At 38.9% G+C, this 144,179-nt stretch overlaps 2 protein-coding genes across 2 annotated transcripts; one reads left to right on the top strand and one right to left on the bottom strand.

Annotated features, from left to right (window-relative positions):
- The first annotated feature begins 36,929 nt into the window (after positions 1–36,929).
- Positions 36,930–42,994, top strand: SVIP (small VCP interacting protein). Its single transcript, XM_068399570.1, has 4 exons — positions 36,930–37,089; positions 38,097–38,147; positions 40,616–40,729; positions 41,529–42,994. The coding sequence occupies exons 1-4, from the start codon at positions 37,027–37,029 to the stop codon at positions 41,541–41,543; spliced, it is 243 nt and encodes an 80-aa protein (XP_068255671.1). The 5' UTR covers positions 36,930–37,026; the 3' UTR covers positions 41,544–42,994.
- A 5,366-nt stretch (positions 42,995–48,360) lies between these two features.
- Positions 48,361–139,164, bottom strand: GAS2 (growth arrest specific 2). The gene is made up of 8 exons (XM_068399592.1): positions 139,113–139,164; positions 129,531–129,692; positions 121,454–121,578; positions 102,978–103,119; positions 92,901–92,964; positions 88,474–88,618; positions 85,042–85,149; positions 48,361–48,682 (listed from the first exon to the last, which is right to left on the bottom strand). Exons 2-8 carry the CDS (start codon positions 129,670–129,672, stop codon positions 48,464–48,466), a joined length of 945 nt encoding a protein of 314 aa, XP_068255693.1. The 5' UTR covers positions 129,673–129,692; positions 139,113–139,164; the 3' UTR covers positions 48,361–48,463.
- Positions 139,165–144,179: the final 5,015 nt, after the last annotated feature.

Genomic DNA, 144,179 nt, shown 5'->3' with positions numbered 1-144,179 from the left:
GCTGCAGCCTGTTTCAAAGTCTTTTTGTGACTGTGATACCTCTGGGTCAGGGTCTGTTTTTGTAGAGCAAAGCAGATTTTGACAGAACTGTATCTCTCTGTGGCTGTGATAGAGTAATGCATCACACTGGTGAACAAGACAAAATAGGATGCTGTTTTTTCCAAGTTCACTGAAAACTGTAGGGGTGAGTCATTACACAAATGAAAAACACAGAACTAGAGAACTCAAATAGGGCAAAACCACTTTAATGTAACCTTGAAGCATCCTCCACTGGAATATACACTGTTTTACAACAAACACACAAAGGGAAGCTTTAAATACCAAGCGTGACTTGACTCACTATTACGTGTAACTGAATTTCTCATTTGTTAGGTAATAAACATTTGGTGATTACCATGTCTTTTACATGTAGGAGTCGTTTGCAAACTTCAGGTCAGAAAGATGTTTCTGAAAAACACAGAGATTTTGTAGTCTGCAAGAATAAAGCAAATAAAATATAAGGAAGACCGGGACCTGGCTCTGGTCATGAATATTTTCACAAGCCTGCAGAAAACAGCAGAGTGACTTGCTGTGATGTTTTGCCAGTGGACTCTAGCCTAATGTTATTATTCACTTTCAAAATCTGTTGACTTCCAAGAAAGTGCCGTGGCATTTAATTATACATGAATTTTCTTGACTAAGCAGCCCTCTGTACTTTTTTTTTTTTTTAAAAAAAAAAAAAAAGCCCTAAACAATAGAGCTTTGATTTCAGGTAGGTTTCAAGAAAATATTGATCTATTTCCCTTATTCAAAAGAATAGTTAAAAATCCCTGATTGCCTCGAAGTAGAAAGCAATGTGTGCTTAATAGAAATTTTGTGCAGTTGATAATACACACATTTTTAATACTCTTCAAAACATATATGAAACATTTTCCAGAAAAAAAAAAGCTTGCTAAGCTCTCCTGGTTAGGTACATGCACATGACCTGAGAAGTAGTGTTCTGCTGTAGGAAAAGACATGTGGATCACATCAATCCAACTTCACATAAATATCTGAATATTTATGTAATACATATTTTTATACATGCATGCATATGTGTTTATTATGAAAATATTACACCTCAGGCTCTTTACGCATCACTTTTTATAATACCTAATGTGAGATAGCACCAGCAACAGAAAGACAACTCAGAAAGCCTAATGATCTGGTAACAGAAGTCAGCATACAAAAGTGTAAGGATATCACAAATTTAAAAGACTTTCCAGTGAGATTTTTGCTAACATCTTGCAGTTAAGCTCCAGGGCTCTGCTGTCATTTGTTTTCTTACTTGAGCAGGGAAATTAGAGCACTGCAAACACCAGGAATGAATGTTTACCTCTGGTCCAATTCACTGTTGAATCAAAGCTCTCTACGAACCTGCCCGAAGAAGTGTGTTTAACTGGTAACAAGCATCAGGCAACGCAAGATGTTGCATTTTATAAAAGGCTTACACACACAAATATATGGGAATTTAAGCTATAGAAACTGGTTATGGCAGTATTTTGGGATAAGGCCTCTACTTTATTTTCCAGAATCCAAGTTATATATTGCACATTCTCTGCTGTCTATATTGTCCACCTCCATCATTGACCCTGAAAAAAACCTTAAGACAGCTATTTAAGCGCTAAGCAAAAAGAATACCAGAAAAGAGAAATGGCTAAGTGGAAAAATTTGTGTGTGATGTCTCATTTAGGTCACTTGAGACAGACAGGGAGAGTAACAATACTCAAAAACTTCCCACTCTGCTGCTGCCCTCCTGTAGAGGCGGGGCATGGACTACGTGTCATATTCTTTTCTGTAGGGAAGCTTGCAAACATGGACTGGCATGGGATCAGGCAGAGAAGAATTTAGATGCCTGGTACTCTATTTCCAAACAGCACTCTACTACAGAGCGAGGGTATAGTCCCCTTCTCTGCAGCTCATGCGTGCCACACGTAATGCAGCAATCCAAATTAATTTGTCATAACATAAAAACATCTCATCATGTCCCAGCCAGCTGGGTACTAAACCTAACTAGAAATAAAAAAGTTTCAGAGAATGAATTCTGCTTATTTTTTGGAATATTTCCAAGCCCTTTCTTATATACACAAACAGCATCTGCCTGTCTGCTTGACAGCTGTTACCGTATGATGGATATTCCAGCATAGAGCTCCTACCCTAAACAGAAATGTGTACAAGCATTTCATGAAATAATCACAACAGATCAGTGTTTAGTATGAGAATTTTCCAATGCCTTTCCTCTGTTTAATATCCCAAATGAGTACAAGTAGATGTGTTACATCCTGTAACTTTACAGCTACAAAACCAGAATCTGAATGATAGTCCTTTCGTCATTTGGGAAAACTAAAACCTGTTTTACTTCTTCTCAGCTCTGATAGTGATACTGGTACAGCTACAAAACAAATACTGAATTATACGGAATACTATTCCCACTGAGATTAATGGGTTTTGCCAGGATAACGCAGATTACATAGTAGCGTGAGACGTTAATGCCAGGGAAGCAAAACTAAATCTAAGGAGGATCCCTGGTGAGAAATGTTCCATTTTGTCCTTTCTGGATCTTGCTCTTTGAACCTGCACCTCTGAGTTGCTGAAGGTTTTGCTCTTGAATTGCATGGGAGAAGCAAGAACGTCTCTTCACTGCACACACTGGACTCATCTCTGTGTTGCAAACAAACAACCTTTCTGAAGTCCTCATTGTCCTACACAGCATCTGCTTTCAGTCTTCCCTCTGAAACAACTCTAGCCCAAACGAACTTGTTATAGCCTTCCCTGATCTATTAACAACCAAGTTGATGCTGAGAAGTTCGAGCCTGAGTCTGAAGTTTCAAGAAAAAAAAAAAATCTCTCCTCCCACAGCTAAGAAAAAGCAATGCAATTTGCAAATAGCTTTAGAACACATTTAACTACAGCTATTAAAGTAGCACAGAGTTATTTTAGTGTATTCAGTCACCCAAAACTAGAGCCCAGTTTGTTGTGCACTATAGACCCAAAGCTAGTCTCGACATTCCAGTCTTCTTTTCTCTTCTCTCTAGAGTAGGCAGAGATATGAGCTCCCCTGGCAGAGAAATGAGATTCGAACACCACAAACTGAATTCACACAGAGGTTCCTACCCACCTTAGCTACTGCTCGATTGCAAAGTCAGTTCAAAATCCACAGGACCTAAATTTTCCAAATTAAGATTCTTCATGTACCTAAAACTCTGCCTAAAGCATTTCCAAGAGCTACACAGGTCCTGACAGTGCCCATCAGTAAGTGCCTGGGTTTCTAAATTCAGTTCTGGCAAAACTGGGCTCTATTGTACCCACCACCTTTCCAGGAGCCACATTTGGCTCATTCAGAGAGACCTAGACAGGCTGGAGAGTTGGGCGGGGAGAAATTTAATGAAATATAACAAGGGCAAGTGTAGAGTCCTGCATCTGGGCAAGAACAACCCCATGTACCAGTACAAGATGGGGACAGACCTGTTGGAGAGCAGCATAGGGGAAAGGGACCTGGGGGTCCTAGTGGACAGCAGGATGACCATGAGCCAGCAATGTGCCCTTGGGGCCAAGAAGGCCAATGGCATCCTGGGGTGTATTAGAAGGGGTGTGGTTAGCAGGTCAAGAGAGGTTCTCCTCCCCCTCTACTCTGCCCTGGTGAGGCCACATCTGGAATATTGTGTCCAGTTCTGGGCCCCTCAGTTCAAGAAGGACAGGGAACTGCTAGAGAGAGTCCAGTGCAGAGCCACGAAGATGATTAAGGGGGTGGAAAATCTCCCTTATGAGGAGAGGCTGAGGGAGCTGGGTCTCTTTAGCTTAGAGAAGAGGAGACTGAGGGGTGACCTCATTAATGTTTACAAATATGTAAAGGGCAAGTGTCACGAGGATGGAGCCAGGCTCTTCTCAGTGACATCCATTAACAGGACAAGGGGCAATGGGTGCAAGCTGGAACACAGGAGGTTCCACATAAATGAGGAAAAACTTCTTTACGGTGAGGGTGACTGAACACTGGAACAGGCTGCCCAGGGAGGCTGTGGAGTCTCCTTCTCTGGAGACATTCAAAACCCGCCTGGATGCGTTCCTGTGTGATATGATCTAGGTAATCCTGCTCTGGCAGGGGGATTGGACTAGATGATCTTTTGAGGTCCCTTCCAATCCCTGACATTCTGTGATTGGCACCTGATCTCCAAGTATCTCTGGTGGACGAGGTGCCAGAGAAAGGGATGGCGATGGTGCTGCTCTGTCTTCTCATCCCTCCTACTGTCAGCGTTAAACGCGTGACAGAAGATACAGCAGACAAGCTCAGTTCCATCCTTTGTCTTATTTAAGCTGCCACTTGCCACAGTAAATGTTTAAACCTCCAGATACAGGCCAGTCTGAGGTAGGAAAGGCAACGGTATCAATCTTTTCTACTGAAGCTAAACTGCTTCGCAGGGATGAATTAAATATTCATTGAGCCAAGAAAAGGAGAAAAAGAATTCATAGACCACTGGTTTGGCTACCTGATTATTCGCCAGGGAAACACAGCTTTCTGTACTGCTCCACTGAACGCTTAATGTAAAGAAAGTGTTGTACAGCACAGACACAGGGATGGACGTCTCCTTATCTCCCAGCTAACGACCACCAGAGCCACTGGGCTTTAGAGTCACGCCAGATGTATTTGCTACACCAACAAACATTTAACCCTTTTGCACGAAGGGAATCAGGTTAAGGAGACTGAAGCTCTTTCTATCTATAAGGGTTTACTGATGCTTCAGAGTATAAAATATCCCTATGTCCAACAAAACAAATAATTTCAAAACCAAAACAAAGCAATCAGAACACCCTCTCCCCCTCCCCCCCCCCCAAACTGAATGGGCTCATTTATGAAAAGTTGACATATCTGGTCACAGTGTAAATTAGTAGAGAAGTATCTAGGTATTTTTATTGCCCCAAATTAAAAACCAATGTTGTCTGCAACTCTGACAAGTGATTGCTTATTACCATAACATAATATTTATAAGCGGTGGATGACACGGACCCTGACTTTTTTTTTTTTTTTTTTGGTGAAGTAGCATATAGAAGTAAGTTTCCTACAAGTCTCAAAATATAGTCTGTGCAAATCTCAAATTAGCTGCAATATACATACATGTGATGCGTTAGCAAAACCATCTTGCAGTAATGAACCACTAGCCGTATAGTCACAGCAGGAATAGTCCCATTTAAATTTCCTCACTAGTCTAATGAGAAGAAAAAGAGAAAGATCTTTGTTTATGCTATAACTAGAAGCCATTGTAATTATTTTCCTAGGGCGAGCTGAATGCAAAAAGAGTCTGCTATAATGAATGTGCACTGACTTTGTCAGATGGTCAAAGTTATTTCTGTTTTGGTGGTGGAACATGGTAGGTTTGATCCCCAAGGACTTGCTCAGAAAATAGTACTTTGGGGATCATCTCTAGTGATGCATACAATGAAAATTAAGTTCTACAACAAAATAAATTTTTGCCACTGGGCAGATTGCTGAATAAAAAGCTTGACTTGCGTTAGTTCCCGTTATCAGTATTTGCAAGCTGTTCACAAATAGCTAGCTGAATGATAGGACATTTTCCATAAATATTCACTTTATGTTTACTGAAAAAACCATAGTAGTTTGCTATCCAAATTTATAGTACCTATTTTCTCTAGAAATGTCATTTTTTTATAGGAAACACAAGCATAGGAAAAGCTTTTTTGGGTAGAAAACAGCAGAACCCGTGCCAAACTATCAGCTTTGTGCACAGACCAGAAAATGCTCCGGTGCGCTGGAATTCAAATTTTATCAAGTCAGTCAACACATTTCTAATAAATGTCATTTTCATGCCCCGTTTTGGCATACTTAAGCCAACTAGGACCAAAGAAGCAATATAATACCAGTGAAATAGAACCAATAAACTAGAAATTACGTGCCTCTTTTCTTGCAATATATCTCCAGGGCATCAGAAATCCAGCCATGGTGACTAAGGCCTCAAACCCATTAGAGTTGTTTTTGCCTCTACTGTTATGTGGCACAGATTGCAATACACAGTTCCGTGAGGAAAGCAATTTGGAGGGACACAGTGAAAGGACTCCTCCTCCCATATGTATTACAGAACAACGCCAGATACTACTGAATCATATCATTGGGCCGCTCGCTTTAAGCATATGGTAGTTGCTAAGTAGCTCATGGCAGCACTTCAGAAGAGCTATAATAAGCAGGTTGATATAATTCAGTCTTTTTTTCAGACTGATAATCATCTAAAAATTTTCAGGCTCTGGGATTTCCAGAGAGAGGTTGGATCCTCAACTCTTACACAGCACAGTAGTTTCATTAAGATCAATGATGCAGTAACCATCAAAGTCATTTACACTAGCCAAGGATCTAGTCTACGACTCCTGGCTCATGGCCACCAAACAGTCCACAAAGCTTCGAGTGAACTCATAAAGCATTGCCCAGTAACAAAAAAGAAATTCACTGCTGTCCTCGAAAATTGTTGGTTTAATAGGAATTTTCCTTTGAGATTAATATATAAACCCCAAATTGGAAGGACAACAGTGACAGGGATCGCTGGTGCATGAAATCAACTGAAATAAAAGAACTGAAACCATGATTTTTATGACATGTCCCACATGCCTCACTCAAAGCCTGGCTTTAAAGATTAAATGGCCAATACCTGGTGTCCAGAGGAACATAAGGCCTCCAAGAGCAGAGGACAGAACAGCAGGAATTCGGAAATTGTACTTGTTCATTGAGAGAATTATCACCCATAGCAATGTTTTAGATTTATAGAAAGTAGTGTTAGCTATCTAGATGTCAACTTTGTAGTCAGGTTAAAAGTGAGGCAAGTGATTTAATAATTGCCCTTTCCCCTACAGTTTACTAATTTTTTTTTAAAACCTCCTCCTGTGTTTTCACATATATATTTTTAATATGCATACACATTTGTGTGTGTATGTGTGTGTGTGTGTGTGTGCACGCAAGCTGAGGAAAAACTCAAGCAGCACTCGGTACGTGGAATTAGCACGCACCATAGCAAGCAGGGTAGTCCTGTTTAATCATGAGAACATCTGTTGTCCAGTCAAATAAATAGAGAAATGGAAAATATAGTTTATTTTATTGTTCCAGTCACTTACTACAAGCAAAAAGGTAGCAAGAAAATTTTAGAGAGTTGATAGATTCCTTTAATCAGACCATACTCTAAACCACGAGTGGTGTGGGGCAGGGTACAAAGCTGACTTGACAGAAAAGGTCATGCAGGCCCTGAACACACAGATAAATTGAGGAGGGATATTAGTTCATTACCCTGAGCTCCAGTAAGGCCAAAGGCTTTAGTCTTTCACACAGTTGCTCCTGCACTGAATCCAGCAATGAGCATTTGCTAAACCACATCTTCCACAGATGCAGTCAGTCTTGATTTAAAACAACAGTGAGATCACGGAAAGGAATTACAGCTTCCCTGGTGATTACTCCAGTGGTTGATTACCACACTGCAATGAAGAAGGAAAAAAAAAACAAAACCCAATTCCAACACAAACTTGTCAGGCTTCAGCTTCCAGTTGCTGGGCATGACCAGACTGAAGAGCTTTGGTGCTCAGTGGGTGGGTTGTGGGGGTTTTATTATTTTTCCTCTAGTTAGATTTATATATATTCTCTGACTTTTCACTTCCTCTTTCCTTTCTTCTTTGACTTTAAAGTACTAAATAGCCTCATCCTTCTCTCATTACAATGAATTTTCATCTGCCTTCAAAAGTGTCAGACTTTTTTTTTTTCTTTTAGATCATCAATTGCATGTCACAACATTAAAAGAAGTTACTGAAAACTCAACACCATATACCAGTATCACCATTCTCACTAGTGCTGTAAAGAGACTTATCACTTCCTTGCTCCTGTTTACAACTCCCTTATTCATCCCCCTGCAGAGCATCTCACATTGTTTGGTTACAGCATCACACAGAGAGCATATGTTCTGTTGCTTGTATACTGCTACCCCCAGGTCCTTTTAGTTGCTGCCTTCCAGGGTAATTTCTCATTTGAAGTAAGCTCACACTCCTTATTTCTACAGGAATCGCTTTACATTTGGTGTATTTAAAGCTTATTTCTGTTTCAATGAAACTCTATTTATCATTCTTTCAACCGCTGATTTATCTGAACTTTTTCTCCATATTGATTTTATAGTTACTGTTGCAAAAACGGTATAGCTGAGCTGCAGTAAACTTAATAGGATGATTCCATATAATCTATCCTGGAGTCCTGGGGACTGCTAACATCCATCAGACCAGGAGCTTAGAGCAGTTCTGGAAAAGAAAGGCCATTCTGGCATGCCCACAAATTTACTTGGGTAGAAGTTTGGAGGGGAAAAAAAAAAGCAGCAATCACAAACTTTCTCAAGTAAGGAAGCACTTGATCTTTGCTGTAAAATAAAGTAACGGCAAGAGAGCTCTCTACTGTACAGTCAAAGGTACACGACAAATGAAGAGACCGCATGAACCGTGAGAGGTGAGGATAAAAAAAGTGCATTTCAGCATCGGCAAAGGGTCCATCAAACCCCTAACTGCCACGCTGACACTGCTCTCAAACAACGAACAACAAGAAGCATTTGAATTAGCTTTCTTCAAATGACTGCAGAGGATTTCAGGCTGGATGGTGTCACTTTGTCACCAGAGGAAACTATGAAGTGGGCCAAGGGGAAAGTGAGGAAGAAGGTTTTTATGCTAGTCCACAACCCACCTTGCGGGAAAGGGAATGACTGACATCCCAGACCCATCGGGTACCGATACAAAATACCGTAACCCACCAGGCGAGCAGAGTTGGGACAGAGTCAGGCACAGCATGTCACGGCCTAGAGGTGTCAGCAAGGAGTGGCATCTCAGTAATTCTCCTAGCAATGAGTGGAATCACAGAATCGTTTTAGTTGGAAAGGACCTTTAAGATCATGAAGTCCAACCATTAACCTAGCACTGCCAAGTCTACCATTAAATCACATCCCTAAGCAGAAGGAGCAACTTTCTCACTGAAGAGAAATTCATCACCTGGCCTGCTAAGCATGAGAGTTATCAGGACAAGGGCTCCTATCACACCCATCTCACAGATGGGCCTTCTTCTCCCTACCAGTCTTTGACTGCTGTATTTCACACAATTGTTTTGGTTGGAAAGGATCTTTAAGATCATCAAGTTCAACCATTAACCTAACAATACCAAGTCCACCAGTAAACCATATCCCTAAGTACCACACCTACTCATCTTTTAAACGCCTCCAGGGGTGGTGACTCCACCACTTCCCCGGGCAGCCTGTTCCAATGCTTGACAACCCTTTCAGTGAAGAAACTGTCTAAGAAAGAGTCTAAACCTCCCCTGGATTTGTGCCAGTAGTAGTGTGATTCTGACAACAATTGGTGCCAGCCCAGCACGGATGATCAAGTTTTCTACCTATCCTTCTGACCTGCCCCACACAATTTATAATTATCACCGTAGTATCTTACGGATTCATTGGCACTGCCACAAAACTGCCTACTCAGGGCTATCATAGTCTTGTGCAAACAGAAGCAAACCAAGTCTCAAAGAAAACAGTGCAGATGCCTGTATCTATTTTGCAGTTGGAAAAAGCAACAGCTCAGCAAATGCATCTCATACAGTAAATCCACAGGTAGAGCTGCAAACAAAAGCCCAAATCAGCCCTTGACTCTTACACCCTGTTCCTGCCTTTCTTCTTTTCTTTAAGTAATTTTGAAACAAAAAAAAGCAATAAGGGATTTAAGTGCTTTGAAGTGACAAGAAATAATGCTTGTTAATCAAGTGTTTAAGGAAACGAACTAGTGAAGGAATTCGCATGTACAGAATATATTTTATTTGAATTGACTTAAATTATTTTCCTTTATGAAACAGTTGCCTATATTAGAATAAACAAAGGAATTAATGCAGTGTCTTAATACTCTGGTAATCTTGGACTGCTCTTTACAATGTGTTTGTTTGGTTTTTTCTGTGGAACTTCAAAATCATTTCTAATAATTTGAAAAATGTTCCCAAGCAGAGTCAGTCTGCCTCTGCTCAGAGCTCTGTGCCTCCACTTGGGACTTGCTTCCTTTCCCACGTTATTACTGCAAACAGAACATCTCCTAAACTAAGAAATTCAGCACGAAAAGATACTTCATTACTCTGTATGGTGATGAATACCAAATTTCCCTTGGGCTGTCAGGAAGTGGAAGCCTTTTTTTATCTGTGCATCAAAACAGCAGTCAGATTTCATGAAACCTACTTACAGAGGATTTTCCCCCACCTCTTTAAAGTTCTTTACAATTACTAACATTTTGGGACAGGGAGCAGAAGCAATGTCATTTAAGATAGTTCCATTTTAAAGATGTCATGGCCACTGTAGGCAATTTCTGCTGCCCAAGATAACTTATACAGGTTATTTTCAAATACTGTTTACCTTTATTGGGACTTCCATGTGGTTTCTTATCCTATTTTAAACAATTATTTGCCCTGAAAGTCATTATGATGACCTCTAATCAACGAATCGGCATATTTATTGCAATTCAGTGTTCATTCACATGCTGACTGACATGGGACAACAGTTTGGTTTGAAAAACTTGATTTTACTCATTCAGCTTTTGCTAAAATGGCATTTATGTCAATAAAAATAATTATACTTACAGTTTCTTTCCTTCACACTTATATCTCACACAATGATGAGGGGAAAAAAAACCGACTTTTTAAACCTTCACATGTTTGCATTTGTCCAACTACTCCACATTGACATTATTTTCAGACAGGACTTCAAAATATTACCAGCATAATGATCACAGATTAGAGCTAGAAGCACACAAAGTATCAGAAAGACATGATAAATATAGGATAATGATCAGCAGGAAAGCTTCCCCTGAAGCAAGTAAACAAGAAGTCGGCAGATAGTTTCTGTGATTTGTATTTGTCATGTCACTTTGATAGAGACTAAGAGCATTGCTTCGCAATGAATATATTTCAGTTCACAATTCATAGTCACCTAGACACCTTAGATTTGCATTGGGCTACAGAAAATACATCAATACACCATCTTCTCTGCTCATCAGAGATTTTGTGCAAGTATAAGGACCTACACTTCACTTGAACATACGTTTTCTGAACTGGCTTTGCTCATTTGTACTGAGCTCTTAGTGCAAATAGATTGAGGAGGACCCTTAAACAGAGAGCCCTGACATTAAAAGCCCTGCATTTCTCCAGGCCAGCTGCATATACTGTATCACTGCACTACATTATCTACCCTGCACCCTACTAGATAGCCAAGACCTTCAACCGCACTAAGAACGTATTAAAAAATTGCACGTAGAAACAGAAAATATGGATAGCGATCATTTACAAACAGATGATGAATAAAATAATCATGACTTCCAAGGTGTGAACATTTTTCTCATTGCAAGAAGGGAAAGTGAAATGTCATTATGAATTTAGAGATTAAAAGCTTTGGCAGTGATCATCTTGACACGTGTTGAAGATAAACATGACAGTTTTTATTTATACCTTACACTCAGAAGCTCAAATAAGCAAGTTATCAAAACCTTAGTAAAACGGTGGGTTAATGATAGTATTAAAAAAAATTTAGATGAAGAAGTCTTCTACCTTCCTGATGCACTCAAAGTGTTCTCTGTGATTTAAGGAACTTGACATGTAAATACAGAGTATTCAAGAAAAATATTCTTCAGTAGCAAAGCTAACCTCCTGTATCGGTTAGAATAATGGAAGAAATGAGATCATTTCAGCACCCTTTCATCATCTGCTGAATATGAATCTATGGTGCTTCTTATCTCAATGCATAATATCCAAGCAAGTTTTGCCCTGAAATGAAACACAAAAGATGTAACACATGCCTATTCACGAGTGAGGTTCACATAGTCTGAAAAGCAGATCATGAACCATGGTGCTAAGTTTACTGTCTTTCAAAATGCATTAGAAAACCCTTTTAATATATTTTTTTCCCCTGTGTTGAGAGAAAAAAAACCTCTCCTTTCCAACATCCTCCCATTCCCTATTAAACACTTACACACATCACTTACTTCTCTCTTTAGTGAAAAATACTATTCTCCGACAATCTTTTTAAACACCTCTTATATATAATGGAATTCCCTAAGAACCAGTCTTGATACTTTGCAATCACAGTGGTTAACGTTGGCAAGACTTGTTCACGACATCCCTGCTGTCCTTCTCTATCTTGTTTCAGGCTTATGGCATATTTACTTTAGCCAGATATTTATCAGGATTCTTTCTATATATTCAAAGTTCCTTCTCTACGTTCAAAGAGCAGCAAAGAACATACTGTGACACATAGCGTGACACACAGCAATCCACCCACTGATATACATGACTCATTGAGTTCGCTCCCAACATGAGCAAATTACTTCAGGGGGGTATCACAATAACTCAGCTCTATTACTTCCAGGACTCTTTGTATGCTTTATTATCAATTTCTACATACTACATCTTCATAAATGTATTTTTCCTGCAAACCGCTCCCAAAGTGCTACACGTACCCTTCACCATTCAAATGGCTATGAATCCAAACACTTACAGATGGAACTCTCAAAATCAACTTCTGTCTTTAAAAAAAAAAAAAAAACCAACAAAAAGAACATGCCCTCAATTAGAGCACTTTTTATTTAAAGCAGAGCTCTGAAAATCTGTAGCATTTGGCTATCAGTCTCACAAAAACAAGCCGTTGAAAGATTTCCTCTTCCCGCTTCCAAGCGGACCAGAAATACATACAATCTGCTTTGTGGTATTTTAGTATTTCTAGTCTCTGCTTCATGAAAGTACATTAATCTATTAACTGGTTACAACTGGTTTAGAAAAGGACATAAGTTCTTCCCATCCTCAAAAAGTATAGTTGAATAAACCTATAACTTTGTTCAATGGAGGAAAGCACCACCAAAGGACAACTTCAAAACTAAAACACTGAAACACTTGCAAATGTACAAGCAGCACTCAAATTCCCAATCCTTCTAAATAATAAGAAATACGCCTTAGAACTGGGGACCATTTGCAACCTTGATTGTTATGATAGCCCCAGGCTCTTGAACGCTTTAAAACCATTTCCCAGTTTAATGAACTGTTCATTCCACAGCAGAGTTAAAATCATCTCTGGCAGAAATCCCCCAGCTAATGGAAACACTGGAACTCGTCTTTTAAAGGTAACAGGGAACAGGGCAAGTGAACGAAGTAACATCATGTCTGAGGTGGGGAATCTCCAAAGTGATGCTATTTTGACAGCTTTGACAATGCAACGGATAAGCCAGGGGCTGCATGATTAAATGATGTCATACCAGAATTATTACTACTACATCACTAGACACCCCCGGGTGTATGGTCTCCCAGTCAGAATTAAAAAAACACCTCTAACTTGAAACAGTTAATTTGTTTATCGGTGAAGTACCAGCAGCTGGCCAAGGCTAAGGGTTAAAAGACTACAATTTGCAAACCTTCACATTGCAATTGATTTGATCTCAGGACAACTCTAAATGCCTGGGCTGTCCAGGTCCCACAGTGAAGGCCAAGAAGCACAAGTTAAATACTCTGTTGTGTTCACCCCACATCACCGTAAGCCTGGACTGAAATCCCAAGGACCATTCTTATGTCACACTCTTGCAAACACATGGGACTGGCAGTTCATACCTGACCAACATTATCATTGAGCAACCTGATCGAGTGAAAGGTGTCCCTGCCCATGGCAGGGGGCTGGAACTAGATCATCTTCACAGGTCCCTTCCAACCCAAGCCCATTCCATGACTATATCAGGTATAGGAATATATGTGTGACATTAGGCAAGTAAAGACCATGCTTCACTTTTTCCTCTCAAAAGAAAACTCCTGCCTATTTGATCACCACGTCCAAATCCTCCATCAAAGCACCAGCAAACTCAAAAATTTAAAACTGGACAAGTTTGCTCCTCCAGAACTAGGGCAAAGGCACCTACACCAGTGGCCTCCCCACCACGGTTCCTTGTCTGATTCCAGAGCTGGTTGAATGACCATCAGCATGGGCTTTCGTAGCATAAAGAAAAGACTTGCAGCCTCACAGGTCTGATACTTTTCCTCCTTTTCTGGGAACAGCAGAGTATGCTTGAGGTGCAGCCTGCGCAATCTCCAACATTAATGCACATTCACAGGCAGCACTTTGGGAAATGTCTTGTTGCAGCTCTTATTTCACAGAGTCAGTTTCTCTCTAGCGCGGAGCTGGCTGGTCTCAGAGAAAGCGATAGGAACGCATCTGCCCTTTGACTGACTGTTTGTCAGAGAGGCTGACACATTTAGTTTTGAAACCTGCCAATATCTCACAGCCTCTGGAACAGACAAGCTGCCAGATTTCCTTTGGGAGAAAGAAAGGAGGGGATGTAGATCCACTGAATGAAAATAACTAATACAGAGCTGGATCCAGCCTCAAATAAGCAAACCTTTCACTGAGTAAGGGCTACAGGACTTGCCTGACTGATTTTAGGTGGAAAACAATGCTAGAATTTGGCCTTTACATTTAAGTGCAAGACTATTTTATAGGGTGTACTTGCCTAAAACCAATAAAAGACTGAAAATTTGCATGAGTTCAAGATGCATACGGAACAGTTTCGATGCCTGAAAAATAACTCTGCAGGCACCGAACTGTTACACAGACCAGCAGGCATTGCAAGCCCATATCGTTTAATGCACCAGCATCATCATTAAAAAAAAAAACAACAAAAAAACCAAACAACTTCCAATGCTGCAAAACATCGCAGAGCTTTGTGAATGGCTTGTCAAAAAGCAGTCACTATGATGGCTAGCTTATTTCGGTTTTAATGACATATTATGCATAATAAATCTATTCATATGGAACAGACAATACCAAAAACTCTATAGATGAAGAACGGTTATTGCTTTCCAAACAGTCAAATGAATCCTCCTTTTGCTCCCCAGGTTTCTAGAGATTTCCATGCTCCAGCATGGAAGCACCCTTGACTCTGCAAGGATCCCCAGCCCACAGAAAGTCCTTCCAAGTCCTGGGTTTAGGCAGAACAGAGTGTGAGCATGCAGCATAAAGCTCACTGATACTGTTCAAAACCTTTTCACTGAGATTTGGCATCTTTGTTCCTTGTCCTTCAAGGTACAGAGGGGTTCCAGAAAGGGATTCATGCTTGAAAGAGCTTTTCTTCCCCACACTGAAGTGGTTGTGAGCACAGCTTGTACTTGTTTAAACAGACACGCCTAAGCAGAGACCAGTTCTGCTTTGGCAGAAGGTTTTTTTTGGGGGTGGGGGGGGGGGAGGGGACATCTGGTTTGCTTAATTTTTTTTTATGCACATAGAAAACACAATTCAGATAATAGTGGATATGCTTCTCTGACTTTTCATTGCAAAACCTATTTCTGTTACCTGTAACTTTGTCAAGCCGAAGTTTATCATCATGAGGCAGAAACCTGACATGGTTGTTTCAGTTTTTTGACAGAACCAACTGAAATGTTACATTGGTTTCAGAGGAAAAGGTGGGAGAAGGAGCCATACATAGGTGTAGAAAAATAATTTCAGCAAGTGTTTTAGTGCAATGTTTTGAAAAACGAGTCTCCACTTTCATCATAAGGGTCACCTTTCTTGTCAAAGGATTGGCTTGTGGGGAATATTCTTGAAGTAGGAAAAAAAAAAAATAATAATCCACAAAGATAACCAAGAAATGAGCTGCTGAAAGAAACAATCACACCACAGCTTACCACAGCCTTTCAAAAAACCATATGCTAATTCAGAGCTCCTCCACTCTGATAAAACCACATCAGCACCAACCTTTTAAACTATCTGTGCACCAGCCCAGAAGGGCAGGAGCCAAGCGGTTACCAGGCACAGGAGTTCACAGGAAAGAGACTAATCCAAGTGTTTCTGCTGGACATAGGAACCATCTTTTCTTCTTCACGTAAAAATAAAGGTTATAATGGTGGAGGGTTGAACAGCAGCAGAAACAGCTAAAGAAGAAACTGGTGAATTAGGAGACAGGCCTGCTGCTGGGGCTGTACATTTAGAAAATCTGCATGGGGAAAAATCCACTACAGTGGAATATCCCTTGCATACCCGTACACCTAATGCAATCACAGAGCACTGTCTGAGAAGAGAGGGCTAATGTGCACCATGCAGTGAATCTCCACAGACTCCCAGGAGAAAACAGTCATTTTATCTGTTCTTGCCTTTTGCTGGGGAAGAGAGAGGGGAACACAGTGGAAGGCCAAAATATTCTACCTGAAAAGCTAAACATTAGGCACCTAAACAAACATCTTGCCTCCTGTAGCCATAGTTGATTTCCATTAAAGAAAAGAGGGATAATTCTCTTATGCAACAGGTTAGCCTGCCTGGCTGACTGCCCCCAGGTAGATTCTGGTATGAAATGCTAGAAGCTCTGAAAAGGATGAATCCTTTGCTCAAGGAAGCCTGAAGTACTTTGAATTTTTAAAATTACTGGACAGATTACTTAGATGTTTGTATGCATGCTCCCCCAGCGTTACAGCTGTAACCTTTAGAGCTTTTAAGTCTTCTTTTGAAACATTGAGGACTTGCACATAGGACTAAGTCCTCACTTCCTTCATCATAGAGGCAGAATTACCAAAATAATTTCAGGACCAAGGAGTAAAGGGCAGTCCAGGAGTGGGAAACCAGCTGGACTCTGTACTCATGGTTTCCCGAACTTGAGCTGAAAAACCACCGCAAAGCCCACGAAAGTCAGATGGTCTATCGATAAACACCAGCAACAGCTCCTGCAAGGTGCAGTAGCAGCACGAAGCAGAGCCTGCTGCAGGCAACATTTTTTAGCAGCTAGCTCAAGAACTGGAAGTTATTTTAATAGCTGGTTCCAACGAACTGGGCGAAAATTTACTCTAACACAGATGTGCCCTCAATCAACTACTGCTGATTTACAGTAGTTTCAAGCTAATGTGTTCTTCATCATGAAGAATGGTATTCATATCAACCCCAAAAAATGACTTTTCCCGTTGGCAGCCCAGGGGTCTGAAAGGATGCAGGCACTAAAGGAGAGCCACATAATGGAGGTAGTAAGCATTCCTGTATTGTAGCATATGGTGCTAAGAGAGAGAAAAGAGGTACATATCATTTCATTTGTTCTAAATCAATGCATAATTTCAAGAGGATTCACATTTGTATCTGAATACAATATTTACATTGTCGGTAAGTGTATTTTCTCAACAGATGTCTTATTGTAAACCCTGATCTGATTCAATCTGCAATCACTGGGGCTATTCACATGCTAAAACACTATGATGGATGATGCATTTTAAAGAGTAACTGAAATGGGAAATAAAATACCTAGTTTTGAGTCAGAAAGGCTATATTATGTATTCAAGAAGTACTAGGACTGAAAAGCAAGCGCTATTATGGATGGAAAAACTCCATGTAGCTTTCCCTGGCCTCTTGCTTACCACCGAGCCCCTAAAGCTTTCCTGGGCAAAAGACACAACTCTCCTTTCAGAATAAAAGCATAACAGAATTCAGGATTTGCCCCACTGCAATGACCATGCTGATGTTGACTAGGAGTCTTATAATTACTTTTATGTTTTAGAGTCTGATGAAATCTGGCTGAGATGACCGTGTGTTTCAGGAACGCTCACACCTGAGATGAAGCTCTTGGGCCTGGGACACTTGTGGTTCTCCTGTCCTCACTATCTCAGCTAGCGACCCATACACTGCAAGTAGTTTGCAGTGAAAAATTAGCATCACATCCAATCTGAAAAATACTTCCAATTGCAAACAATAAACTTCTGAGAAAGAAATCAATATTAGATTAGCTGCAAGGTTAGTGCAAGTCTGTAAAGGAGATAAAACAAACACACCAAAACCAAGCCCTCAGAGCAGGTTACAGAAGACAATTGCACAAGGTCAGGATTCCATATCAAGGGCACATTGTTCAAACCAGAAAATGGAACTTGCTGTTTTATTAAAGGCTAATACACATCTGCTTTGAAAAATGAACTCCAAAAATATTGTTCACACATGAATGCAGACAAAATATTTTGCACTGAGCATACTTAAAATATCCAACAGAAATTAGGCTGAGGAGAAAACAAGCAGTGAAGCTAATCTGGAAGTTTCTAATGTAGATTCTTCTTTTAAAATTGTAATCTTTTGTTGGAATTGCTATGTCTTTTCAATTTACCAGTCAAAACTAAATAGCACACTGATCACTTCTCAGGTCTCCTGGCAAAGAATACTCTGATATTCAAGGAAAACAGAATGCACTTTTTTTCTAACTTGATCTTCAAAAACATTTGCTCAGCATTTTGTGTGTTCAGTCAGGGCACCTCAGGTACAAAAGATCCTTACAAACAATCTAACACAGGACCAAATCCAGCCAGAGCAAATCTCTCAAATTGAACAAGCTTTGTACAAACAGCAGGAAGCTGAGTCCCAGAGGTCACCCATGGTGGTGACAACGCAACTAGAGGATGTTGCATTTATGAACAGAGATTACAAGTGTTTAATATGCAGAAGAATTTCCCCAGGTGCCTCCCTGTTGAAAGCGCAGTGATGAAGATGGAGATGGGTAGTGATTTGGTCTATGCAGAAAGCAGTAGGGTCCTACGGCAGATGTTGACAGGGGCACACAGGAATCCAGGGCAGTGCCTTGCCCAGGTTCACATGCGTGAGAGCCCACAATAAGATTCAAGTCAGCCCTCCCATTCTAGCACCATACATCACACCAGCTAACAACAAACCACAAGTTTGTCTGTTTTTAAGTACAATATTGTATCATCTTCCCCACCATACTAGCCACAGGTCTACTCTGTAACAAACTATTTTATAACAGTATTAATTGCTTGGGCGCACGGACTAAACTCCAGTAACTTATTCGTAGGAGGATCCCTCTTTCAACAGAAAAATCCCCTGTAGTAAACTCATAACCCAAATTCACCCTAACACCAAATGCTCCATTTGGCTCCTGGTCTTCTCATTTTCATTAATATGAACTTCAGCTCCTTAACATGGGCCAGGGTGCTGCTTGAGTCCTGTAGCTTTATTAAGCAACGACCAAATGAGAGGGAGTAACATTAGATATTGATCAAGTGCTATGGGTATCGATCAGTGCCTGGCACAAGCCCCAGCCTGAGCATTGCTCTGCAAAGCATTCTGTAGGCACAAGCCTCCTTTACCAGGCCATTTTGGCCAGTGACAACCTGAACACCACAAAACCTTCCTTCCTCGTTCCAAGGCTGTTACCTCCCAGGGCTCAAAAGTTACTTTCTATTTCCTTTAGCCTGGAACCTTTCCTGAGATGTTTGAGAGAGCTGTTACTCAGGGACTATTCTTACCTGTTGGATCTTCACTCTCTAACAAGGCAAGAGCAGCACGGCAACACCCAGGCCAGCTATGCACACCATGCTCTTCCGACACAATTATCCTGCAGAAACTGCAATTCCCCACAAGCAGAATATTCAACCCTTACTGCTACTGCTGGCTTTTTAATAGACATGTTTCAGAAAACCATTGTTACCTCCAGTTTATCATCTCAAACTTGGTGACAAGAAAGAACTGGGAGGAAGTTGTTTTGAAGAGATTCGCTATAATAAAATTATTCAATGTAGGCCTCAGCTGCAGGCTGTCACGCGTGTTGAAGTCATTATATACTCACAATGACATCTGTGAACACTGTATTAGACTGTAATTAGTCTTTATGTATCATAAGGACTATAGCTATAAAGTGATTTTGACATCAGAAATGGCATTGCAGGACTTCGCCTAAAAATACCCACCCTGAAAACAGGGTGCCAAGCCTTGTGTTAAGCAGAGGGGTAGTAAGTTAGGCATCAAAGCAGACTGTGGCAAGGAGAAAGCCAGTCACTCATCTGGCAAGAGACTTAGCTAACAAAACAAGGATTAGAGTACGCTGAATTCTGCTCTCTGGAGCTTCAGCACCTTGCCCTTGGCTTTTCCTTGGACCAAAGATCTGGAAACCTTTCCTAGAACCTTTGAATGATGTCTTTTCTCCTAAAGGGAGTAAGGGAGAAAACGGGTAAAGGCAGGATGGATTTTTAAATAGGAAGCATCGCGCACCCTTTTGCTAAGCATGGGCCAGGACTGAAACATGGGTCAGACGGCACAGGATTGAGACATGATTCAATTTCTTCTTCCTCAGATTTAAAACACTCCCAATCTCCCAAGACTATTTTCCGGCACCAGATCTCTGATGGGAAAGTAAGAGAGAGGAAGCACTGACATTCAGGATCTGCTCTCAGAAGCAACACTTCTCCCATGACCCAGAGCCGTCACACAAAATCATTCATTTCTGTCCACAACTCCGCTGAGTTACTGTAAAAGCAGAACCAAAGCTCTCCCCTTTCCTGTTACACTCACCAGGCATCACATATTTTTTCTAATCCCCACAAGTGACATCCTCACAGACCCAAGCCTATGGTATGAGTAGTACATATACTCCCAGGGTCTCCCACTTTACCTTAAGCTCTTTTCTCCTGAACAGTCCAAGCTGTTAGCTAACCCTAACGCTGTCAATACGTATGTATTGATCAAAAATATTTTAAGGCTGCTGTCTCAGTAAAACCACAACAGCTGTGATACCAACAGACAAGATAGGAAAGCTATTTTCATAAGTTGACTGTGCATGGTAAAGTGAAATATAGCCATGAACAGAAAAAGACTAATAGTTCCTCTCTTACGCATAAAAATGTTAATTTATTTTGATTTCAGTATCTGCATGCATCTTTTGTAATCAAATAGAAACTCCAAATACATTTTCGCTATGTGTTTGTATACGCCTATTAGTGAGTGAGAGAGCATCAGGCTACATTTCACTCATCTGTTACATTTAAGTGCTTGAATGACTACGCCTGCAGCCAGAAACTTTCCACGTAGCCCAGCATGGTTCAAAGCAGGTCATAGTCACCCAAGATATGACTCAGGCACATCTTAAAGGTAAAAGTCATTCCTTCCCCTTACCTCCTCTGCTACGGTTCTACTAAAATAAAACAAACAGTTTTCATCTCATGTTTAAATTCAAATCTGCAGAACATCTGACTCATCCGAAAGAAAATGTCACAAATTGCATTATAGCAGAACACCTCATGATTGAAAACATTGTGGAAGGTTTTATTAAAATATCACAAAAGGAATAGTCATCCTAAAGTATCTGCTGGCACTGAATAAAGAATTCTATCCCTGCGATGCAACTCTGGAGAAAGGTTCAAAAACCCTCCTTAAAAAGGAGATAATTCCTTTAAGATATGCACATTTCTAATGTAATTTATGTAGAAACCCATATTGGTTTCATTCCTGTTAAATGCCATAGGACTCTCCATAATGGAATTAATTTCAGAACAAAAAATAGCCTTTAAATTTGTTTAATCCCATGAATTAATAAAACCATTTTCTGACCTACTTTAAAAAGGATGGGGCTAGCCTAAAATGAAAACACAACTCCTCTGAGATTTTTTCACTCATTTGTAAGTTACACAGCTAGTTTAATTAGACCTACAGCATTAGACATGAAGTTCAACTCAGACCCACACCTTTTCATTCACACAAACTCTAGAACGTCCTATATCTTGAAATGACTTAAAGTTCAATTTCTTCTTCTGGAATAGTGAATACACAATAAAAGTATTCCATAAACTGTGTTCATTTACAAGTAAATAGAAACACAGCACTGCTTCTACTACTATTCATAGAAAGTCTCCAAAATTATGGCTTCTACATTGAAGAGAATTTAAACCATGCTTTAATCCTAAAAATCACTATTCAATCAAGTATGGGGAAAGAGGTGAAATTTATTAGCTCTCAAAACAAGTTTTGCAAATCATTTTAACAACTCCTGTTAATCCAGAGATTAACAGATTTGATAAATGAGGTTTGCTTTCTATTTACATTTTAAGCAAGAAGAAAAATAACAGGAGCTCTAAAAACAAAAGTAAAGCCCCAAATATCTTAGATGGATTATCATGTAAAACTGCATGATGCACAGCCATAATAAAGCACTTATACTTCATTCTGGAAAAATCTCAAGACAATAAATAATATTTCTGAAGAACAATACCACTTATTTCCATTCCAGTTAAAACTTCCAACCTCTTAATTATCTTCTTTCTAAAATATATGTCATATATATGTACATATATATATGCATATATATTATAAAGGCATATATATATGAGCTTTTTTCTCACCCTCTCAGTTGCAAGCCATTAATATGTGTGTCATATGGAGGGGATACCTATCTTACCAATATACCTACTGAGACCTGAACAAGGCTGTGGGAGAAGCTAGTCCATGCAGGAACTGGTAGTTGTTTTAAGCAGTCAGTCCTGAGGTGTAGGTGCTAGGCTGGTGGTCCTCAGGAGCTTCCCCTTCCTTCACCAGGAACCTCCTGCTGAGTCTGGTGAAACACTTGGTACCTTGAGTTCTCCGGCCATGAAGTTGTATGTGTGCTTCCTGGGACTTGTTCTCAACCTTGGCGGTGTAATATTGTCTCAGTAACCACTATGCATATAAACAACATTGTATAACAGAGCCTCAATCTACTCAGGGTCACTAAGAAGCAGTATTGTGTCTTCTATGTCCGTATGTATTAATGGGGAGATAAAAGGAGATTACCAAAGCTCATGGAAGCACAGGCTTGAAGAATAAGAACATGTTACTGTCATCAAGCCTCTCAGTTCCCTAGATGCCAGAAACACGCAATTTTCTACAGCACAGAAGGGAGAGTTTCTCTTTGCAGATGCACTTCTCAGGGAAAGACCTTGGTTCCATTCTGATGAAATGTTGTACCATTTCTGCAAAATGTGCAGTTAATAGACACCTGAAATTGGTGTATTAGATTAAGTGGTTTTATGATTAGGAATTTCCCTGTAAAATTAACTTACATGAATGAGTATGAATATTTACGTCTTACTGGTTTTATCATGAATGGATCTTATTGTAAATGTTACCGTGACATCAGTGGATACAAGATGTTATTCCTGCAGGAATAATAGGAATAAGAAATATAATTATAAAGACAGGGAAAGTTAATTCTTCTTTTCATCATTTCTAATTCTCCATTTAGAGTAAGAGCTCCTGTTCTTATGGTCCTGATATTTTATGTAACGTAGCAGTACTTTACATAGCTTCTTGCCCATTGTATTTCAGGAGCCCTAGTCATAAGTTAAATATACCATGATTCCAAGATGTATAAACACAAGTTACTTTACATTAAGTAGGAGGTAACCTAAGAAGATGGTACTCTGCAAATATTAAATTTCAGGGTAATTTATCAGCAACTTCTACCCTGAGAATGCACATGTACAGAAAGGTATAACGAAACTTTCTGAATAGCAGAAAGCAAAACACTGACCTTGGAAGCTTTAACATTATAAAAATCAATCATTATCAACCAGAATTATTGTTCAATACTACTGAATCAATGCCTCTAAAAAGCATGTACCTTTATATCTGAAGATTTTAGGTGGCTGACAGAAGAAAACACAATTTATCAGGCAGGTATAGGCTTTTAAACACTGCTACATGAACTACTCAAAAGGCATTTTTACTTACAGGACTTTAGTTAAAAGATACGAAAGATGTGCTCAAGAGCGTATGCTGCAGGATTTCATTAGAACAGCAGTCAAAGTTGCTTTAACTTGTGACCCACTTTTCTTTCATTATAAAAGAAAACTCTGGTGGAATTAGGGAGTATGTGAACACACTAAAACCTCAATTAAAGAGAATTTCTTCACCAAAAGCAAATAAATTTAATGACATCAAGAAAGACCAAATGGCATGAGTAGGTGGAAGAAGATTGGGCTAACTCATGCGCAACAGCAATGTAAACACAGAGGCTATTGCAAAGTCCCCCCCACCCCAATGAAATACCAGATTTGACAGTTCCCAAAGTTCACTGGGGCTTCGCGAATTTTCTCATTTCATGTCAAATCACTTGGACCCCACGACAAGATCTTCCCCATTAAAAGGAATCACTTTTTAATCTGCTCAGTTTTAAGCCAGAAAAGCACATTCTTCAGGTTCTAAACATGTTTCTGGCAGTTATAGTGCTTAAATAGACCACAGGGAGCTTAAGAGCACAGAAAAAAAAAGCCACCAGGTACATATTACTAATAAATAAGAAAATACATAAGTTTACCTTAGTGGTCACTTTAATAACATGTGATCTGTGCTACTGTCCATACCTAATGGTAGGTCTTATATCATGAGTCCCCAGGACAGATTATTTTGTGGAACAATAAACAGAGTTCTGGGATCTCGATCGTTACAAACTCTTCTTTTGCCCAAACAACCAGCTGCTGGCTTTTAGAATTACATGTTAAGAGCAGAGATACAAGCCCTTCTTCAAATATCTAGATGTAATTCCTGAGACTAGAAACACTTGTGTTTCAATGATACGCTGATTATTTGCTTGCCACTAACTTCTGTCACAGATAATCAGATATCTAATGGTACAGTATTGTTCCTCTTCCATTTCTTATATACCAGTTTATATTTTCATGGTTGAAACATAATTTCCACTGGTGTTTTTCCACTTCATGACTTGGCTTTCTGGAGTGCGCTCACCAGCATCTCTCTTGGCTTGCTTTAATTTGCGCTCAATAAAGAAGATGAGCTGCTGTGACAGCACTTGTCACAACCTCACACTCGACAATCACATGAGTGCATGTGGGCAGGTGTATATGTGTATATATATATATATATATATATATATATATATATATACATGCAGAAAGAAAGGCAGAGATGGTAGGATGTATAGATTCCCTTACAAAATTTGTACATTTCCATTTCAAGTACCAAATCTAAATATATTCCAAACCTAATTTAGAATACTTTTTTTAAAAGGCACCAGGTTGAAAATGTTGTGGAAGATCATTTTTAATTTATATAGCATATCAATACACTGCCTTGGAAGACACCGGGGCATACTTCTCACCAATCTGATGCACAACTACCATCTTGTGAGTTCACTTCATACCTGCGACATCAGTCTCTGGTTTTATAAATTCCTTAAATACAGCTGTTAGTTACACCTCTCACCCTGGCCATCCAGTGGCATTTTTTTCTGTTAATACATATATTAAATAGCAGCTGAAATTAGTCATTGACAAGTTAATAACTAAAACCTGAGATAAATAGGAAGCATAATAGCAGTATTGAAATTGTACCTCAGTAAGCCAGTAGTACAGATGTATTGCAACAGTCGGTTAAAAAGAGGTATAGAATTAATCTACGATGATGTGCTTATTATTGTCCTTTCTTTGTTATTTTGTCTGTTTTCAGCAAGTCATTGCAGTAACAGCAAGACCTGTAGCATTAACAATTTCCACAGTGCCATATTAGTGCTTGATTGTTCTGACAGTGCCCATCTGTATCCAATACTGCTGCAGTTCACTGGCTCCTGTAATATCAGATGAGAGTTTGATAATGCAGCCAACCATTTCAGTTGCACTTCAGATTCACACTTTGTGCAACTCTGGTTTATACATGGTTTGAAAATATATTGGGATAAACTGCAAACTTGCAATCATGCAAAACATATACGCATGATTAATTTGCGGCCTGGATTTCACTGAGATTCCTTGAGTCCTTAAGGATAAGGAGGAGAAGGTTGCTAGTTCTACGAGGCATGTTTTTCTACAGATGCTGTTACCATGGCTTGTAGCAGAGTATGCATAATCTGTAGTGCTTGAAGAACCTTCTCTTTCGTAGTCTGAAAAGTTGCTCAAAAAGAAAGTCTGACTGATAACTGGGCAGGCTTAAAGGGAAATTTGTAACTCCCATTTATTTATAGTCACCTATCAATTGGAAGTGACTCACATTCAACGTTAGGACCGATATCACACGAAAAAGTACATATCAGTCTAAAGCAGCTGGGCATAATTGTTTTAATTCAATTTTTAAAATGGTAACTTGTTACTTGCACCGAACATAAAGTTTCTCTGAACCCAAATTCTGCATTCAACTATATAGAATAAACAGGCAAAATGTTGCCATGGAAACATTATACTAACGAGATTCAGATTTGATTTCCAGTTCACAGAAGAGACAGCATTTCTTTTTAATTGCTGCAGCCAGCTAAAAATAGTGAGCACTGCTTCTGAAGATACAGTCAAGAATACTGAAATGAGAGCCAGCATGAAGCAGTTATGTTTCCCACTTACTCTTCCACTTCCACCTGCACAGCTTTTTCTCCACCAGTCATCAAAACTCCCACAGGTTCCCGATGTTTACCAACACCTCGAGCTGCCAAGGGCAGGCATCTTATCCCTGCAGCAGCGCATGTCACACCCCTGACACCAGGGTAAGACCTTTGCTAAAGAACTTTGGCACACAAGAGTCTCAGGACAGTTGTTTGCATTAAGCAACCCACTTGGTGCTTCCCAAATATGACCTATAGTAGCTAAACATTTTGCTGAAGCTCCTCAAAGAAAGGCAGCCTGAGGCAAACTGCCATGTGAAGAATTTCAGTCCAAGCAGCTCACGTTTGGCAGCATTAGAAAAAGCTGAAACCCAAATCTTGTCATGCTAAGTGTCAGGAAACTTTAACAGAGTGACACGAACACTTCTGTCTATAATAAGCACATGTAGAAATGCAGAACTGAGACAGTACTCTTCTGCAGGGTCAGTATATGGAGAGAGGGTTTTGCAAGATCACCACTGACAAAAGCGGTTGGAAAATTATAAGCAGCAGCTAAGAGAAAAGAACATGAAAGTTGAAATGCTGGTGAGACACGAAACAGGTGGGAGTATAAATGCTAAAATGTCACAGGACGAAGGAATAAGGTTATTAAACACTATGGTGTTGGCTTCTTCTGACAAGGCATACCCACGCCTCTTCTGCGGTCAGGACTTCAAGCAGCGGCCTGCTTGTTCAGCTCACCAACAGCTGCAAGGTGTCCTTTCCCAAGCAAATTAACAGTGCTCCAACCAGCCTGTTTCAAACCTGCAAACTTTCTAGCCAAAGCAAATTCTCAGAGTGTTTCTATAGCAATGAAAAACCCCTGCATTATCCTCCAAGCAAACTTTTCTCTTTCGTGCCCATTAAGCATTTGTGTGTTTTTATAAACACACACGTGCACGGACTGCCACTACAGTTGAAAAAGGGTTTCCCTGGAAAGGCTCATTTGGCTCATGGCCTGCTTGTTTGCTCTTTAGCTGGTAATTAATAAGAACACACTTGATTTGCCATGAACATATATCAGAGGACAGTAAAGGGCTGGGAACATGAAATCCTCTTCCCATTGCCGTTCTCTCCTAGTACAGCATTAGAACATTAACAGTCTCAGAAAGTGATGTGTCCCAAAAACTCTGGCAACCATTTCTGGAAACACCAGTGAACAAGGACAACTTAGTGCAACAGGATTTGTTGGCAACACGATACACAGGCCAAATTCTGGGAGTTTACCCTGTCTTCACTATCTCCTGAATTTCACTATGGTTATCGGGATGCAACCTATATGGCCTGCATGATGATTCTTCTGTTCAATTATTCCTACAGCCTTCACTAAATATAGTCAGTCACATTGGAAAGCAGATGTTTCTATAATTTTATAAGGTTTACATATATTATTTCCTATCAAACACACTATTTCAAATGGAATAATAAAGAAATGCCATAGTTCATTTATTGTTAAGCAGCATACTAGAATTATATACGTTTATTCTAAGGGTGTGATAGATGTTCTTGGTTTTCCATATAGCTCTGACAAGTTTAATTATTTGAGGTTCCTAGAACTCCATTATAATGTTGTATGCTTGATTTTTACCTTTAGCTTTCCAAGTTCTATTTATTAGGCTATGATGTGGCATTACACTGTAAATGAGTCCTAAAATCATTACTCAATTTATCGCTAGACATAGTCCACCTGTCTAGGTAAAGTTCAGGTATGTTCTTCTCTTATTTCAAGGAGACAATTAAGGCAAAGAAATACTGCTATGTTCCTGGAATGACACAGACAGGTTGCCGGATGACTGAAGAGACCATGAAACAGCAACATTGCAAATATATGCCAGAACATACACCCATGGGTTTTGGTGACAGAATAATTTACATTTGACTAAAAGTTTTATCCTTAAGGTCTAGTCCGATATTCTACACAAAAAGAGAAAAAGAAAAACACATAGATTTCAGCCACGTATGCTGTCAGACCCTCCAGCACCTGCTGACTGCAAGCATCAATTTTTGAAGCTTTGTTTTGGCACAGGAAGCGTGTATTTTTTTCCTAAGGTACAGGCTTAATTTTTAAGTCACATTTCCAGGATGAGGAAAAAAAAAAAAAAAAGAAAAAAGAAATGCATATCTGTGTCCTTCAGGCCCCTTCAGGTTCCCCCCAGCCCCGCAATACTGTTTTAAAATGTGTAAAGTGAATCCAAGTGTTCCTCACTGAGCAGATGCAAGAGGTGTTAAAAAAAACCCCAAAAACCAACAAAACACACTCACAAATAGTACAAGTGAACTTATGTATGAAAATACCCTAGCCTTGTAGAAGACTCTGTAGGATGTCCCTGCTCTCACAGCCTCACTCTTTATATGCCACACTCTTTTCAAGGGCCTAAGCATTTCTCAAGTCTGAAGAGGAAACTCTACAATATGACCCACGTTAGTGAGTGGTCAACCAGCAAAAGACCAGAACAGGAAAGCGTTCGAGCAGCTGTATCAAGCTGATTTTGAGCAGGACAAAATTCCAGAAAGAATATAATCTTTTAATAGGGTACGTTAAAGCTGCACCAGTCTCTGGGAAGACGGACACTATGGCATGGAACAGACTGTGAACCCCTTCGGTCAAACTGGTGAGGGTTATTAGACATGCAGAAGCCAGACGTGCAAGAGCTTAATTCCACTTGGTACCCAAGACACAAAACTGGTGCCCCAGGCAGAGCTAGAGAGTATCAGGTGCCTGCAGAAACCAAGTAGAACGTACAAAGGCCCAGAATCATCTGCTCCCATCCTTATCCAATTGTGGGAAAATGGTCTGCATTTTACTTGGTTTAGAAGTTATTTTATGCCCAATAACTCAAACCTTATCTCTGTTAACATGCTAGAGGGAGAAAGCATACGCATTGCTGTATGTCTTGTAAATGAGTCTATTGCACAGTGATTTTTCAAAGTGTGTAGCGGTACAAAGGCAAGCAGAGTGTAAATTGACCTTAAAAAGCAGTGAAATATTCCTTCTTGGTTTTAATTGCCCTTGTACTCAAGCACAAGCTATTTCATGATGCAGACTTATCCTTAGAAGTGGTGACTAAACAGATGTTCTTTTGGCAGTCCCTAATTACTGTCTCATTGAGGCATTCTGGACTGATAAATGCATCTATGAACATGCTCAGCACAGTAGCTAAAAGCATTGATTTAGCTAGAAAAGAAGTCGGAAGGAGCTTCACCAGGATTCAGAGTTTATCATATGCTGGTCAGACGGTCGAGCAGGATTTCCACGTGCTTTTACAGATTTCATTCAAGGATGTGATGTTATTGGGTCGTACACTGAATTTTCCCAGAAATTTCAGTGCTTCCTGTGTATGGCTTTTTGCACAGAAGGAAAACGTATAGACAGAAGGCTTGTATGCAGTACACAAGTTTTGAGTCATCAACTAGCAACATCCTTAAATGTGAAAAGCTGTCTTGCTTCTGCGGAGCAGATCATGACAATCCATGAGGAAAGATAGGAAACTAATGGAAAGGGATTCACTGCTAATGAAGGAAAACTACCACGATTAGCTGAAAGCTTCTGAAGTATGTTAAGCCATAGCTTAAAAAAAGCTCAGCTTTCACGGACCTCAACAAAAGCTGTACTCTCAGAGATCATACAGAGCTTGGATTACAGCCTGACACTCACAGTAATCCCTAAGATAAAATATAAAAAGAAATTTGTAAGAAGTCACGAAGCAAACACTGAACATCTGTGTCCATAATCTACAATTAAGCACTACACCATCTTCACTCACCTCTGGTTAGAATAATAAATGAATAAAGAAAGAAAACCCAGCCGTGCTACTTTCTTTAAAAAAATTTACAAACTTTCAATGATGTGGAGAACTAGTACATTTACTCTGTTATGAAGTATTAATTGTGTATTTTTATCTAACTGCTCCTTAAAGATCCCATGTCCTTCCCTACATTTTGTGCAGAATTATATACACCTAAGTAGAGGAAAAATTAAAGATCATTATTATTTCACTCCTGCTAATCTTCTATGTGCATACGTAAAATATGCTTTAAGTTAGTGATTTAACAGCTAAGTTTTCTAAATTGTCCAAAATCAGACACTGTCTAGATATTTTCATGTCATATGTTTCCAGACAGGTACAAATCTAAAGTTCTTATCAGATGCAACTCTTGAATCACAGAATCAACCAGGTTGGAAGAGACCTCTGGGATCATCGAGTCCAACCGTTGCCCTGACACCACCATGGCAATTAGACCATGGCACTAAGTGCCATGTCCAGTCTTTTCTTAAATACTTCCAGAGATGGTGACTCCACCACCTCCCTGGGCAGCCCCTTCCAATGTCTAATAACCCTTTCTGAAAAGAAATTCTTCCTAATGTCCAACCTGAACCTCCCCTGGCAAAGCTTGAGGCTGTGTCTTCTTGTCCTATCGCTAGTTGCCTGGGAGAAGAGGCCAACTCCCACTTCACTACAACCTCCCTTCAGGTAGTTGTAGACTGCAATAAGGTCACCTCTGAGCCTCCTCTTCTCCAGGCTAAACAACCCCAGCTCCCTCAGCCGTTCCTCGTAGGTCAGACCCTCCAGACCCTTCACCAGCTTGGTCGCCCTCCTCTGGACTCACTCCAACACCTCAACATCTTTCTTGAAGTGCGGGGCCCAGAACTGAACACAGCACTCAAGATGCGGCCTCACCAGTGCCGAGTACAGAGGGACGATCACTTCCCTAGACCGGCTGGCTACACTATTCCTAATAGAGGCCAGGATGCCATTGGCCTTCTTGGCCACCTGGGCACACTGCTGGCTCATGTTTAGCCGGCTGTCGATCAGCACCCCCAGGTCTCTTTCCACCGGGCCACTTTCTAACCACTCTTCCCCCAGCCTGTAGCGCTGCATGGGGTTGTTGTGGCTGAAGTGTAAGACCCGGCACTTGTTCTTGTTGAACCTCATGCCGTTGGTCTCGGCCCATCTATCTAACCTGTCCAGATCCCTCTGTAGGGCCTTCCTACCCTCCAGCAGATCGACACTCCCACCCAGCTTGGTGTCATCTGCAAATTTGCTGAGGGTGCACTCAGTCACTACATCTAGATCGTCTATAAAGATATTGAACAGCACCGGCCCCAGAACTGAGCCCTTCGGAACACCGCTAGTGACCGGCCACCAGTCAGATACAGACCTATAAAAAGACACAAAATACGATACCACTAAACTGTGCTCATCCTATGGAAGTCTCTTCTCTCTTGGCCCACAATCAATTATTACAATTAAGACCCTGATCTAGCAACAGTAAGAACAGATCCTTATCTTTTTCTACCATGAACTCTGATGCAACTACTAAGAAGGCACTGAGGTGAGAATGAACTTATGTCTTAAGATTCCACGATCTCTGTGGTGGGAATCAACCTCCCCATATGTAAATAAAATGTTATGAATAAAAACCATCAGAGTCACAGTGTTTATTAACTGCTTACACCAGTACTCAGAGCCTGTTGGTCCAGTAAGTGCCCTTTGGACGGAAGGCTTTACACACGTGGCTGTACTTGAACCCCCTGAGAAGGAAGGAGCCAGAACAAAGCTGCTGAGGATCTAAACCCACCACCATTGCCAACTTCATTATATTCAGTGTGCCTAAGGCGGAGCAGAGGCTGCCCGTTTCTTGCGGTTAACCACTTATTGGTGGGATTATACATATTATGGAGCACTTGAATGGCCCTGAAGAGGACAGGACAGAGATGGAAACGCTCCCTTCCAGCCCAAGTTGCTGCTCTGTAACAGCCTCCATAAGCACGTTCTCCTGTATTGCAGGTGGCATCTACACAGAGACAAGAACTCTTCTACAACCAGAAATTGATTTTCTCCTTTAATTTACTACTCTGAGGAGGGTGGCATGCAACAATACAGCCAGAGAAGAAATAGCCTAAGTGGGACCGACTCAGTAGAGCTGCTGAGGAGAGCATCAGACCTGGAGGCTTGCTAACCAAACCCGACCACCACCCTCTGCACATCACCGCCCGCCAGGGCTGTGCCTGCTCTCACAGAAATCAGTGACAGCCTTTGTATTGATTAGCTTCAGTCCTTTCCTATTGATACTTAAGCTGATGGTTAACGACTAGAGTGTAACGTATCACAGTCACAAAGACTTATATAAACGTCCACAGATGCTGCAATTACTTTCCAGTAGAGAGCCTGGCACTAAGCTGTTTTATGCCTTTCCTGGAAAGGGCTACATTCCTTTCTTTAAAAGCTGCCTTTGGCAAAGCAAGTACTGCCGATTCCCAAACCACAGTTACGATTGAGTCGCAGCCACTCTTACAGTCCCTTGCCTTTTTTTCAAGAAAGATTCCTAAAGTTTAAAATTCAAATGAGTATTTTTATTAGCTGGAAGAGAGGTATGATAAGTAACTGAACAGTCCCAAGTTAAATCCCAGCTATAATTTAATCACTAATGAGTTTTACTTTTCTTTTTAAATAATTAAATGAGCATGATAACTTTCTAAGCTATCAGTCAGAAATGGATTCTCTCTCTACGTTTACATGCAATAGCGATAATATGAATCCTCCATTATCAATAAGTTCCCACGTTCAAAGGCCAACACAACGATTGATGTGCCCCTTTAGACCTTGTACTCAATAGATTCTCTTTTTTGTGTAACGATACGAAGTGTTTCAGAAGGCAGAGGTATTGAAAAAGACATTTATGGGGCAGACAGTATATGTAAAGACTAATTTTCACCCTGGAAGTGAAAGTCATCAACCTGTGAGTCACTTGGCCAGGGTTCTTAAAGCAATTTCCCTTGTACCTGCATTAACCTGACACACAATAGTGCAGGGTAAAAACTGCCTTCCCCCTACCCCTGCAGTCCTTGTCAGTTATTCTGAAAAGCTTTCTGACACTTTGAGAAATCTTGCAGGTAGTAGCATCTTCATTCCTATTCAAAGCCACACTGCCTGTAATATCAAAACAAAACAATAGATCGAAGGTGTAGTTATAGATTTGGGAAATACAGGAAATTTTTGTGTCAATAGTACCACCTGCTGGCTTTCAAGAAGATACAAGACTTGGAGACTAATCAACATTGAAAAAAGTCAGATTAAGACACTATTCAATACTGTTCTTGCACAAACACCACCATAACTAAACCGTTACAAATGAACCGATAACAAATTGCCAGATCTTCTAATGAGCTGCCAAAAACCTGCAGAAAAGTCACTGACATTTTCAATATGTATTTCTTGTTAAATCAGATATTCAAAACTCACTACACACAATCCATCACACAAATAAAAAAATTCAAATCAGTCAGCCTAGCAGCCCCCTTTAAAAGCAATGTGCTGCTACTACTACTAATGTCAGTAGTAATTATTTTTTTTAAGTTGATTACATAACTAATGTGTTATTCCACTACAATATTATTTTGCAGGGTGGGGGAAGTGGACAAAAATGCCCCCAAAACACTAAAACAAACAAACAAACCCTATGATCTGTCACTTTTGAGCTACCAGGCATTAATATTTCTGATCTTACAGCATCAAGAAACACTCAGCGCACAATTAAAGAGCGTCGCAGCCTGTAATGGAGAAGAGCACTCTTTGCCCTGTCAAGTGATCGCTGTTGTGTTGATGAAGATGATCTTCACCCCAAAAAACAGAGGGATGCTCTGCACTGTTCACACCCAACACGGGGAGTAAGTTTCCAGGAGAAAGAAAAACAGAGATTGAGTGGTAAGGATTAGGAGACTCTCCCTTAAAAAAAGAAAGATGGGTAACTGGCACTGCACATTTTCAGATATGCTTCCCGAGACAACGCAGATGAATTCAGCCCAAAACCACAGGACAGGTCTGTGCTTTACTAGTGCTATCACACATCACACAGTCGCCCCAGGGAATCAGCTGCCCCAGTGCTACAGGTCAGAGTGCTATCAATCCTCACCTGGCTCTTGGAATACAGCAAGGCTAACTCCTCTCTCATACAGAGCCCCAATTACCCCAAAAATCTGAATTTGTATGTAATTTTCAAGCTATCACTGGTCATCAGTGTATCTGAACACACAAAGATCCTGTTGAATTAATTTCAAACTATACATCCTCAGAAATTCTTTAAGCTCATTCTGCAAAGTCTCAAGAAGAACCAGTTATTAAAGGACCTCAATCTAAGAGACTTTACTGAAAGGTTATCCCTAAAACTTCAGCAGTAAAAGCACCAGCCTTGAAAACCCTTCCTGATAAGCCCTTTGTTAGAAGTTGTTGCCATATTTCCTGCTACTTCTCAACAAGCAATTTTCTGACTACCTTATGCAGGCACTTCAAAAGAACTGAAGTTTTGCTTGAACCACTCACCTTTTCAGTTATGTGTCTTACCAACTCATACTGACAGAAAGCTGTGCTCTCTTTCTCTATGGAGAGCTCTGTCCAAGCGTGCTTCAATCTTCCTCTAAATCTTTTAGATGCAGCAAAGTGTAGTTTAGCCACACTCACGGATTATCATCTGATGGATCGAACAGGGGACCGGAAACCAGCTGAGAACCTCTCAATTCTAACCTGAAGCTTGACAAATACTAAGCACTTAATCCATGTAAACATAAAACAACAGCATTTTGATACTTTAAAAATAAAAAACATAATAAATACTTTCATTACAAAGCAGAAAGTCAAATCATAACACACTACACCATGCAGCAGGAAAGCTGCAGCACTTCTGCTGCAGCTCCTAGGAGAACACAACGCAGCCCAGCTGCTCTGCTAAAGCTTTTGTGTGCTCCTGCAGACAATCTCAGCTTCGCTAGCGAGAGACGGGCAGCAGGTGAGTCTCCTTCTGCTCCCCCTTCCATGAGCCTCATCAGTCTCCCATGATGACAATAAGACTTTTGATGTCCAGTTCAGAAAGTCCAGGACCATGTTGTGACTCATGTAAAGTACTTAGTTCATCAACACAATAACCCTCTCTGATGGCTAATTATAGCTGCAGGGAACAGCCACAAGAATTTAAATTAGTACTTTACAATAATGTATGACATCATGGGCTCATGGAATAAATCACAGGACAAGAATATTGGTACAAAAATATATACCTTGTTCAAAATCACAGAGGCAGGAAACAAGCTGGGTAGATGTTGCATTGTTTATGAAGAATACATATTACACTCTTCACACAATCCTAGGGGATGGATATATACATGAACACTCAAATTCAGGAAATGTTGTTGAATAGGGTAATGCTGGAGTCTACTATAAATAACTAGAAGAGAAGGCAGCAAAATTTTAAGAAAGAGAAAGAGAAATAGCGGAAGAGCCAGCAAAGAGGAAAAGACTTCTGGTTTCCCCTGTTTACTGATACCGAGTTTTCCAACGAAGGCCAGCAAGGAAAGAAATTCTTGCATGGCAGTTCCTGACAGTAAGCCACAACAAACCATTTCAAAGAGGACAAAAACTGAATGCAAATATGGCATTAATCCGTCTAAAACCAGGAGACTTCTAAATGACATTCAAATGAGCATTTACAAATATTAAAAAGGAAAAAAAACCACATACATCTCAGGATGAACACCAATGATAAGAAAAGAAACGTGAATAATGTTTTCCTTGGCTATACACGCAAATCAAAAAGGTCAAAAGCTGCTGGATGAGACAGGTAGAAGGAACGGGCTGCACAGGTCCATGCCATGCCCACCCAGCCCTGCAGTTCTCATCACACGCCTTTGCACCTCGAGTACTGCGTTCAGTTTTGGGCCCCTCACTACAAGACAGAGATTGAGGTGCTGGAGTGAGTCCAAAGAAGGGCAATGAAGGTGGTGAAGGGTCTAGAGCACAAGTCTTGTGAGGAGCAGCTGAGGGAACTGGGGGTGTTTATAGCCTGGGGAAAAGGAGGCTGAGGGGAGACCTTGTCACTGTCTACAGCTACCTGAAAGGAGGTTGTGGAGAGGTGGGTGTTAGTCTATTCTCCCAAGTACCAAGTGATATGACAAGAAGAAACGGCCTCAAGTTGCACCAGGGGAGGTTTAGATTGGATATCAGGAAAAATTTCTTCACAGAAAGGATTGTCAAGCACTGGAACAGGCTGCCCAGGGAAGTGGTGGAGTCACCATCCTTCGAGGGGTTTAAAAGATGAGTAGACGTGGCGCTTAGGGACAGGGTTTAGTGGTGGACTTGGCAGTGTTAGGTTAACAGTTGGCCTCGATGATCTTAAAGGTCCTTTCCAACCAAAACGACTCTACGGTTCTGTAACTGCAGCGCACGCAGATGCTTCGGCACTTCCTGAGGAGATGGCTGCCAGCCGGCACCGTGCGAGAGCACTTACGGGTTTAGGCAACAGGCGACTCAGCACGAGCTTTCAGAAGAACCTCTGAGACACCGGCACCGCGTTAGAGCTTCACACAGGGGGGTGACACCCGCGGCGCGGGCCCCGCTCCCGCACGCAGCGCAGCCGCGCCGGTGCCCTCCCGCCACCGCCGGCCGAACCGGCGCGCGCTCGCCCCGCCAGCCCGCTCGGCGCCAGCCGATGGCGGCACCGCACCGGGGAAGGGAGTGGCTCCTGCCGTGGAAGCGTACTGCCAGCTGGCTCTGACTCCCGGAGCGAGCTGGGAATTAATTAGACTATTGTCCCTTTTGCCCTAACAGGATGAATTTAATTTAGTTTAATTCCCGGGGGAGAACTAGCGCGGGCCCGCCACAGCCTCCTCCTTCGCGGGCCGCCGGCCCCAGCCCCTGCCCCGCCCCCGGCCGCACATCGGGCCGCCGCTCCCGGCCCTATGACGGGGCGGGCCCTGCCGGAGCGCGGCGCCTGGCGGGGGCCGCGGGCGGGGCCGCCGCCGCCGCCTCCTCCCGTACTGCCGCTTCCGCAGCGGTCGCGGCCCTGCGGGCGGTGGGGCACGCCATGGGGCTGTGCCTGCCCTGCATGGGGGGCGCCGTTAAGGACGTGGTGGAGACGCCCGACCCGGTGAGTGCGGGGCCGCGGCGGGCCCCGGGCCGGGGGCGGTCTCCCTCCCTCCTGCCGCCCGCTTGTTTGTAAGCAAGCGGGCTGTGACGCCCAGCGGCACCGGGACGGGGGACAGCGCGGGGAGCCCCGGCCCTCCCTGTGGCGGGGAGGGGGGGGAACGGGCCGCCTTCCTTAAAATGGAGGCCGGGCCGCAGAGCCGGGGCCTCCGTGCGCCGCCGGGGCCCTCGGTGAAAGGCCTCATCGCTGCCGCAGTGCCCCGGGAGGGTGCCTGAGGCAGCGGCTGTGCAGGGGAAACTCCCCCTTCGCCCCCCGACCTCGGGAGCGGGGAGCTGCCGGCGCCAAGGCCGCCCGGGGCAGCTCTCACCCGGCACCCCGCAGCCCCCCTCTGTCCTGTCCCACGGCTCACTCGTGGGCACTTGTGTGGAGGCCGGGGGTTTCACCTGAAGGGGTTCGTGCCATAGTCGAGGCCAAGATGACCCTCATTTTAACCAGAAACGGGAAAAACTGCTTTTCTGTCTAGCGCACAGTGATGCCCTAACTTCTGACTAACCTCCATGAGATGACGTATCTCCTACACAGGTAGGAACCCATCTCCATGCTTTTGTACCTCTTGGCTGAGGAATTTGTTGGTGAGAGGAAAAGGAGCACATCCAGCCTGGAAGAGCGAGCTTTCTCCTTTCCAGACTCCAAAAGGACATTTCACACACTGTGTGCCTTCTCATTCTGGTCTGAATTTTCTGGAGTGAAGGTGTAATGCAGGCAGCTGAATACAGATTTCTGGTGGGGTTTGAACACAGATACGTCAGCAGCTGCTCTTCTAGCATATGAGTCACTAAAACCACTTTGTTCTTGCAGACTGGCACTGGAGGGAAAGATGATGCTAATTGACTTAAGGTTGGCATTTTGTGGCAGTTTGCATTACAGATTTGAGTTGTATTTAAAAATTAGGACTTTCAAAAGAATGTACAGACTGTATTGAATTTAATTGTCTTTCACTTTTTATTTAGGAAATAAAAAGAAGACAGCTAGCAGAGGCTGCTGAGAAGAGGCAGATGGAGGTAACATCTGATAAAATGCCATTTATTCAAAATATATTTTAGTGACTGGTTTATGGGGAAAATAGCTAGGGCTTCTGTGGGAACTCCAGATATGATACCGGATTGTGGGAATTATCATTCAATATTTTCATAGTATTATTAATGTTTTTACCTTTATACCATTTTTTATATATATTTACAGTAGAGTTTCACAGCTAGGTAGGTGCTCAAAGACCATTGCAAGATAACTGAGCTTGTTTGGAAGGGAGTAGGTTGTTTTCGAACTACTGCAAAACTAAGAATTGAAGAACAAGTTCAACATATTTTTTTTCCCCCTATTATAAGACTTGAAAACAAGAGATTGAGAAATATTTCAAACCAGAGTTGTCAAGCAATTGTTGTGGTGGCTGTTTTAAGCGATACCGCACTTACAAATCCAGGTTATGGGCACATAACAATTCAGCACATTTCTCAGCTCAAATTCCAACAAAGAAGTAGCATTAACTTATTCTTCTGTCTTTTTAAGTTTGCTATGCTTTAACTACTTGAATATCCTTAAAGTGAGAAGAGGTAGGATGCAAATGTTCTAGCAGAACGTAGAACTATCCAGCCTATATCTTCGTTTCTGTACTTCTCAAAAAAGGTTTATAACATACCATGCAGAATCTGTACTGTCTAATAAAAAGTGTTTCTTGGAGACCACAGCTGAACTATGGAGAGAGAGGAACATGTTGTTAGTATGAGTGTTAGTGGCATTACATATTAATTAAAAATTGCCCGTTATTGATGAGGACCATGTTGAACTGGTTTTAAGGGAGCTTGGTGAATAATTGGAGCAACAGCTGAGTGATGCTTCAGAGTCCTTCTTGAAAAACTCTTGATTTTGTGTCAGTAGTTACCTACTAAAAGAAATCCACGTGTAATCTTAAATTACTAAGGGTTTTTTAAGCATAACTGTAGGAAATATACTTTTGAGAAGCATGTGAAAGGGGAACGTGCTCATGTAGCTCTTAAATTGCTGAAAAGGTGTCCCAGGAGGAAGGAGAAATGAAGCAACTTGGGCTATGGATGACTGAAGATCTGTGGTAGCTGTTAAGCTGCTAAAGAAAAATGGACGTATCACTCTTACTTTTTGTTTCTTAACAGACAGATAAAACATCTAGTAGGGTTTTTCAGGACTTTTTTTTGAGGGCATTTTAGCCTCTGAATGTTGGGTAATGGAGATGTCTTGCATGTAGCCTAATTCAGTTTCCCTGTCGTGAGGGACAAGGGAGCAGATCAGATGTCCTTCTCTGCTTCGTGTTTTCCTGTACATGCTTCTTAACTGCTCATTATTCAACCTGAAGTCGAGGGAGGTGTTGTTCTTTTTGGGGTGCTGTAGAGATAGTGTGGGTACCTAACTCACTTGGAAGGCCAGTCGCCTAAAAGCCAGAAATCACGGCGTCTAAGTAAGTTAGTACTTGTTGGTAAGATTTGCCTTACTAGCCCATTGAGAATTGTGCTTCTCATCAGGGCCTTGAATTTCAGGTGAGAGCATTGCTGTTTTCCCTTGATAGATTTTAACATCTTTTGCACAGCTTATGCTGTAGTAGCATAACTTTAAACTTAGTGAAGTATCAGTTTTTAAAACATTTTCTTTCTAGGTTTACAGTGTTAACTGTCTGTAGTTGTGGTATTCCTGACATCTAGGCAAAGTCCTCATTAAACCATCACCGTGGGGATAAGAAGCAGGCAGTTGACAACAGGTTTCTCATCTGTGTACTATTGCTTATCCACACATCCTATGAGTTTGGAAGGGTAGACTATCACCAGGTTATTTCTCACAGACCACAATCTCAAAGTTGGATTTCTTACAGCCTAGGCTAGCGCTACTAACATGACCTTTTTGCTTCCCTGCATGAAAAGTTCCCATCGATTTCTAGAGTAGCTATGCAGAGCTTGTGACGTTCTCAGTCCGCTTATTGAGTGCTAGAATAGAAGCTGTCATGATGATTTCCATCATCTGTATCCTATCTCTAGGTAGCCTGTTGGTAAAAGGAGATTGAAGAAGTGAATGGATGATGAAACAGCTAAAGTTCTTAGAAGTTACATCTGCCTGAATCATCTCGTCCCAGTTAATTCTGTTTGTGAGAGCAAGAATAGGTCCTGACACTGGAAAAAACACAGACTAAAAATTTATGGGACTTTTGGGAAGGGAGGTTCTGGTTCTGCATCTTAGGATGCAAAGCAGGTACCCCTAATTGCATTAAATATGTTCACCTGGATGTAATAACAATATGAAACAAGAACACCCTCACATACCTATGGGACCAAGAGCTCACGGTATGAAGTATCCTGAAAGGTCTGGTTTTATGTAATAGTAGCATTCCTTAATGTTTTAGTCTTTTCCTGCAAACCAGAGTTCACAAAATGGTGTTGTCAAGACTTGCAGTTTGGTTTCTATCCCGAGAAATAGCTAACTGGTCTTACCCAAATGTGTTTTCTCCTAGGCTTCCTCTCGAGGTATTAAGAACGCTTATTCTGTAGAGCAAAAGAAAAAGAAACAGGAAGAAATGGAAAAAAGAATGGCAGCTTCAGGTTCTGGAGGAGAAGGAGGACTGAGAGTAAGTTTAAAAAAGAAACAACATGGTGCAACTGTCCTTATATTCACTGAGAAAATTCTGTTTTGTTGTCATCTACAAGATTAAATAACTTGAGGAAAAAACAAGAGGAAGGGAAGTGGAATAGAAATGGAAGCACATGTCATTATCACGCAGTGTTCTTAAAGAGACATCATTTCTGGGATACAAAGACAACAAGGATGGTAGAGAGTTCCCCCCCCCCCCGCCTTCTTTCTCCCCAGTTTCTGCACCTGTGATGCATCCAAATAACTTCAGTTTTACAGTACTCTTGGCACTGGGGACCTCCTCACTGAGTTGACCTGTACTCAGTGTCCCTTTTCAGTACTAGTTGAGATTGTCTTTCTTCCCTCAGAGTTTATAGGAAGTGTTTGAACTAAGTAGGGTAATGGCTTTGGGTTTCATGGGTGTGTCTCTTTACCAAAAAAAAAAAACCAATACAGTGTTGGCATACATACTGATGAACTTTACTACTACTACTTCTCTAACGTAAACTTTGTCTCAGAAGCCCAGGCAGAGATTTAATGAAGAACTAGAATCTCTCCAAGGCAATAGATGCATCTGGTTATCAAAACACAGGCTTCATAAGCCTTCATCTCTTTCCCTCATTGCTGTTTATGACTCAGGGAGCAGGAGTTTGTGTAAGCTGCTCACTTGCTGGATGTAAAATGTGTTAGAATAGGGAGTTATTGTCTTTAGACAGCCTTGTGGTGTTTGGGTTGTTTTTTTCTTTTCCCTTATCTTCATACAAACCTGTGGTGTGTTTTGCTGTTTTTGTCTTTAGTGGCAGGTTGGCTAAAGAAGTATGACTTCTGAAGAGAAGATGATTCATGTTTACTGCCAGTAGCTTGCTGGTTTCTGCAGCAGAGTGGCATTTACTCATCATGTGGCTTTTGCTGTTTGCATATGAAGAGTCAGCAGTACTTTGCCATCGTGGGAGGACAGGTGTGAAAACATACACTAAGAAACTTAAGAACTAACTATGAACACTAAGTTTTGGCCAATTTTGTTTTGTTTATGTGCATGTTTTATTGCTTCCCTGTTAAGGGAGTGAGATGGGTTTTCTCACGTGGAAGTGGCCTCCTTACCTGTAGTCAGTCAGTATGCGTGTGCTGTCTGCTCAGTTGATGTGTGTATGTCTGCGTACAACTGGCTTGGGCACAGCTCGGGTGCCCATGTGTTGTTTTTGACGCTTCTCTTTAAGTCCTTATGTAGAAAGTTGTTCTTAAATATATATATTTGAGTATGTGGGTGACAGCATTTCTCTTCAATTTCCTAATGACTGTTGAACTGCTTAGGGATTTAGTGCCTTTTTCATAAAAGAAACCAGAATCATGGTGGGTCCTTACAGATGAAAGCTTTTTGTGACACTAGTTAAAAAAATAGATACCTTTATAAACCCTGTATACTTATAGCAACAAAGCTCTTTTATTATGATTCTTATAATTGTTTTCTTCATTTTCAGATGTGGATTTCTTTTGAGTCTGTAATTATTTATAATGAATACCGGAAGTTAAACATTAAATTAAAAATAGTTATTAATTGTTCTCCTTTATTACCACAAGAGGGCAATGCTGCACTTCTCGAGATTGAAAAACAAAGGCCTACTATGTCATCTCTTGGGTGATTCATTTCCCAAAGTTTCTGTACTATTTAAGTGGGTTTGCTACAGTGCAGTAATGTTTGCCAAGTGCCCAAAGCTCTGTCACTTTTCTTCCATGTTCAGCAATGTGTAATCCCTTTTCCCAATGTGAAAGAGCTACCTAAACTGTGACGTTACAACTAGACTTTCAAACCAGGGCCTCGAGCCGCTGCTTTGGTAGATGAGGAAGTTTGTTGCACCATGATGAACGCTAAGAATCTAGCTCTTACTTTCCCCAGAGAGCATTATACTTGGCCTCAGTATCTTACTGTCCCTATTTCTGACCTAGTTCAGGCTATAAAGGCTTCTTTTTTTCCTTGAACTGAATACTTCCTTTACCTTCCCCAGCAGTGTCTCATGCTGTCTTAGGAGTGCAGTCCTGACACAATGCGTTTCCTGGCTTAGCCTTCAGAATGGAGTTGAGAAGGGAGACTTTGATATTAATATAATGGTGTTTGGGCTACAAAGCTCTGCCCTTGGCAGATGAATACCTTTAGTTTCCTTTGATTGCTGGCAGTTGCTCGCTTCACTGTATTAGTTGGCCATGGTGAAATTTTTTTACATCTAATGAAAATGCATTGAATTATAATAAAATATACTAAACATCAGTTTGAAATGTGAATTTCAATCCAACATCTGTCAACAGTGGGTGTCCTACAAAGATATGTAAGTGGCACCTGACACTTGGTTGGTCACTTGGGATATTTCAAACTTAATGGATTCATCTTTTCACTCTCTGACATACTGCTGCCCCAAAACCATAAGAGGAGGAAATAACCATCAGTCTCTTTTCATCCAAGCCCCTGCTCTATGAAAGAGCTAGCACACTGACCAAACAGGAGTCTGTGCTTGGACTAATATCACAAAGACTTTCATTTAGAACCATTGAAGTAACCTAGTGAAACAAATCACAGTTCCTGGGTCACCCCTTGATGGTTCGATGCTGTCAAACTTGGAGTTTCCAGTGTGAAGCAGTCACACTGCTGTGCTGCCCATCCTTGCTAGGCAGCCCAGGGCAAGCCTGTTCTGTTCTGCTCCCAGCACTGTCAGCAGTAAAGGTGCATTGCACTTGAGTAAAAGATGACCACCCTGCCTGAACACCCCCACTGCTCGTCAGCCAGCTCTGAGTTCTGCGAAGACAGACAGCTTGCTTGTGGCTGGCTGCCTGGCAGCTTTTCTAGAAGGTGGGAGTAGAGGTCTGAATTGCCTCAGATTGAGTGAACGTTGTATTTAAGAGGTAATTCTTGGAATTCAGAATTACCATAAAGAAAATACCATTTCTCTTCTCTCCATCGTTTGAGTAAAAACTAGATATGTCCGTGCTTCTTAAGAGCTCTTGTTCTGAATGTCAGATTTATTCTTACAGCTAAGAAACACGTCAGGGGAGTTGGGTCCGCGTAGTTCTGTGTTACAGATCACTGACTGATAAAGCTCTTTTTAAAGAGGTTTCTTTACCATACTCATCTAACTGTTCAGATGGCCAGTCTGAACTGAATCTGGAAAATTGTTTGGGTAAATAAAAACACTTCTTGTTGATGCAGAAAGTAGTGCGGTTCAGTAGTATACAACCGATAGCTACCTGGAGTGTACCATTAAATGGTAAGGCTGAGAGCTACTCATATTAGAGCTGCTCCATACTTGTAGAAAGAGATGCCTTCTCTCTCTTTCTTACCACTTAGCACTGCACTAAGTAAATGTGAAACACAATAGGGATTTTGTGCTTATTTCCCCCAATCCTAGATGTTTACTTCACCTTAGATGCTATTAAAATACATCCATCCATGTAGGTTATCTAGGCAGCTGACATTGTTTGCTTTACAGCAGTACCACTATTTCTTTTTTCTCCCACCTTGTGAAAGCATTTTCAGTCTCTTGCAGATCACTTGAAAAACTCCGGGCAGTCAAAGACGAATGCTCCTAAGCTAAAGTGAAAGGGCTGACTCTCAGTGACTGCAATGGCATCTTCTTTGTTGCAGTAACAGAAAGTGAAACCATCTGCTACTGCCTGTTGTTAAAATACACAGATGATGCCAGGGAGAGAGCGTTTGGGGCAGCACTCCCTGAGGTTTGGGAGGACACAGAAGCTGCGTCTCCACAAGGGTAGGTGGCACTGCTGCGGGCCCTTAGGAAAACAGATGACTTCGGCACGTGGATTTGGCATGGTGACAGACTACATCATTGGGACACAGCTCATCAGGCACACACAGTGCCAGCAGTTGGGACTGGGATGAAAAAAACTTTCCAGCCCCATAAACATTTTTGTGATCCCACCTGTCTCACCTTACTTTAGATTCCCAACATACCACAAGCTAAGAAAGGAGGAGACACAAAGCAACGAAAAAGCACTTCCCTGTCAGGTACTGCATATCAGTCAGCCAACGAGACAGTACAAAAAGCCCAAAAAGAACCAAACCCTTGTAAGCATCTGTAACACCGTGGTGTGGCAAACAGCTCATCTCCCTGAACTAAAATGAACACATATAATGAATTCAGTGGTGGGTCTTAAGTTATAAGAAACTTGTTATACTTCCCTACACACATATATTGACACCTCCCTATTTCACTCATCCCTACCAACAGCCCTTGAACTAGTTTCCATAGATTCTATGTATCATCTCTAAATTGCTGCTAGAAAAAAGGTGGTAATGCAAAGGAAGGAGCAATTATCACTATAATAAAGACAAAAAAAACACCCTATCCTCAATCAGTTGTGTAAATAATCCTCCTTGGAAGAAAAACTCCAGGTAATATATGAACAGTAAGGTGACAGAAGGTACCTCCTTGTAATGAGCAATAACAGATGTTACAGTTACATTTCCAACCTAATTCTGGATTGCTTCCAGGATGGTGATGCTTATTTGACATTATACAATAATAATAATAGTTTTTAAAAGTAATTTTACATAGTTTAGCCATCTTGAGTTTTAGCACAGTTACTTATTCACAGCCAGCAGGAGCTCCCACAGGGTTTGTTCTATGACCCAACGAGGTCTTCCAGAAGAGGCTTCGTTGCAGCTCATAACGGTTCAACTTTTTAGGACTTTCAGCCTCCTCAACACTCACATTCAGCTGAGTTATACAGCAATAGAGTAAGCTACAATCACTACATGGCACTCTTCCTTACAGTCATCTTCCATGGCTAGTTCAGCATGGCACCATCTCCTGCCCTTTTAACAGGAAACTATTCCACAGTCTCAGCAAACCCTTCCTCGCTTGGGGCTGACAGGAGAAGAGCTGCAGATCTTCCCTGTTGGCACTCCATCATTCACTTCAGCCTTCTAGAACTCTATACTAGCTACCGTAATACCACAGATTTTGGCACAGAAGCTTCAAGCATCCTCTACTATAGGTAGCTGGTCAGACAATGGGTTTTTTTCTCCCCACGTACTTTCTACACGAAGTCTGTTCTGCCCCCATCACTGCAACAAGGGCCATACCTCTTTGAGCAATATTTTGCTGCTCAGCTTTAGCTTTGTAAATTGAGCTTTAGGCTCCTAACAACCTCTCCAACTCCTACCTTACAATAGGATTTAGTACACTAAGAAAATACCATTTATCAGACCAGCAACACTTACCTTCTGAAGGAGATGCTCCCAACCCCTTCCTCCAGAACTAATTAGCTTACTGCATTTTTTTTGTTTGCTTTATTGATGCTTTAATTTCCTCCTCTGCTATCCACACCCACACCAGGTGCATGAAATGCAGTAAGTCCCACCTGCAAGCCTTTTACACAGATTAGGTGGTAGTGGCAGTACTTCAAAAAGTCCTTTATAGGTCTCCCATTCCGGAACTGGATACGCTGAAGTTTTAAGTCAGGAAGTGTTTTAATGTGATTTTTTTTTTTTTTTTTAAGATGCTTGAGTACCCTGAATCAAAAAGGATTATTTTGATAGCTATAGTCCAAGCACATAAAGAAGTTCATGTTTAATTTAAAATCTTGGTTTGGATTTACCAGGATTTGTTGACGTTTAATATTAAGATAAACCTAAAAATACTTTTTTTATAATTATCTGCTCTTATTTATTAATGTAAACACCTGCAAATATTTTAAAGAAAAAACATCATGGTAATGCAAACTTAATCTTGGATGATGGAAATACAACTATTTACGTTTTAAAAAGTAACCATTATTTCAAAATAAACATCTGACACTTTCACAAGTGGTTTTTTTTTCTTCTCCATTCATTTGAAAACAGACCTCTCAGTGTGTATATTAAGATGATGTTTTTTTCAGCTGTGCTGCATTTTTTTTAAGTAATGTTGCTTATGGTCTGTTCGCTGCTCCCGTAAGGGCTACATATGTCGCTTCTACGAGAACTGGGTCTTCCTATGGCTTTTCAAAGGATTTACTGCTTGAGTATATGTTTAATCTTCCTGGAAAATGCCTCAAAATAAGAATAAAAGGCTGCAATTTTGCTTTCTAAAAACATGTTTGGAATTAGGTACTGCTACTTAGTATGGTGCATCAAGCAATTTGGAACTGTTTGTATTTAGCAGATATTTTTAGGCGGTGAGGTAGAATGGTTCCACAGAAGTGAGATACAACGTGCTGATTTTAATAAGGCACAGAACATGAAAGAAGAAGGTCTCGCCAGCAGATATTTTGCTGTTAATTTTAAAGACCACAGGAGCAGATCATAAGGATATGTTTTAAAATTAAAATTCAAAAAATACAGAAAAACACCAGTTGGTACTTAAAAAATTATTTCAAACATGCTTTCAATTTTTTTCTTTCCCTGCAAAGGAAAACTAATTTTCAAAAAAAATCTGTGTATTTGTGGTATCTGTAGTAAGTGAATGCTTGCCCCGTTCACCGCGTAGCTCATGATTAGGTTAGCAAGCAGTACTGTGTATTGTAGGCATCCAGTCAGTAGCGGCAAAGTCCAGGAACACAGATCACAAATAATAAATAAGACTTTCAAAATGTATGAGTATTTTTAAAAATTTTATTTCATTTGTAATGAAACAACTGAGTTCTGCTCAAATTTATACAGTCAGTGAAATAATCCTATAAAATGATTTTTCTAGGATGTTACAAGGCACATAAATTACCAAATATAAACATAGAAAAGTAGCCAAAATAATGAACTAAGCCCCATATGCCTTTAGCTAATTTAGAGGTGTGTGAATGATTTACAAGAACGTGAATCATTCTACTGACAGGGTAATGAATATTTCACATTTGGCATGACCAACCAATTAAAAATAAGGGGAAGGAAAAGCTCAGCTTCAAGAACAGTGTCCTGTTTTGTGGCTCAGGAGGGACTAGCAGCTCCTGAAGCTCCTCCTTGGGTCAAAGGCTGTGCGTCTTCCACTACTTCCCTTCGTGGGTACATCACCCCACTAGTACAACTGACCATCTCTATTGTCTGACAGAGGAAGGGGCAACCTCTCAACTTCCCCACGCTTCTATATTGGGCAGCTTTGTAAAAAACAGGAAGGGTCTACGTATAATGTAACACTTAGCATTGTCTTTAGCTCTAAAGAGTAGAAGGTGTGGGGGGGGGTTCTTGGGCTTTTTTTTTTTTTAAAGTAATCACTTTGGGAAGTCGTTTGGCATGCAAAGTCTTTATATCCTACTGGTTAAGAAAATCATGCAACCCATAAAAATAGTCACTTTTTATTTCATTTCAAGAGGCATTACCAAATAATTTCCACAAATATTCATTTTCCACCTGCATATATATTTTTCAACTAGCCTAACAGTCAAGGATTCAATGTAATAAGATTTTTCATACAAATATATTGTATTGTGTATTTTCTTCCATTAACAGGATCCACTCCTTTATGTAACTCTAAAGTATACATTCACATATTAAAGAGTAATAATTTGGCTAAAAATATATGTCTATTTCTTATCAGATTGTAGTAATTAGTCTATCAAGGGTAATTTGCTATAAAAGATACAGTACTAGAAATAAATAGTTCTACAATTCAAAGATCTTCAAAATGGGCTGCCATTTCCAGTCTGTCTTAAATTTTCCAAAGTCCTTTTAAAGCATAAACTAAATTTACTACACTTAAGAAAAAAATTTGGACCTACATATGTAGAGTCCCAATCACATGAGAAGCTTATTTCACTTAATCTCCTTCTTGGTTTTGTAATGGGCAGAAACAACCAGATAATTGTCTGGATTCATGTCCCTGAGGGTCGGAGACTTGCTCTGGACTGGAGAAGTTTTCCCATCCACTCGGGAGATCTGCAGCATTCGGCAGGGGTCATGCTTCAGTAAGTAACCTGCAAAAGTCTCCCATCCTCCTCCAACACGAACCATCACGTGTTTGTTGTGCAGCATCTGAAATTACATATACAGGAAAAAAAGCCAAAAACTCTTGAGAGGGAACCGTTCACTGGGAAATCACATTTTTTCTATGGGAAGAAGCTGTGCTTCCTTTACTTAAAATTAATACTGTGACATAATGTCACAGACATATGTTAGTAGTCTGCTTTGTAATAAAAGGAAAGGAAAAGAAATAGTAGAATGGTTTTTATTTGAATTTAGTAAGTAAATTTAAAAACTGTCAGAACATGAGATAGCATTTAAAAGTAAAGATTTTCATATTTTACGTAAACAATGCTACGAGTTTTTCTAGTCATTTAGCACCAAGTGATCCTGTTCTTCATGTGTTTAGCATAAACATGTTAGAGAACATGGTTGTTTTTCAGATTAATATTTTGAAAATATCTTAGTAAAGACACCATTTTATATGTCTTGAAACTGGCTTTTCTTTATAGGATAGGGATCTGTGTAAAAGGAGTAGTAAAGGGCAAACAACCAAAACAATCTATCTCCCCAAATATCAAAAGAGTTATTTAAGAAACTGAAGTACCATTTAGTTTAACAATTTGGTATTGCTGACATACATTCTACCTAAAATAGCCTAATGTTGTAATTAGTCTAATGAGGGACATCAGAAATAATGTATCTGGAACTGCTTGGAGATACCTGAATTTATGCTGAATTGTGAAAGAAAATACAAGAAAAGTCCCCAAGCTCTTACTAGCGGGACAGCTCCGTACTGCTTACGCTTACTGCCTTTATCCTAGCAACACTAGGGCTTGACCTACAAAGGAATTTCAGGTTGAGAGGGGTGTCTAACTGCCAAATTAGGTACCTATCTCTAATGTATATCCTCCAGATCCACACCCATTTTCTGCCTAAACTCAAATAAATTTTTTCACCAAGTACCAGTGTAACTTCTCCCGTGTCTGCACCTGTGAGTTCAGTTGGCAATTTCACTAATTTCTCTCCTCTGGTTCTCCACGCAGAACAGTCAAGTAAATACCAGTGCGGTATCATAAAGCAGCATATTCTATAGTAGCCACATCATAAATCATGCATTGAAAAATGCTTTGATTAGTACATCTCATGAAATGCTAAACATGATTTAGCTGTAGTGCCAGAAATTAAAAATTAGCCCTGTAAAAGGCACTCTAGAAGATGTTTAGCGTAGTCTGGGTAATGACATTTGGATTTATGGCTGTGACATGTCTATGGCCTCTTCTACACGTCCAAAACTCCCTCGAGGACTGGCAGTATTTGCAGTTGAGACTTATGTGGCACATAAGCCTTTTGTCACACAGCACAATTCAGATTATTACACATAGCATAGACAACAAAACAAGAAAAATTCTCAATCAAACAAAATCACAGATAATAAAAGGCAAAAATCTAACTCTTAAAAAAAACCCCAACCAACAAACACCCCACCTCAGCCTAAAAATATGTTGTCTGACTTCTGTTACACGAGGAGAGAGATTCACCTGGAGTGAAGAAAGTATGGAAAGCTGTACAACTTTCTGAAGTGTGAAAATCAGAGTAAGTTGATAAAGAATCAACTCTTCATTTGCATAAGTTGCTGCAGATGAAATCTTGTTTGAAAGTTTTCATTTAAAACAATGCAAGGGAGTTCTTGTTTCTGCATTTTGGTTTTTATGTGAAACACTGGGAAGTCAATTCAGTTTTACAGATACTGAAAAACAAAGTTACTTCTGATCCATCCCAATGAGAGCACACTCAAGTACTCTTAGTTTAACATCTCAGCTACTGAGACTGTCCGTGCTGTTGCTTTGGGATGTAGGAGCGTTAGCCTCTGCAATAGCTATACACAAGTGAGGATTTTCTCTAGATTCACATGGGTGTGAAAGCAGAATCAGACTCACATCTTCGCCAGTCCCACTTTTTCCTCTCCAGCTTTGTGTTTTAGTTTCAAGACTTCATTTTGAACTGAATGGCATGATCAGCCTTCAGCGGTATGAGATGAATCGTGTCTTTAGGCTGGACAATATATCATGAAAGCAGCAAATGGTTTTTACATCAAGTTTGAAAACTGCAGTTCAAATGGTGACATGGCCTTGAGACAACAGTCTCTACAGAATTTTATTTAGCAACTTGCTCCTTTTTGAGTGCCTAAAAAAGCATTTGAGAAGTGCCCCAAAAACTTTTCACATAAAAGCATTTTAAGCCCAACTTTGATCCACTACAAGATGTGATGCTGCTGTGGGAAGGAGTTAACTGCTGCTGAATTTCAGCTTCCACATATTGTCGCAGGGGGGTTCACGTTCCAAGAGCAGTTAGTATCTGGACTTTTGATTAAGAGTTAGGAATGGAAAGTTAGCAAAAAATATATTTGGTTCCATTTCCCTTCGGGACTACTGTGCAGACAAATAAAACCTTCTGCTTGTATGTTATTTCCTGATGCTCAGGTTAAATGTACATCTTCTGTCTTTCCCCTCTTTTTTCTTTCTCTTTGTATTATTATACTATTATAAAATTCATTGAATTCTTGCTTGCTATAGAGACTGGGTTTTCCTACACCTAAATATAGTCTTTGCTCATGCTGCACTGTGCCACAAAAGCCCCATTTCGCTCCGACAGCCATATTTTGATGTTAGTAACACCAGCACAAACCCAGAATAATTCTGCTAGCTTTAGAATTGCTCCAGGTTCACGGAAGTATAAAGGATTTTTCACCAAGAAAACAAACAAAAAAAAGAATAAAATCACTTGCTCTACTTTCTAACTGAAAAAGCAGTTTCCTCCCCAACATACTTTAGCTGAAGATGAAACTTTTCAGATTTTATGATCCACCCAATTCAGCTTTTCCATTGCATGAGATCTCTGAAAAAGAAAAAGCTGGATTCTGCAATAATAAAGTTTATTAGTCAGTTTTCAGTGTAGGTAAATTCATGGCATACAGGTATTTTCACACCGCCATCCAGCCACTTGAAATGGAGAAAACCCTTTCTGTAAAATAAAATCCAATGTATGTTTACGATTGCCATAAATCTTCATGATTTCAGTTGTGTCTGAAGCAGGACTGTCACTAAAGCTGTTCTCTCTAGAATCTGTGTTTTAAGTTGAATCTATGGTGAAGCAAGCATGAGAAACCAGATGACTAGAAAATAGCATCGCAGAGGGAGAAATTGTAGATTGTTTTGGGATGCATTAAGGCGGTATCAAGAGATAACATGAAAAATAGTCAATAAAAGTCAGGTGAACTAAGCTGTCATTGCATAGGACTTTGACATCAAAGTGAAATATAGTCTAAACGGTTCTGGTTTTCACATAAATAAGTTTAAAGAGCTTCATGGCTTATTAAAGAGGTATTAGGCTGTATGAAAGATATTAAGTTCATGTAAATGAGCATGGTTTTACTGACTTGAAAAAACTCTATTCTGTTTTATAGGAACTGAAAATCTGGGCCAATATTGTTACTTTTCAGATTATAACTTCCTTAAAGAATATTTCAGGGAGGGGAGGGGAAGCGGGAGGAGGAATTACACACTACGGATCTGATCCAAGTACTGCAAAAGCCAACGGAAAGAATCCTACTGACTCGAAAGGAACGTGGGCTGGGCTCTGGAAGCCAAACGCAGCAACCTAAAGCAAATCATAGCCTGGAGCTGGTGTGATTTTAGGCCAACTTCAGAAACAATGTAGGCTACATACTGAGAGAATATTGACTATAAAATCCAAAGGTGTTTGGCAAAATAACGCAGTGCATCACACCAGTGGCTGTGCAAAGAAAACTTAGCGCTCCAAAAGTGAAACGGGAATGAGAATGGGAAAGAGAACAACCAAATACATTTCAATTAATTTTTATTGAATATGAGCCACTTAGACTCATTCTCATCAGTAGATACAACCCTTGTTTCTCATATCTTAGCATCTAGGGGAACTTCTTTGAGAGGTGTTCAGAACTACATCACGAAATGGTCTTCTAAATCAATGTATTTTCACACTGACCCCAGAGACATCTCAGGCCAACGCTAAGGAAATCCCAGTGTCATTAAGACACATCACTGTGTCATACCACTACCCACAGCAAGCTGGAAGGCCTCGCCGCCGTCACTGCAGGCTTCCAGGCCCAAGGTGAGTAGACACACAGTACCCTCCGACATGGCACCTCTACTTTATGATTTTGCTGCAACCCCAGGTGATGCTATTTAGGAATCATTTTGCTCCAGCTTGTCTGTACCATTTATGTTGATGATCCACCTGCCTGTCTATGCAAAAAAAAAGGCTTCCTTAAATCTCAGCATTGTTCACTAACCATTCTTGGCCAAAAAAAAAAGTGAGAGCCGGGTACGAAACTTGGACCAGGAAAGGGACCCAGATCTGGGCTGTCAGCCTTCCCCAGAGAGTCTCTGGGCCTGTATCTAGAATATGGTATTGTCAAGTAATGGCAAATTACTCCACAGGGCATAGCTCATGTGGACATTTTCATGGAGTAGGACATCTCTTCCATACGAGAGACTGTGGTCTCTCTCAGCATCTTCCTAGTTGTGACCTGAAGAACTGATGTTAGGAGAGATCTTGCAGCCTGTGGCTCTGTGTGTGACTGACAGAAGGTGAAATCTTCTTGGAATTTGGTGTGCATATCTATATGGAAGAGGAAAAAGTATTATTTGGGGACTTGAGACACTGTTGCCTCAGAGAATAAGGCTCATGTCATCAAGTGTCAAAATTTTGTTCCTTCTCACAGCGAAAACTTTTAATGGTAAAGCTCTAAAGCCAGCAAAATTAGTCCTCAAAATCCCCAGCAATTCCAATGCTTAGCAGTTACCTAGGTCCTCTTGAAGGTGGCCACTGAAAATTCCCACATCTATCATTTAATGTGGAGCCAGGTCTCGGCCGGTGAGGCCCTGAGAAAGACTCCGTGAAAGACTGACAATGTGCACAGAAGCCTGTCTAGCTGTTTGCCTTCACAGAAGCTCCAACGGTATCAGTTAAACATCCCTAACATCCCAGAACATAGAAAAGCTCATGTTAACAGGTAATGCTAACAGTCCATTCCAACAGGTGATGACTGGGGGCTGGCCAAGAAGATGACAATGAGGACAGCTGAATGGGCCCTGACCATTGGTCTGATAAAGGTTTAACAATTGGTCTGAAAATGGGTTTGATAAAAAAAGAAATTGAGGGAAACTACACAGATGTGCAACACGTGCTGAGAGCGGCTGGCCTCTGATGGGGCAAGCCAGCAGCAGACTGGAGTTAGGATTCCTACTTGCTCCATGGAGGTTTTGAGGAGCCCTGACATGAGCAAGTGCAAGGTCCTTGGACAAAAGACAAAGAGCTGCAGTGCTGCCCTGTGGATCGTGGATTAGCGGTACTTAGTAGTCATGTTTAGCAACCTCATATTTCCATAATCATCAATGTTATCATATGGACAGTTTACTCATTTCCAGTACATGTCCGTGCAGTAAATGCAGTAGTAGGCGGAGGCATTTACACCAAGTCTTCTAAATACATTCAAATGGGGAAGTGAATTTTCAGAAACTTATAGGTAACTGTTGCTATGTGGAGTTTTTCTACTTCCCTAAGAATTCAGTGACCTGAAAACACCATCAAGAATGTGTAATAGCCTCCTGATTAATTGCTGCAAGCCACAATTACAGATGTTAAAAGTACCTTGTTAGCAGAGATTATGCAACTTCATCTCTAGTGTTCAGTGTAAAATTTATAGCAAAATCCTGCAGTACCATCAGACTTAAACACCAGTCAGGTTAGATTTAGATGCATTCCTATTTTAAGAAGTTTACAGCCACTGTAGCATACATTTTATACCAGGCATCACTGCTGCTACATACATAGAGTTCATCCTTATGGACACAAGGGATTGTGAGAGCAATTCCCAAGAGGATATGGAAGAAAATTAGCTTCCAGCTGGAAAGCTAGTAAACTTCCCTCCAACTATTCTTTTTCTTGGCTTTCATTCTCCTTTTTTCATTGAATTTGTGTGTGTTGTCTTCTTAGAGAAAAGTTTGAGTCTAATAAAACATAAAGCTTATTTTAGACTTTTAAGAACTCACTTATGCGCCTAAGTGCACATCTAAGGAATTCAAATTAAACCTCAACTCTGCAAATCTGAAAAAGTGCAAATTATGAAGCCAGTTCCAGATATTAATTATTCATCCACACTGAAGTAATCTACTTACAGGACATTAATGTGTATTTTGGCAGGCAACAATATATTAGTCCCTTCCAACCTGAATTGTCCTATGATCTGATTGTATTAAGGGGAAAAAAACCACTTTCCCCACCTGAGAAACAGGAGAAATGCACTCCTCATTTTCCCCTGGCATCCCTCATTAAGTCACATTTTGCCTAGCCCTGCTCTTGATATAGGATTATTCAAAACTGTTTTGGATTATGTGTAGTAGCTTTAAAAGTTCCAAATGATGCAACTTGTATCACTCCAGTCATTACATATGGATGTGTTTAGGGACCTCCGCTGAGTTTCTGTGTTGTCGTTCTAAAACCCCAATAAAGGAGCCTGCACTTCCCCTCTCTGCAGACACCATGATAATGACATAGAAAATAGACAGCTCGCTGGATTAACATCTCCTTCTCATTTTCAGGGATTTATATGTAGTAAATCACACTAAATGAATCTCACTTAGCTGGAAAAAGCATTATAAAAAAGCTCAGCTTGAAAAAAAGATGTCAAGAGCTTACGCTAATTGCTTGTCACAATATTTCTAGCTGTGCTAGAGTTTGGTTTTATAATTAACACACTTTCTGAATTATAAAGAATTTTGTTTTAACGTTATATCTTGGGCTGTATCAAATACATGAACAGGTATCCACTCAGTTTATTGAAACGATTTCTTACACTGTGTTGTATAAACAGAGAATGGGATGGAATGATACTTTATAAAAGATTTATAAGCTTCGTTGGTTAAAGTCTATATTCCCAGAACAAATCAAATGCAAACATTCTTGATTTTATAGTAAATATTAATGGTGGGGAAAAAAAAAACCCAGAATGAAGGCATTCATCAGAATCCCTAAATCTCCATTTTTGGGGCAGAATAACTTTTATTGCTTTGTGTCAAGTGATATTTCTCACTGAACAAGGAGCTCAGTTTTCATGTAGAGCCTAATAAAGTTCCCAACCACTTCAGCAACACCACCACACTTATTCTCCGTGTCTGTTGACTGACATAAAGGGTGGGGGGAACGGAAAGAAGTATTGACTTAAATAGGTGACACAAAAAATTGTACCAGTGTAGTTCCAGCTGAAATGTTTTTCAGTGGCTGGTGATACAGTGAAGCCTGATAGATTTTCCAGGTGAGGCAGCCATAGAGGCTTGCACCAATAGAGCCTTCAAAGCATATATAGACCAGGCCCTACACTAAATATAGATCAGAGGACACCTATAATTCATTGAGTCATTTTTTCAAGGTTTGTTTAGGATCAAAAGAAGCAGCAGACTTTGTGTATGCAAATACAAGAGGCATCTAAATAATCATTTGTACATGTACACGAGAGCCATTGCCCAATTGTAACATGTCTTCTTTTTGATGATGTTAGCGAAAAGATTAGAGACTTGGCTAGCCTGAACTCTTATTCCTCAAAATGATGCTGCCAGTTTAGGCCTTTGCCAGTCTGACTGAGGAAGTTTGGCTTCGGAGGGAAGCCAGAGTTGTATCTAAGTTTTGTTCTTCAATACTGTGTAATAAACGTGGCCATTACAGGTATTAAATTATTTGACTGTATTATTTGCATATCCTACCTTGCTTACAGGGTTTTTATTGTGATAATAGAAGTTGACTTCTTAAGAGTGTTCCACATCGACATGAAAATGTCAATCTTCAAGCGGCACAGGGAGAAGTGTTTGAAACATGATGAAACATTCTTGCTTTGCCACAAAACCAGAAGGCTCACTAACAATACTTACAGCATAATGCTTGCAAGCTTCAAAATACTTAAACATTGATATTAAAATGATCCATGTGAGGTATATATGTTAACTCCTGGTCTCCTAGCAGATTAACTAACATATACACCAAAAGGTCTCAGGGGAAACATAATGAAATTTCATAAACTGAATGACACCAGTTACATAACATTTTCATTAAGTGGCTGATCCAGTTCCTACTGAAGTCAATGGGAATTTATCCAATTCTTGAAAATGTATTTTTGGGTCATGTTTTTCTGAAATCTGAACCTGACCTTTTTGCTAAAATAAGTAATTTTTTTTTTCTTTTCTGAAAAAGCCCCAAGGATAAAGGCTTTAAAACTGTACCCACCATGTCCTTTGGTAACTAAATCCACTCCTTACAAAGCAGCCCTCTCATTCTCCTTTTCATCTCACAGATATTTCTATGAAAAGATGCATAACAACATCAACTTTTTTACTTTGCTAAATCACACTGCAGAAAGGTCTCTTCATTTAGAGTATGAAGTGAGTTGCTTTCACCCAACTCATCCTTACTTAATTGATCAGTCAGTCATTTTGCTTGCATGCTGATTTCTCCTTTTTCTAGACTGACATTATTGTCCATCCATTAACTATTCATTCGGCAACTGCTTCCACTTGCAAACACACTCCTTCTTGTGAAAAACTTCAGCAAAAGGAGGGTAAGTAAAGCTGACCTGACATGAGAACACCTTTGCCTCTTGGGACTAAGTTTCATTTCAAACCTTCTTTATTCCATTTGCAAGTTCCTGTTAGAGGATCTTTGGACCTCATTTGAGATTTCCACCTCACAACTTTTCAATTTATTTTTCCAATACTTATCCAAGTTATTAAACTACCTTATCAGTCAAAACTCTTTCTTTATAGTGCTTATGAAACACTATTATGAGGTGTCACATTTTCAGCACAGGGCTGATGATGCAACTGGGAACTGAAGACATCTGTGTCCTGCTGAAGACAGAGAGGTACAAAAATAAGTGTCTAGTGATTCCACTGAAATCAGACTGCTCTAGCTCAAAAACAAAGGCTTCATATGTTAACATACCTTGTTGGTATGACCTGTATTACCTCGTCACCTCCTGAAGAAAGTTAAATTGCTCTAACACTGCCTAAGTGACATACAATTCATACATGACTGTAAATTCCCCCTAGCAGGAAGGCAAGTGAAACTTGTTTAACCCTTTAAATATCTGGGGACAGTACTAGCAAGTATCTCAAGCGTCTGCCTTTCACCCTTACATACAGCTAAATCCTGCTCCTCTGTTATTAAATATAAAATGAAAACAAAAATTCATTTAGGTTTAGTCACAGTTCAGCAAACTAGCATGCAGTCTGGTTAGAAACCCAATACCAAGGGGGAAGAGTTTATAAATTGCTCCTAGAGCTTCCCCCTAGTTGAAGTACATATGTGGAAAAGCAGAGATCACTTCTTAGTTACATCCTGGCAAACAGCTGCTCAAAGGGAGCAGTTTATAAAGGTCCGAAAGAAGCCAGGAAACATCTCTGTGAGCATGAAGACACAGGGTGTCTAAGAAAACAGAATGAATAGGATGCTGGATGACTAAAGCCTCACACAATCTGAGGGAAATAACAGAGGATAACTAGGACCATGACCTCCATTTAAGCAGTCAGAGGACAGGCAAATGGCATGTTTACACTGGTAGCAGGCATGATTTTTCCATTTGGTATTTCAGCAGAAGATCGTACTAGAACAGCACACAGCCTCCCAATAGGGGCAACAGCAACTGCTGAAAACAATGCTCCTGTAAATCTAATCTAACAGCACACATTGGTAACAATGAAGATCAGCAATTGTGGATTTATCAGAAATACAGTAACAGCAGGGTGCTGACAGAATGGGAGAGGAGAAAACAGGGTGTCCCAGGATGGGGGGTGAATGAGATGATAACAAATGGGTGACTCAGAAACACCCACTGAAACATTAGAGACAGCAGTAATTAATTAAGAGCCAGGGGAAAGTAAGTTTCTTTTCAGCAGGTGTCTAACAGTAAGCAAGAACCAAGCAGCACACTGAAACCCTGAACTGATGTGAGACATGGAATATTGAAGGATGGAGAGGGAGATCTCAGGGCAACTAACAGTAATTACTGAAACTATTGAAAGACAATTTAAAGACACAAAGGACAAACTGGAAGTGTGACTGACAACATTATCCCATAAATTATGGGATCTAGCATAGAGATGATTTTTAGCTGACACCCAGTCATCTGAAGAGACAGTAGAGATTGAAACTATGGAGCAACGATCAAGAGAATTGCCTGTGATACCTGACATCAGGACCTGAGATACAAAGACACATATGGAAAGTGGTGTCAGGGGAACTGAGAATTTTATAGGGATGGGATAAGAAAGAAGAAAGGTCCACTTGCACAGTGAAATGAATGGGAAGATCTCATTCAGCCTGAGGCACTGAGGAGCAATCAGTTAATTAGTGTAGAGGTCTCAGCTTGAGGAGTAGCATTTCCGCAGTCATTCTACTATTAAAGATACTTAGAACCCATGAAATAATGTCTCACCTTCTGCAAGAGATATAATCAAGTGAGAAAACTGGAATTTTTCCCCTTTCACATTGCAAAAATGCAGCCTTCTCCCTCTTTTTGTTCTTGGCAAGAGTTGAAGTGAATATGCTTGGTATAATGGCATAAAACATTAATGCACAAGAGTTTAGCCACTTTTCATGCACCTGAAGAAGCCAGGAATCGGCTTAGAGGGTGAAACCACAGCCACGTAAATCCAGCATGGCAGGCTATAAATAACATGAGAGTTTGGACATTTGGGATTCTCACTCTTGATTAAACTTTCCCTCAAACCTTACTTTTAGTTTCTGTCTGACACAATGTTATAGAATTTGGGAATAGTACAGGTTTGGTGTCTAATTAACACTAGACTTCGGTTGCTGTTTGAAAAAAGCACCCTGCGTAGGCGAGCACTTTGTGTGCGAGAAATGACTCAGTAAAGACAGAAGTAAACACACTTGTTTATTCATTAAGAGACAAGTGAATTTCTGATAAGTGGAGGCTTTTATTTCTTGGACAGGGAGGAATATTGTCAAGGAAAATTAATTAGATGTGGTAGTCATGTTCAGAATGGCATTTGTAGGTAAAGGGATTGTGCAATTCCAAGCACTTTGGGTGAGACCCTGCACCTGGCTGACCATGAGGGCAATGAGGGTGACAGTTTCTCGCTGCATCCCCTCCAGACATTTATGTGGGGGCCAGCCACAAAGCAGAGCTATTCCCTATCAACTGAAATGTGGGATATTTAACAGACATCTCATTGCTTCTAGCTACACTGACTCATAAGAAATATTTTATGCAACGCTCAGCAGAAGAGATGATATGGCAAACAGATTAAATACAGAAAACAAATCAGGCAAAGTTTATGAGGTTAAGTGAAAGAGAAAGCCTAAACTGGCAAATGCTGTTTCTGGATGGAGACATGGAAAACCAGATGTACTAAGATCAAATACTGGGGGGAGGGAAGACTGTCTTTCAGAAAAATCATTGCAAAAACATAAGCAAGAGGCTGCCAAAATAAATCTATGAGTGATTGCTTAAAAAGAAGAAAAAGGCTTTACTCTTACCTTTGAATTAAAAAAAAAACAATTTTCTTAATTGTAGGTAGTTAATGTTTCTATTAGCATTTTGAGCCTTGGAAAATCTCTCTTAAAAACAAATAGCTAAGGGGACAATTCTGTCTCACTTTCTAAAGTTAAGTAAGTTTTTACCCCTCGAGGAATACCACTGAAATTGTATATTGGAGCAGTGAGATACCACTCAGAATGACTTAGAGATCTAATGAGAAATAAAAATATGAGTTCCGCTTATAAATAGTTCACCAATTTAAAACAGAAACCTCTCTAAGTACAAAAGGAATTCATTTTACCCAGACTATAAAGATTCTCCTAATTTACATTCCTTTAAGGATATTAAGTCATTTACAGAGTGTATTCGTGCACAGAGCTTTCATCCATTTAGATTTTGCCACTGAATTCAGCGAATCTAAGATTTCACCATGCAAATGTGCGTGGGTTGCATGTGAACATGCTCGTGTTATACCATTGCAGAAGTACATGAAAATGTTCTTTTGAACCCTAAAGTGCCATCTGTTTTCTAGCTATTTTCTCAAGACTCATTCTGTCTCTCCTAATTTCCTAAATAACAGCCTCAAAACAGTCAAATGAAAACATTTCCCACAACCAAATGAAAAGACTCGATCTTCATCTACAGAATTCTTCTTACTGCCCGCCTATGGAAGTGCTGTGTGTGTGATAAGTGACACAAACATGGTATAACTCTAGCACAAATTGATTTGACTTATCACATGCATCCAACTGCAGCAACCCATATATTTCCCTAACTCTGCCTGGATTTTTTCTTTTTAATATTCCAAATTCCTTCAAACAGCTACTTTCAAGTGTATGCAAGATCAGTGCAAAAGCTGGAGTTAAAAAGTTTAACGTGCTTCCTTCATTGTGCATTCATATCCTCAGGGATGCCAGTAGAGCAGACCTAGCAATAATTTTCCTGCAGTTGTGATCTTTGTAATATTTGTCACAAAAGTGACTGTAGGCCATTTTCCCCAAACCACTATTTTCCACAGTGGAAAAGACAGGCTCTGACCTCTATAGACAGTAAATGTAAAAGGATGCTTTCAGAAGCAGTGTTGCAGCAGGAGCTTACCCTAAGTACAGAAAAGCAACCAAGTTGAATGCGGTTTCTCACAAGCGTAGTGGAAAAAGAAGGGAAATTTCATTATTAAAATTCATTCATTCCACTTAAAGCATGTGACAATTAGGTGTGTTGTGGAGATCAGAAAGTCCTTGAGCAGAAAAGCCTTTGAGTAAAGTAGCTGAAAACATTTTTACCCAAATAAAGCGTTCAGTATCTGTAATTATGTTTTTCCTATCATAGAGAGATACTGATATAAAGCATTCATGAACACCAATTGCTCAGAGCCAGAAGGTGAAATCCCTTACCTTACCTCAAACTATGGGAGTTTGAACTGCATTTCATGTAGACTTTGATTCACTAGCGGCTGTTTTAAACCACCAGCATCTAAAGGCAGTGCACACTGCTTCCCATCATTCTGGTCCCCTCATTCCTTTCCTGCTTGCAAGTCTGGATTTTCTTCCAGTTGAAACCATGTTGTGTTGAAAAATAATATGTCCATCTTTTGCCTCCTATTGAAATAAAGATGCTGCCAGCTCCCTTAGTGGTAAAAATCATGACCCATAAATTTAAAAATTATTTTTAAGGTATTTTGATTTACCCAATATTCAAAATTAGTTTCAGGTGAGATAGGTATGGCAACATCCTCAAGTTGGCTGTTAGTATTTCAGTTTAATGTGTTAAGTCCAAAGTCTTAATACTTTGGAAGAAAAAAAACAAACTACAAAGCGCAACATTAAAGCATAACCCCAACGCTTAGTGCTTTCAAGCGTTTTTCCTAGCTGACTTTCTGAGCTTCTTACAGACCTCAGGTCCAAGCCAGTCAGTGAGACAAGATGGATCAAGAACTGGATGCATGATTGGCCATTATTCCAGTTTGTATGACTGACCTTCTTCATGACCTTGAGAAATTAATTCCATGAACACACTCTTTTTTCTTTCACTAACCTTCCACTTACCTTGTTTAATCTGATCATCTGAAAATGTAAACAGAATCAGCTTTTAGTATGAGTTTTTACAATGATGTCTAACATGAGAGAGCTGGTCTTGTTTAGGTCCTGCAGACTTCACTGCAGAATAAAACCAGAACATATAATGTTAATAAAGTTATAAACCAGAACTACCCCATTTTCTTATTCTACAAACCAAAGATTTGCAAATATATCACTACTCTGTCCTAACCTTTAAACAAACAGACATATAACAGAGTAATTCATTCAGAATTCCTAAATTGCAGGATTTTTTACAGTTGGATCTGGTTCTAACTATTTTATTTTCATCCCTTTTTAGTGAAACAGCTACTTTTCATAGCTGTGCATCCCGTGCTTCAAATACAACATTACTTAAAATAGAAAATGTTGTTGCCTGCAGTAGCAAAAAGCCACACACAGGATGAAGTCACTTTTAGGATAGTGTGATGTCTTACTGAGTCACAAGATTAAAAACCTAGTCAGCAACAGGAAGGTATGATAGCATCAGCCATCACTTACACGAAGAAAAAATTATGACAAAGTATGGGATCACGCTCATCTGTTCATTAATGAGTCTCTCAAGGGCATCACTGTTATGTGTTTCTGAGAAATAAATAAAAAATTACATGCCTACAGTCATCACAATACAAAGCGATTGCTTTGCACGGCCTATGCAAAAAAAAACCCCAAACCCACACACATCAGTATTGCAATTATAAAGAAAATCACTAGGAGGCAGACAAACACCACAATCAATTAAATGCACGAGGAAAAAGGAACAAAAAATGTTCAGGGCAAGTAAAGACCTCACAAATGATAGAACTTTTTCACTTGCTTGTGTAATGAAAACTAACAGAAACTAAAAATTTCCAGACACCTGAACAGATTACAAGAAACTGAATGCCATATATTTTATGTTTGCAGATTTATCTTTGTGAAGAACTAAAAAGTGTTTCACGTTGTCGAGGTCTTCCGCACTGATCAGCATAACCAGTATCTTGTCTTTACATAATTTTCTGCAGTCTATGAGCTCATTTGGTATTAGCACCTTCCTCATTTGGTTTGATACTATCAAGTAAGCGAAAGGAAAAACAATAGTCTGAGGTGGTGTATAGACTGGAGAAAGGAGGCTGGCAGCATGCCTTATGTCTTAGCTGTGAGATAGAGACCACAAAGACTGTATGCTCCTAGGATGGAACAGAAAATATCATTTCTGTTTGATCACTGGAAACAGAGAAGAATCTTGTCTCTGGGTTTAGGCCAGAGCACAGACCTGGTTTTTAGAGCACAGATACCTGAAAGGGTAGGCATGTCCCTATTTTCAGTTTCCATTCAGGCTTACCTTCGGTTTAAAGAGATTTTTGAAAAAGATTATTTCTCTCTTCCTGTATCTACATATTTGATTTCCACAAGCTGAGTTGTGTCACAAGTAACAATCACCACAGAAGAACTGTTATACTGAACTTGAAGCTGATGGCAACAGCTCCTGCTGTGTGTCTGCGCTTAGATATCCACCGAGAAAAACCTGCTGCTGTACCAAGGGAAGTTCTCACAACCACAATGTTCACTGCTGCATCTGGAGGCATCCCTGTATCGCCTTTAACCTGTGCTATATTGACATGTCACTGCCTTTGGAATTTACATATGAAGTTATTTCATTACATCTTTTCCCAGGAAAGCAACAGTAACACTCGAACAAAAAACCCTACAAAGCAACCTGCACTGAGAGCCCCAACAAGAGAACGCCAGTAACATTTGTATTTTTCTGGACATTCTCAGAATAACCTGCACATTTTCAGGTGCAGAAGTTGCCTAGAACTTTTTTGAGGAAGAGTTCAGTAATGCCTTTATTACTTAGACTTTTTACCTCTTCATGGCATTAACTTTCAGGACTGGCAGAGTGCTGGGGTGTCTGATCCAACCCATAGGAGTAACTAATATACAATGACTATAATACCATTTCACTTCCTCAAATTTATGAGAGAGATGTAGGTTTAATTAAAAGCTCTAAGACATACTTTTTGCGTGACCTTCAGGAAGTAAATATACTGTAATTCTATACTTCAAGTCTCTAGGCTGGGCATAACAAGACTTATTTTTTCCATTTCTTCTGTGTACTGGCTTGCTGGCTATTCAAAGATAGGATCTTTGAATATATGTGGATAAAACATCACCATTAGAAAGTACAGCTTCCAATAACTGATGTAAACCAGTCAGAGGGTAGCTATGGTTGAAATTAAAAGCAGATTTTAAGACTAACACATGCATTATCATGACTCCTCGCTGAACGCTTGCAGATGAAATTGGTCTGTGCTTATAATTATTTAGCCACCTACATGCGCTGGAAGATGCAGCAGCTATAGTGCACAACTTCAAGGTGCACTAAGCCCCTATCTCACTGTGACTACAGCTTATTAAAAAAATAAAAATTAAAAAAAATCAAACAAACACTAAAGAACAACACCAACATAATGCATTGCAATGATGATAGTTACAAAGTTTAATTAAAGTGAGAAATCTAAAACTGGGGAAGCCCCAGACATGTGGCTACACTGGCCTGAGGAGATCATGTGCCAAAACCCAGAAATTATTCAAGAGGAGCTATAATATGCTTACAGTCCATTTATTCCAGTGCCAAAGAACTAATGTTCTTTTAAAAAGCTTTTAAAAGCAATACAATATGCCAGCCAGACATCAAGCCATTTGTCCTTGGTTGCTTAGTGATCCTAGAATAGGGATGTAAAGAAATTCATTGGGCTTTTATTCTGACTAATTCAAAAGGCTACATGTTATTGTCTAGTCTTATCATTAAATATATTTAGAAGGAAACTATTCCTTTATACTGTTCTCTATGAAAAAGACTCATTAAGATGTGGCTACATTGAGGATATTGCTTATAAAACCTCTTCTAATATCAACAAGAATTAGTAAACACCACTGAGGTACATTTATGTTTAAGGGTGAGTTACATTTCAATAATTTAATCCATCCATTTTCTTCCATCTTTCCTCTACAGGATGGTTTTTTCCCTTCACTTTCCACAACCTATCAGCTTTAGGGAAATATGCTCTCTGCATTATAGGTGAGTGAAAATTAAAACCTGCCAAAGAATGGAAGCACAAAGGAACAAGAACAGAAATGGGGAAGGATGCAAACCACCTCTTTACAAGTGCCTCATGGCAATCCAGTACTCCAAAATGGCAAGGAGAAGAAAACAGGGAACTGTTCTTGCCCCAGTCTCCTAGCTCTCCGGTTTTCTGAGGCCTGAATATTCCTCAAATAGGTGCAATATAATTTTAGTTCCAGTGCAGCAGGCACTATTGCTTAACATTTACCTTAAGGTGAAAGACTGCATGTGAACACTTGTTGTGGAGTAGTTGACGTGCTGCTAACTCACACCCAAAAAGTAACGTAGTTAATTTGCCCCGAAATCTAAGCAGCATAATCTAGCTCTATAGAGATGTAAATTAATTCCCAATATACTGAAACTAATCTTCTAGTCTGAGTCTCTTCCAAAAAGTTCTGGATCACGGAGCGAAGGCTTGGCCTCCAATTGCTTGCCCTCATGGTGTAGGGTAGCAGCAGCTGTAATCCCATCTTCTCCCACTCTTGCTCTCTCTGGTAGGAATGTTTCCACCACTACAGATTTCACCTCTTTCCCTCGATGAGTTGCAGGAGAGCACCACATTGCATTAAGCACCTTCAACCCTCGCTACTTATCTCAAGCAGTAATAAGGAAATAAACATGATCTAAGAAACCTAAGGTCCCAAGAACTAAGTACGCTGACAGCTCTGTCCTGCAGTATAACTGCTTACATTGACCTGTCCCTGGAATTGGCACAGCTTTAGCTTTTATGGGAAAGTTATCTCAGAGAAGAGTCTTTTGGTTACTAGCACCTATAACAGAGATGAAGGGCTTGCAATAAAAATATCAGTGAGCTGGCAATATCCAGATAACATTCCTCCAACCATCACTGACTGATTTTCTTCACAAGAACTGTCAGGATTCTCTAAGATACTTCAGAAAACCTGTGCAAAGCACAAATAGCCCACAATATTGGTTGGCTGCTTATAAAGTGCCTGAGATGCCTTCTGTTTTGTGATTCTAAGTTATGCTGGAAACATTAGGCCATGTGGTTTTAGATAAGATCTAATAGACAAAGAACACAAAAGTCTCAAGATTTGTTTTCCACAGTCTTATATATGAACAGTTCAGGGCAACACTAAAATTATGAAAACAGTCACAGATGTCCCGAAGTAAGATGCAGAGATTTGGAAAGTGCCTTCTACCTCCATCCCCTGTTTTTTAAATCAACAGAGCTCCATGCACAACTAAGAAAATTATATTGGGAAAGTATCTAGAGACAGATTATTTTATCAGATCTTGCTTGAATTAAGACTAGAGATTATTCTTTTAAATGAACAGGCCTGAAATAAACTTATTTAACTCCATGGGTTCCAATAAAATGTCTTCTAATTTACACTGGTGTAATGAGGGGAGAACGAGGGTAGCATAATTTCAATAATGTTTATACTTAGGCTTAATTTCCTTTAAATAGTACAAAGCATCCTCTCAAAGTTTTCAAAATGATGTCAGTGTGAGTCTATGGGGTATGATGTTACAATCTTGGAATGAAATTATGTCACTGCAAAGCTATGAAAGCAACATTGTGAGTAATGAACCAAAGCTATACTAATGTGTTAAAAATTGTGAAAACAATCTGAATGGAATAAACAAATTTGAATAAAATTAAGATATTACAGAGCAGAAATTATTTATCTGCGACTGCAATCATCAGTCTTGACTATAGATCCAAATATATAAATATAAATATATATATATATATTTGGCTATAAAGCCAATCTAGTCAGGTGCAATCTGTAGTATTTTACCTAAATTCAAATCCACCTTAGTTCAAATGACTGCAGCTTTCATGGAAGTTTTTGGGCCAAATTTGGTCAGAGTATAAATCCAGGTACAACAACTGGAGAAGACTGCAAATGGTTGGAGAATTTAAACTAGCATGTGAAGTGGAAAAAATTTATTCCTGATACAATGTGAAAGCAGGAAATCCACATCTGGTCACTCTCCCAGCTTCTAAAAACAGTCATCGATATGCAAGTCAAAGGTGATTTAATTGCATTGATGAGGGTAGCATAAGCACAAATTACCACATGACGACATGGCTGCACGATATTTCACTATTACCAACTTTTCTTGCTCTACCTTTTTCCTTTCTGGGATCAGATTAGCACTCGCAGTCATCTTGAATCAAATTTCCAGAGCATTTGAACCTAAAATGGGTTTACTCTGAAATTATAGTGCCAGAGAGAAATGAAGGATCTGCATTTCAGCTTACAAAATGTATGAATTTTACATATTGAAGCTGACTATTTCATTTCACACACATAACCACTTTGTCACAGTCATTGCCCAAAGTGAAATTCAGCTGAAACCACAGTCTCATCTAGTTTGATGTGTAGTGTTGATTTTTTTAATTGTTTTGACACAAGACCATACATTTCCTGGGGTGTATTAGAAGGGGTGTGGTTAGCAGGTCAAGAGAGGTTCTCCTCCCCCTCTACTCTGCCCTGGTGAGGCCGCATCTGGAATATTGTGTCCAGTTCTGGGTCCCTCAGTTCAAGAAGGACAGGGAACTGCTGGAGAGAGTCCAGTGCAGAGCCACGAAGATGATTAAGGGGGTGGAACATCTCCCTTATGAGGAGAGGCTGAGGGAGCTGGGTCTCTTTAGCTTGGAGAAGAGGAGACTGAGGGGTGACCTCATTAATGTTTATAAATACGTAAAGGGCAAGTGTCATGAGGATGGAGCCAGGCTCTTCTCAGTGACATCCATTGACAGGACAAGGGGCAACAGGTGCAAGCTGGAACACAGGAGGTTCCGCATAAATATGAGGAAAAACTTCTTTACGGTGAGGGTGACCGAACACTGGAACAGGCTGCCCAGAGAGGTTGTGGAGTCTCCTTCTCTGGAGACATTCAAAACCTGCCTGGACGCGTTCCTGTGTGATATGGTCTAGGCAATCCTGCTCCGGCAGGGGGATTGGACTAGATGATCTTTCGAGGTCCCTTCCAATCCCTGACATTCTATGATTCTGTGATTTTACAGGGACATTAAACTGCCAAGATTTACCAGTTTGGTAAATTTAGGTGATAAAAGAGAAAATACTGATGTTTTTGCTCTCCTCAGCCCTACTTTGACGGCACATCTGATATTAACTTTGTGCCTCATCCTCACTTTTCCATAGGACAGATCCAGGAAAAATCACGGTAATACTATCACTTTTGTTCTGCAGAATTCCAAGTTTATCTTTGGAATGCGTTCCAGGACAGTTTACCGTACTGTACTTTCATGACACTCGTGAGTGGCTGACCAGGTGCCAAGCCCTGAAATCCGTTTAAGTGCTGTGAGTGCTACCAAAAAAAAAAAGCCACTTCCTTGGTGTGGAAGTTAAGATAAAGAACTGATGTGGTCAAGGGGAGAAGTCAGACAAACAGTGCACAGATTTTCTCATGTAGGGCTCTTTTTCTTTGGGATATTTAATAATTTTAGAACTCTGATAACTCTCTTGACACAGGAATGAATTATTCTAAGTTAGTATTAGTAATTTAGTTTAGTTTTGATAGCTGCCAGCTGTAACCTGACGGCACTTAGGTTTAGTCACATGGAAATCCCCTGTTGTATATATTCTAGTATGTTGGATCTCTTTGCACTCATCAGTTTTATATCTTTCTGCAAATACCAGAAGAAAGATCTTTTTAGGTTCTGGCAAAGATCTTGGAATGGGAAAATGTGCTAGTTGCCAAAAAGGCACTGATTACTGTAACAGAGTAGCCTGGAGTTTCTATCCTTTTCCTTTTAATATGTAAACTTGTTTCTGATTTAGAACCGACTCTCCTGGCAAAGGTGTTTTCCTCAGTGCTAGTTTGTGTATAACTAGACTATATGCTACTCTGAGTACACAAACCAGCTTTCACTTACTCAGAAGCACAAATAAATTTTATACCATTTAGTGCTACATTGCAGAAGATAGAGCAGGTACACACGATGGGGACAGAAACAGTACTTCTATTGCATGTATGCTTTTTAATCATGATCGCAATAGCAGAAACTATGGAAAACTGCTTTAAAAAAAAAAAAGTCTTTTTAGCAAAAGGAAGAACTACCTTTAGAAAAACCCAGTATGCAAGATCAAGTATGCAAGGATACTTGCATACTTCAATACCTCATCCTTACATTCCATTTCCTTCAGAGAAATGCTTTTTGCTTGTCTGCATAATAGATTTTCCTTTGATAATGCTCCAAGAGAGAATTTAATGAACGTTTACAAGATGACCGTGCATAATGATGACATTTATTTGTATGATTGGGGTGTGGGGGGGAAGTTTTGGGGTGGTCTTGGGGTTTGGTTCCCTCACCATTAAGGTGATGAAGTGATGCTCCAGTAAAGCCTAAAAAAGCTATGGAAAGATTCTTGGCTGAAATGTCTTCTCAAATATTCTCTCTCCTTCACTGCTGCTACATCTGAACTGTGGGGTAGAAAGCACTTCCTATGTTCCATGTCTGTATGGTGTGCCCTGGCCACATCTTAGTCCATGAGAAAGCAAGACTTTTTTTGTTTAACCCTGTCTCTCCTCTTACTTTCAGGTTTCCACAGAAAAGAAACCACAGCAGCTCCAGCTGCGTTCTCAATCTGGACACTCAAGAAATCCTGTGTGTCCAAAATTACATTTACTTCATAATCTAAACATAGTCAGAGATGACTAGAAGGAACTACTGTTGCACTTCCTAAAAATGTCAGTTGAATCTACAGGTCTGTTAAATCCCTAAAGCCTTATTATGATCCTTAGTTCATCCACAGTGAATAAAATATTATTAATACATATATATAACCTAAGCATGAAGTATGATAATTCTTGACTTCTTGAAATCATATACTGAAGTTCTACAAATGTAATATATTAAACTTAAACAGCGAAAGTGAATGAGTGCATCCTTTCAAAGGAGATGCTAAAGGCCAAAGTCTTCATGCCCAGAGTCCTGCAAAGAAATCCATTGCAACCGCATGACAAGTTAGATACAGTTACTAAGCCATATCTGCTTGAAAGCAGATCCTGATGGCATGTATCTTATGAAAAAAATCAGGTCTTACTTCAAGGGTGCTGTCTGAGAAATCAGTTTCCCACCTGGCACTGGGGAGATTAATTTCTACTGAAACCTTGTGCACTGATCTTTGTCTTCAGTGTCTATCACCATATGCTGTTTTAATTGATTCTTTTCACTATAGCATGTATGTTCTGCAAAACAGTTTGACTAGATTAGAAAGTAGCATACAGACATAAATATTTCCAATTCAGAGCCAAAACAGAGAAGATTTAATCAATATTCCCTTCTAACATTTACAATATTTAAAGGGCACAGTTCTCCCTTTTAATTCACCCTGGGTGTCTAACAAAGACCCAGATAATATGTATCCCAAAATGGCAAGAAAAGCAGATTGAATGTCACTGTCCTTGAATATTGTAAAATATTTTAAAAGGCATATTGAAGTGAGGGGGAGAAAAAAATAAAAATATGCAATTTCACAGATTGCTCTTGAAGGTGCAGATTTGGCAGAGTCAGACGACACCAAGAGCAGTGGGCTACACTCAGGTCAGCTGGTGCATTTAGGTGACCAGCTCATGGGTACAAGTAGGTCAGCTAGCCTGAACTTGCTTGAAGCCATAAGCATTTTGTGGAGCAGTTAGGGCAGTAAGCATCCCTTTAGGATAGGTCAAGAGCTATTTCTCAGAAGGAAAATATCTAAGCTTGGGAGATTGGGGGAATAACTAAAAATCAATGGTAAACACTGGAGAAGGAGTGGTGAATTTCAAGCACCAAGAAAAGGCAGGAGAGCATCTAGATTTGAACCGTTTTATCTTCTCATCCTGAATCTTACAAAGTTCAAAACTGGCCCTACAGACTTTGCTACCACCAAAGTACAGCCCAGAATGAAAACACAGAACCACCCAGCTGACACAGGAATTACACCTGGGAGCACGTGTAAGTGTGCACATGGTAAGCGAAGCTGCAGTCTGACAGGGAATTCCAGATCAGTGTCTGCCTTATGCTTTGATCCAGACTGCAGTCATTGTTCAGTAAATCAAGCTATCAGCTGGGTAACACCACTCTTTGATATATTTTGAGCTGACATCATATAAATTTTAATAAGAGGACTATGGTTTCACTGATAAAAGTGTGGCACATGTGTGTTTGTACACAGCCTTGTGTACGTGTGTACACACACAATCCTCACATAAAGTACGCAAAGTACACTGTGGCCACGTAACATGGTGTATAAAGCAGATGAAGGTTCCTAAATGCAAACATGTGTATTTGGTTGGTAGGTCAACTAGTTCATAAAATATTTTCATAACATTTTTTTCCACTTCTTTATTACAACTAAAGCCAAAGAATCGTGTGTTATAAAACAAAGCTTCTTCAGGCTGGAGAATCCGTTAAGCTAGTTTTAGCTTTCTTTCTAAAAAACTTTGCTTTTAAAGCAGTTTTTGTTATTAGGTTAATCTTGAAAGTGAAAACTAATTGTTAGGATAAGATTGTTGGTTTTAACTTCTTACATGGTCACAGATAACCCCAAGCCGTAGCCCTAGACAGAGACAAAGCTACAGAGACCTTCCCCTTAGACTAGCACTGCTAATGTTAAGCACCAGTTCTGAGAAATTCTTCCCATATTACTTTCTGCTCAAAATATCTCCTAAGCAGGTACTATGAATTTTTAACAGCCAAGAAACATGAATTAATTCATCTTGTGAAGATGGCAGTCTAAAAATGTGCTGATTTCTATTTTCATGTCAACATCATCTCTCAGCAGCAGTATAGTCTTATTTTTGTATAGGATTCTTTACTTCACTATTAGCAAAATGGGGATATTATGTAACAATTCCTGAAGTATCAAATGGCAATATATTAATATTCACTAGAATCTGCAAAAAATTACTTGATGGCTCTACGCCAAATGCAGCCAGACTCTTGGCTTTACAGAAGAATTCATTGACCAACCTTTTATACAGATATAGATACCGTGTGAGACCTGGATCAAACACGATCTCCACATTTTCTACAGCAAAGATTTCATACCACGGACGCCATATTACACAGCATAAAGCTTTGAGCTTGAAGGCATCTTATCTAGTTTAACCCTCAGGCCAGCTTTTGGGACAAAATTGAAACCATAGTAGAGAAAAGACAGAGAAGTTAAAAAAAAGCAGTATCACCAGCCTAGTCAGTATGTTAAGGACACGTTGCAATGCTTTTCACTAGCTGAAAGAAGGGATCTGGGTGCTTAGCACATTTAACAAAAGGTTTTCTCCCTACTGTTTTACACATACTCAGGCACTCCTAATCCACTGGCAGTTTACTTATCCTTACTAGCTTTTTTGTACTGATGGGATTTTCTGAAGCACTGAGAACCAACTTAACTCCACAGAGATGATTTTTTTTTTTTGCACTGCTTGCAAGGGAATCAGGGCTAGGTCAAGACTAAATACTTAAATTACAATATCTGATTAAAAAATCCAAAACCAACCAAACAAAACACCCCACTTTTCTATTACTTTTCCTTAGTTGGAAAATGTGTTGTAAAATTAGGCCAGTAAGACAGTAACTCTAAGCAAATAAGCTACATTATACCCAAATCTGTAAGGTAATGAAATTATCAATACCTGCAGACCAGGCTTGCATTGACTCCTTCAAAATCAGGGCTTATGCTCAGACTTGTCTGATGTAGGACTTTCTATAGCATCTTTTGCAAACACTATATTTAATTTAAACAAAAAAAAAAACAAAACACCACCACTCTACCAAAGCAGACTAAGGAGGAGGGAGACTGGAGAACAATGTACACTTTCAGCACGAAAGCGCCATGATATCATTCTTTGGCTTGCTAATATATATATATGTTGAGAGACTGGGGCAGGGAGGAGGGAAGGAAACAGAAACAGGGTTCTTTGTACCCTTATGAAACACCAAATGACTCCTTCTCCCTCTTGCCCCTCAGTAAATCACAGGGAAGTAATTAAGTAACATGAACCAAGAAATTAGCACAAACAGCATAGTCATTTCTGAAAACCTGGTTTAACTAAAATGCCAGCCTGTCATTTTACCTGATTTATGTGACTCTGGTTAGGTGGTTTGCCACAGAACTGTGAACACCACTGTAGTTCTAGACCTTAGAATATTGATATTTAAAATACATACTTTTTGCAAAGAAGGTTTTTTTAGGCCAGCCAGGATTATCCTTATGTTCTTTGTACTAGATGTCCGTGTTTTACATGTGTACAGAGAAGCAATCATAATAGTAACTATGCCTTGACATCAGGGGGTATGTGTGTGGGTTTGGTGTTTCTTTTTTTTTGTTCAAGCTGTAAACTGGCTTGGAGTTTACTTTTAGATATTAATTTTACTTCCCACTTGCAGATCTCTTTGGCTTTTTCACTACAATTTTTGTGCGTTTGAACAGGGAATAGACTGGAAATACATTTGATGGAACATAGAAAATGGACACCATTCTAATCATACCAAAAGAGAAAATTTGACCTTATTTACAAGTGGAAATTATAACCTGTTGGCATTTAACAGGCTGCTGTACCAGCCAGGAACACTTACGCAGCCCAAAGTCAACATGCTGTACTTTCGAATTTTTGCTCTGCTTTCCCACATAGAGCAAAATTAGATTAGGCAATTAAAGATGGTCTAATCAATATTTGGTTAGAAAAATCCGCTGACATAATATGAGTTCTGCAACAAGTTTAGTGAGTATCTGTTTTGGTTTCCACATTGAAAATTTTTCCTAGAACAGAAAAAGAACCATGTTAAAAAACTAAACAAAATAGTCTGAAAATTTTATACTAATAAAAAGGGAAAATGGGAGTTGCTTTTGTTCACTTTATGTTTACATTTGCCTAATTAAAAATTCTGCCCCTCTACTCTGCTCTCGTGAGACCCCACCTGCAGTGCTGTGTTCAGCTCTGGGGCCCCCAACAAAAGAAGGACATGGAGCTGTTGGAGCGAGTCCAGAGGACGCCACGAAGACGAGCAGAGGGCTGGAGCACCTCTGCTATGGAGACAGGCTGAGAGAGCTGGGGCTCTTCAGCCTGGAGAAGAGAAGGCTCTGGGGAGACCTTCTAGCAGCCTTCCAGTACCTGAAGGGGGCCTACAGGAAAGCGGGAGAGGGGCTTTTTACGAGGGCATGGAGTGACAGGAGGGGGCGGAATGGTTTTAAACTGAAAGAGGGTAGATTTAGATTAGATATTAGGAAGAAATTCTTGACTGTGAGAATGGTGAGACACTGGACCAGGCTGCCAGAGAAGCTGTGGCTGCCCCCTCCCTGGCAGTGTTCAAGGCCAGGTTGGATGGACCTTGGAGCAAGCTGGTCTAGTGGAAAGGTGTCCCTGCCCATGGCAGGGGGGTTGGAACTAGATGATCTTTAAGGTCCCTTCCAACCCAAACCATTCGATGATTCTATGAAATACAGCAGAGGAATCAGCTCCTTTTCCCTACACTGTATTGGGGTAGAGTTTAAAAGATCTGCATGCAAATTAAAACAATACTTAATGTTATTTCAGCATTGTTTACAAGAGCAATCACAACCTAATGACTAACAGTAAACGACATGTTTAGGGCAGTGGTTCTGGCTCTCTCTTGACTTTTAGAAAGGGCAAATAGGGTTGCATCTAGTTGGGTAGACAAAAGGCATATTTTTGACTGCAAAACCTGAAACGATCTAATCGGTTCTGACTTCAGCATGTATTTATCTAAACAGAGTGTTTGTAACAACTAAAGCATGTCGGCATCTGTTGCCATGATTGAAATCCTAACTTGATAAAATACTACAGCTTTAAGGATCTGGCATGGTGTTTTTTGGGGGGGTTTTGGGTTGTTTTTTGGGGGGGTTTTGGGTTGTTTTTTAAACCTTAAGGTAAATCCATTTCTGGTGAGTTGAAAACAAGGCATGATGGCACACCATGAAGCAGTCTGAATCAACTGATGATGATTTATAACTTGAGGAACAATCTGTATCTGGTCTTCAGTTTAATAGTTGTTTTTTTTTGGGAAAATACCCTTCAGATAAATAGTTGAGTCTGAGATCTCCAGAGTTTACTAATCTTTGCCAAAGAAAATGTTTGCTGTGTTTAATACTTCCTTACAGCAAGTAGCTTCTTGTTTTGCTCTGAGTTTTAAAAACTAATGACAAAAAAAGAGCAGAAGAGATGCTTCTAAACTCCCATTAAAACACGCACATCTTTTCAAAAGTTTTAAATCGGTTTTAAACAGATTAGATCTCAATAAGATTTGCAAAACAAGCTGTTTCAAAAAAATGGTTATAAAATTTTTAGAAATTTGTGTGTTCACCATTTTTTAAATCAAAATATATGGTAAAATTTGTTTTCATATACAGATATCCCTCAATGAAATAACTCTTTCCTACAAGGCAATTACGAGAAATAACTTCTGGACTTATGTAAAAAAAAAAATGTTGATTTCAGAAAAGGTTAAATAGTGGCAGTGGGTACATATTTTAACTGAACTTCATATCCAGTTTTAACTCCAAATTCCACATTTGGAGGACCTAGAAGTTTTATCCCTTGGCTTTTGTGGGCTACCACTGACTTCAGTCTTTGTCTACCAACTTACATCTGTCTCGTTAAGTTGTCACTTACTCTGTAGTGTTCATGTGATAATTAATAAACTTTTCATCAAGGCAAAAAGGCGGTAATTATAGCCTTTTTAATGTTCCATTGCTAAAGCAGTAAAACTACATAGAAAATAACTTCTGTGAAAATTCATCATTTGATGCACAAAGCACGTAAGTGGACTTGGACTCAAAAAATGCTGCTTCTAATGCCAAGAAGAAATTAAACAAAACCACAGAAAATAAAGTCAGGCTCAAATGTTGACCTTGGTCGAGCATTTGCAATTTCTGTTGATGGAGGAGCCATGGAAGCATAATTTTGATCCCATGTGAACTGGGGTAGTCATTTGCCGCAACTGTTTCCATTGGTGACATATAAAGAGGTCACACATTCAAGAAGCAGAGACAGTAACTGATACGGTCTAGTCTAGGGTCTGACAGTTACCTGTGGAGAACTAGTAAAACCTATATTTTAATCTGTTCATGTATTTTGATCATAAACTGTATTTTATATATGTTCAGCACAAACAGCTTGAACGGGCAAGTTATCATGTGACAGCAATGTGTACAATCAAATTTAAGTGCACATAACCTCAAAGCCTCTTTCCTTAATTTTCTTTTACTGTAAGTAAGAACATTTACCAATCAGTTTTTTAAATTATTAAATTAGCAAATGAATTTTAAAACATGAAGTAAAATTAACTATTAATACTGTGCTAAATTATTAAAAGCAAATTACATTTCAAAGGAAAAATGTATTACATTGTAGTTACATAAAATCTAAAAATCTGCACTTGTTCAATATATCCTAAAAGTATTACTTCTATGCCATTGCATATATAAGATAGACACACTATATTATCATGACTATTTCATAGTCTTTGACTCCTAGACAGGTTAATAAATAATTCAAGGTCATAACTGCTATAGATAAATGTCTCACTGTTTTATCCATTCTGCACCAGAAAAAAAATGTTCTTGATAAAGACTTTTTTTGTTTTTTGAAAGAGAAATCAATTCCTATTGACTCACACAGATGCAGGTGAAATTTTGTTTTGTTTTCTTTTAAAGTTGGAACATAACATCTCAAGATAGAATCTTGAAAAATCAATGTAAAAAAAAATTCCCCATAATTTAATTTAGAGCAAAGAGTATCTCAAATGGACAATTTACTTTTTTAATCTAAGTGATAATGTAATATGCCATGTAATTCTGTAAGCTGATTGACAATCCAGTTAATCAACATAATAGAAAGAGAGCAATTACATGTTCCTCTCCACTGAAAACAACCCTGTAGGCATCAAACGCAGGCGAGATGAATCCAGACCACAGATTCTAAAAACAATATTCATTTTTTAAGAGAACAAAAACCAAAAATAAAACTTCAACTTCATCCAAGTCTCTTTAGGAAGAGTGGGCATCTCACAACTTCTGCTAGAAAAAAAACATCCTAGTGGAACAGACTGGTTGATAAATTCATTGGTATGCAAGTCATGAATATTCTCATTAAAATACAATGATGTTCCATATTTCATGATGATAAAGAGGATTTGGAAATAGAGCATTTACTACTTTTCTGCTAGTTGCAATTAGAAGGCAGCACAGAGGACAAAGTCATCAATAAACACATGGGATAAAATCTTGCTGCCTTTATTTACGGTAAAAAGTACTTTACACACATCTTGCATGTAGCCACAGAGGAGTGATGGTGCTTAACTTAAAAATAAAATACAGTAGATATAGTTTTTAGTGAACAACATGAATGCATACAAAGTGTAACTGGATGCAACAGGAGGAAAACCCATTGCTTTCACACTGATAAGAGAATGACAAAGAAATAAAACACTTTTTAAAGTGTACTTTAACTTTTTCCTGTTATTTCAGGAATGGAAAGGCCAAACCATATCATATTAAATATTTTAAAAGCCTACATACCAATTTTGTTAAATCATGGCCAATTCAGTTCTATGTAGAACCGTCATTCCCAAGTCAAGATATAAAGCCCAGTTGGAAATTCCCATGTAAGCTACAAGCTCTTTAAGAATATTACCCTAAAGCTAAAGAAATACTGCAATAGATAATCAGTGTACTTTTATGCCTGAATCCTAAGTGTTCAATGAGAATCTCTGACGAACAGCGCAGAAACTTCGGTTTACTGATGCCACCACATAAGCCTCATTTATTGTCATTTCTCTAGATGGTAGCATGAATTATGTTTATAGTGTAAAAATATACTGTACACAGTTTTTTCTTTTTAATTAGCATTGTATACTAATTATCTAAAACTACAGTGAAGAATATCAACTGTAATTCACCCCATAAACTATTGCAGCAGCATCCTATAAAAGAGATATGCTCACCTTGACTGTCATACAAGACCTTTTCACCTCACCAAGGAAGAGGTTTAAATAAGAAAATGCAAATCTTGGTGTTCTCGTCCTTGAAGAGCAACACCATAAATAGCTGCATCTCCAGTTCTAACGCATCAGGCTTGCTAGTTCCAAACTGCGAGCATTAACTGCTGTCTCATCTTTAATGTAAAATGTATTAATGTCTAGGAAGTGTAAAATGGATTCTTACAAAGTGATTAATCTATGAAACAGAACCACAATAAGAAAATAACTGAACATAAAGGAAATACTTTCCCCTATTAACACTTTCAGTATAACCTTATAGGACCCAATCTGTAGTTCTCAATAAAAAACTATAAAGGCTTTTTCATTTTGCAAAGTAATTTTTGCCTGCAGACTAAAGGTGAAGTGCATTAGCAGTCTGTCTGCGCTCTTAGATATGCAGATGTTGATCCAGTACCTTTCATACAAAAGGAGTCAGAGAAGCAGAAAAAAAAAAGGGGAGAGGGGCAAACAGGAGAGGAGTTACATTATTTGGTCTATTTTTGTATTCTCAGCATTCTGCGGGGGGGGGAAAGCCTGAAATAATGAGATCTATAATACATAACACATTTATCTAGCTTTGTTACTCATCTTTATTTACCTTTAAAATATTTAGATTTTTTTTTGTGTAATTAGTTACCACAGAAAAAACACTGCTGATACTGGAGTGCAGGGCGATTTTACCCTGGCACATCCCTGCCAGAGAGGAAACTGGCACCCAGGGAGGTCTCGCTTTGCCACCTTCAGCTTTTGCAGGCAGTGGCTGCATTAGGTGCACCTCAAATGCTTCCTAAGCCTGAATCACATCGCTAAGGAAGTCAGTTGAATATTTGAGTGGTGCTTTTAAAGATATTACGCGTATAGCTTCAAAATACCCTGCTCTGGCCTCCTGTTCTGAACCACCTCCCGAGGGAGATTTCTCTTTCCACTGAATACACAGAATCTTACATTGTTATAACTTTGACTCCAGGAGCCTAAAGTACAAATACCTTGGCAGGAAATTACTGCAGGTGTATTAGTCATTTCAAGAACTAGAATGTGACACTTCTTGAAGATGCATTACATCCTAGAAAAGCACAATATAATTTGCTAGAGATTTTTCAAACATCCAAGTGGAGCTCTCATTGAGAAATATTGCATAGAGGGAAACACTGGGAATTAAAGATGACAATATTTAATTGTTCACAGAAGGAGGTCACTAAGGCAAACAGGTATAAGCTAGTGAGAAAAGCTGCTAAGCTATTGCATAGCCTGTCAGTTCCACTGAATCAGAATATTGCATCAGAGAGACATTCTGTCAAGATATTTTCAACCAAGACTAACAAGAATACCATTTCCGTGAAAGTGACAAGGATAACTCCATCACTTTTCCATTGAATTAACTGCTAAGAATTTGACTTACACAGCTTTTTTGGTAAAGAAGTTCACAATGAATCCTTTCAAAGCATTTTTGCTCACAATATTCGTTCCAAACCATCCCCAACACACAAAAATTCTAGACACTAAATTAACATGAATGGCCATGCAAAAGCAGCATGTCAAAGAAAAATTACAGGAAATTAAATCAAGAGGGGGAAAAAATTATTTAATTTCTAGTATTTTATGGGTTTGGATAACCCTCAGTGAAAGTCTGTCAACCATTTCACTAGAAACGTCAAGTATTCACAGAACCAGATAGTGGAACTGCAGCTGCTCTTGAGTTCAACGCAAACACAGCATCGTGAAGTACAGTGTAAACAGAGGGATGTCCACAGGCTTCTGCTCCACGGAGGCTGCTAGGCCTGAATAAGAAAGACTAAGGACGGGAAGGGAAAAAGAAAACAAAAAAGGGGAGAAGCAGGAGAGAAAGTGTAACTATGAGAACAAGCAATCTGAAACTGAAGTTGGGGGCAGGCAGGGGTCTGCCTAATGTCACTCATCAAATTAATGGGAGAGTAAAGAAGAAAACAGATTTCCTGACTGCCTGTCTTATAGGCAGCACTGGATTGCAGTTACCCCACTGACACATGTTCAGTATCACTGTTTGTCTAAGAGCTTTTGAGTCTTGTGGACTGAATTTTACCAGCCCTTTAAGGATTTTTAAAATCAAAACCTGAGAAGGTTGAGAAGAATTCCACCTTCACTAGCACAAGTAAGACTGAAACGTGCCAACTACTCTGTGAACGTAAAGCAGTTGGAGAGGAATTGGCACATAGTAAAAAAGCGTCCAGCCACCCACTGCTGGAAGGTCTCCAAAAAAACCTTATATCTGGGACATAAATTAGGGCTGGACTTTACGCATGCCTTTCCCTGGGTCTTCTGTAGGCTAGAGCTGAGAATTAGTATGTCTGTCTATAAGGACGAGGAGACTGAGATTAGAATCCCAAAGAGGCCAAAGACTGTCACTGTCCCGAAGCCCAAGATACGTTTTCAGAATTCACTCGCAAGATGATTCCCATGCATCCAGCCACATCTCCTTTGGAATTAGTTCTATTAAAACTCCCGATCTGCCTATGTTTTTGACATTTTAAACGTCCCTGAAAGCTATTTGATATGGATAAAGCTCTAGGGAAAGAATTTCAGTGCTAAAAAGGTAAACTGTTTTGTAGACTAGAAGTGAACAGTTCTGAGAAAAGCAGAACAACTATTAAAATCCTTGGAATACGGAAGACAATAAAAGCCAGGTAAATGATGCTGAAGAAAAAATAAAACACAGAAGCACATCAAGCAAAATCTATGAGTATGACTTATGTATTTGGATTGGAAAAGCAGAACAAGACATTTGAGTCTTGAGAACTGTATAATCGATCTGCTTTCCATTTTTCCTTATTTCCAGTTCTTAGATGGTATATCATCACTACCTGGATGGTTTGGAGTAAAGCATGCTTCCATATTTATACACAAGTACATTTTTTCTCACCAGGAAGAGGCAATAGTGTACACCAGACTGTCTGCAGAGTGATTTTATATGTATACACATATATATTACACACACATATACACACATACATTTTGATAGTGAATCCCAAAATACAGTTTCTGCACAGGTGCTCTAGCAGGCAAACAATGCCTTTCATTTCCTGGGATTTAGAGGAAGCTGGTATTAAACAAACATTATTGCTACATCAAAATAATGCTAAGTGATATTAATGATTAAAAGTACAAGGTCAAAAAGTGTAAGAGCAATCGCGTGCTTTTCATCTGGTCTGCTAGGTACAGAACACCTGTAAGTTATACGAAAAGTCATAGGCTTTAAAGCCAGGACCCATTGTATCATCTAATCTGACTCCACTTACACAAAGAAACAATTTTTCCATTGTGCAGAACCCAACAATTTCGATGCTATTATGGGTATGGACCAACGGGACAGATCTTTCCGAGAAGCTTGCTGGTTCATGGAAAGTGTACATCCTTATGCATATGCAATGTAATAAACACAAGAGAGCTTGAATTAAGAATATTTTCCACTGAAATTAATTGTTTAAAAAAATTACCTTTTTCTAAGGCCTGACTGATATTGCTTAGCACTACTTAATTACTTAATCTAAGCAACTCCTTTACTGCCTTCTGCAAGAAATACACATGCAAGAAATAAGCACTTCAAACTCTGGGACTCCTTTTTCCAAGTTATGAAACATGTCTTTGTGCAAGGTAAGTTTTTATGTCTTGTTTTTCTTTATTTTTAAAAACAGGCTTACTAATTCAATTCTACTTTGAAAGATTAAGGCTTGTTCCCTAGAGCACTTCATGGCACGACGGTAGGATCTAAGAGTAAATAGGAAAATAATTGATTGTATATGGCACACACATAAAGATCAAACTATTTCTAAACCAATGTTTCAGTTTTAAATAAGCTAGTAATTTAATTTTCTTCAAGTTATTAACACAATCTATTATTGTAAAACATGCCTTCCATCATTTTTGTGTAAGTAGAATTTAGACTCTTTCATTCCTATAAGGTAGGAAGGAAAGAGAATTCATGAGCAGATACATTTTAATGAAAATAAATTTTTAGCATGTAAGCTACCCCAGCGTCATGGTAATCGTGTTCAGTTTATGCATTATGGAACTACTTTATGCGTAAAGAACTACTTTTGTGACACGCATTTTTATCAGCACTTAAGTGTCTTAATGTTTTCATGGATTTTCAGCATTTCCATTACTTCATGGATTTCTATGGTTTATTTTTATCGCAACTTTAAACATTTTTCTGTGTTAAAAAAAACCCAGTATTTAATGGGCCCATTACCTTAAGAAGTTACTGCTATATGAGAGAAATTTTGAAGGACTGTGTCCCCTGTTTTGCTATGTATTCCAAAGGTTTTTTTCCTTAAAATTACTTTAGATTGACAGGTGTAATTTTTTGTGTGATTTTTTTGCATGAATTCCTGTTCTGCCAGGTTTTATTTTTCTTTTACTTTTCTTTGCTGTTACTTATTCACTTGTTTCACATACAGATATAAATTAACAAAGAGGGACTTTTTTCTTTAAGGGAACCAGAATAAAACAAATTTGTTACAGATATAATATTATTAAATATTTTCAGAAAAAAAATCTTAACCATCAATTAACAGGTGTTAACTCCACTTTAAAATTGGCTCTTGTAATGTTTTATCACATGGTATACTTGTAGCATCATTGAAATTATATAGGTTTTAAGTCATATATAGGGTACTGAAGAAAGCTAATAGAGACAGCAATGGGTATAATAAACCAACTTAAAACAATGAAACTTTCAATCTCAATTCAACTGAGACATGTTGGGTTAAAAACAAATGGCACATATCTGGCTGTGTCATGCTATGTAAAGAACATATAGCATAGGAGCAGCTACCTCAGCGGCATTAATAGGGTGCTAAATACCAATAAAATCAAAAGTCACCTATGCATCTCAAATGTGTTTTCTCACAAGTGTCCAAAGGATTCCAAAGAAAGGCTAATAAATCTACTTATGTACACCATAAGAACATGTAGAATAAAGAGTAAAAACTTACTGTGATCCAGTGAAGTCTTCCAAAATGAGGTTCCAACTAACTAAAACCAAAAGACAACTGACTTTCAAAATGTAGGAATATGGGCTTGCTCCCAGTGAAGTTCATGGCAAGTTTCCATTGATATCAGTGTTGTAGGAATGATCTCTAATACTGCAGTTTAATGTCTAATCTATATTAGTGTTATTTTTTGGCACAATTCAATTTGGAATGCGGTAGCGTGATATGAAAAGGGTGTTTTGTTTGCAAACTTGGAATGAAATCTGACTTGGACTAGATTGCACAATAAAGAAGCCAGCAAAAGGGAATTTGACACTCACCACTCTGGCAGAAAAAGTTAAGTTTCTCAAAACTAGAAGATTAAAAACACTTTGATATTGTTATTTGAAATTCAAATCAAAAGGAAGAAAACATAAGTGTTAAACTGTGCCAGATTATTGGGATCTTTTGTTAACGATCACCAACTTCAAAGTCATTTGAAGCTAGTAATAAAGCTAGTACCTAAAGATTCTGCAGAATTAAAAAAGTCTCACTGGCTACGAAACAGAAAAGCTATTAATCCTTTATACAAACATATTAAATCTCCAACTATCTGTGACAAATCCTGTATTATTTCTTTTTTCTGAGCTATTACTGAATTAATTGGGAGTTCTCAATCCCTATTCAGCACAATACTCCAATGTGTTTGCAACTTTATACACATGAGAAAAACTAAATCCTTATCTAAATTTTATTTCATTGTAAGTTAGGCGTAAGTTTATGACAGAGAAAGCACTCTGGTGTTTTGTTGAACTAGGAACTTGACTTTTACAGATGGGAGTCCCTCTGACTTCTTTTGTTCTCACAAGTGCTAAATCCTCAGTTTTATCAGGTCACTGTTGTGTGCCTTTAGCAAAATAGGGATAACTGTTATTTGAGAGCAAGAGCTATCATTTTGTTAAGTCATTACTCAAGGATAGCACATGTGGAGAGGAAAATGGAAAACGGAAAGAAGCACAGCATGAATGAGATTCTTAACCTACTACTACAGAATAATATGGTTAGCATATTTTCATTATTATTACCATAAGCATATATAGAGAAGATTAAGAGGATCAAAATTAAGTTTGGATAGTCTATTTGTGCTGAATTCTGCCAGATACTAATGCTAGCAAATATTTATATTAACAATTAACTTTGTGCTATGGGAGTTATTATACTACATACGAAGTCTGAAATACAACACCGGGTTTGGAAATATCTGTTAATCAAATGCAGGACTATCGACATGAATGCTTTGCTCACTCTACTTTAGAAATATGTCTTAGTCATGACTTCGCAGTTCAACGATCGTGAAGTCTTTGATCTGTTTCCTGATCCATCCAATAGTATCAGTCAAAACAAAGTGGGAGAAAGGCTATTTTAATGCAGTGGATGTTCTTTCAAACCAACCTGAGAGGAAGCCATCATCTCCATTTGTGAAGACTTTTAGTTGCCATTGATCAAAGACAGAGCAAATTAAATGACCTAAACTTAGAAGGATCTACCACATGCTAATAATTCCTTGGTTCAGTTAACCCACTGTAGTTTATTTATTCCCTGACAGCATCATAAAAATGAGTCTGTGCCGGTTAATAAGAAAATATTTTCTCCTGTTAATCAGTCATATCATTTGCAAAGCAGAAGGTAGCAGATACTAGAAATTCACTACAAAATAAAAAACCTTTACCCTAATAAAAAGGATCTTCTCTCCAACTCTGTATCTTCCTTGTGAAAGACGCTCCACACAGAATTTATTAGGGCATTTACAAGGTGGATCTTCAGAAATGTGTTTAACCTGAAAAAAAAATGAAGTTATTAATAGAAACTGTTTAAAATAGCATGTGTAGCAAAATGTTCAAGAAGACATTTGCCATAACATATCACTAATCTAAGTCTTCATTGATGATATTTTCTTAGTTTTTCTTAATTTTCTTAATATTTCTGTAATCCCAGACAATAGTGCTTCCAATATCAAGAACAATTTTACAGCTGTGATGAAATAAAAATAGAGACAAGTGTCACACAATTCAACATAAAATTTGCACTGTTTAACTGAAGTCAAACAGTTTATTAATTTGAGTTCAGCATCAAACTTTTGTAGAAGTGTTCTCATTATTTTATGGTGAATCAGCTCAACTGTCAAAGTGCTAATATAGCCGACAGGCAAAATGAAGATGTCATAATGATGTATTTTCCCTTCTCAATAAATATAATAAATACAGAAGCATCTTGCTCATCAATAAAAGGCCCTGCCCAATACTTTCACTTGGCACTTTCAAATAGTGCACTTACACCTTAAAAAAAGTATACGAGAATACTGTGACATAATCACAAATCCATGCCAAGATGCTCCCCAGTATTGCTAACTACCCTTTGATCTCCACCTGAAGTCATTAGTGCAATCAAGGGTAATTTAAAGAGGCCTCAAGAGTACTCTACTTTATCATTGCCAACAATAAGGGCTGAGAAAATACAAATGAAAACTACTTTCCTGCTTTTTATCAGCTGCATCAGCTTGACTTCAGCCTCTTGTGAAAACTTGGCCTTGCGTGTGCTACCAAAGGCATTAATGCTTAGTAAAAGTATATTTTGTACTCTTCAGTGATCTGAAAGTAGCACAGCCATCAATGTCAAAAGAGCAGATCTGGTTGAGAAACTCTTATCTGACATTCAAATCACACTACTGCATAGGAACAGCAATAACCAGTGCGGCATTTTCATGTACTTCAGTTTTCTTTTATGAAAGCTGACCTAGTATTTCAGTGTCAAACAACGCAAAGTGCCAGAGAAACTTCCTAGACGTTTTGTCCACTTCATATAATATCCCAAAGACCTTTTCAAATCCAGTTCGTAAACCAAGGCCTGAAAAAATGGTCTGATGTCTGGGAAAGAACGTTTTCAGAATAGCTAACAAATTAAAGTCTTAAACTTTCAGAAAAATAAAAATATCAGGGCAAAGCTATGGCACTCTTATAGGTGGTTATCTTGAATAAATGAACAGGAAAGGCTTCTGAAGTACAACAAATGTTTTTCAGATCTGCTTTTAGAATAAAGTTCCAGTATGTTAAATAAAGTGGAAAGAAATTAAAAGTTAACCAATTATTGTTTCTATACTAGAATAGGGAGCAAAAATGCTTTTGAAACTAGCCCTGTTGACCAATTTAAAGGCTTTCCAATTATTTATGAAATTGTTCAGTCTTGTTATCTGAATAATTTTATTACTTTGTGGGATTTTTTAATAATTATTCTTAGCACAATATTTTTGTGTAAAATTTAATTTAAAATAACACTTAGCAGAGGAACTCTGCATGTATTTTACACACAAAAAGTGTTTCTCAAGTATCAGATGAGTTATCCTCAGTTTGAATGTACAATCAGTGAATTATTTTAAGATTAGTTATTCCAGTGATTTTTATTAACATGTGTGAGTGTTAGCCTCCATTTCTGGAGAATCAAACTATTTATAGTCAGTGTACAACAGGAATAACTTATATGAAGTCAGTGGTTGATGACTTAAATCCAAGTGCAGGTTGCTGAGGATGCAAAAGGTGCATTCCTGCATCTTTGGGAATGTGGCACCAAGGCTGGGATTGTGCTTAGAGGACCATTTGGCAATGGCCCTCTGAACGCTGCCCAATAACCCGTGATTTCTGACATAATATCCTATGGCATTTATCACCTCTGGAGACACTCTTGAGATTAGAAGCTGAAAATGGATAGTGTGAACTGTGCCTTAGTAGCTGCATCCACCAGGGTCCATCTAAGCAAGCAAAAAACCAGAGTAGCTGAACCTAACAGGTTCAAGGTTGTTTTGAACTGCATAAGCAAAGTAGAGCCATCTTTGGCCTGTGAAGAAGGAAAGCCAACAGACTTATACTGGTGTAAAACTGAGGATAATGAGACCTTCACTGCTGATCGTGCTGTTGAGGCTTCCATTACCTTAGTATCCCAAAGGACACAGGAGTATTATTGAGTGGAATTTGGAAATCAAATAAGGAAGCAGAGGGAAGAATTATATCCTATTTTATTTTGTGTCTGGACTATATGAGCACTGCTGCTATTTTATGGTGTGAGCGTCTGGGGCAGTGCGGGTCAGGAATCTAGCTGGATGAATTCCATTCTGTTTCTATCCCTACTGCTTTCTAAATTAAAAGAGGTGGTTGGAGACAACCTTCATAGTTTCTGTTCTGTTCCTACAAGATACGTAGTCACCACCCTCCTTCTACACATAACTGTTCTTGCTCAGTGCTGTTGAAACATAAATGAGTGCTTTTGCAAAGTTAAGGAAGAAATACAAAATGTAAAAAATGTTAAATGTAATTATTTGCATCAAATAGCACAAAGTATTTCAATAAAATGAACGAACATTATATTCCATCTGCTCTTTGTAAAAAAAAAAAAAAAGTGGCACATGGATTTTTCAAGAAGTGCTTTGTAACTCCCAGGTGGCACATCTACCTTGTAATATAGCAGTTACTATAGTAACTGCTTCTTTTTATAGAATATATTTGTACTTTTCAAGTTTAACCTCTTCATGGTCTCAAAATGTGTCCTTTTCATCTGATTCCAGCTGTTTCAAATGAACTCCTCTAGGGTTTGCAACAGAGAAATGAACACTACAGTATAGTGCAAATAGTTTAATGAAATTCAAAGCAAGATATTTTCTTTTTAACAATGAGGAAAAAATGCTTGTTTTTTTACCACGTGAGAAACATGCAGAACAGCAGCATAAAAATTAGGCTGAGATAACTTAGAAGTGTATGTTAACATTCTGTACAAGTCAGTATGGGCCAAATCTCCTAGTCCTGACTCAGTCCTTTCTCAGACAAAACACCAAGTGGGAGTTGATGAATAAGAAGTGAATAGAAAAAAAAAATGGAGTAATAAGTAGGGAACTTGGCCCTCAGCACAAAGCTAGGCTAAACTGCAGATCTCCTACACAGTGTGACATTTTTTCCGAACTTCAGGCATAAATAATTGCGGTCAGAAATAAATTAACTCTATCACTCTGCAAATTTCTAAAATGCAGTGAGATGTTAAACTCAGGCTTCTGTGTCCTTTGTAAGTAAGTGCATACCAGAATGGGTCAGATAGGGAGAAGCTTCCTCCCACAACTTACAGCATCATCCAAGAGTTTCCCTGTGCTCTTTTTCCCAGGAGACTTTGTTGGTGACGGTGAAGGAGATGGAAGGGGGGCTGAAAGTGTTTCCTCTTGTTCGATCTCTTTTTCCAACTTTATTAATCCAGGAGGCTCCACCCCAAACCTTTTGGAAACATGCAAACATGTTACTAGTCCATATAAAGTATTTCATATTTTAAAGCAAAACCGTGGAAAGAATTTATACTTTCTGTATTGCACTATTGTGCAATAATAGCTTGCTACATACATTAATAAAGAAGTGTAAAATGTATCAATCATTAATGCCACCATTCCAAATTAATACAAAGAATGAATTTAAATGGGATCTCTCAGTTGATCAAATTTACAGAAAGTATAGTTTTTCTTTGGTTTCTCTGTCTGATAATATATATTTGGGTGAATGACTAATATATGAACAGCACTAGGCCTCAAAAATTGCTATACCATGTGGGACAGATTCAAGTTCAGTACTTTTTCTTTTTTCTTTTTCTTCCCTCCTCCCCCCCAACAACTTCCTTTCAAATTACTTGACAACTTATATTTTCTGTTAGTATTTTTCAAAGAAATCCAGATGAAAAAGGATTAAAGGTTATCCGGGTCTCAACTATTGCACTGAATTTATAGATAAGTAAATTGAGACACAGCCAATATTTTTCAGAAGTGGCTAATGCTTTTTCTAACCAGTTTTTGACAGCCAGTCTTCAGATCTCTGTTTACAGTGGCAAAACACTTGTAGCTCCAACTAAAACAAAATACAGGCAACTTTGGCATGGAGCATCTCAAACACAGCACTTGGAGAGGGAGGCTCTGTAAAACAATGCCTGCTTTTGAAAGCTTTATGGCAAGTGATTAAGTCAGTATCTCACTGCAAGCAGCAGAACTTGGACAGATGTCAGAAGTCTAAAAGCCCATCCCATTTTCCTAACCACTGATAATTCCCCTCTGTTTTTTTTATTTTGCCAACTCTGAACAAAACCCAGAAAAATAGAAAGACTTTCTTTTTCAGAGAAGAACTTCAGCTTGAAAAAGCTGCCATGCCAGGTAGGCTTCTCATTGCAAACTACTTGCATAAATGAAACCATGTTTTCTTCTGTAGAAGAAAAGTCCGTAGCCCAGATGCAGGACTATGCTGACTTATCTAGGTAAAGATGTGGACACTAAAATATTGAGCAGTAATAAACATGTTATGAAAATCTAAGCTAAATACCATAATAATAGCATACAGAGAAAGGGCATAAGCGCATATACTGTCTTTTGTATTTTTATGATAACTTTTAATTTTGTCACACTACTGCGTAGTAAATTAATATAAAGAAAACCAAGAACCAAATCTGTGCTTGTATTGGCTTCTAACTGGTGCAGTCTGCCTAATGAAAAGTCAGCCAACATTGAAGCAAGCGCTTATATACAATCCATTTACTTCCTGTCTGTCTGCAGATGCCGACAGGCTGTAAATCATTAAATTCCCACTGGGCTCTAACCCTACACCTGCATGCAGCCTTACTCATCAAATAAAACTCTTCCACTCTAAGCAATGCTGCTTCTTTGCTTCTACTGCTTTTCATAATCTCCAATTTTTGTCATAGCAACAGACTTTTAAAGTTCCCTGTATTTCCAGTATTCTGAATTCCTCTGGTGTTGAGTTGAAAAATAAATCAACAAATAAACATATACACTTTTTTTTTCCTGCATATTGTATCAACCTGAAGCAAAGTTGCTGGAAAGCTGAAATGGTAAAAACCACATCTTTTCTGGAAGGGGTAGAGGTGCAAATTCTGGTCTGGAAGGTATGCTGAGAATTTCCTTTTCTGCTCTGTTCTAGCCTGCCTTCTCATAACTACAAATGAAGCAGCATTGGACTGTAACATGATCTCCAATAGATTTCTTAGAGCACCACTTCCCATTTTTATCAAGGAAAAATTGAATACAATAGCAGAAAGATCTTGAAATTGCTCAACAGTAATTTCAAAAGACCTGTGGGGGTTGTTTAACTCCCCAGAGTTTAATAGTTACCCAAGAACTTCATTCTTTCTGCAGAAAAGATAATTTAGCTGTTTTACATTGTATAATCTCTCTTTAAACACACAAAGAGACAGCACATATACATCTATTTGCAAATAATTACATTTTCCATGAAGTCTTCATTACAAAGATTACACAGATCATGCATGGATCGATTCTGTTCTCACATCAATTTAGTTTAAATTATTCACTCTGACTTTAAAATACTTGGGAGAAAGTTGGACCTGTGCAACCCACTGCAATAGCCCTGTGTGTTGTCAATGCTCAATTTCATCCCGTAGGACACTTCCCTCTCTCGTATGTGTTCTCACTCTACCCACATGATATCTGCCAGTGCACACAATGGTCCGTTTTAACTATTGACATTTCACAGACAACCTCAGAATTTTGTTGTCATAAACAACTGAAATCCAGGATGATTTATCAGGCTATTCTATTTTTATTGGTACCTGGGCTTTGAACTGCCACGCTTTGAGCCAAGTGGTCAAAACAGTTTTCCACTCACTGTGTAGCCCATCCATCCAGTCCATCTCTCTCTAATTTGGCTAAAAGGACACTATGAGAGAATATGCTAAAAGCATTGCTAAAACAGGCAGATTATCAACTGTCTCCACTCATCCATAGAGTACCTGTTGAATGGGTTCAAGTTTAGCAGAACAGAGCTCAATTCTATCTCCACCTCGAACAATCCCTGTTCCCCTTCACTCGTGCCTCAATCCCAAGCCTATTTCCATTAAGAAGACAGACCTAGGTTGACTTATGGAAGTGATAGACCCTGAAGACTAGCATTAATCTAGCTGGGTGTGCCAGGAGCTGTCTCCTTATGATGAATAAGCCAGTTTGAACATATATTTCTGCTTCTAAAACAGAAAAATAAGAGAAAAGTAAGAAGTTATTCAGTGTTTCTTACTCTTTTTATTCTTTAAAAACATACTGAGGCACCTTTTCAAAGATCTTTGTGGCTCCTGTTCAGGAAAGCAGACCCCTAAGGCTGTGAACAGACCCAGTTTGCTTTATAATGCAAGCACACGTTTCACTTCTTTCCTGTTGAAAGCAGCACAATGTCAGTTTAATGTGCTCTTTCCTATGCTTAGTAGAGGCAACCATCTATTCTCCTTTTCCATATAGTTCTAGTTTACCACACCTCAGGCAAAACTGACATCACATATTTGCTTTTCAATTATATTAACCTGATGTTCCCCTTCAACAGTTTTTGTGCACCTTGGAAACTCACAAGAAAGCACAGTTTGTTTGCTCAGGCAAATTAAGATTCATGAAAATCAATTTCATTGAGCACCTACAGATCAGAAGACTTTCTTATTCACAGAAAGTTAAATGACTTCTTTTTTTTTTTGGCCACATTGGACTGAATCCAAGTTTTAGATAAGAAAATTCCTGCAAACTGGAAATTTTTTCTGGCCAACACTATTCCTATGCAAACTTCCACTGATGGCAAGGGGTTTTCTGAAACTTGACCAAGAGACTAATTTAGTTAAGCAGCTTCCCAAGTAAGTTGCTTTCACAAAATACGAATATCCATAAGGCAATTTTAACACGAAAATACTAGTTCTTAAGCTAGGAGTAAACAGGGGTCTCCTTCGCATTGATTGTAACCACAAGGAATTATTCTGAAAATAATGAAACTATTTGAATAGCAAGGCACTTCAGTTCGATACACACGGGTGAATGCAACTGCAATTTAAAAGCAAGACTGGGAAGCAGCACTGCTGCACATATATTTTGTAGTAAATCCTATGTGCTACACTGGTTAAGTCTGCATCTGCAAAAAGGGGAAAAAAATTCACATTCGAATCCCCATCATTTTGATTGTCTGGGAAAAGTCACTGTTGTCTTGATAGCAAAGATAACACTACAGTGCTTTGAGGGTCCAGCCTGGCTAGAAACATCTGAGAGAGATGGAACACCGGCTGCTAATTCAATTCTCATCCTGTTGCTTTCGGTGAAAATCAGAGCTAAGTTTATTTAAATAAATGAGATAAGAGTCACTGTTGCTTAGATCATATTTAGGTCATCTGAAGATCAATTTATTATCAGTAAAGTTAATGAAATCTCAGTTGTTTATAGAGAGATCTGACTGTTAGAAGGAGAAACAGCTCAAAGTTTTATTTAGAAAAAAATTCTCAACTCTTCCCCCTCCTAATATGAGGATAATCAACAAATACCTTCATTGATGTGATGGTACAGAGATTATATTTGTTAACAACTGCCCACAAGATATTCTTGAGTGACATCAAGACAAGCATTCTTCTTGAACCTAATGAGCATAAAAGTTAGCTTGAGATGTGCTGATTTAGTAAGTCTCTCAATAGCCACTGCTGTCAAGAATGTAAACATTTCTTCATTCTTTAAATATTTTCACCTACCTTGCTGCAATCCTTCCAAGTTCCAGCAAACAAAGGCACACTTCTCTTGGCTGCTTGTGGAGAACTGGAAAAGCAAAATGAAGATGGAAAACATTTATAAATAAAAGCTATTTTGAAGATCTTAGTGATGAATGGAACCTAATCATCAACATCTGTAACTCGACTCAGATAAAACTTGGTTTTCTTTGGCTTGCAGTGGAGTTTTACTGGAATAAAAAGGATGAGATTGAGGAGTGGTTCTCAGAGTGCAGATGATTTAGCATGTTCTCATTTAGTTATCCTTTAGTTCCTTTGAAAATACCATTCTAAATCTAAATCACTGAGTAATTATTTGGGCTATTTGGTAACTTGCAAGCAGTTCATAACTATTTAAAAATAATCAAGAGCTCTGGCAGAACACTAAAATTAGTAGAATGTCAAAAATAAATTCATGACATTAAAGTGATACTTTTCTTTCTACAAACTAAGAGAATTCCTATCCTTTAGATCACTATTTTTCTCAGCCTATTTAAATCACAAAAATAACAAAATTGCATAAGCAAAGATATATCTCACTATAAATTTGGTCCTGAATTTGTTATACGTCTACTCTTAAAGCAAATATGAAACTAGAATACTTTAGGGATTCAGCTTGTCATAGAAAAAAGTCTAACCAAACAAAAAACTTTTCCTCTGTATATATATACACATATATGCAAGTTTTCATGCCTGGATTCCATACAAGACCTGTAGTTTTTAAGCTTCAGAAGCAGCTGTAACACAGCATGAACTTCTCATTAAGAAATACCACCATCATCCACATTTTTTTACACCCACAATTCAGACAGGTAATGTTCTGCAGAGAAGTCCAGCAAAATATATAAGCAAAATCCAAAGTCAATAAGTGAGGAAAGGCCTGTGGCTGTTTGCATAATCAACTCCCCAAAAGTTCAAAAAGAAGAAAGGCAAAAAGAAGAAAAAAGGAGTTATGAGTACATTGTCATCTTCTCTCCAGAAATACCTATTGTAGTAAAACCCTCATGTTGTGGATAAAACTCAGGTTTTAGAAATTTCCACAATAATCAAAAGCTTCGTACCTTCAGATTGAATTGACACAAAAAAATAACTGTGTGAATATTTGTATAAAGCAGAAAAAAAAGAAAGAGCAACAAAATTGATTTGTTTTTAATGAGTTAAGGTCAAGACATCAGCTGTATAAACATTTTGGTTATCTAAAGACTCACCTAAATCAAATGCATGAAGCAAAAAATACCATACCTGAAAAAGATATTTCAATGTCTAGTTAAAGCTCTGGAAGTCATTACTTTGTCCTATACTGTATGTATGAGACCCAGAAAAGGAATCCACAGAATTAAACATCTCTAAGTAACTAATGCACTGGGGCAGATCTTCAGTTTCTGCAACTTCAACTCCCAGCTCCACTGACTTGAATAAATGTATGGTAAATTGCACGAGTTGAATGCTTATCCCAGTATCTTTTACTAGTGTAGATGTAGCACTTTAGAGAGGAGGAATGCATATATGTCAATCTCATCCAAATATATTTCCAGAAGTGAAACTGCAGAGCATGAAAACTAAAATGGCACTGCACTAGGAAAAGTATTTTTATCCTTAAGCCATCTGTTATTAAGAATATAAAATGGACATTCAGCTATTCTCAATGTTCTTCCCTGTCACAACACAGTAATTTTATGAAACTTTTGCCTTTATTAGTAATCACTATTTTTAAAGTGTTACATTCATGACCGTATAAATGTATTCTGCTGCTTTGGTTTTAAACCAGTTGGGACTGCCCCAAAATAAAGCTTGATTTTAAGAAATAAGGCATCCCTCAAAATATGAATGGAATAAACCAGTTTTGGAATAGTCAGAGGGAGTCCAATATTCTGAATTGCAATTCACACATATACACATCTGAATGACTTTGGGAGGGAGGGGGAAAAGAGAGGCTTGAGTAATATTATTTATATAAAGATCCATAAATAGAACTGGAAGAGGATTTGATTAAGAAAAGTAAAAGGTTTTTCTGTCAATGCTTAAAGCTCTTCTACCCAAACAAAATTCAAAGTCATTTAGCAAATCTGACTCAACATAATCTAGACACATTTCATGCATTTCACACATTTCACATCAAACAACGTGACACAGTGAAATAATTGTTAGGGGACAAAGAGCTGTGCAGGCAATAACCAACCACAAAAACAAACATCTGGTCATCTGATAAGAAGAGGGTGACACAGTGCTTCTAACAAGAAAATGTTAGCATTCCTGAGGACTATACCAGCATATGTATTCAGGAGCATCAGAGACAAACAAATGTTATTTTGTATATTGCAATACCCACTGGAAATAATTTAGATCCTCAAACCAAAATTTTCTTTTTTTTTCCCAAAATCACAGCTGTTTAGTGGGCTACCACCTCACAAGAGACTGGTCAGGAGTTAGAGCAAAAGCCAGAGAGACACAAGACTGCATTTCCATACTTATCTTGGTCCCAAACGTTCAGTATAACCTTGAGTGAGCAAATAAGACCATTGCCTTTCGGAACAAGTAGCACTTTTGAGTGCCTTGATTTCCGAGTACTTATTTTGAGATACTTTTTGTCTGATACTATTCCACAAGAACTGAAAGAACTTGACATTTACAGTCATTTTCAAAAGGCTGCCTCCTAAGCTTTTTGGAAAAAAGCTACCTTTACCCTTTTCCCCATCCAGGGAACAGAAAGAGAAACATTTCTTACACTTCCTTTCTTAGTTTTACTTACAGAAGTTGAGTTAATTGATATTTTCAAAGCACTTTAAGACATCTGATAGAAGAGATGGCAAAAACTACTTCAGAGGCACTACACAGCATCAAAATCTCTTATTTCATCATTTAAAATAAGTATGCCACTAAAAAAGAAAATTTGTAGAAGTCCTCATAATTCACATTTAAATTCTCACTGTGCTGTAATTTAAATTCACATTTAAATTCTGACTTTACTGCAGTTCATAGCTAACTACAATACACACATGTACACAGTTTTATAAACATGTAATTGTACATATAAATAAAGTAATAATTAATATCATTTGAGGACTACAGGCAATTCATTCTGAAGTGATTGGTTACAAGCTCAGGTTGAAATGTAACACCTGTACCCATGGTATTCTGTTGTACCTGTGGGAACTAATCTACCATTTTCTGAATTACATACTATAATCTATATTAATAGTTGCATTTCGGTAACAGGCACCACCTCAACTTTTTGACCTGACCAGTTATTTAATCCCAGATATCTTATATGGCAAACACATTTTCTGTAATTGTATCAGCTTATATGCAGTTAGACATGGTAAGTACTGGAAGTTGAAAAATGATTTTGAAAAACCTTCTTCATTCCATTTATGGCCACACACGCAGTTCACTGCACATCATTTAAAGTCTACAGTCAACAATTCATTTCCACAACAGTGCTACTGTATGCTGTGAAGAATTGAAAGAAAAAGAAAAAAATGAAGATTTTTCTAACACTTCTATGAGGTTCCTAATCCTGCACTTTGTATGGAATCAAAGCCAACACAGCCAGTGATCCCATTACAACGTCTGATACGGAACATCCCGCTGCGTGTGGGAGCTATGTGATAGGGCCATAGTCACTTCTTTCGACGTCATTCAGTAGCAACATCAAAATACTATCCTTCAGCATCTTGCATCATTCTCCAGATGCATCTGGAATTCAATCAACATCTTCAGATTTTTGCAACAAATGAGGCATGTGAGGAGAAAATAACATACCAATAAGAGTTTCTTTCACTTCATGAACCATACCATACCAAGATGTTGGCAGAGCAAGGTCCACCCAAAAGAGAACACAGCTCTTTTAGGGGAACAAGTAGCCCATGACCACATGGAAAGTTGATAAGTGTATCATAACAGTTAAATAGTTTAACTAATACAGTCCAGCCAGCCTTAATTATAGCCCAAGTACTTCACTTTGCAGCATTAATACAATTTTTTGTATGCAATTTCCTGTAATTTTTCACACTTTCATATATGCAAGAAAAAAATATTCCTGGAGAATCATTGGGCAGTTCTCCCCTATCAAACATTAGCAAAGTGAATCATCTGAGTAGGTGACTATAAGCAAGAAGCAATCTGTAAATGTAGAAGACATATACACTACACAGATCTACTGCAAAAGATGAATGGAAATATCCACCTTGCTAGAGAATCCAACTGATTATATTTGCTTGACAAGAAAGCAGTGTGAAGATTTAGAAACAGCGCACACAAGTCTAGTTTATTTTAGGTGTCCTGAGAGTTACAGACCCTTTTGCTTCCCTTCTCATTAATTTCAAAACCTTCTTATCTGCTGTCCTCATTGCCTGCATCTGTTCAAGCTACTTCCAGCTGCTCTTTTTTAACAATACTTCCTTTTCAGCTCCTAGAAAGCTCTTATCCCTGCTCCTCTCTGGCTATAACTTCTTTCTCCACACTGCTTCCTTTTTGTTGCTGCCTCTTCCTCCTTTTACTTACAGGTCCTCCTCTCCTGATCACTCAGCCCTTGTTCTCCCTCCTTGTACTTCATTCCTTTCCTAGCTACTGTTCATCACATTTCTGCACCCTTCACCACTCCCCTCCCCGGTGCCTGGGTGCTACCAGGAGAAGCAGAGAGAGCAGAGGAGGAACAGCCTCTGCTTTCAGTGCTGATTAGCCCCTGGGGCTGTGAGGAGACAGAACGCACCCTGCACATCGAGATCAAGTGTCTGCTGAGCACATTTAAACCAAGAGTGTTCACAATAAGAAACATGAGGGTTTTTTTGTTTTGTTTGTCTTTTTTTTAAATTAGCAGAAAGCCCAACTATGATACAGGGACAAACTTCTTATATCTCCCTGCCAAGTTTCAAGCCTTGGCTCCTAACATTTTTATAAACCATTATTAGTGGAGTCAGTTTTTCTTCTAAACATAAACTTTTTTTTAAAAAAAAGTTCTCAGGCATAGCTGAATTAAAAAAGTGAGTATGATTTCTGCTTCTAAAGCATTTTTTAGCTCACTAGAAGTGAAGAGTTTTTCTGAAGGGGTTTAGTATTTTTTATCATAGGCTTCCAACTGCCATCAGAATTCACACATGTTTAGGGAAGGTTTTTCAAAAGTTCGATCATTTGATCCTTTTTCCTATTGTCTTTCACTTTCTTCTTTAATACTTTTTCTTCTGATCCTACAGTAGTATTTTTTTTTTTTTAACATTGCTTTGACAAACACTTACTCTGTTCAACTTATCCCAAACACATCCTTCCTTCTGCATCAAAGAGTTATACTATGACATACTTGAATCAAGGAGTTGTGATCCCTCAGCCCCCATTTCAGCACTATCACTTATGGAAGTCTCAAAACAATCAATGTTTCAAATACAGTAGATCTATGGATAGTAAAGAATTAATTTAGAATTAATATGGAGATCATCTAAACACTAATAATTTAATAATGGAATTCATTAATTTAAGATGCTAATCCCATGGCAATGACACAGTGTCCAAGATGCTTCTATAGTCCTCAAAATGAGACATACTCAACAATAATATGAGTTGTTTAGTAAAATGTTGTGAAAGACAGGACAAAGCCTTATTCTGATGAAACTACATGTAAAATTTAACACGCTATTACAAGCTGTAAATGTGTCACTGTGAAAGAATGGTCAAAAGTGTACTTCTGTCTTGTAATATGAAATTAGATAAATTAGAGTAATTAATTAAAAAAATTATTTTCCCCATGCATAAAATATTTTTAAGCAATCAACATTTGAGTGGTTTTTTTACAACACTTTTTTAAAAATCACATTAGAATACACATCAGAGGTGTTTATGTTTAAGTCTATTATTTCCACTAAAACACTAGATGACTTCGTTTAGGGAACCTGTCTATTAAACTCTATAATCAATAAGTTGCATCAAAAGAAGTCCATGTCATATATTGTGTGTACACACGCAGTTACAGAATATACAAGCACAAAACATTAATCCACCAATATCATCCAACAACTCCCAAAACAAATGACACATATTAGCATGCTGGCACACTTGGTGGCAAACCCTTTTCTTGCCTGGTAGAGTCTTTATCACAGAAGAGACGCAGAATATTCATTGGTTCCAAATCCTATAATCATCCAACAACACTACATTACCAACAAAGAGTTCATAACTTATGCTTTAAGTTCCCTTAACTAAAGCAATCACAGAAAAATCTTACCATTCTTACTATTTGGCCAAAAAGAGTTTTCTTTGCGTATTACACTCTTCAGGCTTGAGCGCCATAATTACAAATATCTCCATCAAGAATGCTTCTATAAATTGAATTACCATAGCTGTGTGGATCTGCTGCCTTAAAACCTACAAAGAACAACTTGCAAAATATACACATCACGGGAACAGAGGAGCTACAGACAGTATTACTTTTCTTAGACTGAAAAGAGTTACTGCATTGTGTTCCAAGTCTGAGATATGGGATAGATTTTGACCTCTGATAGAAGAACGCCGTTCAAAGACAGTATGTCTCAAGATTTGTCCAGTTGATGAAAGTTTGGACTTCAGATCATAGTTTTTAGAATCAACAAAGCTATCTCTTTCTTCTTTAAACACACTAACTATAAAAATAACAATTAAGAAAAGCATGCTAAATTTGTTAATGAGTGCAGGGAGCACGCAGAGTCTCCCTCTATCTTGCAGCATTCAAGATTATCCCTACATAGTGTGTTGCTGTATTTGTTACAGATGCTAATGTTTTTCCTGCAGCTCACACAACAGGCACATCATCCACCTTTTCTGTGCAGAGGTATTAACTCTGAGACTTTCCTGCCATGTCTCTGCATTAAGATAAGTGCAAAGGGCAAAATACATATAGATTGCTACCAGTCAGCTCTGTCTGTACTATAAATCTTTACAGAAAAATGTATTTCCCATTTGTTTGTATTTTAAACTACGTTAAAGTGTCATAACATTTAGCAAGACAAAATACATCATATTATAGACTACTAACTACAAGTTAGTAGCACAAGTCCATCATTTTGAAACTTTTGGACTCTTGTACTGATCTCTTTCAAGGATCTTTAAAGTAACTCTATGGATTAGAAGGCATAATCATATCTACCAGCATAACAAATACCACTTTTTTTCTTCTGTTTGTTTTGAAGAAAGACTTTGATCCCGTTTCCTTGTTTAGCTCAGCTGGATAGCCCAAATCCAACTTTAAATAATTAAATCAGTCCACAAGTGATGAACAAGGACACAAAGTGACATGAGTAGGTCGACTCACCTCCTCGTCTGGATCAGCCCTAGAATGTTAACGCTTTACAGAACCGAGCTTCTGGGAACACTCCAGATTCCCATTCACATCACTCGCCTGCAAGCTCCTCAGGCATGGACTGCACCTCTCTGCTATAGTGTCTGTCTGACACAGTTCCATTCCAGTGAGGAATACCTTCATATGACTTCAAGCTGAGTGCTAAAAAAGTGGGAGTGTTGGATACGTTGGTGTGCAGTTACACTTGCATGATTTCAAAGACTTCAGAACTCATCAGGATTAGAACATATTTTTAAGTAATTAGAAATAACAGCAATTAATAATTTCTTAGCTAGCATATATCTAATTTTGCTGATCTTTGAATAGACTTTGGCCTTTTTTTAAATATAAATCGATAGTGTCATAGATCCATCATTCAAATGTTTCAGTGCAATAAATCTTAAAAATTACTCTTATAATGTCAAATAGAAATTTACCAGAAAAAAGCCTCAGGAATGGTTTATGTGATATAATGGCATGAAGAAAATATCACTATGTGCATCTAATTAAATAATACCCTATTTACATACAATAAGGCAGGCAGAATACAATAAAAAAGGAGGATAAAAATCAAATAATAATTAAGAACATTAACATAGAAAGGTCCCTCAGTACAGAGAGAAAATAGTTGCTTTATCACTAGCAATTTACACATCAATACAGTTTATTAGCCATGGGGAAAAAAACACAAGAAAATGTAAAACCAGTTACCTCTGTAACCATCATTTCATCACAATTATTTATTATCAAAAATACAGCAGACTTCCATGAGGCAGAGCAAACACTTAGATGTCATTCACACGCGTTTCTCACCACTTTGACTAGAACCTTCGATATTACTTACCTTTGCTGAATTTTTATTTCCCGTGCAGTGGAGAAGCGATTTGTGGGAGAGAGAGGAACATAAAAGCTTTAGACTGGCAATTGTTACGATTCATCGTTATTTCTAACGCATTAGAAGCACCTCAAAAGAAATCAAAACCTTTAAGAGCTCTAGCTCAAACCAAGGGAGAATAGTAGCTTCTATTTTTATCTTTTTTAGAAATGGCGTGGTCACTATCCCCCTCTCAAGTTCAGAAAAATAGGCCAAAATATTATCAAGACCTAATCCTATTTCGAGCACCATAAGCCTTTTCAACATGTGCATTCTATAAACAGTAACACTCAGAGAAGGAAAACAACAGAACCTAGTTGTCAATCAATCAGTGAAGAAAAATCAGTCACTAATCAAGCAAAACTAATACGGCCATATCTGGTTTGTGCACTGTGTATCTGAGCATATTTCACCTCACTGTTTTGAGAGAAGAAGTCATCTTGAACATCAGCTTTACAGGTGCATTTGCACTCTGTGTTATCCTGTGTCAGGCAAAGCACTCCGTATGTGTAAAAATTAATTTATCCAGGGAATGGCGGTATTTCAGCTATGCCAATTCAATCTCTAGAGAAGACCTGGTTTTTATAACAAAGCACAAGAAAATTCCTTATAAACACACTCTCAATTACACAGTTAACCTATTATTGGAACAATGGTAAACTGCTGAGTTTACCATAGCAGTACAAAGTCTAAATTCATTTAAGTGTTGGATTAACCACAGGTTCCTCTGCTTATCTCAGACACTGGAGGTGGTGTGTGTCTCCTTCCTTCTTGTGATTGCAAGCTTCTTTGTCCTAGGCAATGTCCAACTTCTCCATCATTTGGAAATACAATTATTGTTCATCTTCCACATAATTTACCATGTCCAACAAAAATTTCATGTTAAGAATTTAATTCACAAAACAGAGACAATACATATATCCTCCTTACTATTTGTCACCTTGGTGATACTAATTTCTTCTCTGCCAAGCATTTTCTCCTGGGGATATAAAATACTTTAATTAAAAAAAACATCATGGGATAAAAGAAGAGACATGAAAAAAATTGCTTCAGAAATAGTTGTGCTAGAAGAGCAAGACTGTATAAGAAGGGGAATAGATCAGTTGCAACACAGATAAGAACTTCAACTGGGCAACAGAACAAAGCAGCCTCTTGATTCAGTACAGTGTGTTCATTTGTTTTCCACAGAAACTGAGCTGTCTATCATCACCACTGCTTTACATTTTTATCTGAGTTCAGATAACAAACATACATTTGATTCTCTTCATTTCATGATATTTGGCTGAAACAAACTCTCGAGGTAAGATTCATAAGTTTTCCTTTGAAGAGAGAAGAGTTAAAATAATGAAGAATATGTACTATTAGAACAGTGATTTCCTAAGCAGTCCAATCCTTTTGATGAAACACCCTGAAGCTCTAGTGAATCAGCTGGAAAAAAGTTCAGTATAGGACGCAGAGAAAAATTTCATATTTTTCTGCCTCCTGAGCAACCCATTGAATCTGCACAAATAGCTAAATGTCTGCAGACAAAACTGAGCATGCACTTGTATCCTACTCTCCTGAAACAGAAAAGCACCATTTTATACATTGAACTAAGGAACGTCATTCCATAATCAAAAAAGCGTGCATAGGGTGAAAAATCATCTCTGTGCAAGAAATCATAGCAAGATTTTTGTCTCTTTTAAGCTCCTCTTAAAATTGACTTAAATGAATTTTAAGTGATGTGTACTTTATTTATTCGTGCTTCAGATAAGGGCAGAATTAACACAGTTAGATACAGGTCAGATTTAGGGTCAGGATCTAAGAGAACCATTCCGTCTTTCAAGGCAAAACACAAAAGAAAAGTTATTTAAAATTACCAACTACTATATAAACAAATACATACCCAAACCTTCTGACTCAAACAGGCAGGTATCATCCACCCCTACATCTCTGCACCAGGATAAGAAATTTGCTGTGTTGTCCCGTGCAAAAAAAGACCCTGAAGGAGCATTGGCTTTGCATGGTATCTTCCGTACTGGTAAGGTCTGAAAAAATAGAAGTTCTCTATTTAGATAAATGATACCTGCGAGCATAGTACTTAAGTATTCTGAAAGCAATATGCAAGTTTTGCATAGATGGATGACTACAGAGCCACCAACATATTTCCTTGTCCAGTAAAGAATTCCAAACAAGGAAGAATGAGAAGTGAATTTAACGGCACAAAGTTGTCAACCACAAAGTCTTTTCAAAAGCATCATGACTGGCAACACGATGTGAAGTTCAGAGCCAAATCAGTATTAGCAACTTTTTAGCAATATTAGCAACTACCATTTTGGGATTTAGTGTTTGGTGCAGTTCACTGAATTTAAAAAAAAAAAAAAAAAGAAAAGAAAAAATACATAAAGACAGACTTTAAACTAGGACTGAACTTTTAAAGAAAAATCCAAGTAAACCTTGTGTCACAGACACCACATCACCTCCTGGACCATCCTGGAACAGGGAAGGGGACGGAGGAAGAAAGTAGAGAAGACAGCAATTCACTAAATCCAGAATAAACAAAACAAACCAAAACCCAAATTCTTCGAAGGGGCTCTAGATACAGAACAATCTTACAGATCAGAGCACAAGGAAGTTGTTAACCATTATTTCAAATCCCTTTCCATTCTTCTGGGGGAAAAAAAAAAGAAAAAAGAAAAAACAAAAGTGCTCAGTTCCTCACAGACCAGGGCTTTTTTTTTTTATCTTTTTTTTTTTCTTTTTTTTTTTTTTAAAAAAAAAAAATCTATTAGCATTAGGCACATTTCTGGACTAGCACCCTTTTCACATCACACTAATTTCTTCAAAGAAACAATGAGTATCTGTACCCAGAGGCAAATTTTCATTATATTCTACAGACTGCTTCACACGTTGAATTTCCCCTTGTGACTTACAGCCTTTAGGAAGAAGTAATGCAGCATTTGGCCATGTCTGCTCCCCCTACATCCTTTCTCAGGAGAATTTAATTGGACAAGTCTAATAGTCTCAAAAGAGCACCCACTCCTGTTAAAAGAAGTCACACAAAATTCTCTGGCAGCCTGCTGGAGGAAGGTCAACTAGTCCAGCCTGCATTCAGAGAAAAGCTGTTAAAACAAGCCTTTTATTTCATGATTTTCTACTAAAATCTTACACAAAACATTGCAAAAACCCTAAAGAAGTTCCTTCTTCAAAAAAATTTCCACAGCAAAGGTCTAACCTGATCTTACTTCCTCCAGTGCAGGAGAGGAACAGGTAGTGTGGGCAGGGATGTTCAACTGGCTAACAGCAGCATGAAGCAAGATTGGAAACAGGCAGGGACCAGCAAGAGTTGGGCTGCTCCATGAGGGATGACAAGCCAGGAGCCAACAGTGACCCCACCATAGGCAGTGGCAGCCCTCACCAGCAATGGTGCAGTCCCACAGCACCCGAGGAGGGCAGCACCCGTGACATAACAGCTTTAGCCAACTGTCCTGTGACAAGATGAGGCAACAAGTCAGTTCTAGTGTCTGTCCAGGAAGACAAGTCAGAAACATCAGGAGACAAGGCTGGACACAAGGCTTCAGCAGAAGCTGAGGCTCCAGCCACGAAGCCCAGCCAGCAGGAAGCAAGGCTGAAGATGGTCTGTCCACAACGTGGCTCAGGCAAGAAGTGGGGCTGAAGTTAAAGCGAGCTCCCAGGCCATGGGCAGAGAGTGCAGGTTGGGTTTCCGGGTGAGGCTGGTCACGACTATTAAGGTATTTTGGTTTCCTCAGGTCCTGACACCAACTATTCTGTGTTTGTCAGTATTTCAGTGGAATCAGTCCCTTCAGAAATACATAGCTAGTTTATAATCAACTCTAACTTGTCAGTAGATTGGAAGAGGTGCCATTTCATAGCGCCGTATCTGACTACATAAAACATCCACTGTACATACAACATACTTGATCATATTCTCACAGAAGCAAATTACCAGCAGCTACAAACTGGTTTAACACCATTAAAATCAAACAGAATTAAATTATTTTCCCATAATACCTCTGCTTGGACCAGAGTATCTGAAGTGATGCATGGATGTTGAACTATCTCAGTTAACAGGTCAAAATAAGGAGACCAAACAAATCGTATCTGACTAAACTGTACTCTTTGGAACTTTTGAATGACTACATCCAATTTAAATCACAAATCCTGGATGACCTTATAGCAGATTAGAAGCATTGTGACAGGAACAAGACGACAAGAAGCCAGCTCCAGTATTCCTGGCACTTACGGACTTGTGCATAAGCTACTTCAGAGAGCATGGAAAGGAGACAAAGCTACAGTTACTTTTTGTCTAAAAGCAGACCTGTGGTGTCAAATCATGTCACCTCCCAGTTCACTCCTCAGTTCTCATCTCTGGATTTTCCACAGTGCCTATATGTTACTTTGCTCTCAGGCTCTCCTTTGCAGAAAACTGGCAGCTCTTCTCCAAGACAAAAATTGTTTATAACCCCAGGAACAGCTTGGAAGGGCATTACAGGTGAAATCATACCAGGTTTGTTTCCTTCCACTCAGTTCTCCACCTCCAGCCCAGCTGATTCTGTACCTTTAAACTACTTTGTCCTGCCACATTCCCCAATAACCAGCCTATATTCTTTCATGTCATGCTAGGGGAAGCAAACATTGTTCTGTCAGTCTGTGATAAAACCCTCATATTATTTCAGGAAATTTTCACTAGGAAAAAAAACCCAGACAAACAAACAAAAAGAAATATTGTGCTGTACGGGTGGTGGCTGCCATCTGGCAACCAGAGGAGACTTGGGCAGAGTGCGGGAGCAACCGATCTGCTCTACTGGGCCCTGAGCCCAGAGAGCACGAGCAAGTCTGCAGCACTGGTCCTGGAGAGCAGGAGCTGCTCCTTGGCACAGATGCCCCCAGCAGTACAAAAGCAGCTAGAAGCGAGGAGACAGCCAGGAGCACCTACACTGCCTTTTTTATACTGGGCTGTTGGGAAGGCATTGCAACGCCTGGCAGGAACGCAGAAAACTAGTTTTCCCCTGGGTCACTGCTGCTCCCCAGTACTAACAACACATGAATAAATCTGGTTCTAAATATTTTATGTCTTCTGATTTAGGTAGATCGTAATGACTGAACGTAGAAATGCTTTCAAGAAAAGCAATTCAGAACAGATGGTTTATGTGTCAGAAATCTCTGCAGTTGGAGTCAGCAAATAAACCATCTAAAGCTTCATATACGTAACAGGCTATCCATAAATTACGCTTCTATACCTTGACAACTAAGACAGACCTTTAAACACATCAGTCAGCCTAGCTTCACTGTGAAACTTGGACATTCATGGAGCTCGCAACATTTCTTTTACAATTATAAAAATTACAGTATCTTTTAGGAGTACGTTTTTGTAGTAACAGCTACTGACAGCAAATAATAAGAGTCTCGGTACAGAACTATCACACTTAACTGATCAAACTTGTGGTACTCTCTAGTTTCATAGTGATGGAAAAAATGTCTTATTAACGGGTGCCCTAAACAACTCAGAAGTGACAAACACCAAAATGTAGAAACAAGGCACGTCCTGGACTACAGAAGTGAAAAAACCTACATTACTGAAGGGGGAAAAAAAAAAAAGCTTTAAGTCATTTTATGGTACAAATACTACACAGATAAATGTCCCTGGCATCACACGATCTCACTAAAACGCAGCATCCTATATTTCATCCCATTTCCCACAATATTAGGGTCTTGCTGAAGAGAAAAGCAAAAAAACCTCCTCTCCATTCAACAATAGCACGATCAGGTTTATCAGGGAAATCATAGGGAAATACTCATATTTTCTTATCACCTAATAAATTTCCCTACCACCTTTTAAATAGAAGTCTACTTTTTAATATTTCCAAAACTACCACTGTAATGTTCAACCTATAACACATGAAAGCTCTTACTTAAGAAAGGTTTCGTGCACAACTGTTTTTTACTGATGTGTATAAATGGCCTATCTCAAAAGTGCTTTCTAACAGATCATTCTGAAGTAATTAGGTTTCCATATGGCAAAAGTTACTTTTGTTGACATAGTATAGGATAACCACAGTTGCTTTGAAACAGCAGTGGCCGCAATTACTCCTATCAAATATCATGAAAACAGTTCCCCAGTTACACTCCTTTTACAATCTTGTCTTGTTGATGTGCATGCATGTGGTTTAATGCAGGATGTGAAAGTGTGAGTGAAACATATGATGCAATCCTGGAAAAATGTTGTCAGGTTCACTTCTAAACCCAAAAGGGACTCTCTTATACCGATGCTCTGAAATCACATGGAAAAATGTATTTTTTGTACTGTTTTTTCAAAATGAGGGTCCACAAATATATGTTAAAACCCCCATTTTTTTATAGCAGACTTGAGCCATATTCTGAATATTCCTAATCATACCCCGCTCTTTGAATGGACGATTTCACAGCTTTTTGAACTGTCACTTGCACTTGAATAAAAGGAAAGAGATTAACAATTTTGTTTGTTATGGAAGAGGGTTACAGTTAGCTAGGTGCTCATAGGAAAAATGTGCTTTTATCGCCTGATGACCTACATTAACCAAAAAGGGGAAAAATTACACTCTGGAGACTGCAGTATCTGACTGCACTGGTGTTTCTCCTGTAAGTATTTTGTGTTACGTAAGCATAAATTCACATTGCAATTTGAGTATATCAGCTAGATAGAATATGCATCTATTTCAGAACTTTTTAAAATTTTGCCTTTAACTTTGCTACTGGCCACAAAGCTGTTCTTTTCCTTCTTAAATTCTTCCCTCATTTTGCTCAGGTGTTCTTAGAAAAGCCCTCCCCCGCTTATAAAATCTGAATTAGCTCTTTAGGAGGGGAATACAAAAGAGAAGTTCTGCCACAGTTTTCTCTATAAATAAGAGTTTTCTCCATGCCTTTAATTAATGTCAAACACAAGTGAACTGAAGCTCATTGCTATGAGAACTTACTCTTATTGAGCTGTTAGAATTCACCTCACCACAGCGACAATACCCCTAGCTAACCATCATTGATTCAGTTGCTATTCTTAATTCTTCAGGAACCCAAACCTAAAATGTTTCAGATCCCATCTATAAATCACAGAAGTGGTGTCCCAGACACTCATTTCAGCAAACAAAAATTCAGTTTACCTTAAACTGCTTTGCAGTGGCAAAATTCAGGTTTAATGAATTTTGAATTATTAATGAATGAATAAAGTATAGACAAGTATGAACTAGACATTAAATAAATGAAACTGTAATACCTACAAGGTAAAATAACTACTCCTTGTCAAGGTGGGCCCACTTTTGGCTTTCCCCCTATCCCATTTACTATGGTAGAGAACACTTTCCAAATATAACAACTGGACAAGCAATCAAAAGAATGTGCTAAATGCATATGCAAAATGGATAGAAGGAACTCTGAATACGGAAATACATACATAGAATTTAAAATTAAGCATTTCCTACTGCAGAAAATAAAACCTAAGAAAAAAATATAATCCCCCCCCCAGCCTTCCCAACGTCGCAATAAAAGTTAAAATGTAAGAAAATTTTAAAAAAAACCAAAAACTCAGCATGGAAATTTTGAAGGCTTAGGAGACATGAATAAAAATTGTCAAACTTTGCAACAGACATGGAACCACGAACAGCTTCCAGATTAATGAAGCTTTGCACTTACAACAAAGAAAGCATCCCTAAGCAATTCACTTAACAAACGGTGAAACATTGTCCCTAAGTGAAATACAGTCCTTGCACTGTCATATTAAGTACTGTAGAGAGATGTTATTTTAATGGAATAGCAGGTCAGATTTCAGGTTTAAAGATCATGAGGTGACCAGATTTTTACCCTACGTAATCACTGTAGAGATCATCAAAAGCCAAAAATCACTCATTATCAACTTCCTAGATTCTAAGAAAGCATTTGTGATCACTTTGGAATACCTAACAGATTCATGATATGCCAATAAAAATAATTAACATCCTCAAGGCTTTATATCAACATACAGACTACAATGTTAAAATAAATACAGAACTAAGTGAATGGCTTAGCCATGCTATTAATGTCAAAGTAGAATACATTCTCCCACTTCTTCCACGTAACATTGGTTTTAACTGCTTAAGAGTAAGCGCAGATGGAGAACAAACTTAATTTAACAACAACATAGTTTTAAAGGTTAGGATTTTGTTCATGGCTTTGTTCTTCTCAGTGCTCTGTCCAAGACACAGCTGGTCACACAGCAAAAGATGAAAACATTGCTTATCATTCCAAAAAAGATGGGGTCAATAAATCATGACGAAAAACTAATTTAACAGAAATACTGCAATTCCTACCTCTAGCAGTGTGTTAGAAAGCCAAGGAGTACAAGAGATGATTCAATTCACATACAATGCACCAGACAACTGAGATACCCAGAAGGAAATAATGCCAAAAATTGGCAAGGCAGAAGCTTCATTCACCAGCTTAAGCACATTTGATTATTTGACTAATAACTAATCTAAATGTAGTCAAGAGACATGTCCATTTCAACATACGGAGACAAAACCACGACGTCTGTCAGAATCAGAAGGCCACCTATGAGATGCCAGCTATCGGGCAGCTGGATAACACACAGAGACCAACAACGAGGAGCCTTCCACTGGAGAGCAGGTGATGCACAACTAATGGAAGCTGACAACAAAGAGCCCATTTAAACAGATGTCAGAGCCTGTTCCTCCACACTCAATTTGTGTAATTGAGGATGGGATTAAGTCACTACAGTCCAAACTCTTGGGGAGGTCTATAAATTGACTTTCAAATTTTCCAGACATCTGACTGTATAACACACCTATGCCTACTGACAAATTCACTTTTATTAATAGTCTTTCAGAGATCTTGTAGAAGTAATTTACAAATTCCATGCATGTACACATCACAAGTTAAAAGCTATTACTTCTACTTACCTACAACCTGAAAATGCTAGCAGGACAAATGCAAAAATCAAAGGTGGTGTGGGGTTTTTTTTTTTCCTAATGCTATAATAGCATTAAAGAGAGAGATTACTATTAAATAGCATTAAAGAGAGAGACTACAAACAAAATTTTAAAAGAAATTAAGTTTATTAAAATTTTATAAACAGAGAAACTAAGACACTAAGGTAAGTCATGGCAAAAACTTTGCAGTGTTCCTGAAAATGAACATATGAGGCAAAGCCTGGGATTCCGTAGTTCATTCCCTTTCAATAAATGCTCTGTACTTTGTCCTCAGACCCCTGGTTTTCAGAATTTACGTTTAGACTAAGATTTTTTAAATTGGCATTTTGTAATAGCTTTCTTAGATAATATCCAATTAGAACAGAACAGGGCAATACTCACAGCTGGTCTTTCAGAGGACAATTACACCTTATCTTTGATAAGCGATTGTGAGTTTTTACCTGTCACAACCACAGAAGCCAGAGTGGAATTAACATAAAGTTAGTTGAAGAACTTGAAGAATCCTAGTTTCTGAATTTCCCTCATTTATATTGTAATTTAATGAGAAAAACAGGAGGATTGCATTTGAGTAAATTGTTTGTGGCTATTTCATTGTCACACAGCAGGATTTGTGAATGAAATGGCAACTATGTGCAAAAGCAGCAATTTTTCCATGAGAGATAAACTGGTCAAATCTGAGTGGATTTTCATAGGACACATTTGAAAAAAGCATCTTATTAACCCACAGTAATGTCTTATCAAACATCACATTCTTGAAGGGGATATGATTTTCTCAAAATAAGTTAAAGATGAAAAATATTAAATTTTGGCAAAAACAACTCATTTTAGTCTCAGAAATTTCAAAACAACTTTTTCCCCTTAATCATTCCAGAAGAACCCAAGCTAAGGACAATGCTTAGAAACTTTCAGTCAGAATAGATGAAGTCCATCAAAACATATTATAGGTTCTAAAATTTCCTATCAAAAGATATTTCCATAACTTCACTCACAGTGTGGTGTAATATAGTTCAAATAACCAACATATTTCTTTGGTCTATGGAATTATGGTGGATAACCTTTCACTGGCAGTCTGAATAACAAATGTAAGAAGCCATTCAAATTCCTTGATGTAATAATTATAATGCTGGGTGTACTGCTGCATGACAGCCATGCCTCTTCTTCCTTTTCCTCCTGTTTTTCTCTCAGTGATCTATCTCACACTTGCTGACCTTTTGAAGTGCAAGGCGGAGTGGGGGATTCCCAGCTCTGTCTATAAGATTAATTCCAAATGGTGCTTTACCTAGCATGAGCCAAGTGTCAAGGAAGACTGTGATAAAGATCTACACAGTCTAAAGGAAGACAGAATTTTTTCAGATGCTTTATCTGTTCGTTTTTTGGCTTTCCAGATGTTTAACAAAGATACAGTTTTTATGCAGATGCTGAAAACATTCAGAAAGAATTTCACATGTAGCTCACTGCAGGTAAGTCTGATTCTCCAAAGCCCTATATGTTCATTTTTAAGAGAAATTGCATTTTTGCCTTTATGATAAAGAATCTGATTTTCTGTGAGTTTTCCAATTAGAAACCACAAGGAAACTGCTAGAGCCCTGGGAATTCTAAGCTGGCGTAGAATTTAAAAATGTCCATGATTTGAAAAACATGTTGGAATGTTAATCTATACAGCCAAATTTCCAAACCAGCCTTAAATCAGCCTCTAAAGTTGTGAACAAAGCTTTACTGTATACTTGAAGCATTTAGGGCCAATTTACATATACAAGCCCAAATGGGAATACATGCTTATTTAAATAAACAAATTAGACATAATTATGGTTTCTATAAATCTGTGTCTATGCCTGAAAGTGACTTCTGTTTTCTTCTTCTGCATTGCAGTCATCACTTATGGCTGTTGATTCACTGTTCCCATTGTTTCAGAAATTTTGGCTCATTATCATAAGTTCAAGACTCACTACTGGTAAATGGACCAAATTCTATAGTTCTTGCTTATTCGTTATTCCCTAAAAACTACTAACACTAAGTTTGACCTACGAATTGCACAATTAAGCTGAAGACAGTTGGTCTAAACTATATTTTCTCAAGCTTTTAAAAATATATGCTAATTTCCATTCAAGTCCCTAATCTTACATTTCTGTTCCAGACTATTCCTAAGAGTCTAAATAAAAAGCCTCATAGAAAGATCTATTACAAAGACTTTTACAGTTTGCTTTAAAGACTTAACAAAATAAATAATAGGAATGTTACAATGCGTTTCACATAAAAGGCAAAATCCAGCAAATCTAAAAATGGCTGTTTATATATTTCTCTCAGAAATGTTTATATATTTCTCTCTCTCAGAGAGCATGCCATCTCTATTTGCAATACCTGGACTGAAAGTAATGGTAAAAATGTTATGAAAACTTCCAGTTTTAGACACTTCATAAAATTTGTATTAAGTATTACTATTCCATACAAAAACAATGTTAATTAAAAAAACTTGAGATGTCTTCTAGTTAAGTGATATTATGAGAAACCAAAGTTTGGTTCTCCTCTTGACCTGATTTGCAGTCTGAATCATTAGGATATTTTCCAAAGCAGGAGCTAATAGGCAATTAACTGCTTAAATCTGCACTGCATTTTCCGTGACAATTACGTTGAGATGCAATTCTGATTATTTCTGCAACGTTGAAGAGAAACAGAGGGAGGGGTATGCTGGAGCATCTCTACCTCAGGTTCACTGACAAGAGCAAGGCCAGTTCACACAGACATTAAATGTGCTCCAGTCAGAGGGAAGAAACCATGCCTTCCCAAAGACAAGAAGTATCAGTGGGAAGAATGATCTGGAGAGACATGATGTCTCAGTGCTCCTTCCGGGATTGTGTAGCTCTGCCCCCACAGTGCACAGCTTAAAGTGCACCTAAAAGCTTATAAGTAGTTCTTCAATATACTCACCTGGAAGGTGTCAAGCAGATAACTACATAATATCCTAAATTTGTTCAGAAATCTCCTTTTATGGTCTGGTGAGAAACAGAACTCTATCCTACCATGCAATCCTCCTGTAATTCCCTGTAAGAATTATTTGCTGAGGCATATAGGGTTTGTCCACATGACCTGTTGCAGGCAAATCTTACAGTATCTGCAAGAAACCTGGTAGCAATCCAGTTGAACATGAGCTCAGCAAGCTATTGACATGTCTGAGAAAGGTACAAGGAATTCTCTAACAAACAGCTTTACAGTCTTGTAGAAATGATTTCTTCCAGATGGATTAGCACTTGTGAGTCATTTCACAAGATTATTCTTTTCCTCTCATATCCACAGCAGTCTGCCACTATAAAGATTAATATACAAAAAGACAATGCTACACTTTTTTTTTCCTCCCAAGTAACTGAGGGCCATATCTATACTGTATATGATTAGAAATTGGCTCCACCTGCTTTCCCTGCAAAACAAAAGTCTCCAGAAAGTACAAGTGTGCAGACAAGCAAATTGCTGCCTCAGACCACAAAGAATCTGTTCATAGCCTAACCATGTTCATGCAATTCTTGACTAGAGAGTCAGATTCATGACTTACGGAGAGCACCAGAACATGGCTCTGCTATAGCTGAAGACTCTACACTGGACAGACAGGCTCAAGGCACCAAGCTTACAGAATACTGTATTTGCTGGGAATCCATCCCATCTACAGGACACAGATAAAAATAAAACCACCACGTCGATTAGATCAGACTTTCAGCTTGGCCATCCAAGGTCTAAGAAGAGTATGATCCACATGCTTCAAAGGAAGAAACTTCAAAGCATATGGAGATAGAAGAGGCTGTCCAAAGAGAAAATTTATTCTTAGCCTTTTCCATTTGAACTTGAAATATATCTTCAGGCATGAAAATTTATACCCTTTCCAAATTTAAAAAACATTGAAGCAATTCTATTTTACCCATGGATGTTCTCATAACAATCACACATATTTGATTCTGTTGAGGAATCTGTTAATCTTATTCTTAATTCAGAATACTTTGATGCAGTAAATTCAAAAAGTATTATTATATTTCAGAAAGAAAATTAAAGGAAATTATAAATTTACTGATTTTCATTGCACAGCACTTCAATCATTTATCAAGAGGAAGATTCCTTAGGGCATAACCTTTTCTACTTGAAGAAGAAAAATAAAGTTATCTGTTTTGGCCTATTTTTTGCATTTGAATATCCTGAGTAATTTTAGTGCACACCCACTTTTTGACAACTCCAGTAAGGGAAGCTCAAAGAGCTTCAGTGTTGATTTTATAAACTATAACATCTAGCCCAAAGAATTTTTTACTAGCCTCCTCATTTTTAAGAGCCCTTCAAAAATACTGTGGTCTTTACTACTTTACTACTTTTAGTTAGATCTTAAACCAATTACAGAGTCTTTGACTTATGCCAAGCACAGCCTGCCTCCTGTTCACCAGCCAAGCTAGCTGCCTTGGGAAATTATTAAATATTTTCCTAGTTCTCTTCCTGGTTTGGTATTTCACCAGTTTAGGTGAAAATATACTAACATGACCTATTATATCTTCTACAATTTGTCAGATGTGTATGGTCTTCTGTAAACAAAAGCAACAATTTAACCTTACAGTGTCTGTACAAGTGTCTCCCCTTGTCCAAGACTTGAACAGATCTTCCTGGATTACTTACAAATGAGGGCTACGGTAGCATATTGATTTGTCATTTAACCTATGTGATAATATATCCATATGAAGATACATAAGGTTTTCTAAAAACAAATTTCCTCATTTCTAAACTGCTGCCAAATACTTTGCTTTCCTTGACGATGCGTGCCTTGCAGACTCAGAGGCATTTGTTACTTTTCATGAACCTCCAGGATTCTGATCATTTCTCCATTCACATTAATTCCCTTTATGCAAAGGAATGATTGAAAAGATAGGACAAGCATAAACACATCTTTTGTCCTTATAAATTGTTAGAGCAATCCCAGAGCTGTTACTCAATCCTGACTCTCACTGCTTCAGGAGATGAGTCAAATCCTAAACCATTGGTCCAGATTCTCTACTTTAGGAGGACTTGGTTTACCACATTTGCTTGTGGTCCCATTGCAGAGCAGACACAAAGCTCTTTGAAGCAGTAGACTCACAAGCAAAGGTCTGTCTCCTATCTACATTTAGACAATCATGAGTTTCCACATCTCTTGTAAATAAGCAGAGTCAAATACCGATTTGTTTTCATAATGGGAACTACCTAATACTAATCACAGCTCACCAAATGGGGTAGCAATACTGTTTGGCACAAGAAGAGCTCAAAGCACTTCACAATGTTCACAAATCAAACCACCACTGTACAGTGAATAGTATTCCCAGGTTACAGATGTGGAAAATGAAAGCACAGAGATGTAATCTCCCAAAAGCAAACAATAAACTTACAGCTGAGATGGGAAATTAACTTGGCCTCCAGTTTATAATCTTGTTCTTTTGCCACCAGTCCCTGCTTTCAATATTGATAGAACTCAGTCAATTCCCTGGCTTTTTGAGTCCTTTAGTTGACAGGATTCTGCCCCTACTTCCACAGATATACATAATCCTCTTTAGAAATATACACATCTTGAAATTTAAAACAAACTGTGAGTTTTCAGTTGTGTAACTGCTGAATTGTTTCACCTCTGAAATCCAACTTCAATATTAGAACTTAATCAAGGGCAAAAAACTTCCATCCCAAATCTCGGTTTAGATCTCTTAACTGTAACTCTTAACTGTAACTCTCAAAATGCATAATGCGACTCTCAAAGTGCTAGGCCTAAATCTCACCTTATGCAAACCTGCATGACTCTGAGGAGCCAATGCTGTCACAGCGATCTACACTCACCGAGTCTGAGATTCGCTGAGTCTGTTTCCTGCGAGAAAATGAAAGCTTTGGATGTGGAAAAACTGCACAATACACTTCAGATACTAGGACTATGGGTAAGACGTGGATAGAATCTCTTAACGTTAGGAAATACATCAATGTGTGTGTGCATAAATCACTGTTTTCATAGACAGTTTCAACAGAAGCACACGAGCACATCCAAGGACAAAATTTACTTGCTGTTTTTTACACATCAGCTTCATTTCAGTGCCCATTCAGTTTAATCTTATTAAATCGGCTCCCATTGGAAGAATAAAATTAAAATGCATATTTGAATTAAACATTCTAGGACTTCAGAAATATTTGCATCTGGATTTTTGTACTTCTATTTCTTTTACAGGACAAATGAAATCTAGATCCTGGCTTCCTGAAAATGAGGTTGAATTTTAGATTCCGATTCATTATTCAAAAGTATTTCTAAGAGAGATTTGAGTTGAGATTTCTCTGATTAATCTCTGAGCACTCGGAGAAAAAGGATGATTCAGCATCAACTTGTTTTCATTCATTTGCCATGAAAACATTTTTTTCAGGGGAATGTTCATAAATATATAGGCAGCTTCAAGGATGGTGGGCAGACTATTATGCCCTGCCTATTAAAATGGTGATAACTATTAACACAATTTATTTATATTTATTTTAAAATCTTAATTAACGGGCTTACTAAACTAAGCCCAAGCAAATGTGGGCTCTGTGCATACTGCACATGCCTTGATGCTTTGAATTTGTTTGTACAGCTGTGAAATTCTCAAATTAACTATCTGTCAGGAAAAGTAAAATACTGCCAGGAGAGCATGGAGATGAAATCCAAGCCAATGGGAGAAAATTACAAAATGGCATCCTGTGACATGAATCACTTTTATGGAATAACTCCTGCTATAATAATAAGTCTGTAGTTTCTAGACAGTAGATCATTAGAAGCAGCAGCAGCACAGGTAGTTCCAACAACTTACTACCATGCAAATCTTGAGCATTTAAGATTGATATCAGTCATCTCCTTGTCATTTTATAAAGGTACATGATTAGATTTATTTATGACTGTAAAATCTCCAAAAAGAGGAAAAAATTACTTCTTTAAAAATATAGCATACAGTCACACCAGTCTAATACTGCCCTCCCTGACTAAAATTTCCATTTTCATTTAAAACTCAAAAGTTTTTTCTGTCTGAAGCAAAGGATCAGATACAACATCAACATTTTCAGAATCATCAGGTTTTGAAGCATGGTTTAGCTGCTTAACAATGAAGAACATTGTCTTCTGGGATTTGCAAAAGAACCTAGCACCTAACAGCTTTTGACATGAACAATTTTTAATGCTTCACCTTTAGAAACTGAAATGCTTTTAATAACTTATCACTGAATGATTAACAAATCAAACAGCACAGGGCTAGGGAGCTAGGCTCATGGAGGATGCATTCAGAGTATCTATTATGACATCCAAAGGTGCCTATTATGGCACTAAGCTCAGGAGGGCAATGAGCAGAGACTGCGTAAATGGCACCAGAGGCTGCCAGACTCCAGTGCTCTCAATCACACATTACTCCCCTGGATAACAGATACCAAAGCAGAGTGTGACTCAGGTGCTATTTTTAGCTGTAGGGACTCAGTCCTAAAGAGGCATCTTTATATAGAACAAAAAGTACATATTTAATTTAAAATAATTCCTTTGAAATTTGACCCTTGTGAAAGGATAGATTTGCCCATGTCCAGCTCCACAACCAGCGAGGTATTCAGCCCCAAGCAGCAATAATGCACAGAACATGAGAGTGACCGTCCTGCGTCAGCCAAACTTTCATCCAACCCAGACTGGCTGTAAGTAAGTATCTAGGGAAGACTAAGACCATAGCAAATGTGTTACACCTCTCAATACTTTCTCAAGCTCCAACCATTTTCAGCTATGAGGACCTCCCTCATCTAGAAGGGGTGTCTGTGTATTCAGCCTTCTGTTACCTTATTCAGTGTTTTCTTGAACCCAGGTAAACTTTAACATTTATTGGCAAGAAATTTCCAACCAGTTCATAAACAAGGACCCCTTTTTGTTTGTACGGCTCCTACTAGCTTCATTCAATGTCCCATAGTTTTTGTGTAGAAAAGACTGCACATCTACCATGCCAGTCCTGATTTTGCAGGTTCCATCACATGCCCCCATGCTGCCTCTTTCCACACTGAGGAATTGTAACCTGCTCAGTCACTCATGAAAAGCTACTCCATTGATCTCCTTCACTCATAAAAAGTTACTCCTTCATTGCCTTCCCCTGACTCTTAAGGAAAGAAGACTTTACTTTCACATCGCACACCTTTTAATCTTCTTTTCAGTTTCTTAAAGCTGTATTCCCAAGTCATATTACCGGTAGTTTCCTAACTCTTTTGAAAATGTCCCCAGTATCCACAAGAGTCTCCACATGACACAAAAAGGAAGGGTTTATATCAATACCACCATTTTCCTTCCAGATTTGGAAAATCCGGTATTTCAGGACTCACAATTTTTTTGGTTTATGCTTTCCTGATTTATTCCACACTCAAAAAGGCTGATACTGACCTAGGGAGTCCTTGAAAGCTGAAGAAAGTTCAGTCCTCCCTAATAAGAAAGGGAATGATAGAAACAAACGGCAAAACTGACAGCAACTAGAAATTTATTGCACAAGCAGTTAACCCAGAAGCAATAGGATTTAACCTCTGACATTCTGTAGAGTATTGCAATATGAACTTAAGGAATTATGGCAAACAACTGATGAGTCAGTGTATGAAGTATTAGTTTTTAATGCCTTCTTACATGTGTTGCTATAGTTGCTAAACTGGCCAGACAGCCCTAAAGAGCTGCACAAGTGAATTCATGACCAGTAGTACATATCAAGCAGAACAGGATATATCCTCCTCCTCTAAGACAAAACTAAAACTGAAGTATTTTATGGAGCTTTGCCATCTAGGAAGAAGCTCCCATGCAATGAAAAGCTTCTACTTATGAAAACAGACCAAATCTTCAAGACTGTGGAGGGACTTAGTACGATTTCCCACACCACTACCCCCCCTCCTATTATCTATAGTCTTATCCTGTCTCTCTCACTCAGCTGCAACTTGGTGCTGCCTGCAAGCTGATCCTTCTGGCAGCCACTCATTTTATATCAGTCTGCTTCTATCTAAAAAAATTAAAATTACATATATGGATAGAAAAGCATGTTATCTATTTTAATAGAAGCTGGACTCTATAGAAGTCAGCAGCTTCTTCCAGCTGCCAGTGAAGTCACCAGGGCACCTGGGTGGAAGACCATAATGTTTCTGTTTTCCTGTGCACAGAGAAATGGCCAAATGGCCTCAAAATTCCTCATGTATTATTACCAGAATGCATAATAATGATTCAGGGAAGGATTGTGGAATTCTTACTATGCTAAATTTCATATGGTGTATTCTTATGAATTTCCTTGGCACCACAAGTCAGATTTTCCAATGTGTAGACTAGTCCTATGGCCTAGGACTGCTACACAGGGAATTACAATCTGAAAGGATAAATAGCTCCCTAATAGCCTACAATGACACAAATCTATTAGTCTGCCATTTCTTGGAATTCTTACTATACTAAGTATGAAATAATATACATTGAGAAAACAGCAGTGGAGCAGAATTTTTTCCCTTTAATTGCATTGCCGGTTATACCAGTTTGACAAATAAAAGACCAACAAATCTAAGTAATTACAACACATGGGATTACAAATGTCTATTTGGCTTCTAATGTAACTTAGGTTCAAAAAGGGGGCTCAGGTAACTGAAGTAAGGAAGGTCATATTCTCAGCTGAGGAAGTTAATACAAAAGAGGAGGTCTACCTCTTTTCAGTGGCAAAACCAGAAGTACCAAACACAGGTACATTTCTGGGTTATCTTTCCAAATGGCAGCTCTCTCCAAATGAGCCACCATCAAACAAAAGCCTGATGATACAAAAAAAAAAAAAAAAAACCCCACAAAATCCAAAAAGCAGTAGTTAGACATCTAACAAAAACATATCATTTGAATTTCTGAATATTCATTAGAATTTTGTAGTTGTTGATGAATTTATGACTATTATTTTCCTGATAACTTTATATTAAATAGACATGGCTTTCTGAGATGTCAGTCTGTAAAAAAAAAAAAATGCTTTGCACTTTGTGATTTAATTGATTTTTAGTAGTTTTTGTCAATAATGGTACTTTTTTTTGTTTGTTTTTAAGGGGAAAAGCCAAAAGAACAAGTAACCCTTCTTTCTGCCTAGCTAGTTCCTAGGCTCAACTGAAAAGACTGCCACAAGTGTTTTCTCAACTTGGGATCTACCATAACACTAACAGGCCATCACTTAGGTGAAGACAAGCTGGACCATATTATAAAGAGGAACTCAGAAGTCATCCAGCACTTCTACTAACCAAATCCTGATTACAATTTGAAAGACAAAATGAGTTCCAGATGTCTTTTCCTCCTTTGTGGAGGAAGGCTTCTCTCCTTCTCTACTTTTTATCTTTCTTCCTAGCTATCTCTTCCTTTTTCTTTAGGAACAACAAAAAAAAACAAAGCAAGCAATCACTGCCCCAAAGCACATAAGGTTACAAATAATTAAATAAATTACGCCTGCCTTAGTCCAGACAATTTCTTCTGCAACAACAGTTATGAGCTTGGAACCAAGAAAAACAACTTATGCAGCTGCAGCTGACACAAGGCTGTCAGTTCTCAGAACTGCTGATAAAATTTATGCTGTGCCCTAATTTCTGCTACAGACTAGTTATGAGAACATCAAGAATAGAAGATACATTTTGTGATTTCTGCTCTTGAGTTCTTTTTCTACCTGCTGTGTATTTGCCTGCTTTAGCTTTCAAGGAAGACGTATCTGAATTCAATAAGAAAAATTAACACAGTTTCACAGTAAATGCATTAATGTATATGTCAACCATTTAATTTAACCTGTCCTAAAAAGAAACTTGCTGCATTCTTTACTTTCTCCCAGTAAGATTGTCATATGAAAATAATTTAAATTAAAGGGAGGTTGTGGTCAAGCAGGATCTTAACCTGATCTTTGCAAAGCTCTTCAGTGTCTTCTGAAGGTTCACATTTTCCACATCATTCCTACAACTCTTTATTGAACCCCTTCCAGTATACCAACAGGACCTTTAAACTTACGGCACCGAAACTAACTATAGAATTTTATTATTGGCCTCCCTAGAGCTGTTTATGAAGGAAAAGGCACCTCCCACAGCTACTTAATATTCCCCTTGCAAATAAATACAAGGATCACATTATCTCTATTAGCTACCACATCACACTGCTACATCTTGTTCTATGTCTTATCCTTCACATGTTACAAGTCATTTTTTGAGCAACTTCCTCTCATAGTTACTTTAATAATTACCAGAGGAGTATTAATTCCCCCAATTTTATATTGCAATTTTTCTACAGGGAGCAATTGCCTCCCTGCCCAGTTGCAGAGCCTCCACAAATGAAATCTCTTAACTGTGCAAAAAAGTTCAGTACCAAAACAGTCAGATACCTCAGATACTGATAATACATGCTAGAACATTTACCAACACTTACTTTGCCAGGCTTGTTTGCATCAAAGCTGTTTTCTTTAAATTTCTCCTGCAGGGTCTCAGCTAACCGACAAAGCAAGGCACCATTATCCAATTTCTCCATAAAGGTTTCTGCTGTTATTTCTCTACCTGAACAGCAAACAGAAAGTTAACATGGCAGGAAGTGTGCAATAGTATAGATTGCATTTGTGTAAAAAGAGAAATCAACAGAAATCTTCACGACAATTTGAAATATGCTTTAACTGAATAACTTGCATTACTTTGACTATTTAGTGAATAACCTCACTACTACTTTACTGGAAGACATATAGCAAATTATTAAAAAATAACATGCTTTCTTTAGGAAGGCATGTGGTATTTGAAAAATAATTCTAGTATATCAGACTCCACATATCTTGTTTTACTTAGGAAATTCTAGTGCTTTTATCAGTGTTTTAAAAGACAGCAGGCAAATGGTTTACACCAGTGTGCGTGGGTAGCTATAGCATAAGAGTTGCTAACAGTACTGCAGCTTATTTTGTAATATAAGGAGAAAACCATGTCAAAAAGAAAGGATCATATTTTTTTAAAAAGACTTTAAGACTTGATCCTGCAAGAAGTTGACAAAAAACTACAGTGACTGCAATGCTCCTTTGAAAAAGCTTTTTCAGAATAAAGTTGGGTACATTAATAAAAAGGGAGAGAGTGCAATTTCATGTTATATATCTACTCACCACACAAATTAAAATTTTCACACAAAGAACAAAGCCAAAATACTCTGATTTCAAAATATATCCATTATTATCATGCTAGACGGTGCTGTACTGCAGCTGCCACAGATCGTCCTCCCTGGCTACAGCAGAGCAGAGGACCTTCCATTGCACGGTAATTACATCTTCCTGGCAGCGGAGATCATAAGAGTCCCATGATGACATGTGCATTCTGACCAGGCTGGACAGGCCAGATGAGAAGGGAACCATTTACCACCCTAAACTAAACTTCCAGCATCTTAACATCATTTCCAGGTAAAAATATTCCTTTTTCTTATTGAAGGTTTTCCATTTTCACATTTCTACTGGAAAATTTGCCTTCTCTTTGGACATGTGTTTTGACCAGCAGCTGTATTTTTTGGCCCTCTTCTACTAATATCAAGAGAGCATCAAGGACTAATTCTCGCTCTTCCTATTAAGACAGGATTTATTTATTTTTGGTGATATTTACATATGTCATTTGGGAACAGGAATAACATTATCAACTCATTTTTCATAGTCTGTTACACAGAAAGCATCAGTAACAATAGTCTACCCTGCCAAAAAAAAAAAAAATTAAAAATCTGAAGTAAGAGTGGTTCCCCATCACATCCAGATCCACTCCTGCTACTCAAAACCAGCTTGTCTGCAAGCAGGACAACAGGTAGAAGTCTGTCCACTGCTAGTTGGGGTTTTTTGCCACAGATTTTTCACCAACAAGCAGCTGCCTGACTAAACTTAGGAAAAATAGATTTAGAAAAAAGAAGTAAAACTTTTCTATACCTTTTCACTCAGAAGAGAGGGGAAAACTAACATTCAAAAGTAACAAAAATTAGTCAGATGATAACAAAAAAAAATAATATTGCACTTCTGCAATATATTGCTGGTACATTGTAATCTGATAGTCAATGTCACGTATAACACTGAAGGTACTAGTATTATAAAGCAATACGATTATAAACATGCTAAAGGAAAGCTGATTTCTCTAGGCCCTTGCATGAAAACTGTTAGATACTTCAGCATCCTTTGGGCAAAAAAAATGTGAGTCTTTTCAGTTTGGTCAGTTAAAATCAAAGACTAAGACAAAGATCTGCAGCAAATCATCTTCAGATACAACAGTAGACTTCTATTTTTGGTTGAAGTTAAACTTGTTTTTTCTAACACATTTCTACTTCAGAAATATCTGTTTAATGTGAAGTTTTTTTCCCCTTTTATTCCCCCTTAATTCTCTCTGCCATATAGCCCGCTTTATAGCTCCTGTATACCCAAATGACTTCTCCAGGCAAAAGAGCAGTAGCAGCACTGCAGACATTCAGTGGTAGCTTGTGCATAACTGACAATATTTTAGCAGTGCCTTCAGCTCAGCTGAAGCCAGGGCTGAACCTATAATAGCCCACAGATACAAAAATTGAACATCTCAGCACCTCAAAAGCCTTCAGCACCATTCTAGCCTACATATTTTCCCATTTGCCCCATCGTCATTTTTGGCAAAAGGTATAAAAGGTATTAGAAAGCCAAATTTGAAAAATTACTATGTTATATGAACTGGTTTATTTTTAATAGAGTACTGCATTTTATAATAGACTCATTTTCTTCTAAAAAGTGTACTTCAAATATTTTGAACCTACTCAAGATTTTTATTTTGATTTGGAAAGCATATTTTTTTACACAGTTAAAAGAAAAACTACATTCTACATATCTTTTCTGTCCTATGATTTATAGATTTATTGTTTCACTAGTCAAGCATTAAAAAACCCTAAAACCTATTTAGATGTATTTTCTCTTTACACAGACATAGAAAAATTCTTCTATCTTCTTCTGTTATTTAACAATACATTTATATTATTTTAAAAGCTGAATTGCATTAGCAGTTTGGTCACTGCGTATTGTACACTAAGCGGGACTATTTTAGTTCTGTTCCCTTTTATGAAAGCTGAAAGAATGAGTTTTGCATTGAACATCTGTATCCAGTGAAAAATATATTAGGTGTCAGCTTTCAATTCACTGTATTTTATGGCTCCAAAAGGTGGCATTTCTTTGCAAAAACAGACACACTGACATATTTAACAGTTGAAATGTATTGATTCAAATGAGAGTAATGTTCATAGCCTGAGGAAAAAAAAGGACTCTGTATATTTGTATGGAAAAAACATTAAACTCCATTAAAAATGTATAACTCCCCCTATAATTACAAGAAAGCAGTTGCAATGTTTTTATAGAATGGTAATAACATTAAGTATAATAAAAAAACAACACTAAAAGTATGAAAAAAAGACCAGGAATATGAAGGCTTTCTCAAACCTCGCAAGCGTTGCTCACCCTCTCTTTTACCGCAACCACCAGATGCCCCTTAAAAAGACAAACAGTTAGACCTCTGCACCTGCCACTTGGAAACTGTGGGCAGCTATCTGTAAGGTCACCCAGTGCTGGAAGTCCTAACGCAACCAGACTGGGAGGTCTATGAAAGAATAACTAAAACGAGCCCAGGTCCAGGGTGTGTGCCCAAGAGGTCACAGACAGAGCGTTCCCTGTGGGCCATCTCAGCCAGCCAGGGCCTTCAGAAGGCAGCGGGGAGACTCAAAGACTAAAACGAAGTACCAAAATCTAGTTGGTTTCTCTATTATTGCGCTGAGTTCTTCCACATTTGGTTGAACAACTACAGTGCAAGACACTGACTCCAGCCTCAGGACTAGCCAATCGACTATTTTAATTGTACGCTTCAGTGGTAACACAAAACTACAAGTTTACAAATAGAAATACTTCAATCCGGTCAATCTCTGAAACACGTCGGTATAAGGATGAGCTTCTGCAACAATGAGGCACCAGTGGAACTACTCTTCCTCACCCTCTCAAATCGTGTGGCATGTAAACCCAAGATAACAAAACCCAACAGAAATAAAGAAAACAAAGGCAAATTATTTTATGCACATGCAAAACTGGTTCTTTTCTGACAAGGCTACTGTGTATCCTAGAATAGCTGACAGCAAGAGAAACAGTTTCGATAGCACTGAGACATTATCACTTACTTGCAATGGGACATATAAACAATCTCAAAGGCATGTTGATACTAAAGAAAATTATAAAGCCTCTCAACGAAATCAGAAGCTGCATCAGTGCCAGCAGAATCACTAGAAGTATCAGTATCATTAATGTCTTGATATGCAGATATTTAAAACCTGCATTTCCCACTGGCTTGAGCTGAACACGCTTACGTTGAAAATAAGGGTACTGCTACAGAATCCTCACAAGACAGCAAGATGAGCAAGATCATCAAGCTGAAGCAGGTTTTGCTTTAATTCAGAATCTAAGACAGTTTTCTCGCAGACGACTTCCCACTCTTCATCCCCGAAACATTATGCCTCCTTCAACACATCTTGAAATTCCACTCCTGGTCTTCAACTCAGTGCCTCTCCTAACATCCTCACCTCTCTTTTCCTTTTCTCCAAACCTACTTCACGTCTGCACCCAAGAAATTTTTACATGCCTCGTGCAACATTCAGTGTTTACATGTCCAATTCCTCAGCATCTTGCATTCTCCAGCTCCTTTCCTATGAGCTTCTGAAGCTCAGAAAACTCTGTTAGGAAAAGGCATTGACACTGAAACCTTGGAGCCCAGGCATGTGCCCAGGCACATCTTAAAGGTCTATTCTGTGGTCCCGTGTGCTGAATGAAGCTGAATGGAATAAGCTACAATATCATAACCCTCTGCAGCTGGTAAATGGGCTCCGGGAATAGGAAAAAAGATCAGAGCTCTACACAATAGCCAAAGGGGAAACAGAGAAACCATCCCTCTGTACCTGTCCTAAACTACAGACTGGTGATGAGGCCCGCTCCTCCTGATGTCAGCCCTTTCTCCTCTGCAGACACACAGGAGAAAACAAGACAGTACTGGAGAGTACAGCAGACAAGGAAACACTATTTGCTTTCAAATAGCCACTTTGACTCTGCTAGATTACTATGGCCCAACCGTGCTAATTCCCATGTGAAGCTTGCTCAAGGTGGAACAGAAGTTTTCAGTATCCATAAGAGCATTCTACTAATACAAGTATATACATAATCTACCATATGTGAAGTGTGTCAGCAGTGAAAGCATTGCCAAGTGCTTCATTGGCTCTATACACAATAAAAACAAGGCTGAGAGATTACAATGATTTGCAAGACAGTTTGATCAACACATCTCCTTAACTTTACCACTGCAAGGATTTCTCGACTGAGCCACCAGAGCTCAGCAGAGGGAAGTGAGGGTAAGAGACACAACATCTGTAGCTCCAGTCTTCCTCTCCAGCATGCAAATCCCAACCCCTGCAATGCTAACATGTCCCACTTTGAGAATGTTATAATGTACAATATTGTATGAGTCAGTCCCATCTGACACATGGATTTCATCTGTAGTGTCCTTTTTCCAGCCCCCAGAACACAGGCAGCTAAAATCTATTCAGCAATGGAGCTGTAATGACAAACCATCTTCTAAGCAGATCTGAGTTTCTCTGACATGGTTCCAAAAATAATTAGCAAAATGCCTACAAAAGTACTAATGATTACTTAAAAAAACCCCACCACAATGTCCATGCTAAATTAGAATAAAATGTCCAAAGTCTCAGGGTTAAAAATTCTTACAGTGTTATTTTCCAGCTGCACCATGTATCTCAGTCTTCCAATTTGTCACTCAGGTAAGGTCAAATTCCAGCTATGCCAAATTTCCATCTAATATCAAAACCCTTCAATTCATATTATAAAGTGCAATATCCTTCTAATGTTTCCCAGTTTGTAATTTCGAACTCACACCAGGCTTTGCTGCTGCAAAACTGTCACCGTTTTAACTTCCAGTAACACTGTGTAGGACGTATTTGCCTCTCCACTAAAATTTCCAAAAATATCATCTGTTGATCAAACTACCTCAAAGAGGTTCAAGCCCTATTCCTGTCTAAAATACTTTCTATTATTCTTTTTTTAAATCTACGCTTATTTGTCTTTGTTGAGTCATAGTATAAATGAATGAACAAAATACAGATGAAACAAAACATGAACCAAAATGGCAAAAATTAACTGAAATGCATATTAATTTTCTTCATAAATTGAGAAATCCTATTGCATTAAAACTGGCATAAAGACACTTACAATGAGGCCACACAAGTTATAGTGAAAATCTTCTGACCATTAATGCAAAGTACATTATTTCTGCCATGGAGAAAAAAAAAACATAACAAAACAAACAGAGTCTTGCACATCCTTTTATCCTGTTGGATGCTGAAAAGTGAGAGAGTACAAACAGGTTTTTACGACAAGGTAATGGCATGCTATAAATTCGTACCTCTTTTATGTTACAGCGACATGCTCATGTGTCCCTCTTCTCATTAAAGTTAACCCAAATCAGACAGTAATTAAACCAAATTTGAATTCCGAGTTAATATATTTATATGAATATTAATTACTTTAATTCAGTTACACTTAATTTATCTTCAATGTGAATTTTAACTTAATTGAATTATTAATTTGAATAACAATGTCTACACAGGAATTCAAAGCAGTTTAACAAATCACTATAATTTCAGTTCCTCGGGACAAACTCTGAGAAAAGAAGAGCTTGGTGTGAGAAGGTGTGGGGAAATGCATTAAGCAAATGAACTGTGTATGGTGCTTAATTAGAAGAAGGTTGTGCCCATTTAGTTCTGCAGTGCAGAATTTGGTGTCCATATGAAAAATCAGATTTTTAATTATAGTTGGCATTTCAGAACCTCCTGCTGGTTTCTACTTTCTTGCTAAAAACGTGACCTCATTCCTAAACTTGTCACTGTGAGAACTCTGTTATGAACTGCAAACAAGCTTCTATTTGTTTTAGAGTGGCTCACTAAAACTTCATTGTTTAAAACATTTAAACAATATATTAAATCCTTAATGGAATGTGCTGCTTCTGATTCAAAAAACAGTCTTTTGGATTGCTGTCTTGTGGTAATTGGAATGAAAAGTCAGGATTTCTGGATTTTGTTCTGGCATTGCCTAGACAATTTTATATTCAAAACTCATTAATTTAAATGGAAGTACCACACAAAGATGTAATTTAAAACAGGTGCCACTTTTGCAGTTGTGGATTCATAACTATTCCAGCTCCAAAATGGGTATCACCTACCTGCAAAACACTGTGTTCTTGCATTCTACTGATGCTGCACTTATTGACTACACCTCTCAGGACATAGTGATACTGCCCCTCCTCTTAAAAAAAGAGGAAATACAGCAATGTAGAATGTGCAGATGAAAAACACTAGATATAATCTATTATAGTGTGATATCACTGAGAAGGTTCAGCTACATTTACCAAGACAAGACACTGTCTATGTCTCACCAGAACAGACTTCCAGGAAAAAAAAAAAAAAAAAACAAACCAAACCCCAAAAACCACATGCCACAAATTTAAAAATGCTCATCCCAATTTTCCTCCAAAATAACATCAGCAAAAGTTTCATGTAAACATCACCTCCTCTAAAGTATTTTCTCCTGTTTGTATCACTACTGGCGTATTTCCCTTAGGATGAGGCATTGTGTAGGTCACGTATTTCTTTGGTAGAATCCTTTTGAGTTACAGAGATCACACAAAAGCCATTTTTCCTTGAATGCTCTCAGCAAACACTATACTATTTCCTGCCTCTCAGTTTCTAAACTCTGCCTTCTTGAACGAGTCGTATATCCTGAAGAACTGTCTGTCTCTTTCTTTCCTGCTAGGGACATACTCTCATTCGCTTCTCTTCACGTCGACCTGTTTTTTCTTGGCTTTTGGTTGTATCCTCTTTCATCAAAGTGTTTCCGTTTCACACGCCAATAGGTACAGCTGCAACCAGCAAATCCCCAGGTCCCAGCCGCAGTCACTAGGTCAGAGCCGTCTATGCACAAGCTTCCACAAGTCTGAGCACGCATTGCCTTGGGCGGCAATTATCAATCACTAGACTGCTTGGTCAGCAAAGAACTATTTAATGGCTCCTTCCATTCAAGACTGTCAGTACATCCATACTCTTTAGGCGGCTTAATGGAAGACCTAGTTGATGGCAGCAATTAGCACTATTCAGCTTAATGGTATTAATACAGAAAACACATGCAAAAGAACATTTAAAAGGAAATTTGAGGAAAAATAAACATGAAATGAATAATAAAGTTCAATTATGCTACTCACAGAAACACTGTGGAGGCAGATTACTTATTAGCTTTTCTGACCTTGCTAACAGTTGCACTATGTGGAGGTAGCTACCTAATCATACCTTTATTGCTGAAACACAGAGAAGTCTGAAGGACTGAATTCCCAGCTAACAGTGTATAGAGTTCTCTTACTGCCCACTATCTGCATTCCATCTTATTGCATCTTACCCAGTAGGTTTGTGAGCCACAGGGCTAAATCCTCTTTCATCGGCAACAAGTTGGCTTCATGTCTACTTGCAAGCCACTGACTGTACTGATGCATATCAGAGAGGCCAGGCCCACGTGCCTTCGGGCTCAGAGCAGTGCACATTGCTTATCCGCTTGTTGTACCTGTTTTATTACATTTAAAAAAAAAGAAAAAAAAAAGAAAAAAGAAGTACTTCATTATAGCAAATAAAGTTTCACAGGTTCTGTTTTTAGAATTGTAGAAGATAACAACAGCAACTATGATTCTAAGAAATCAGATGGCAGACAAACAGATGCAGATCTAACACGAATACAACATCAATGACTGAAGTTTTGTTTTGTTAATGGATCGCATTGCAAGTGATTAAATCATACAGATAAATGTCGACTTCATTTGTACTCACATGTATGTTGCCAACACATAACCAAATATTCTGCAAAGAATGATTAAAATCAAATCAAAATAAACATTTTACACAAAGCTAACAACTCACTACCGTGCCTGATCCAAAATCCATTCAAAATAAATGGAAAGCTTCAGAGATTTTTGGATCAGACCCAAGAAAAACACGGGAATAACTGTGTTACGCTACTACAGCAAACTTAGTAACAGTTAATAAACGCAGTTACCAAATGGAATCAGTCTATTCTACAGCTTTAGAATAATTAAAGTAAATATTTTTACGGAATAGCGTTATTTCTTCAGAAAGCATCAAAACAGCTAGTGCTGGTCACCCACACTTCCCACTTCCACCTTTTATACAGATATTCCTCTGCTTCAGTGACAACTTACTGAAACTTTAGTTTCAGATAAGACAAGACATCATGTGTTAAATATTAGTTAAGTGTTCTGAGCCTTGCAGCAGCCAGAGACGTCGGGCCCACTGGACCTCTCTCTCTGCTCCTGAAGGACTAATTCCCCCACCTGTGGCAGGGGTGTGCTAAGGAAAGAAGGTTATTTTTCTCTCTGAAAAGAAACTCAGACCTGGACCCTAATGCTTGTAGCAACGAGCTAAGATACTTTCTTGCCTGGTAGGCTGTAGCCTGCTGAAAGCTCAGTCACACCAAGTAGCAGTCACAACACCTTGTGTAGGTGCCTCTAGACAGACATTAAGTGGGGGTGAGAGGTCCGTAAGGAATAGTTCGTTGCCTGTTGTCAACTGGCTGATCCACACCAACTGTGGTTACATGTGTCACCCAGCTTCGGCTTATGATACACTGAAAACACTTGTTTTTCTGTCCTTCGCATACCTTTCAAGTCAGGTAAGAGGTAACAGTGACTTTAAAAACAACAACAAATAAGAACAATTTGTTATACTATTCCATTGTGGCCTGGAATAACAAGAATACTGAAAACAAGTGCCAAAAAAGAGGAAAATTTTACTGAATGTAAAAAGCAATTGCCTTTCCATAAAATTGTGCTGCAACTGACATTTCCAAATATATGAAATGTTATTTGGGATATTTTAATGCTTATATTAAAACACTGCAGCATTTTTTAACCATACCCTGAGTAACTAAACTCCTTGTTCGCAAAAACATCTGCTTAAGCTCTTACTGAGAGCACCTCACCCCAAACCCTGAAGTTTGGCTTGCCCTTGAGATAGACACAGCTTTCACTATGAATATACTTCTTATTGAAATTAGACAATTTTTTCAGTTGGGGAGAGGGGAAAAATAGACATAAAAAAATACTTTATTCCTTTGTATAAATACACACTTCTGAATTATCAGTAGATTTTACATTTTTTTAACAAAAAAAAAACCCTTATGTATCAAAGTTCCTTGGAAAGCAGAGGAGCTTAAGGCAGACTAAAGTATGTAATTTAAGCACAGTTCTGTTCTGAAAACTGACTTTGTAAAAATGTCAGCTTGGATTTATGGTTTCCTGGTTGATTAAATCCAAATCATACCTGTTCATTTGGGGCAGGGTGTGAGGGAGTGGACAGAGAAGAATTAGGCTGTTAGCTCTGCAAAAATCAATCTGGAATGTCACACTCAAATTCCTTCGGACTAGATGATGCTAACTGCTAAGTAACTACAATGACAGTATATTTAAAGTTGCTCTAAGTCACTTAGAACCATGCAATTTAGTGCTTCAAATCACTGCTTCACTTTGGATGGAAATAGAGGCAAGATGGATAATTGGCACAACCTCATCTTCAAAGATTATATGGGAAAAATCAAGCATAAATACCTCTGTCATATACTTTCTTTCCAGAAAAAGCAGCCTTAAAATAATTTTTGACTGATTTCTGGAGTCTATAAACTCCATTGATACAGTGAGAACCAGAACTGAAACTAGTTTATTCTCTTGAATCGCCTCTGAAATTATTTTGGTAAAAAGTAATAAAAAAAAATTCTCATTCCTGAATGTTCACTTCAATATACAAATAAATCAAAGTAAAAATCCATCATTTTTTGGCATCATTTTTCCATGTACCTAACACCTATGTATCTAAATATTGAGGAAACAAAATCCTGCAATTTGTTTCTTTTGACATACAGATTGGAAAAATATACCTGAAAAAAGAAGCACTATTGTACTAAAGGAACCAGTTAGACACTGCACCTCTTCACTCGAAAAAATTTCAGTTCATACATGCTTTGAGGAGGGGGTTAGACTAGATGACCCCTGGAGGTCTCTTCCGAGTTAAATTATTCTGTAATTTTATATTTCAAGGATGCACACAGCAATATTCATCCTGGGACCCTAAGCAAGGTCTGCCCTGCTAGGAGTATAACACACGCACACACACTGAGCTGGGTTGTGTTAACAGGAAAACTACAGAGACAACATCCTTTTCTTTCATCTCAGGAAACATCCACCTACCTTATCTCTTCCAAGACCACATATATGAAGTGCCCTATGAAACTTGGAGCTAATTAATAACCACCAACATTATAATATGCCTGATAGCCAGACAGATATGATACAGGCTGCTGCCACGAGTGGGGCTGAGGTAATTCTAAGGTCTGAAAGTTCAATTTCTTTAAGACTAGAGAAAAAAAGAGGGAAGGCTTCTGTAGCAGCTACATGCAGGCAGTTTGGGTTTCCCCATCAGTCTGTGAAAGAAGCACTGCAGTCTATTTACAGTTCAAGCTGATCTCTGTGGAGACACAGGGCAGAGAATTCAGGGATTTGAGATATTACTTCAGTTTGGCTCTAAAATACAGGGCTGTCCTTAAATACATTTCATACTGACCTACCTCTTGTTTCATAAAACTCAGCAAACAGGCTGTGTAAAGGTCTCAAGGAACTTTTGAGACTCGCTGCAGGAAGAAAAACAGGAGAATAAAGAGCTCTGATTTCAGAGGATGCGTGGGTGCGTGAGTTTGGCAGTAACTGTGGTAGTAAGAAGAGAGAAGAGACAGAGAGAAGAAGGGTATTCTGAGTTTAAGCTAGTTTTAATGGGACACAGGTTCTCAGGATGGGAAACTAGGAAAGATGAGGAAAGGCAGAAAGACGTGACAAAATCTCTAGAAGCTGAAAATGATCCAGGCATGTCTATACTGGGACTAGGTCTGCTTGAAATAGTAGCCCTGACTTAGCAATAATGTATGGGTTAATTTGTGAAGCAGGCATGAAAAGTGAGGACTGTGGAATGAGAAATTTATTACTGATGAAGAGTCTCCACTGAGAAGAACCCTGAAGAATCACAAATGAATCATACAGTCCAACCTTACCTCAGTGTAAGCTTTCTTTAATTTAAGTTCTTAAAGGAACAAATTTTCCCCTTCCCCTCTATTTCTCCGAAAACCTGCCCTACACTTCAGTAAAATACTTTGATAGAATCAAAGCAACAAAATTCCTACTTTGGATTTTTAAAAACTAAAAATAAAAAATGAGCCTTCCAGAAGCACAGTGCAATTTGTTACCTACGAGTGATATTGTGCGTCAGTTATCAAACTGCAAGCAACAGAAACTATCGAACTCTTAATTATTCTTTATGCAAACACTGACCGCTACTGAACTTCTAAGTTTAACTTAAGCCTCCACAGATCTTCAGTGCTGAAGTACCTAAGCTTCATTACAATGCTCATCTACTTCATCAATTATAACAGCCCCTACATTAACTATTAAAACTTCAACACACACTGTTTGGGATCTGTGAAGAAGCTGAACTAAGTTAGTTAGGTGAAGGCAACCGCAGTTGGGTCCTGTGCTCCTTCCAGATCCCTCTGAGGATTCTACTTGTAGTCAAGGCCAGGCTCTTGATTCTTCGCTCAGACACCACTAACTCACCTCTTTAAAATATCTTAACACATTTATTTTCTGGTGAGCTGGAGAAAAGTTTATTGACAATTCAGCAGTGAGGAATTTGATCAAAGAAATGGACTAACTTGCCACAGAGGTAGACAGTGGCATTCAAGGATACATCACCACAGCTGAGGCAAGCCTCTTTGGCTCCAGCAACTGTTTCATCCTTTCCTTTTGGCAGACATAAGGTATGAACAAAGTAGCCAAAAAATATTGGTTTCCCTAATCTCACTACTTTCTAACAGCAACATCAAATCGTCATATATACAGCTCTTTAAAACTAGCCAACACAAACATGTCAAATATTTTATAGAATCTTACACTTCTCTATACTGTTGAGGCTGACGTGAGATATGCAGAAGCATTTTCAAAACTTACCTCTAAATGCTTTGTTCCTCAAAATGCAACTTCTTTCCCCCAACTATTCTGAAGGCAGACAAGGAAAGGTCTTTAACTACTTTTCATTCTGTTTTGTTACAGGTCATATTTATGCAGCACAGCCTTTTTTTCCACCTCTCTCAATAAGAGGACGACATCTCAAATTCTTAGACTTATTGTCTAGCTGAAGAATTCAGTGTGGGATAGTTTACAGTACACCCAATGACATGTAACAGATTCAACACACTGAAAGGTTATATTTCTCTCTGCTTGCTTCTACCAAACAGTGAAGTTTTTATTTTGCTTTACAGTAGTACATTTAGCTTTCTGTGTATCGTAGCTCACTGCTTGTATTTTGCCAGCAATGTAACTTACACTACCTGCTGATTGTTGTCAGAGATCATCAGGTGAAAGCAATGAGAATCAAACAAGTAATCTTCTGTAATTCCACTGGCTTTTGTTGGGGTTAACTGGTAGAACAAAAGAATCCAAAAATGATACACTACACTCAAAACACACAGGAGGGAAAGACACTTTAATCCAGAAAGTAAAACTGGCTGCACAGTTAGGCACTCACAGTTGCAGATCCCTGGAGTCAATTCCATTTCTTATTCCAACCACCTTCCTTACCTGTAAAATTGTGATAACAGTACTCTTCAACAAAAATCAAGTATAATCAGGAGGAAAAAATTTATTCTATATAGTAAAAACGTAAATATAAAAGTGTGTGTGCATGCATAGATATACATACACAGAAAATAAATATGCTCCACCCTGTGAATTAATCATACAAACCAGTAAGTTTGTGCTCCAAATTACCCATCCAGTTCCAGCCTATATACATAATGGCTTATACTGAGTAGCTGCTGGCTACGCAGTCCTCTCTGTATTACATGAGTTTCATTGTCCCTTCAGTCTTATTCCTAATTACAACACGTGCATTAGTTCTCAAACAAAAGGAGGCTTGAACCACTCCTTTTAACCACTCCTAGATACAATCCTTCCAGGTCAGAGATGAAGAAGTCTTGCTGAGTCACTTGCTCTTTATGACTAGGCTTAAGAATTAGCATAGACATTAAGTATCCAGCAAAACAAGAATTTGTATTTGTATTCAGTTAGAAAAGGATAAAAAGGTGTTAAAAATGTCTATGGAGGGAAAAGAATTCTATAAAGCAAATACAGAACTATGTTTAGAGATCAATCAAATCATCACTGATGCAAAGATCCTACATGATGTCCCCTTTGCACCATACCAGCTTGACTGTGACACTGGGCACCAGACATCTGTTTTGGCCCACCCTGGTACTATGCCCTAGCAGGCAAGGTAACTGACTGGCTCTGTTCAGTCAGCAGCCAAACCAGAGTCATCCAGGACTGAAGATTTGCACATATGCCAATTCAGTGGCCTAGTTGCTCTACAAAGCTGGAACAACTGGAACAGAAGATGGCATAACTCTGCCTTGGACACTGGGTTCAAAGACTCTATTTCGTAAAATCTTCATAGAATCAAGTATGCAGGCTTTAAGCTTGTGAAATGAGGTATCTTGCAATATGACTGAAGAAGCACATTAGCTACCAGCTGTAGAAGAAACAAAACATCGCACACGCAACTGTGCAATAACTTTACTGCCAGTAGTAGAGAGAGCAGACAGCAGCTTAGGCAAGAGCAGCAATAGTTTTCTCTGAAGGAACTGGAACTTGAGCACTAGCCTGCACGTTGGCTTTGACAGAGGGGTATCGGCTATAACTGCAGACAATCTCCTGCTGTCTTAGAGAGAAGGTAATGCTATTGGAAAGCAGCCATCCTGGAAAGAGAGGAGACAGAGGATCAAAAGCCAGAACAGAGCTCATGAGTATCTGGCAAGGGTCTCTGCTGGATCTCCCTGCTAGTTCTATTCACCTCAAGCAGATGGAAAAGAACAGAACTTTTGAAACTTTACTGGAGTTTCAGTGGACTGTGTGAAGCGTTCACTTACCGCAACTGCAAGTTGGGTGCAAAAGAGGCTTAAATAAAAGATGAAACGTTCATAAACGGATTAAGTTGCACCAACAAAACATTTGTGCAAGTAGAAATGAGGCTGCCCACGATTTGGGACCCATACTTGCAATCACCACTTTGACATAAGTGGCAGTTTTACACACATAGCACGTCCAAGCATAAATACATTCACATTTGAAAACCAATCACAGTTTTCCTGCCTCGGTGTTGGCATATTTTTCAGATTTGGAGACTATATGAGTAGTCCACAGACTAAAGGCTGCTCTTGTTTTTCCACCCCCTCACCCATATAGATACATATGTGTATACACACACATATATGCAGAAAGGGAGGGAAAAAAGATATATGAATGTCTTCCTTTGAGAGCCACAGAGGTAACTAACAACTTCTGTAATTGATATTTTTACTGTCAGGAAACAATTCCCTATGGTGAGATCTGCTAGACAGTGGAATAATTTCCCCAAGTGAAACTGTGAAGGCTCCCCTACTTGAAATTCTTAAAATAGACTAAAAGAAGCAGTAGGAGAAAAGACAGAGACCTGTCACTCACTGGTAGATGTTACTCAGTCAGTCTTTACCACCTGCAACTTCCAGTTTACTACAGAACAGTAATCACTTTCATGTTGTGCTTTTACATATGTAAAAACAAACACTATCACTTTTAAAGTGACTCTGCTACTACATCACATAGCTCATCTTCAAGAGCTATTACAGAGCTTTCCCTTCTGTAAGAAACAGCAGATCATTCTTGTCTGGGTCATCTTAAATACATATATCAGCAATCTTAGTTTTCTCACTACCATAAACAAGCAGATAAAACATCAGCTCACAAATGCAGCAAGCATATTTTTGTAAGGAAATTCAATTTTTCTAGTTACGTTATTATCCTTATAAACTATACCACAACCAATTTAGCCCAAGGTTTCTGGAGCTTTCCCAGATTAACTTGGAGCACACTGTACATGTTAGGAGCAGGGGGAGGGGCACTGGAGGGGAACCACCATCTGAAACTCATTAATCAATTAGAATTTTTAAGGGCTTACATCAAAATGTGATCTACACTGATAAAGTAAACTTTAATCACAAGAAGCCTTTGTCCTTTACGTTATGAATATACGTGTTACAAATGTGTGCAGTACTTTGAGTGGAGGATAGAGAACCTGGCACAACAGCTCACCAATACTTTAGACCTGCGAGGCCCTTGGTCTGAGGCCAGACCAGAACGAAGTTAACCGCACTTAAAAATCTGAGCTAACCATTGGAAGCCTAGACATTTTCAGGACTATGCCTAGTAGAAACAATTTTGTTGCCTCGATAACGTCTCCTCTACCAAAAGGAAAGCAAAACGTCCTTCTCACATAGACCAAAACAAAATTTTAGGAATGTTCAATATCTACTTGCTCATAAAATTATAACTTCTGGAAACTGAACCCGATTCCTAACACAGTCCAAAAACTTTCGAGTTTACTTCTCTTTGCCTGGCTCTTACTGTATGTTTTTCTGCTTGTCTAAGCAAAATAGCCATTAAAAATTATTACGAAAGAAGTTTCAACCTCCACCAACTAGAAAAGGAAACACATATTTAAACTGACATATCACATCTTACGAGGAGTATAAGCGTGTGTCTTGCTGCAAGCACACTATGCAGACAGTATTTCATGCTGACTCCCAATCATCAGCTTTGCTTTTAAATTACAAAGTTCCATTTCCAAATCCTGTCCCGAAATTAGCATGAAGCTTAACTACGAGGTATAAAGTAGAGTCAAAGAGGTACTTTGCATAGTAAGTGTGCCAATTTAAATAAGACTGTGGGTAAAATAAATAAGTTGACCAGATAAGTTAGTAGCCTAAAGTCAGTAACAGAAAATAAATAAGTTGACCAGATAAGTTAGTAGCCTAAAGTCAGTAACAGCTAGAAACTTGAGGATAGTTTATAACTGACTCTTCCTCACCGCACCACCTCCATCTAGGTTTGGTTTGGTTGTGGTTTCAACTAGGGTACCACAGTATAATGCTGATCAGATGGCCTATGGTACCATATGATATGCATTTCGGAATGTCAGCTAATTTCCTATTAAATCACAATCCACATCACAAAACCATCGTAAAACCATTACATTTGGCACAGCATCTACTCCACAGTGAAGAAACCATTCATGATTTAATGTACATGGAAACTGAAGAATACTTTTGTTCGTTCTTAACTTCAAACTAATGTCCGAAGTGTGCTGGAACTGCACTGGGGAGCTTGCAGGGCATCCTTCCTGCTGCCCCAAGAGCCCTTCTCCCCTAGGAGCACGCAAAGCCGGTAGAGCCAGTGGGCTCAGCTGACACACACCATTGCAGCAGGATGCTGACAGCCATCCTAGATAAGGAAGACAGCAACCTTCATTTCTTACAAGTAAAGCACTAGTGAAGAAATGGAGCCCTCTTAAAAGTTGAACTCTGCCCTCCTGAGATTTGAATCTAGAACCTGAAGAAGAAAGCAAGAACCTGGAAGGCCGGCTTTTGGCATGAGAGGGGTCTGATCCCTCCTGCCCTTCGGGATAGCGGAGGGGGGAGGCCGGGAGCGCCCCGGCGCAGCCACCCGCCCCGCGGCAGGGCTTGGCCGCCTCCCACCCAGCACTTGCCGCAGCCTCCGGTGCAGGCGCTCACGTTTCCCAGGAGCGCTGCGAAGGAAGGAAACCCGTCCTCCTCTTCCTCTCTCCTTGCACCACCGGCAACCCGGGGCTACGCGGAGCAGCCCGAAAGATAAGCCAGAGGTGCGAGGGGCAAAGAGCACAGCGAGCAGGAGCCACCCGAAAGAGGGGCTGGAACCGCGCACGCCGCCTCGCAAGGGGAATCCTCCCCCCCTCCCCGTTTTGCCCGCACCGCTCCGAGCGCCCGGCAGCCGTGTCGTGTGTGTCCCGTCCCCCCCGCTCTCACCCGCCGCGAAGCCCGGCTCTGCGCTGCGACGGGCTGCGTTTGTTCTCCTCGGGGCCCCTCCGCAGTAAGGCTGAGCTAATGGCTTTGCCATGAGTGCTGGAAGCGCTGCTCCCAGGTCTGCCCCTCGGGGGCAGGACCAAGCAAAGCCGCCGGGGCCCCCAGCCCTCCGCGGGATGCCCGGGGCGGCGCGCCAGCAACCCCCGAGCTGGCCGCGGCGAGCTGCGGGCGAACCGCTCGTGGATCTCCACCACCCACGCACGCTCTCAGTCCGCCTCCGCGATGTTTTCCAACTCCAGGCAGCCAGAGAGCGGGAGAAAAAAGAACCACAAAACCCCACAACCAGAAAGGAGCCCCCCGCTGCCCAGCGCGCAGGCAGCCGCAGCCGCCCCCGCGCCGCAGCGCGGTGCCCGCCGCCGAGCCCTGCCGCTTCCCCGCCGGGCCCCCACGGCCGCCTCGGGACAGGGAGGGGAGGAAGCAAAAGCACCTACTCCGCAGCGACGAGCCGCCGGGCGAAGTTCACCTTCCCGCTTCGCTCCCCGGCCCCTTTCTCTTTCCACTCAAAGGCAGCCGGCGAGACACGCGAAACAACCGCAATTTAAAGAAGCCCGGGCTGCGGGTCCGCCGTGGGGCCGGCAGCGAACCCCGCCGGGGCAGGCAGGGCTCCCCCCGCCGCCGGGGCAGGCAGGCAGGCCGGCAGGCAGGGCTCCCCCCGCCGCCAGGGCAGGTAGGCAGGGCTCCCCCAGCCACCGGGGCAACCAGGCAGGCAGAGAGGCAGGGCTCCCCCCGCCGCCGGGGCAGGCAGGGAGGGAGGCAGGCAGGGAGGGAAGGAGGCAGGGAGGGAGGGAGGCAGGCAGGGAGGGCTCCCCCCGCCGCCAGGGCAGGCAGGCAAGGAGGGAAGCAGGCAGGGCTCCCGCCGCCCCCAGGGCAGGCAGGGAGGCAGGCAGGCAGGCAGGGAGGCAGGCAGGGCTCCCGCCGCCCCCAGAGCCGCACTCACTGGCCGCTGCTGAGCCTCCCGCCTCCGGCAGCCGCCGCCGTCCCCCCGCGCTGAGCTGAGCAGACCGGCAGCAGCCGCGCTGCCGCTCTTCATACTTCTGTCCGCTCCGCTCCGTGCTCTCTCTGGGAAACCCTTTTTTTTTTTTTTTTTTTCCTTTTCCTTTTTTTTTCTCCCCTCCCCGAACCCGATTTCCTAGCTTTCAGCAGTCCGCACAGACTGAACGGAAGTTAAACACTTACTTTTTTTCAGAGGGACGGCAAAGGCAGTTCACACTGATTTACCCTTGAAATGCTGAGATATTGTGTTACAGCCCTTGGCAGCAAGTTGGTGCTTGGGTCCATTTCTCTTTTATTATTATTACTGCCTTTCCAAGATTCTTGATGGTGGAAAAAGAAAAAAAAAAAGGGAGAAAGGAAAAATTCACATCCAAGATAAAACTCTTTTTTTCTTTAATTTGACTAGTTGTCTCTGGAATTTTTTAACACTTAACAGCACCTCTTTTAATTGCCATCTTTTTTTCTTTTTCTGGCTAAAGGAACACCTTGGGGAACTCTGCTTTACCGCATATTTCTCCAAAACAATTTCATGGCACCTTGTAGTCTATTTTGAACACAAAACATGTGCTCTTCATAAATGAATCATTCTTATATCACACTTTCAGAAGAGTGATAGGTAGAGGTTTGGCTTGTTCTTGTATGTCTGTGCTTCCTTGCCAAGCTAACTCTTAGCACACCTTTATTTCAATCATTTCATTCTCACCTTATGTCATTTTCGTGACGTTTCAACATTTTGTTAAATGTCAGAGATAACCTTCTCCAACTCTTGTTTATTCACTTATTCCCTGCACAGAGAAGCCCCTTTTGTGGATTCAATAGCGGGAAACAGATGTTCAGACTTCTGCTTCTCTTAATGCATAGATGTAGATTGTCTTGTTGAGTTTCCTAATGGTATCATGTTATCACTCTCCATAAGACTGCTCCAGTCAAACAGCGCATTTATTTTTTCTTTTACAGTGTATATCCACTTAATTAAATTGTTCTAGCCAAAGCACATTATGTATAATTATACTGACAGAATTGTTTTAACCTGATTGCTGAAAAGCACATCAAGCCGACCCTTATTTTTTATTTACATTCTTTTCTTTGTACTCTGATCTGCTGGGAAAATTTGATTTGGACAATTAATGTCGGGCTATTTCTCAGTAATTGCACTGTAAGCAAATTCCTGTTCTCTGAGTAACAGATGTTCAGTTCTAGCCAATCAGAATACACACATCTTTCGTTATTTATTGTATTTCTATACTCATATTATGCTGTTCTGATGGACTATTAACTGCTGTGATGAGTGCTACTTAAATAAGAGCATTTCATCAGCATGCTGATGTATATAAGTACGATGAGCTCTGTACATAGCCATGTACTATGTGAGTAACAGTACAGAATTAAATGAACTCCTAGTTTTGTTCTGGTTAGCAAAATTTGGATGCCCCTGGGCATGATGGTTTTCTTTGGCTCAGCCAATTTCTTGTTCAGAAAAAAAAAAAGGAGAATAAAGCCCTCAAATATCCTAAAAATACACTGGTTTGGAGCAGATGGTGAGCTGATGAACAGATTCCTGTATGCACTTATCTTATAGAGGTTTTATCTGACCTTGAGAAAGAATTTTTTTTTTAATAATGAGCAGCAATTTAAATCTGATTTATGTGTCACCTCAATATAAAAACCAGCTTGAGATGAGAAGACCAATTCTGTTAAGGTGTCCTCTACACTTAGAAGTCCTGCCACTTTATAAAGAAGTTGGAAAAACATTCCCCTACGCAGCAGTTACATCTCCAGTAAAAGCTTCTCAAGGTTCACATGTACTATTGAAGTTACAACATTCCTACTAAGTTTAGGAGCAATTCTACTTAGGGAGTTAAGCTGAGGCTTTTCCAGATGTCACGCAATAAATCTTATATATGCATTTGCATATGTACCTGTGGGAAGGGCTGAAAAAGCAGTTGTAAGATTTTGAAGCCAAAGTTGGTTGTGCACTCCTTGATATGGTTGGTTTGTACCAAAGAATAATCTAACATCAGCTGATAGTAAAAGAGCATGCATCCATAGATACACTATGTGTATGAAACATGTCCTACCTTTCATTATTTCAGTCATTAGTTTCTTACCATTGCTTCATAAAGAACTGATAGTGGACAAGCAATATGCAACACCCAGTACAACCATTAAGCAAAAAAAAAACCTGAAGGTTAGACTGAATCTTATACAAGCAAGACTGATGGGAACACAGTGCCAAGTGTGCACCTTGTACAAAGGTACATTATATAAACACTATGGAAGTTTCAGTAGTGACACCACAGTTATGAGCACACTGAGATTGACACTTCAAGCAGGACTACAACTTTTCTGTTTCACACCTAAGCATTAGAATTTGGCCTTCAAACTTGACACAGTAACGTCGGAGCCACAGCACAAATACGTTTTCTACATAAGGTTATTTCAATAACATCCTTGCTAACCTTTCTAGAGGAAATACACTAAAGTTTCCTGTGAAATGCTATCATTTTCTTCACTATTTTTCTACATAAACAATCTTAGCTCCCCACACATTCAACTTCCAGTGTCCACATGTTCTGATAATATTTTTGACATAGTCTACTTCCAAACAGATAAGAGGATGAGGGGGCATGTTTATAAATAATGATTTGAAGACAGACATAGGAAAGAAAAGAGAGAAAGAGTACTTACAGTGACTGAGGAAGGTAAAGCTTGTTTGGAAGTCATATACACATGCAGGAAGCCTGAGCAAAATTATTACCATGAGTAGGACAAAATGGTTCTACACATGGTCATTTAGATAATTTCAACAGTAGGAGGGGAATATTAACTCTCAAAAGAGACAGAAGATGTGTGTAGTTGGCTGAGATACAATGTAATTTATGACTGGCATCCCAATTCTATATCAACTCTTAAAGCACATACAGCCATTAAACAGGACATACCTTGGTCAGCTAAGAGAACAGAGATGGGTGAGAGCAACCCAGGTGAGTAGCAGAAATGATCAATAAAGTGTATATTGAGTAAAGAATGTCATACCTGTTGATTTTCTTGCTTTTTGCCACTTAAGGGACTATACAATTAAACTACTTAACTGAAAATCAAGCAAGTTCAGAATGCACAAATACATTTACTCTGTTCTTTTTTTCAGTATATGCCACAGAAGTTAAAACTCAAAAGATGTGGAGTCAGAGGTGAATAAAAACTGCTGAATCTTGGCTCAGGTCACCTTACTAGAATATGAGAACTCTATGAGGCAGCCACAGTGAGTGCAGAACATGTTTCATAAGTGACCTAGCATTGTCCCAATATGATAGTACTTTCAAAAAAAAATTTCTATGTCTTCCTTGACTTTTAAAAAAGGCAGAGTAGTGAGTAGCCCTGCGGGCCCATGATCAATAAATATGTCCTTGTGGAACTCACTGAAATATATTGCACTAACTGGTGCCAGATACCTCTAAATTGTATGTTTTTTCTAAAACAGTTGGAATACAATGTATAAATCCTAGTTAAAATGTGTCCTGTGTTTGGCAATTTGAAGAATAATTGGAAAAAACATGAATGGGTAAAACAAAATTAATTCAGTAATGCATGATTTTCCATTTTAATCATCATGAAAGTAAGGCAGGCTGTAAGTTAATTCCATCCTCTGATAATTCAGTTCAATGCACACAATGACTTTGTAATCAATTGAACTTCTAACAAACCTGAAATGGAATACCTATTTTAAAGCTCTACGAGTAAACTGCAAACAATTCCTTCATCATAATAGTAGTATGTTTTGCCCTTCCATCTTGTAAATTTACTATGCAAGAAATTTACTTTCTATTCATATAATTATACGTGACTTAAAATAATTACAGTTTTCATGAAACATCTTTGGTCTTAGTCTTAAGTGTGAAACTGACTGCTATAATCTGAGAAAAAACAGTTTTCATCATTGTAATCCTAAATAGAAGTTAACTTTTCCTCTGCATCATATTTACTAAAACATAGCTACTTCTAGTCTTCGGAGTAAGC

The sequence above is a fragment of the Nyctibius grandis genome, chromosome 4 (assembly GCF_013368605.1).
Source record: "Nyctibius grandis isolate bNycGra1 chromosome 4, bNycGra1.pri, whole genome shotgun sequence".
In the NCBI taxonomy this organism is placed as follows: Eukaryota; Metazoa; Chordata; class Aves; order Nyctibiiformes; family Nyctibiidae; genus Nyctibius; species Nyctibius grandis.
Note: the sequence above shows the minus strand (reverse complement) of the source record. Positions and strands in the feature narration are given on the sequence as shown.

Bases quoted from the DNA above. Each gene is read 5' to 3' on its own strand.
- SVIP (XM_068399570.1), top strand. From the start codon at position 37,027: ATGGGGCTGTGCCTGCCCTGCATGGGGGGCGCCGTTAAGGACGTGGTG. The intron at 37,090-38,096 runs GTGAGTGCGGGG...CTTTTTATTTAG, and splicing joins TGGTGGAGACGCCCGACCCG to GAAATAAAAAGAAGACAGCT. The intron at 38,148-40,615 runs GTAACATCTGAT...GTTTTCTCCTAG, and splicing joins CTGAGAAGAGGCAGATGGAG to GCTTCCTCTCGAGGTATTAA.
- GAS2 (XM_068399592.1), bottom strand. From the start codon at position 129,672: ATGTGCACTGCTCTGAGCCCGAAGGCACGTGGGCCTGGCCTCTCTGAT. The intron at 92,965-102,977 runs GTATGTATTTGT...TTGCTTTTCCAG, and splicing joins GTTTGAGTCAGAAGGTTTGG to TTCTCCACAAGCAGCCAAGA. The intron at 85,150-88,473 runs GTAAGTTGTGGG...TTTTTTTTTCAG, and splicing joins GGAAACTCTTGGATGATGCT to GTTAAACACATTTCTGAAGA.